This window comes from Lissotriton vulgaris, chromosome 1_1, assembly GCF_964263255.1.
Source record: "Lissotriton vulgaris chromosome 1_1, aLisVul1.2, whole genome shotgun sequence".
NCBI lineage: Eukaryota > Metazoa > Chordata > Amphibia > Caudata > Salamandridae > Lissotriton > Lissotriton vulgaris.
Window position 1 is genome coordinate 142,080,066 of NC_141685.1, and position 144,179 is coordinate 142,224,244.

Genomic DNA, 144,179 nt, shown 5'->3' on the forward strand with positions numbered 1-144,179 from the left:
TGTGACCTCTGGACAAGTCCCCGCTGCCCACGCTGCCTATGCATTTACACCCGTGACACCTGGACTCGCCCCCATGCTGCCTTTGCATTTACACCCATGACCAATGGACTCGCGCCCACTGCCCAAGCTGCCTGTGCATTTACAGCAGTGACCCCTGGACTCGCCCCCACTGCCCATGCTGACTGTGCATTTACACCTGTGACCCCTGGTCTCGGGCCCACTGCCCAGCCTGCCTGTGCATTTACTCCCCTGACCCCTTGACTCGCCCCCACTGCCCATGCTGCCTGTGCGTTTACATCCGTGACCCCTGGCCTCGCCCCCACTGCCCACGCTGCCAGTGCATTTACACCTGTGACCTTTGGACTCTCCCCCACGCTGCCTGTGCATTTACACCCTTGACCTCTGGACTCTCCGCCACGCTGCCTTTGCATTTAAACCCATGACCCATGGACTCGCCCCCACTGCCTACGCTGACTGTGCATTTACACCTGTGACCCCTGGTCTCGGACCCACTGCTCAAGATGCCTGTGCATTTACACCAGTGACCCCTGGACTCGTCCCCACTGCCCACGCTGCCTGTGCCATGCCCCCAGTGCGCACGCTGCCTGTGCATTTACAGCAGTGACCCCTGGACTCCCCCCCACTGCCCATGCTGCCTGTGCGTTTACATCCGTGACCCCTGGCCTCGCCCCCACTGCTCACGCTGCCTGTGCATTTACACCCGAGACCCCTGGACTCGCCCCCACTACAAACGCTGCCTGTGAATTTACACCCATGACCCCTGGACTCGCCACCACTGCAAACGCTGCCTGTGCATTTAGACCTGTGACCCCCGGACTCATCCCAATTGCGCACGCTGGACTCGCCCCTACCTGCCCACGCTGCCTGTACAGTTACACCCATGACCACTGGACTCGCCCACACGCTGCCTGCGCATTTACACCCATGACCCCTGGACTCACCGCCACTGCTTGTGCATTTACACCTGTGACCCCTGGACTCGCCCCCACTGCCTGTTCATTTACACCCGTGACCCCTGGACTCGCCGCCACTGCAAACGCTGCCTGTGCATTTAGACCTGTGACCCCTGGACTCATCCCCATTGCGCACGCTGGACTCGCCCCTACCTGCCCACGCTGCCTGTACAGTTACACCCATGACCCCTGGACTCGCCCCCATGCTGCCTGTGCATTTATACCCATGACCTCTGGACTCGCCCCCACTGCCTGTGCATTTACACCTGAGACCCCAGGACTCGCTCCCACTGCCCACGCTGCCCTTGCAATTACACCCGTGACCCCTGGACTCGCCCCCACTGCCCATGCTGCCTGTGCATTTATACTTGTGACCCCTGGACTCGCCCCCACTGCCCACACCGCCTGTGCATTTACACCCGGGACCCCTGGACTCTTCCCCACTGCCTGTGCATTTACACCCGTGACCCCTGGACTCGCACCCACTGCCCACGCTGCCTGTGCATTTACACCTGTGACCCCTGGACTCGCCCCACTGCCCACGCTGCCAGTGCATTTACACCAGTGACCCCTGGACTCGCCCCCACTGCCCACATTGCCTGTGCATTTACACCTGTGACCCCTGGACTCGACCCCACTGCCCAAGCTGCCTGTGCATTTACACCAGTGACCCCTGGACTCGCCCCCACTGCCTACGCTGACTGCGCATTTACACCTGTGACCCCTGTCTCGGGCCCACTGCCCACGCTGCCTGTGCATTTACTCCCCTGACCCCTGGACTCGCCCCCACTGACCATGTTGCCTGTGCGTTTACATCCGTGACCCCTGGCCTCGCCCGCACTGCCCACGCTGCCTGTGCATTTACACCGGTGACCCCTGGACTCGCCCCCACTGCCCACGCTGCCTGTGCATTTACACCGGTGACCCCGGAACTCGCCCCCACTGCCTGTGCATTTACACCTGTGACCCCTGGACTCGCCCCCACTGCTCAGGCTGCCTGTGCATTTACACCCATGACCCCTGGACTCGTCCCCACGCTGCCTGTGCATATACACCCGTGACCCCTGGACTCGCCACCACTGCCCATGCTGCCTGTGCATTTACCCATCTGACCCCTGGACTCGCCCCCACTGCCCACGCTGCCTGTGCATTTACACCTGCGACCCCTGGACTTGGCCCCACTGCCCACGCTGACTGTGCATTTACACCCGTGACCCCTGGACTCGCCCCCACGCTGTCTGTGCATTTACACCCATGACCTCTGGACTCGCACCCACTGCCCACGCTGACTGCATTTACCCCCGTGACCCCTGGACTTTACCCCACTGCCAACACTGCCTGTGCATTTACACCCATGATCCCTGGACTCGCCCCACCTGCCCACCCTGCCAGTACATTTACACCCATGACCCCTGGACAAGTCCCCGCTGCCCACGCTGCCTGTGCATTTACACCCGTGACACCTGGACTTGCCCCCTCTGCCCATGCTGCCTGTGCATTTACACCTGTGACCTCTGGACTCGCCCCCACTGCCCATGCTGCCTGTGCATTTACACCCGTGACCCCTGGACGCGCCCCCACTGCCCACGCTGCCTGTGCATTTACACCCGTGACCCAAGGACGCGCCCCCACGATGCCTGGGAATTTACACCCGTGACATCTTGACTCGCCCTCACTGCCCACGCTGCTTGTGCATTTACACTTGTGACCCCTGGACTCGCCCCCACGCGGTTTGCGCATTTACACCCATGACCTCTTGACTCGCCCCCACTGCCCACGCTGCCTGTGCATTTACACCCGTGACCCCTGGACTCGCCCACGCTGCCCACGCTGCCTTTGCATTTACACCCATCACCCATGGACTCGCCCTCACTGCTCAAGCTGCCTGTGCATTTACACCAGTGACCCCTGGACTCGCCCCCACTGCCTACGCTGACTGTGCATTTAATCCCCTGACCTTCTGGACTCGCCCCCTCTGCCCATGCTGCCTGTGTGTTTACATTCGTGACCCCTGGCCTCGCCCCCACTGCCCACGCTGCCTGTGCATTTACAACTGTGACCCCTGGATTCGCCCCCACTTCCCACGCTGCCTGTGCCATGCCCCCACTGCCCACGTTGCCTGTGCATTTACACCTGTGACCCCTGAACTCGCCCCCACTGCCCACGTTGCCTGTGCATTTACACCGGTGACCCCTGGACTCGCCCCCACTGCCTGTGCATTTACACCTGTGACCCGTGGACTCGCCCCCACTGCTCAGGCTGCCTGTGCATTTACACCCGTGACCCCTGGACTCGCCCCCTTGCTGCCTGTGCATATACACCCGTGACCCCTGGACTCGCCACCACTGCCCAGGCTGCCCGTGTATTTACACAGGTGACCCCTGGACTCGCCCCCACTGCCCACGCTGCCTGTGCATTTACACCCGTGACCCCTGGACTTGCCCCCACTGTCCACGCTGCCTGTGCATTTACACCGGTGACCCCTGGACTCGCCCCCACTGCCCCCGCTGCCTGTGCATTTACACCTGTGACCCCTGGACTCGCCCCCACTGCCTGTGCATTTACACCTGTGACCCGTGGACTCGCCCCCACTGCTCAGGCTGCCTGTGCATTTACACCCGTGACCCCTGGACTCGCCCCCTTGCTGCCTGTGCATATACACCCGTGACCCCTGGACTCGCCACCACTGCCCACGCTGCCCGTGTATTTACACAGGTGACCCCTGGACTCACCCCCACTGCCCACGCTGCCTGTGCATTTACACCGGTGACCCATGGACTTGCCCACGCTGCCTGTGCATTTACACCGGTGACCCCTGGACTCGCCCCCACTGCCCACGCTGCCTGGGCATTTACACCTGTGACCCCTGGACTCGCCCCCACGCTGCCTGTGCATTTACACCCATGACCCCTGGACAAGTCCCCGCTGCCCACGCTGCCTGTGCATTTACACCCGTGGCACCTGGACTCACCCCCATTGCCCATGCTGCCTGTGCATTTACACCCTTGACCCCTGGACTTGCCCCCACTGCCCACGCTGCCTTTGCCATGCCCCCACTGCCCACGTTGCCTGTGCATTTACACCGGTGACCCCTGGACTCACCCCCACTGCTCACGCTGCCTGTGTATTTACAACGGTGACCCCTGGACTCGCCCCCACTGCCCACGCTACCTGTGCATTTACACCCGTGACCCCTGGACTTGCCCCCACTGCCCACGCTGCCTGTGCATTTACACCAGTGACCCCTGGACTCGCCCCACTGCCCACACTGCCTGTGCATTTACACCTGTAACCCCTGGACTCGCCCACACTGCCCCCGCTGCCTGTGCATTTACACCTGTGACCCCTGGACTCACCCCCACAGCCCACGCTGCCTGTACATTTACACCCGTGACCCGTGGACTCGCCCCCACGGCCCATGCTGCCTGTGCATTTACACCTGTGACCCCTGGACTTGCCCCCACTGCCCACGCTGCCTGTGCATTTACACCCATGACACCTGGACTCAACCCCACTGCCCACGCTGCCTGTACATTTACACCCGTGACCCGTGGACTCGCCCCCACTGCTCAGGCTGCCTGTGCATTTACACCGTGACCCCTGGACTCACCCTCACGCTGCCAGTGCATATACACCCGTGACCCGTGGACTCGCCCCCACTGCCCACGCTGCCTGTGCATTTACACCCGTGACCCCTGGACTAACCCCCACGCTGTCTGTGCATTTACACCCATGACCTCTGGACTCGCCCCCACTGCCCATGCTGACTGTGCATTTACCCTTGTGACCCCTGGACTTGCCCCCACTGCCCACGCTGCCTGTGCATTTACACCCATGATCCCTGGTCTCGCCCCACCTGCCCACCCTGCCAGTGCATTTACACCCGTGACCTCTGGACTCTACCCCATGTTGCCTGTGCATTTACACCAATGACCCCTGGACAAGTCCCCGCTTCCCATGCTGCCTGTGCATTTACACCCGTGACACCTAGACTCGCCCCCACTGCCCATGCTGACTGTGCATTAACACCCGTGCCCCCTGGACTTTCCCCCACTGCTCAAGCTGCCTGTGCATTTACACCAATGACCACTGGACTTGCCCCCACTGCCCACGCTGCCTGTGCCTTTACACCTGTGACCCCTGGACTCGCCCCCACTGCCCACGCTGCCTGTGCATTTACACCGGTGACCCCTGGACTCGCCCCCACTGCCCACACTGCCTGTGCATTTACACCTGTAACCCCTGGACTCGCCCACACTGCCCCCGCTGCCTGTGCATTTACACCTGTGACCCCTGGACTCGCCCCCACTGCCCACTCTGTCTGTGCATTTACACCCGTGACCCCTGGACTCGCCCCCACGGTGCCTGTGCATTAATATCCGTGACCTCTGGATCCACCCCCACTGCCCACGCTGCCATTGCATTTACACTCGTGACCCCTGGACGCGCCCCCACAATGCCTGTGAATTTACACCTGTGACATCTTGCCTCGCCCTCACTGCCCATGCTGCTTGTGCATTTACACCTGTGACCCCTGGACTCGCCCCCACGCTGTCTGTGCATTTACACCCATGACCTCTTGACTCGCCCCCACTGCCCATGCTGCCTGTGCGTTTACATCCGTGACCCCTGGCCTCGCCCCCACTGCCCACACTGCCTGTGCATTTACACCTGTGACCCCTGGACTCGCCCCCACTGCCCACGCTGCCTGTGCCATGCCCCCACTGCCCACGTTGCCTGTGCATTTACACCTGTGACCCCTGGACTCGCCCCCACTGTCCACGTTGCTTGTACAGTTACACCCGTGACCCCTGGACTTGTGCCCACTGCCCACGCCTCATGTGCATTTACACCAGTGACCCCTGGACTCACCCCCACTGCACACGCTGCCTGTGTATTTACAACGGTGACCCCTGGACTCGCCCCCACTGCCCACGCTGCCTGTGCATTTACACCGTGACCCCTGGACTCACCCTCACGCTGCCTGTGCATATACACCCGTGACCCGTGGACTCGCCCCCACTGCTCAGGCTGCCTGTGCATTTACACCTGTGACCCCTGGACTCGCCACCACTGCCCACGCCTCATGTGCATTTACACCGGTGACCCCTGGACTCACCCCCACTGCACACGCTGCCTGTGTATTTACAACGGTGACTCCTGGACTCGCCCCCACTGCCCACGCTGCCTGTGCATTTACACCCGTGACCCCTGGACTTGCCCCCACTGCCCACGCTGCCTGTGCATTTACACCGGTGACCCCTGGACTCGCCCCCACTGCCCACACTACCTGTGCATTTACACCTGTAACCCCTGGACTCGCCCACACTGCCCCCGCTGCCTGTGCATTTACACCTGTGACCCCTGGACTCGCCCCCACTGCCCACGCTGCCTGTACATTTACACCCGTGACCCGTGGACTCGCCCCCACTGCTCAGGCTGCCTGTGCATTTACACCGTGACCCCTGGACTCACCCTCACGCTGCCAGTGCATATACACCCGTGACCCGTGGACTCGCCCCCACTGCCCACGCTGCCTGTGCATTTACACCCGTGACCCCTGGACTTGCCCCCACTGCCCACGCTGCCTGTGCATTTACACCGGTGACCCCTGGACTCGCCCCCACTGCCCACACTACCTGTGCATTTACACCTGTAACCCCTGGACTCGCCCACACTGCCCCCGCTGCCTGTGCATTTACACCTGTTACCCTTGGACTCGCCCCCACTGCCCACGCTGCCTGTATATTTACACCCGTGACCCGTGGACTCGCCCCCACTGCTCAGGCTGCCTGTGCATTTACACCATGACCCCTGGGCTCACCCTCACGCTGCCTGTGCATATACACCCGTGACCCGTGGACTCGCCCCCACTGCTCAGGCTGCCTGTGCATTTACACCTGTGACCCCTGGACTCGCCACCACTGCCCACGCCTCATGTGCATTTACACCGGTGACCCCTGGACTCACCCCCACTGCACACGCTGCCTGTGTATTTACAACGGTGACCCCTGGACTCGCCCCCACTGCCCACGCTGCCTGTGCATTTACACCCGTGACCCCTGGACTTGCCCCCACTGCCCACGCTGCCTGTGCATTTACACCGGTGACCCCTGGACTCGCCCCCACTGCCCACACTACCTGTGCATTTACACCTGTAACCCCTGGACTCGCCCACACTGCCCCCGCTGCCTGTGCATTTACACCTGTGACCCCTGGACTCGCCCCCACTGCCCACGCTGCCTGTACATTTACACCCGTGACCCGTGGACTCGCCCCCACTGCTCAGGCTGCCTGTGCATTTACACCGTGACCCCTGGACTCACCCTCACGCTGCCTGTGCATATACACCCGTGACCCGTGGACTCGCCCCCACTGCTCAGGCTGCCTGTGCATTTACACCTGTGACCCCTGGACTCGCCACCACTGCCCACGCTGCCTGTGCATTTACACCTGTGACCCCTGGACTCGCCCCCACTGCCCACGCTGCCTGTGCATTTACACCTGTGATCCTTGGACTCGCCCCCACTGCCTGTACATTTACACCCGTGACCCGTGGACTCGCCCCCACTGCTCAGGCTGCCTGTGCATTTACACCGTGACCCCTGGACTCACCCTCACGCTGCCTGTGCATATACACCCGTGACCCGTGGACTCGCCCCCACTGCCCACGCTGCCTGTGCATTTACACCCGTGACCCCTGGACTTGCCCCCACTGCCCACGCTGCCTGTGCATTTACACCGGTGACCCCTGGACTCGCCCCCACTGCCCACACTACCTGTGCATTTACACCTGTAACCCCTGGACTCGCCCACACTGCCCCCGCTGCCTGTGCATTTACACCTGTTACCCCTGGACTCGCCCCCACTGCCCACGCTGCCTGTATATTTACACCCGTGACCTGTGGACTCGCCCCCACTGCTCAGGCTGCCTGTGCATTTACACCGTGACCCCTGGACTCACCCTCACGCTGCCTGTGCATATACACCCGTGACCCGTGGACTCGCCCCCACTGCTCAGGCTGCCTGTGCATTTACACCTGTGACCCCTGGACTCGCCACCACTGCCCACGCCTCATGTGCATTTACACCGGTGACCCCTGGACTCGCCCACACTGCCCCCGCTGCCTGTGCATTTACACCTGTGTCCCCTGGACTCGCCCCCACTGCCCACGCTGCCTGTACATTTACACCCGTGACCCGTGGACTCGCCCCCACTGCTCAGGCTGCCTGTGCATTTACACCGTGACCCCTGGACTCACCCTCACGCTGCCTGTGCATATACACCCGTGACCCGTGGACTCGCCCCCACTGCTCAGGCTGCCTGTGCATTTACACCTGTGACCCCTGGACTCGCCACCACTGCCCACGCTGCCTGTACAGTTACACCCGTGACCCGTGGACTCGCCCCCACTGCTCAGGCTGCCTGTGCATTTACACCGTGACCCCTGGACTCACCCTCACGCTGCCTGTGCATATACACCCGTGACCCGTGGACTCGCCCCCACTGCTCAGGCTGCCTGTGTATTTACACCTGTGACCCCTGGACTCGCCACCACTGCCCACGCTGCCTGTGCATTTACACCTGTGACCCCTGGACTCGCCCCCACTGCCCACGCTGCCTGTGCATTTACACCTGTGATCCTTGGACTCGCCCCCACTGCTCAGGCTGCCTGTGCATTTACACCCGGGACCCCTGAACTCTCCCCCACGCTGCCTGTGCATTTACACCTGTGCACCCTGGACTCGCCCCCACTGCCCACGCTGCCTGTGCATTTACACCCGTGACCCCTGGACTCGCCCCCACTTTCCCCGCTGCCTGTGCATTTACACCCGTGACCCCTGGACTCTCCCCCACGCTGCCTGTGCATTTACACCCATGACCCCTGGACAAGTCCCCGCTGCCCACGCTGCCTGTGCATTTACACCCTTGACCCCTGGACTCGCACCCACTGCCTGTGCATTTACACCTGTGACCCCTGGACTCGCCCCCCTGCTGTCTGTGCATTTACAATCATGACCTCTGGACTCGACACCACTGCCCACGCTGACTGTGCATTTACACCCATGATCCCTGGACTCGCCCCACCTGCCACCTGCCCACCCCGCCAGTGCATTTACACCTGTGACCTCTGGACTCTCCCCCACGCTGCCTGTGCATTTACACCTTTGTCCTCTGGACTCTCCCCTACGCTGCCTTTGTATTTACACCCATGACCCCTGGACTCACCCCCACTGCCTACGCTGCCTGTGCATTTACACCGGTGACCCCTGGACTCGCCCCCATGCTGTCTGTGCATTTACACCCATGACCTCTGGACTCGCCCTCACTGCCCACGCTGCCTGTGCATTTACACCCGTGACCCCTGGACTGGCCCCCACTGCCCACGCTGCCCTTGCATTTACACCTGTGACCCCTGTACTCGCCCCCACGCTGCCTGTGCATTTACACCTGTGACCCCTGGACTGGCCCCCACTGCCCACGCTGCCCTTGCATTTACACCTGTGACCCCTGTACTCGCCCCCACGCTGCCTGTGCATTTACACCTGTGACCCCTGGACTCGGCCCCATGCTGTCTGTGCATTTACACCCATGACCTCTGGACTCGCCCCCACTGCCCACGCTGCCTGTGCATTTACACCAGTGACCCCTGGACTCGCCCCCACTGCCCACACTGCCTGTGCATTTACACCAGTGACCCCAGGACTCACCTACACTGCCTACGCTACCTGTGCATTTACACCCATGACCTCTGGACTCGCCCCCACTGCCCACGCTGCCTGTGCATTTACACCAGTGACCCCAGGACTCACCTACACTGCCTACGCTGCCTGTGCATTTACACCTGTGACCCCTGGACTCGCCCACACTGCCCCCGCTGCCTGTGCATTTACACCTGTTACCCTTGGACTCGCCCCCACTGCCCACGCTGCCTGTATATTTACACCCGTGACCCGTGGACTCGCCCCCACTGCTCAGGCTGCCTGTGCATTTACACCATGACCCCTGGGCTCACCCTCACGCTGCCTGTGCATATACACCCGTGACCCGTGGACTCGCCCCCACTGCTCAGGCTGCCTGTGCATTTACACCTGTGACCCCTGGACTCGCCACCACTGCCCACGCCTCATGTGCATTTACACCGGTGACCCCTGGACTCACCCCCACTGCACACGCTGCCTGTGTATTTACAACGGTGACCCCTGGACTCGCCCCCACTGCCCACGCTGCCTGTGCATTTACACCCGTGACCCCTGGACTTGCCCCCACTGCCCACGCTGCCTGTGCATTTACACCGGTGACCCCTGGACTCGCCCCCACTGCCCACACTACCTGTGCATTTACACCTGTAACCCCTGGACTCGCCCACACTGCCCCCGCTGCCTGTGCATTTACACCTGTGACCCCTGGACTCGCCCCCACTGCCCACGCTGCCTGTACATTTACACCCGTGACCCGTGGACTCGCCCCCACTGCTCAGGCTGCCTGTGCATTTACACCGTGACCCCTGGACTCACCCTCACGCTGCCTGTGCATATACACCCGTGACCCGTGGACTCGCCCCCACTGCTCAGGCTGCCTGTGCATTTACACCTGTGACCCCTGGACTCGCCACCACTGCCCACGCTGCCTGTGCATTTACACCTGTGACCCCTGGACTCGCCCCCACTGCCCACGCTGCCTGTGCATTTACACCTGTGATCCTTGGACTCGCCCCCACTGCCTGTACATTTACACCCGTGACCCGTGGACTCGCCCCCACTGCTCAGGCTGCCTGTGCATTTACACCGTGACCCCTGGACTCACCCTCACGCTGCCTGTGCATATACACCCGTGACCCGTGGACTCGCCCCCACTGCCCACGCTGCCTGTGCATTTACACCCGTGACCCCTGGACTTGCCCCCACTGCCCACGCTGCCTGTGCATTTACACCGGTGACCCCTGGACTCGCCCCCACTGCCCACACTACCTGTGCATTTACACCTGTAACCCCTGGACTCGCCCACACTGCCCCCGCTGCCTGTGCATTTACACCTGTTACCCCTGGACTCGCCCCCACTGCCCACGCTGCCTGTATATTTACACCCGTGACCTGTGGACTCGACCCCACTGCTCAGGCTGCCTGTGCATTTACACCGTGACCCCTGGACTCACCCTCACGCTGCCTGTGCATATACACCCGTGACCCGTGGACTCGCCCCCACTGCTCAGGCTGCCTGTGCATTTACACCTGTGACCCCTGGACTCGCCACCACTGCCCACGCCTCATGTGCATTTACACCGGTGACCCCTGGACTCGCCCACACTGCCCCCGCTGCCTGTGCATTTACACCTGTGTCCCCTGGACTCGCCCCCACTGCCCACGCTGCCTGTACATTTACACCCGTGACCCGTGGACTCGCCCCCACTGCTCAGGCTGCCTGTGCATTTACACCGTGACCCCTGGACTCACCCTCACGCTGCCTGTGCATATACACCCGTGACCCGTGGACTCGCCCCCACTGCTCAGGCTGCCTGTGCATTTACACCTGTGACCCCTGGACTCGCCACCACTGCCCACGCTGCCTGTACATTTACACCCGTGGACTCGCCCCCACTGCTCAGGCTGCCTGTGCATTTACACCGTGACCCCTGGACTCACCCTCACGCTGCCTGTGCATATACACCCGTGACCCGTGGACTCGCCCCCACTGCTCAGGCTGCCTGTGCATTTACACCTGTGACCCCTGGACTCGCCACCACTGCCCACGCTGCCTGTGCATTTACACCTGTGACCCCTGGACTCGCCCCCACTGCCCACGCTGCCTGTGCATTTACACCTGTGATCCTTGGACTCGCCCCCACTGCTCAGGCTGCCTGTGCATTTACACCCGGGACCCCTGAACTCTCCCCCACGCTGCCTGTGCATTTACACCTGTGCACCCTGGACTCGCCCCCACTGCCCACGCTGCCTGTGCATTTACACCCGTGACCCCTGGACTCGCCCCCACTTTCCCCGCTGCCTGTGCATTTACACCCGTGACCCCTGGACTCTCCCCCACGCTGCCTGTGCATTTACACCCATGACCCCTGGACAAGTCCCCGCTGCCCACGCTGCCTGTGCATTTACACCCGTGACACCTGGACTCGCCCCCATTGCCCATGCAGCCTGTGCATTTACACCCTTGACCCCTGGACTTGCCCCCATTGCCCACGCTGCCTGTGCATTTACACCCTTGACCCCTGGACTCGCACCCACTGCCTGTGCATTTACACCTGTGACCCCTGGACTCGCCCCCCTGCTGTCTGTGCATTTACAATCATGACCTCTGGACTCGACCCCACTGCCCACGCTGACTGTGCATTTACACCCATGATCCCTGGACTCGCCCCACCTGCCCACCCCGCCAGTGCATTTACACCTGTGACCTCTGGACTCTCCCCCACGCTGCCTGTGCATTTACACCTTTGTCCTCTGGACTCTCCCCTACGCTGCCTTTGTATTTACACCCATGACCCCTGGACTCACCCCCACTGCCTACGCTGCCTGTGCATTTACACCGGTGACCCCTGGACTCGCCCCCATGCTGTCTGTGCATTTACACCCATGACCTCTGGACTCGCCCTCACTGCCCACGCTGCCTGTGCATTTACACCCGTGACCCCTGGACTCGCCCCCACTGCCCACGCTGCCCTTGCATTTACACCTGTGACCCCTGTACTCGCCCCCACGCTGCCTGTGCATTTACACCTGTGACCCCTGGACTCGGCCCCATGCTGTCTGTGCATTTACACCCATGACCTCTGGACTCGCCCCCACTGCCCACGCTGCCTGTGCATTTACACCAGTGACCCCTGGACTCGCCCCCACTGCCCACACTGCCTGTGCATTTACACCAGTGACCCCAGGACTCACCTACACTGCCTACGCTGCCTGTGCATTTACACCCATGACCTCTGGACTCGCCCCCACTGCCCACGCTGCCTGTGCATTTACACCAGTGACCCCAGGACTCACCTACACTGCCTACGCTGCCTGTGCATTTACACCTGTGACCCCTGGACTCGGCCCCACTGTCCACGCTGCCTGTGCATTTAATCCCCTGACCCCTTGATTCGCCCTCCACTGCCCACGCTCTCTGTGCGTTTACATCCGTGACCCCTGGCCTCGCCCCCACGCTGCCTGTGCATTTACACCTGTGACCCCTGGACTCGCCCCCACGCTGCCTGTGCATTTACACCTGTGACCCCTGGACTCGGCCCCACTGTCCACGCTGCCTGTGCATTTAATCCCCTGACCCCTGGATTCGCCCCCACTGCCCACGCTCTCTGTGCATTTAATCCCCTGACCCCTTGATTCGCCCCCCACTGCCCACGCTCTCTGTGCGTTTACATCCGTGACCCCTGGCCTCGCCCCCACGCCAGCTCACAGTAGTGTTAGTCCAGGGAAGTTATTATCCTAAAGTTTCCCGTTCAACTGATGAGCTACCTCTGGGTCAATAGTCCCTATGAACCTAATGGAGGCCCTCCTTTTTTCCTGGATATACGATACATGACACTATCATTTCTATTTTTTCTAATGATTGGATGCCCTACATCAGATGGTAGTAACTTTAGCTACAAGACGCTTTTTTTATTCTTTAATTTGTTGTTATTTTTTCACACTTTAGGTAGATTGGATCAACGCCACTTCCTGTGAGGCTGGCGGCATTTTCACAAAACCCAAAGTGTATATTAAACGCAGTAAGTACTCACACGCCAGCCTCACTATGTATATACACTTCCACTGCACCACTGTTTAACTTCCCCTTCACTTCACTTCACTTCCCTTCCCACGTGTGGGTTGGCAGGCCCCTCACTTTTTGCTTGTTTACGCGAGTTCTGTGCAACTACACTTTAATATGCATCACATTTTTAGGACCTGTACATATGTAGACATTTATCCATATATTTTTGAGCTGTCGAGGGACTTCCAGCACTATTTTTACACAGCACTATGCTGCAATATTGCGGTAACAATCTCATGTTACACATAAGATTCAGTTCTTCTGTTTCGGAGGGTGGGAACTGCTTCTGCCGCACGTGTCCATAGACTCAACCATTCTACACAGATTGACCTACAAACAAGCACTATGCTGTCATATCGGTCACCACGCGCTCGCCAAACCTACATAGCAATGTTTGGGCCCCCGCATTACACATGTAACTGGCTGCTCACTATGTGTATGGTTGTACACGTTTGTTTAAACACCCGAGCACCATCCCACTCACCTGTGAAACAGAGCCATCCTGTCCATGGCAATCCCCAGTCTCATTCGACATGCTCATGATTTATAGTCCTTTCGCTATCTCTATTTTGCTTTACAACATGCTTGATGAAGTAAAATCGTGATGTCACATATGCTGCCTTACAACACGTAGTAAACTTGCTTGATCATTACTATGAACATAGTAAAAATACTGCCTCTCCATCACAATGTATATAAATTCACCTTCTCACCATTGCAAGCGCTATGTGATCAAGGCTGTATGTCTGGCGGCCGAAACGCATCATTTGTACATTTAATGCTGTGAATAAACATCTCTGAGCACTAAGTCTTGCCTGTGGAGTCTGTTTCCTGGTCCTGCGCCGCTGTTTATATATATATATATATATATGTATATATATATATATATATATATATATATACATACATACACACAGGAACCTCCTGCGAAGCAGAAGGAAGGGGCCACACAGGGTTTTCACAAGAGAAGGCCTTTAATTCTTTAATTGGAAAAGCGGATTTGGGCAAAATGCATTTCAACAGTCACGTCTTCCTCAGATGCCGCCGCCACACTGAAAACAGCCCCACGCCTCCGTTTTAAAATCAGTCTGCAGTTCTCCCTTGTTAAGAAGGACACACCTCCCCTATCATGTGCTCATTCACCTGCTGCATTCCGGTAAGTCCTACAGCTCCCAGAATGCATCTTTTCTGGGCTGATGGTACGAGGGGATACTTGAAAAAAATGAAATCCTTGTGGAAATGGTGTGTTGCAGAACAGGGCACGCTGTCTCCTGTGTAAATTATTTCCTCCGGCCTCCTAGAGTCCCCGCATACATTCCAACCTCCGTGGCACAGCTCGGCAGGGTCATGGGCTGACTACAATGAACCCAGCCACCTCGTGAAGTCACGAGCTGCCTACTGGCAGTGTCCCTTGCTTGGCCAGTGCTTGAAGAGGTGGGCTGGAGCAATCCGATACCTCGGGAGAAGAAACAAAAACCTGCTTGCGCAGACACCAGTGAAATCTCCAGCCAGCTTTGTATATATACATATATTGGAGAATCCAGATACAATCCGGTTGAGTTCATGAATGGACACTGCGCCAAGGAACATGAACTAATACTCGCCACAAGGCAGAAAACCAGTGGCAGTTGGACAGGACTTTCCTGCAGTAACAACTGGGACATTGATATAATATAATATAAAATAAAATATAAAAAAAATATATGGAGAAATGATATGGAAAATGATGATTACACATGTATATACAGGCAAGCCTCCAAGAGAACATCATGCAATGTATTTATGTACCTTTAATACAGTTATAAGAAGAGAATACCATGTAAATGGAATGTCCTGAACTACCAGACCCATAATGCATCATAAAATGCTAACAGGTATAAAATGAAGAAATTAATGTAGGACAAATGTTTTACACTGTGACCAAGACCTGCCGGTTGAAACGCGTAGGTGTGGAGAGAGCTGTCGATGGCAGAAGCCTTGAAAACAAACCTTTAATGAAATAACCTATCTGGGAGAGTGTGAGAGTATTCTGTTTGGTGGATAATTGAATTCGGGGAAGGTCCGTCCCCACCGCTTGCACCAGCTGTGAGAAGCGCGCCCTCCGTGTCTGGCTGAAATTGGTGATTAAATATATATAGATATATATAGATAGCGCAATACAAAAGATGTTTACTTATCCTCAATGAGCTTTCATTCTCCTTCTTGAGCGGGTACAGTATTAGTTGTACGTAGGGTGGGAAAACCCTCGCCTCCGTGACATTAATAGAGTTTAATTTTCTTTCATGATAGCTCGGACATATTAGATTCCTTGTTAGTACCGTAGACTCTGATTATGCAAGTTTAACGCTTATTTACCACCAATGATGCCACCCCCATCACTGGTTTGAAGCAGAATTTCTTAAAAGGTGGAGTCCAAGGACCAGGCTGCCGCCCTAAAACTATACTCAAGACGGCTACCCAAGGTATAGGCCTTTGATGCCATTGAACCCCTCCCCGAGTGCAACCAAAAGATGGAGACACGGATTCCATCCTTGGTCATAATCCACCAAAACCATTGTGCACTGGTTGCTGGGGGAACCGGCTTGAATGGTTTCTTGATTGCAGTGAGCAGCTGTTTTGTCTCAGGGAGTCTCACCTCCACTGCTATGGTTTCATAACCACGTAAACAACTTACTACGCACAATTTAGGATTGTCTGGCAATGCCAGATATTCAAATATCCTAGTGTGAGATTTGGAATTTCTGGACACTGTGAAAGTAACTCCTTCCAGTGTGTACACTCTGAAAGAAATGTTCATGGCTCTGACATCAGAGACCTGTTTACCTAATAAAAGACAGGACAAACTAGTTATTTTACTCAACAATTCCTTTCTGGAAAGAAATTGGATTGTCCTGCCAAGATTCCAAGAAGTGCAGAACCACATTCATGTCCTACAATTGTGAATATTGAGGTTTGGGAGGAATTAAAAGTCTGATTTCTCTGAGAAGTCTACATACCAGAGGATGCATCCCACGTAACCTTCCTTCCCATGAAGTGGAGATTGACCTTCTCTATCAAGAGGTGGCAGTTTCCATGGACATCCCTGTGAATGTTTTGAGTCTGGGGAACACGTCTTGGAGAATCCAAAGAAAGTTCAAGAAGAACTGGAAACCAAGCTTGCAATATCCGAACCAGTGTCCATAACAACAGGTTCACCTTCTGTCTCCTTACCTGTGCCATAAGCTTCACGATCATGGACAACAGGGGACATGCATAATTGAGTGCCTGCCTCTAGTCCTGAAAGAACACATCAATCGCCACTACTAAAGGGTCTGGTCAGCAGCTTAAAATCGAGGAACAGGTGATCCAGTCTTGATGATAATAGGCCTATGCGGCATGGTCTAGACCTGGTCATTATCAAGTGATCAAAATACAGAGGGCTGAGTTACCAGGAACTGAATTTTTTTACGTTTCAGTCTGTGATTACATGGAGTCTCAATGGGAGAGGCTCCAATGTCACCGAGGCTTTCCTCTCCAAGCAGAATTAGCAGCATTGTCTGGCCAAGTCTGCTAGGACCTTCGACCTGGTCCCGCTAGACGATTTATGTATTGGACCACTGATACGTTGTCCATCCGCCGAACACCTCCACTTCCAGATCCACACCGACCCCAAGACCACACTCAGAGGCACCCTCCTCTACCGGCCTCCAGGACCCCGGGCACATTTCAGTGACGACATCGCTGACTTTATCACCCCACACGCCCTCCCCTCCGAGGACTACATTCTATTGGGAGACCTCAATTTTCACCTGGAAAAGAGCAATGACAGCAGCACCACCACCCTTCTGGACAATCTCGCCAACCTCGGACTCAAACAACTTGTCACTACCCCCACCCACATTGCAGGTCACACACTCGACCCTATCTTCACCTCCAGCAAACATGTCTCATTCAGTCACACCACAGCTCTTCATTGGACGGACCACAGCTGCGTTCACTTTATCTACAATAAGACCACAATCCACAACCATCCTCAACCCACCCTGCGAAGAAACTGGAACAAAATGACCATCGACCAGATCTCCTCATCGCTTCTTCTAAACCCCCCCCGCCCACTCCTCAAACCCCGACCAAGCAGCCATTAACCTCACCCAATGGCTATCCAACAGCGCCGACATCCTAGCACCGTTGAAAAAACGTCAAATCAAACTAGGCAACAAAAACGCCTCCTGGTTCAACGATGATCTTAAGAAATCGAAGAAACTCTGCCGCTCCCTCGAGAAGGCTTGGAAAAAAGACCCAAACAACAGCACCAGGGATGCCTTCAAAAACGCCACCCGCATACACCACCAACTAATCCGGTCTGCCAAGAAAGCCGCATTCAAAGACCGACTAGATAACAACGCCCACAACAGCAAGGAATTATTCAATATCGTCAAAGAATTTACCAACCCATCAGCCAACTCCAACGACATCACCCCCTCCCAAGCCCTCTGCGACTCCCTAGCTTCCTTCTTCCACAACAAAATCGCAGACATCCACAACAGCTTCAACAACCGACCCGGAGACCAACCAACCCAACCTTCTGCAGGACCTTCACCCCCCTTGAACATCCTTAACGACTGGAACCCAATCTCCACTGAGGACACTATCCGCCTGATGAACTCCATCCACTCAGGATCCCCAACTGACCCATGCCCTCACCACATCTTCAACAAAGCAGACTCCATCATAGCACCACACCTCCGAGATGTCATCAACTGCTCCCTCAACTCCGCCACCTTCCCGGAAAGCTGGAAACACGCAGAACTCAGCGCCCTTCTGAAAAAACCCACAGCGGACCCCACCGAACTCAAAAACTACCGCCCCATCTCGCTCCTTCCCTTCCCGGCCAAAGTTATCGAGAAAGCTGTCAACAACCAGCTCGCCGCCTTCCTCGAAACCAACAAATCCCTCGACTCCTCACAGTCCGGCTTCCGAGCCAAACACAGCACTGAGACCGCACTCATCGCAGCAACAGACGACATTAGATCTCTACTGGACAGTGGAGACACAGTCGCCCTCATCCTCCTCGACCTCTCCGCTGCCTTCGACACAGTCTGTCATAGCACCCTTCTACAGCGCCTCAGAAACGTCGGAATCCAAGGAAAAGCACTGGAATGGATCACCTCGTTCCTCACCGGAAGAACCCAGAGAGTCCGCCTCCCACCATTCAAGTCAGAGGCCTCTGACGTCATCTGCGGCGTACCCCAAGGGTCCTCACTCAGTCCCACCCTCTTCAACGTATACATGAGCCCCCTCGCGGCCATCGCACGCCAACACAACCTCAACATCATCTCCTACGCTGACGACACTCAACTGATCCTCTCACTCACCAAAGACCCTAACACCGCCAAAACCAACTTACATGAAGGAATGAAAGAAGTAGCCGAGTGGATGAAGCACAGCCGTCTGAAACTGAACTCAGACAAAAGAGAAGTCCTCATCCTAGGCACCTCCGCCTCCGCCTAGGATGACTCTTGGTGGCCGGAGGCCCTTGGAAAAGCACCCATCCCGACAGACCACGCACGGAACCTGGGCGTCATCCTGGACTCCTCACTCTCGATGACCAGACAAGTCAATGCCGTTTCATCATCTTGCTTCAACATTCTTCGCATGCTCAAAAAAACATTTCGCTGGATCCCCACCGAAACTAGAAAAACGGTCACCCACGCACTGGTCACGAGCCGCCTGGACTACGGAAACACCCTATACGCCGGTACCACTACAAAACTCCAGAAAAAGCTCCAACGCATCCAGAACGCCTCAGCCAGGCTCATACTAGACATCCCGCGTAAAGAACACATCTCTGGTCACCTGAAAAACCTCCACTGGCTCCCCGTAAATAAGAGGATTACTTTCCGCCTCCTAACCCACGCACACAAAGCACTTTACGAACTTGGACCCGAATGCCTCAACACACGACTATCCTTCTACACCCCATCCCGTCAGCTACGATCCTCCAACCAAGCCCTTGCCACTGTACCTCGCATCAACAAAACAACCATGGGAGGTAGATCCTTCTACTACCTGGCAGCTAAAACTTGGAACTCACTTCCCACTCACCTTCGCCTTACTCAGAACCACCTAGCATTCAGAAAGCAACTTAAAACTTGGATATTCGACATGTAATTCCCCACCCTTCCTCAAGCGCCTTGAGACCCTATGGGTATGTAGCGCGCTATATAAATCTTTTTGACTTGACTTGACTTGAGTACAAGGTTTCCAAAGAGACCTTCTCAGGACTCCAGTAGAGTGCAGGTCCCTGATGGTGATTTCACAGATGAAACAAGCCCCGAAAACTAAGAGGTTAAGGCTGTCCTGGACAAATGGGCTGTTTGAACAACAAGACTACATCTGCCAGGTTTCCGAAGCAAGTTCTTTCTGATACAGAAAGTAGACACGGGTGACTGACTGGGCATCAACCTGAGAGAAGACAGCGTGTGGGTTGCATACCATCATCTCAAGAGATTAGCATATCTATACCCTCATAATTTTCTCCAAGCTAGAGCCTAATAAAAATGTTTTGGGCAGCACTGAGCCCCTGACTGAGTGTGCCCAAATGTACTCACGTCTCCCCCGTCTTCTGCCATGAAATGCCCAACCCATCCGACCAGATCAGCTGATCTGACAGGACAAAACGGCTTTTGGCAATCAACAAATGGCCTTCAGCATCTGGCTTGAGTCCCACTGAGCAAAGCTCATCCGCTTTGCAACATTGTACAACATTGTACAACATTTAGAGTCATTAGGAAAACCTAAATATGAATCATTGAGAAGAGGTGATATTCTGTCCAGAAATGTGGACAGACCTCCCTTCAGGCGAACAAACCTCTGAGATCTAAAGCTCTTATCACCAAAGATCTGCTGCATGACACCCAGCATAGAAGCACCGCCAGTCTGAACAACAATCAAGAGCCCCTCTGCCTCTGAGTGCATGGAGGCAAGAATAATGACCCCTGGACTCACCTTGAAGCCCCCACTGCCCTCTGGTGTCCCCTCCCCTCCCCCGTGGACTCACCTCGAAGCCCCCACTGCCCTCTGGTGTCCCCTCCCCCTCCCTCCTGGATTCACCTCGAAGCCCCCCTGTCCTCTGGTGTCCCCTCCCCTCCCCCCTGGACTCACCTCGAAGCCCCCACTGCCCTCTGGTGTCCCCTCCTCCTGGACTCACCTCGAAGCCCCCACAGCCCTCTGGTGTCCCCTCCCCCCTGGACTCACCTCGAAGCCCCCAGGGCCCTCTGGTGTCCCCTCCCCCCTGGACTCACCTCGAAGCCCCCACTGCCCTCTGGTGTCCCCTCCCCCTCCCCCCTGGACTCACCTCGAAGCTCCCACTGCCCTCTGGTGTCCCCTCCCCCAGGACTCACCTCGAAGCCCCCACTGCCCTCTGGTGTCCCCTCCCCCCTGGACTCATCTCGAAGCCCCAACTGCCCTCTGGTTTCCCCTCCCCCCTGAACTCACCTCGAAGCCCCCACTGCCCTCTGGTGTCCCCTCCCCTCACCCCTGGACTCACCTCGAAGCCCCCACTGCCCTCTGGTGTCCCCTCCCCCTCCCTCCTGGATTCACCTCGAAGCCCCCCTGTCCTCTGGTGTCCCCTCCCCTCCCCCCTGGACTCACCTCGAAGCCCCCACTGCCCTCTGGTGTCCCCTCCTCCTGGACTCACCTCGAAGCCCCCACTGCCCTTTGGTGCCTCCTCCCCCCTTTACTCACCTCGAAGCCCCCACTGCCCTTTGGTGCCTCCTCCCCCCTTTACTCACCTCGAAGCCCCCACTGCCCTCTGGTGTCCCCTCCCCCCTGGACTCACCTCGAAGCCCCCACTGCCCTCTAGTGTACCCTCCCCTCCCCCTGGACTCACCTCGAAGCCCCCACTGCCCTCAGGTGTCCCCTCCCCCCTGGACTCACCTCAAAGCCCCCATTGCCCTCTGGTGTCCCCTCTCCCCTGGACTCACCTCGAAGCCCCCACTGTCCTCTGGTGTCCCCTCCCCTCACCCCTGGACTCACCTCGAAGCCCCCACTGCCCTCTGGTGTCCCCTCCCCCCTGGACTCACCTCGAAGCCTCCACTGCCCTCTGGTGTCCCCTCCCCCTCCCTCCTAGACTCACCTCGAAGCCCCCCTGTCCTCTGGTGTCCCCTCCCCCCTGGACTCACCTCGAAGCCCTCTCTGCCCTCTGGTGTCTCCTCCCCTGGACTCACCTCGAAGCCCCCACTGCCCTCTGGTGTCCCCTCCCCCTGGACTCACCTCGAGGCCCCCACTGCCCTCTGGTGTCCCTCCCCCCTGGACTCACCTCGAAGCCCCCACTGCCCTCTGGTGTCCCTCCCCCCTGGACTCACCTCGAAGCCCCCACTGCCCTCTGGTGTCCCCTCCCCCCTTTACTCACCTCGAAGCCCCCAATGCCCTTTGGTGTCCCCTCCCCCCTTTACTCACCTCGAAGCCCCCACTGCCCTCTGGTGCCTCCTCCCCCCTTTACTCACCTCGAAGCCCCCACTGCCCTCTGGTGTCCCTCCCCCCTGGACTCACCTCGAAGCCCCCACTGCCCTCTGGTGTCCCCTCCCCCCGGGACTCACCTCGAAGCCCCCACTGCCCTCTGGTGTCCCCTCCCCCCTGGACTCATCTCGAAGCCCCCACTGCCCTCTGGTGTCCCCTCCCCTCCCCCCTGGACTCATCTCGAAGCCCCCACTGCCCTCTGGTGTCCCCTCCCCCTCCCCCCTGGACTCACCTCGAAACTCCCACTGCCCTCTGGTGTCCCCTCCCCCAGGACTCACCTCGAAGCCCCCACTGCCCTCTGGTGTCCCCTCCCCCCTGGACTCATCTCGAAGCCCCAACTGCCCTCTGGTTTCCCCTCCCCCCTGAACTCACCTCGAAGCCCCCACTGCCCTCTGGTGTCCCCTCCCCTCACCCCTGGACTCACCTCGAAGCCCCCACTGCCCTCTGGTGTCCCCTCCCCCTCCCTCCTGGATTCACCTCGAAGCCCCCCTGTCCTCTGGTGTCCCCTCCTCCTGGACTCACCTCGAAGCCCCCACTGCCCTCTGGTGTCCCCTCCCCCCTGGACTCACCTCGAAGCCCCCACTGCCCTCTAGTGTACCCTCCCCTCCCCCTGGACTCACCTCGAAGCCCCCACTGCCCTCAGGTGTCCCCTCCCCCCTGGACTCACCTCAAAGCCCCCATTGCCCTCTGGTGTCCCCTCTCCCCTGGACTCACCTCGAAGCCCCCACTGTCCTCTGGTGTCCCCTCCCCTCACCCCTGGACTCACCTCGAAGCCCCCACTGCCCTCTGGTGTCCCCTCCCCCCTAAACTCACCTCGAAGCCCCCACTGCCCTCTGGTGTCCCCTCCCCCTCCCTCCTAGACTCACCTCGAAGCCCCCCTGTCCTCTGGTGTCCCCTCCCCCCTGGACTCACCTCGAAGCCCTCTCTGCCCTCTGGTGTCTCCTCCCCTGGACTCACCTCGAAGCCCCCACTGCCCTCTGGTGTCCCCTCCCCCTGGACTCACCTCGAGGCCCCCACTGCCCTCTGGTGTCCCTCCCCCCTGGACTCACCTCGAAGCCCCCACTGCCCTCTGGTGTCCCTCCCCCCTGGACTCACCTCGAAGCCCCCACTGCCCTCTGGTGTCCCCTCCCCCCTTTACTCACCTCGAAGCCCCCAATGCCCTCTGGTGTCCCCTCCCCCCTTTACTCACCTCGAAGCCCCCACTGCCCTTTGGTGCCTCCTCCCCCCTTTACTCACCTCGAAGCCCCCACTGCCCTCTGGTGTCCCTCCCCCCTGGACTCACCTCGAAGCCCCCACTGCCCTCTGGTGTCCCCTCCCCCCGGGACTCACCTCGAAGCCCCCACTGCCCTCTGGTGTCCCCTCCCCCCTCGACTCATCTCGAAGCCCCCACTGCCCTCTGGTGTCCCCTCCCCTCCCCCCTGGACTCATCTCGAAGCCCCCACTGCCCTCTGGTGTCCCCTCCCCCTGGACTCACCTCGAAGCCCCCACTGCCCTCTGGTGTCCCCTCCCCTCCCCTCTGGACTCACCTCGAAGCCCCCACTGCCCTCTGGTGTCCCCTCCCCTCCCCCCTGGACTCACCTCGAAGCCCCCACTGCCCTCTAGTGTCCTCTCCCCTCCCCCCTGGACTCACCTCGAAGCCCCCACAGCCCTCCGGTGTCCCCTCCCCTCCCCCCTGGACTCACCTCGAAGCCCCCACTGCCCTCTGGTGTCCACTCCCCTCCCCTCCCCTCCTCCCTGGACTCACCTCGAAGCCCCCACTGCCCTCTGGTGTCCCCTTCCCCTGGACTCACCTCGAAGCCCCCACTGCCCTCTGGTGTCCCCTCCCCCCTGGACTCACCTCGAAGCCCCCACTGCCCTCTGGTGTCCCCTCCCTTCTGGACTCACCTCGAAGCCTCACTGTCCTCTGGTGTCCCCTCCCCCCTGGACTCACCTCGAAGCCCCACTGCCCTCTGGTGTCCCCTCCCCTCCCCCCTGGACTCACCTCGAAGCCCCCACTGCCCTCTGGTGTCCCCTCCCCCCTGGACTCATCTCGAAGCCCCCACTGCCCTCTGGTGTCCCCTCCCCCCTGGACTCACCTCGAAGCCCCACTGCCCTCTGGTGTCACCTCCCCCTGGACTCACCTCGAAGCCCCCACTGCCCTCTGGTGTCCCCTCCCCTGGACTCACCTCGAAGCCCTCACTGCCCCCTGGTGTCCCCTCCCCCCTGGACTCACCTCGAGGTCCCCACTGCCCTCTGGTGTCCCCTCCCCCTGGACTCACCTTGAAGCCCCACTGCCCTCTGGTGTCCCCTCCCCCCGGGACTCACCTCGAAGCCCCCACTGCCCTCTGGTGTTCCCTCCCCCCTGGACTCACCTCGAGGTCCCCACTGCCCTCTGGTGTCCCCTCCCCCTCCCCCCTGTACTCACCTCGAAGCCCTCACTGCCCCCTGGTGTCCCCTCCCCACTGGACTCACCTCGAGGTCCCCACTGCCCTCTGGTGTCCCCTCCCCCCTGGACTCACCTCGAAGCCCCCACTGCCCTCTGGTGTCTCCTCCCCCTGGACTCACCTCGAAGCCCCCACTGCCCTCTGGTGTTCCCTCCCCCCTGGACTCACCTCGAGGTCCCCACTGCCCTCTGGTGTCCCCTCCCCCTGGACTCACCTTGAAGCCCCACTGCCCTCTGGTGTCCCCTCCCCCCGGGACTCACCTCGAAGCCCCCACTGCCCTCTGGTGTTCCCTCCCCCCTGGACTCACCTCGAGGTCCCCACTGCCCTCTGGTGTCCCCTCCCCCTCCCCCCTGGACTCACCTCGAAGCCCCCACTGCCCTCTGGTGTCTCATCCCCCCTGGACTCACCTCGAAGCCCCCACTGCCCTCTGGTGTCTCCTCCCCCTGGACTCACCTCGAAGCCCCCACTGCCCTCTGGTGTTCCCTCCCCCCTGGACTCACCTCGAAGCCCCCACTGCCCTCTGGTGTCCCCTTCCCCTGGACTCCCCTCGAAGCCCCCACTGCCCTCTGGTGTCCCCTCCCCTCTCCTCCCCCCTGGACTCACCTCGAAGCCCCCACTGCCCTCTGGTGTCCCCTCCCCCCTGGACTCACCTGGAAGCCCCCACTGCCCTCTGGTGTCCCCTCCCCTCCCCCTGGACTCACCTCGAAGCCCCCACTGCCCTCTGGTTTCCCCTCATCCTCCCCCTGGACTCACCTCGAAGCCCCCACTGCCCCCTGGACTCACCTCCCCTCTACTCTTCCTCTGCTCTCCTCTGTAACGCCGTAACAGATCCACTTCCGGGTGACCGGAGGCAGCGGCAGCTCCGAGCGGAGGTTGTTTAAAGCATCTCTGTTTTCTGAGACAAATGGCTGCTTCCGGGTCAGCACCAGCAGAGTCTCCCCTTTACTGGACGCTAATTCTATGTCAGTCCACGGAGGCTCAGATTATGCTTCTCTTCACTTTACTGACATAAAACAGCAGCCAATAAAAACTTTAAACTGGCATGACCCCGGAAGGACAACCCCCTCCAACAGTATGCACCAATCACTATCAAGTCCCATGTATAACAGTCCATGTTTATCCATACGACCTCCTCTTTCTTTGCTGCTGCAGCAGCGAGTTAAGTGCCCTTCTATTTTTACTTCTTTCATGGGGGTAAGGTGTGTAAGGGCGGTGGTTATAGACGGCGCGCGCGCGCGTCAGTGATGATATGTGCTGAGCGGACCTCCGCTCGTGGTTGAGGTGTTTTGTGACGTTGTGCTTATTGCCTTTTTTTCCGGTTTTATTGTTTGTTGGCCCGCGCGGGCGTTTTCGGTTGTCGGCGCGTAACGCGACCGGCGGTGTACCGGTAGGGGGCGGTGGAGCAGGAGGAGGCAGACGCGAGACACTCGCGCGCAGGAGGCAGTCGAGCCCGGCCCCCACACGCACTGCGCATGCGCGAGGAGCCGACTTTCGTTTCTCACTTTACCGGCTCCTCACGCATCGCGCTTTCGGACTGCATCAATCCTGGCCTCATTAGAACGCTAACGGAGCGCATCCGCATTAGAGCTCTGCTCTAGGGGAGTTTACAGTGTGCAAAATAGGGGTCTCCTTCCACCTAGTATTCAGCCTCATTGCCTGTAGTGATTTTGGTTTAAGTTTGTGTGTGTGTTGGAGGCTCCCCTGGGCTACTCCCCCCCTTGAAGCTCCTCCACACCTCCCTGCTTCAGAGCTATGGCGTACTACGCCGAGGAGGATAACCAGTGGGCAGATTACGATGAATATGTAGACTATGAGCCTCAGGAAGAGCTTTTGGAGGAGAATTTGGTAGAGGCCCTGGATTCCCACGTCCAGGGGTCAGTGAAGACTGCACTAGTCCAGGCTCTTAAGCCTTTTGCTAAGCCCCTTAAAAATTATGGGAAGAGAAAGTTCAAATCTGCCGCGATGGGCGGTACCTCTTCTCAGTCCTCGGCCCAGGTGCTGGCCCGAATGGCCAGGAATGTCTTGAAGGACCATGGGTCAATGGCGAATGACACGTCTGGGGATTCTTCCCCGACCCCGCCGGATTCTTCTGATTCGGAGGTGGGATCAGTGGCCCCCAGAAAGAGATCTAGGAAGGTGAAGCACACCCAAAAGGCGGACGAGGGTCAGGTACCCAGGAATCTTCTTTTTAACCCAAACAATATTGTGCACCCTCGGTCCACTGAGTGGATGCCGTGCCCTGAGGTGGCACAATATGTGAGCAACAACCTGCGTCAGGGTTTCGATAATGGAGTGAGGGCCACGTTGCGCTCCGAATGCCCCAGGCCATCCTTGACAGGGAAGGTGGCTGACACACCGGATTTAGATCCCACAATGGCGGCGTTTATGCGCAAGTTTGCGAAAGATCCAAAGAAGGGGCTGGATAGAGCATGGAGAGGTGTCCAGGACAAAATGTTGGATATCACCGGTCCCCTAACGAAGATTCTGGACGCGGCGGTGATAGCCAAGGATAGAAATGTGCCGCTGAACGTGTCGGAGGTTCTGGAATGGGCACAGCGGGCCATGTGCTTTTTAGGTAATGCCAATGTGGCTGTGTCTACAGAGCGGAGGCGCTCTTTTCTTATGAGACTTGACTCCCAGCTGGCGGAGATGGCCCCTTCCGAGCCTGGTGTCCAAGCTAATGGTATGCTATTCGGCGACAAATTTGTCAGGGAGATGGGCAAATATGTTGCCACCTTCTCCGCATTGGACAGGGCCCAGTCCAACATCAAGAGGGTTCTCCATGGTGGTGTTTTTGATAGGGCCGGACGCCCAAGAGGTCGAGGGTCCGGCCGAGGTTATGCACAGACCTCACGTGGAGCAGAGCAGAGGGGCAGAGGTAATCGACGCCCCAACTTCTACCCCTCCCGTGATAGAGGAGGTCGTGGCAAGGGTCAAAGAGGAGACTATCGTGGACAACAGGCGAACTCAGGAGACTACTCCTATTCAGGTACGAATTCTATGCCCATCGGAGCATATGGTGGGGGGCAGACTGTCTCTTTTTCTCCACAGGTGGCGCCAACTTACGAACGACCCTTGGGTGTTACAAACGATACAGGGTTTCCACATAGAATTTTATGCCTCCCCGATGCAGCGGCGGAGACCAGGTCCACTGTGTTTTTCCCAAGCAGAGCAGAGTTTCATCGATACGGAGATATGCTCCTTGATCCAGAAGGGGGCGATTGTGGAATCCTCCCCGCACGAGCTAGGCTTCGTCAGCACCGTCTTTGTGGTCCCGAAGAAGGACCAAGGGTACCGACTGGTGTTGAATCTCAAGGAGTTCAATGGCTGGGTCGTTTATCGACACTTCAAAATGGAGGGGATACACCTCCTGAGAGATATACTATTGGAACAGGATTGGATGGTGCGTCTGGATTTAAAAGACGCCTATTTGGCAGTGGCCATCTATCCCCCACACAGGCGGTTCCTGCAGTTTCAATGGCGCGATCGGTGGTTCGAATTTTCCGCCATGCCCTTTGGACTGTCGTCCGCCCCATGGTGTTTCACCAAGCTGATGAAACCCATCGTGCAGACGTTGAGGGAACGGGGTGTTCGCCTCATTATTTACCTCGACGACATCTTGATTTTAGGTCAGTCACCGGAAGTGGTGTCGCTCCATCTGTCGTGGACGATCCACCTCCTTCAGGACTTGGGCTTTCTCCTGAACATACAGAAGTCGATCTTGCAGCCTTCTCAGGTGATGGAGTTCCTGGGTTTCCAGGTGGACTCGGTGAAAGCTCAATTACTCTTGCCCCTCAAGAAGAGGGTGGCGGTGAGGAAGGAGTTGAGGAGAGCGCTTGTCTCTCCGACAATCTCCTTGAGGACGTTGGCACGCCTGGTGGGGCTTCTGGCTTCTTCGATCCAGGCGATCTTTCCGGGTCCTTTGCATTACAGGGCCCTGCAGCGTTTGAAGGCCTTGCATTTGCGCAAGGGACTGACCTATGCCCAACAGATTTCTCTTTCTGCGGAGGCACGTACGGAGATAAACTGGTGGTTAGAGCATATGGATGCGTGGAACGGCAGAGCCATTTTCGCGGCCACCCCGGAAGTGGTGATAGAGTCGGATGCCAGCCGGTGGGGCTGGGGAGCCCGTTGCGGCTCGGTGGAGACCGGGGGCCGGTGGTCCCGCGAGGAGCTGAGTCTCCACATCAACTGTCTGGAACTCCTGGCGGGTTCTTTTGCGATCCGCACTCTGTCCCCTCAGGGAGTTTCGTGCTGTATTCTCCTCCGCATGGACAATGTGTCCGCGGTACGCTACATAAATCGCCTGGGAGGCACCAGGTCGCGTCTCCTAGCGGAGATAGCCAAGGACTTCTGGCATTATTGCCTGGCCCATCAAATTTCGGTGACGGCGGAATATATTCCGGGGTCTGCCAACGTGACGGCGGATTGGAACTCTCGATACTTGAGAGATGCGAGCGATTGGAGGCTGCACCCTCGGATCTTCGGGGCATTGAACCACAAATGGGGTCCGTGTGTGATAGACCTTTTTGCCTCTCGGCTCAACAGGCAACTTCCCCAGTTTTTCAGCTGGCGCCCGGATCCCTTGGCGATCAGCTCGGACGCCTTCCTTCAATCGTGGACGACGGGCATTCTGTATGCGTTTCCTCCTTTTATCATGATCCCGAGAGTTCTGGCTCAGGTTCGGAGGCAGAAGGCGGAATTGGTCTTGGTCTCACCGTGCTGGAAAGCACAAGCGTGGTTCCCGGTGGCAATGAGTCTCACCTGTGCAGCGCCAGTGCAAATTTCGACGTTCCCGGATCTTCTCACGGACCCGGTGGGTCTTCCCCACCCGCTGGTCCTTCAGAATCAGTTGTCCCTCATGGCGTGGAGACTTTCCGGCGACGTTGGCAAATGCCGGGAGTTTCAGAGGACACTCTCTTTTTCCTATCTCAGGCATGGGCGCCTTCCACCCACAAGCGATATGAGTCAGCTTGGAGATGATGGGTTGGTTGGTGTAACGAACGGCAGGGGGATCCGATGGGATCCGATATTACTGTCATAGCGAATTTCTTGTCGGAACTGGCGCGGTCTGGTCTGGCTTATCGAACGGTGAATAACTTCCGATCGGCGATCTCCGCGGGGCACCCGCATGTTGACGGTAAGCCCGTTGGGGAACACCCTTTGGTGTGCAGAGTAGTCAGGGGGGTCCGCTTAGTGAAGCCCCCTCTACCCAGGTATACTGAACTCTGGGACGTATCAGTGGTCCTACGTTTTTTGGCGGCCTGGCCGGCTAATGAGGGTCTGTCTCGCAAGCAGCTCTCAGCTAAACTTACACTTCTCCTCTGCTTGGTCTCATGCAGGCGAGTGTCGGATATTCGTGCCTTGGATTTATCAGGTAGAGTATTCACTCCCACGGGAGTTTCTTTTACGATCTCAAGACGTACGAAGACTCATACAAAATGTATTGCTTATCCTGCATTTCCTCACCACAGTAAACTATGTGTAGTCAAATGTTTGAAGGTATATGAGGATTGTACTAGAGAATTCAGAACTGGTTTTGGTCAACTGTTGATTTCATTACAGAAACCTTTCCGCCCAGTCACCAGTGCGACTCTGGCCAGGTGGGTTACCTGGTTGTTGGACCTGGCGGGTATTGATACCTCTAAATTTGGGGCTCACTCTGTGAGGGGGGCTATGGCCTCAAAATCTTTTGGGGCCGGCTCTCGGCTTCAAGATATCATGACTGCGGCAGATTGGTCTTCTGATTCCACATTTAAAGTGTTTTATCATAAGCCTATTGTGGATGTGGCCTCGGTGGTGGTGGATAAACTTTAAACTAGCATAATCTGAGCCTCCGTGGACTGACATAGAATGAAAAATTGTCTAGCAGACGCGACAAAGAATTTTCAATTCTATTAAGGACACGGAGGCGAGGATTATCCCACCCGGGCTTGCAGGATGGTATTTCATGCAATATTGTATGGTTGATGAATTTTGTACCCACCCGAATGATTGTTATTGGCTTGTTGTATTTCCAAGTTCGGGAATAGCCATTACGACTTATGTTCTTGTTTCAGGTGATCAGCACAAGCAGACGTGAGCTGAACACTCTATGATCTGGATATCTGTGACGAGGTGCAGGGGATGCCTTCCTCGACGTTGGATGCGATGGTTGCCACGTTGGCCTCCGGTCTTGTTGGACTGATGATGTGTCGCAAAGAAAGAGGAGGTCGTATGGATAAACATGGACTGTTATACATGGGACTTGATAGTGATTGGTGCATACTGTTGGAGGGGGTTGTCCTTCCGGGGTCATGCCAGTTTAAAGTTTTTATTGGCTGCTGTTTTATGTCAGTAAAGTGAAGAGAAGCATAATCCTCGCCTCCGTGTCCTTAATAGAATTGAAAATTCTTTGTCGCGTCTGCTAGACAATTTTTCATTGTTTCTTAGGCCGGAGAGTTGAACAGTGTCCGGGTCACCGGGGGCAGAGACAGCACCAGCAGTGGAGGCGTAATGAAGCCTCTTGTCAGGATAACATAAGTCCCGCCCCCGCACTCTCACCGGTGTCTGCTTCCGGGTCAGCGGGGGCAGAGTCAGCAGCAGCAGCCCCCTCTCTTCCAGTGAGCCCTGGCTGCAGGCACCTTCACTTACAGCTGACAGCCGAGGTAAGTGAGCCTCTCACAACCATCTGCAACCTAAGGAGTGTGAATGACCTCACACCCAGTATCACGCATCAGACGTGACACTAACGCATTTCAGTGTGGTACTCCGCATTACCGCACTGAAATGCATTGACACGCATACCCATGTGGCTCAGCTGAGCTGTAACTGTCACTGAAAGTGCTCCCTAAAACTATGAAATGCTGCAGAGCGGCGCCGCCTGTGGTGTGCGCGCTGCTCCTGCAGCCAGCTCGGGGCTCCCAGCAGCTGGCAATCAACAAATGGCCTTCAGCATCTGGCTTGAGTCCCACTGAGCAAAGCTCATCCGCTTTGCAACATTGTACAACATTGTACAACATTTAGAGTCATTAGGAAAACCTAAATATGAATCATTGAGAAGAGGTGATATTCTGTCCAGAAATGTGGACAGACCTCCCTTCAGGCGAACAAACATCTGAGATCTAAAGCTCTTATCACCAAAGATCTGCTGCATGACACCCAGCATAGAAGCACCGCCAGTCTGAACCACAATCAAGAGCCCCTCTGCCTCTGAGTGCATGGAGGCAAGAATAATGACCCCTGGACTCACCTCGAAGCCCCCCCTGCCCTCTGGTGTCCCCTCCCCTCCCCCCTGGACTCACCTCAAAGCCCCCACTCGCCTCTGGTGTCTCCTCCCCTTCCCCCCTGGACTCACCTCGAAGCCCCCACTGCCCTCTGGTGTCCCCTCCCCCTCCCTCCTGGATTCACCTCGAAGCCCCCCTGTCCTCTGGTGTCCCCTCCCCTCCCCCCTGGACTCACCTCGAAGCCCCCACTGCCCTCTGGTGTCCCCTCCTCCTGGACTCACCTCGAAGCCCCCACTGCCCTCTGGTGTCCCCTCCACTCACCCCTGGACTCACCTCGAAGCCCCCACTGCCCTCTGGTGTCCCCTCCCCCCTGGACTCACCTCGAAGCCCCCACTGCCCTCTGGTGTCCCCTCCCTCCTGGACTCACCTCGAAGCCCCCCTGTCCTCTGGTGTCCCCTCCCCTCCCACCTGGACTCACCTCGAAGCCCTCTCTGCCCTCTGGTGTCTCCTCCCCCTGGACTCACCTCGAAGCACCCACTGCCCTCTGGTGTCCCCTCCCCCTGGACTCACCTCGAAGCCCTCTCTGCCCTCTGGTGTCTCCTCCCCCTGGACTCACCTCGAGGCCCCCACTGCCCTCGGGTGTCCCTCCACCCTGGACTCACCTCGAAGCCCCCACTGCCCTCTGATGTCCCTCCCCCCTGGACTCACCTCGAAGCCCCCACTGCCCTCTGGTGCCTCCTCCCCCCTTTACTCACCTCGAAGCCCCCACTGCCCTCTGGTGTCCCCTCCCCCCTTTACTCACCTCGAAGGCCCCACTACCCTCTGGTGTCCCCTCCCTCCTGGACTCACCTCGAAGCCCCCACTGCCCTCTGGTGCCCCCTCCCCCCTGGACTCACCTCGAAGCCCCCACTGCCCTCTGGTGTCCCCTCCCCCCTGGACTCACCTCGAAGCCCCCACTGCCCTCTGGTGTCCCCTCCCACTGGACTCATCTCGAAGCCCCCACTGCCCTCTGGTGTCCCCTCCCCCCTGGACTCACCTCGAAGCCCCCACTGCCCTCTGGTGTCCCCTCCCCTCCCCTCTGGACTCACCTCGAAGCCCCCACTGCCATCTGGTGTCCTCTCCCCCCTCCCTCCTCCCTCCCCGCTGGACTCACCTCGAAGTCCCCACTGCCCTCTAGTGTCCTCTCCCCTGCCCCCTGGATTCACCTCGAGTCGCCCACTGCCCTCTGGTGTCCCCTCCCCTCCCCTCCCCTCCTCCCTGGACTCACCTCGAAGCCCCCACTGCCCTCTGGTGTCCCCTCCCCTCCCCTCCCCCCTGGACTCACCTCGAAGCCCCCACTGCCCTCTGGTGTCCCCTCCCCCCTGGACTCACCTCGAAGCCCCCACTGCCCGCTGGTGTCCCCTCCCCCCTGGACTCACCTCGAAGCCCCCACTGCCCTCTGGTGTCCCCTCCCCTCCCCTCCCCCCTGGACTCACCTCGAAGCCCCCACTGCCCTCTGGTGTCCCCTCCTCCTGGACTCACCTCGAAGCCCCCACAGCCCTCTGGTGTCCCCTCCCCCTGGACTCACTTCGAAGCCCCCAGGGCCCTCTGGTGTCCCCTCCCCTCCCCCCTGGACTCACCTCGAAGCCCCCACTGCCCTCTGGTGTCCCCTCCCCCTCCCCCCTGGACTCACCTCGAAGCTCCCACTGCCATCTGGTGTCCCCTCCCCCAGGACTCACCTCGAAGCCCCCACTGCCCTCAGGTGTCCCCTCCCCCCTGGACTCATCTCGAAGCCCCAACTGCCCTCTGGTTTCCCCTCCCCCCTGAACTCACCTCGAAGCCCCCACTGCCCTCTGGTGTCCCCTCCCCTCACCCCTGGACTCACCTCGAAGCCCCCACTGCCCTCTGGTGTCCCCTCCCCCTCCCTCCTGGATTTACCTCGAAGCCCCCCTGTCCTCTGGTGTCCCCTCCCCTCCCCCCTGGACTCACCTCGAAGCCCCCACTGCCCTCTGGTGTCCCCTCCTCCTGGACTCACCTCGAAGGCCCCACTGCCCTCTGGTGTCCCCTCCCCCCTGGATTCACCTCGAAGCCCCCACTGCCCTCTAGTGTACCCTCCCCTCCCCCTGGACTCACCTCGAAGCCCCCACTGCCCTCGGGTGTCCCCTCCCCCCTGGACTCACCTCAAAGCCCCCATTGCCCTCTGGTGTCCCCTCTCCCCTGGACTCACCTCGAAGCCCCCACTGCCCTCTGGTGTCCCCTCCCCTCACCCCTGGACTCACCTCGAAGCCCCCACTGCCCTCTGGTGTCCCCTCCCCCCTGGACTCACCTCGAAGCCCCCACTGCCCTCTGGTGTCCCCTCCCCCTCCCTCCTAGACTCACCTCGAAGCCCCCCTGTCCTCTGGTGTCCCCTCCCCCTGGACTCACCTCGAAGCCCTCTCTGCCCTCTGGTGTCTCCTCCCCCTGGACTCACCTCGAAGCACCCACTGCCCTCTGGTGTCCCCTCCCCCTGGACTCACCTCGAAGCCCTCTCTGCCCTCTGGTGTCTCCTCCCCCTGGACTCACCTCGAGGCCCCCACTGCCCTCGGGTGTCCCTCCACCCTGGACTCACCTCGAAGCCCCCACTGCCCTCTGATGTCCCTCCCCCCTGGACTCACCTCGAAGCCCCCACTGCCCTCTGGTGCCTCCTCCCCCCTTTACTCACCTCGAAGCCCCCACTGCCCTCTGGTGTCCCCTCCCCCCTTTACTCACCTCGAAGCCCCCACTACCCTCTGGTGTCCCCTCCCTCCTGGACTCACCTCGAAGCCCCCACTGCCCTCTGGTGCCCCCTCCCCCCTGGACTCACCTCGAAGCCCCCACTGCCCTCTGGTGTCCCCTCCCCCCTGGACTCACCTCGAAGCCCCCACTGCCCTCTGGTGTCCCCTCCCCCCTGGACTCACCTCGAAGCCCCCACTGCCCTCTGGTGTCCCCTCCCACTGGACTCATCTCGAAGCCCCCACTGCCCTCTGGTGTTCCCTCCCCCCTGGACTCACCTCGAAGCCCCCACTGCCCTCTGGTGTCCCCTCCCCTCCCCTCTGGACTCACCTCGAAGCCCCCACTGCCCTCTGGTGTCCTCTCCCCCCTCCCTCCTCCCTCCCCGCTGGACTCACCTCGAAGCCCCCACTGCCCTCTAGTGTCCTCTCCCCTGCCCCCGGGATTCACCTCGAGTCGCCCACTGCCCTCTGGTGTCCCCTCCCCTCCCCTCCCCTCCTCCCTGGACTCACCTCGAAGCCCCCACTGCCCTCTGGTGTCCCCTCCCCTCCCCTCCCCCCTGGACTCACCTCGAAGCCCCCACTGCCCTCTGGTGTCCCCTCCCCCCTGGACTCACCTCGAAGCCCCCACTGCCCGCTGGTGTCCCCTCCCCCCTGGACTCACCTCGAAGCCCCCACTGCCCTCTGGTGTCCCCTCCCCTCCCCTCCCCCCTGGACTCACCTCGAAGCCCCCACTGCCCTCTGGTGTCCCCTCCTCCTGGACTCACCTCGAAGCCCCCACAGCCCTCTGGTGTCCCCTCCCCCCTGGACTCACCTCGAAGCCCCCAGGGCCCTCTGGTGTCCCCTCCCCTCCCCCCTGGACTCACCTCGAAGCCCCCACTGCCCTCTGGTGTCCCCTCCCCCTCCCCCCTGGACTCACCTCGAAGCTCCCACTGCCCTCTGGTGTCCCCTCCCCCAGGACTCACCTCGAAGCCCCCACTGCCCTCAGGTGTCCCCTCCCCCCTGGACTCATCTCGAAGCCCCAACTGCCCTCTGGTTTCCCCTCCCCCCTGAACTCACCTCGAAGCCCCCACTGCCCTCTGGTGTCCCCTCCCCTCACCCCTGGACTCACCTCGAAGCCCCCACTGCCCTATGGTGTCCCCTCCCCCTCCCTCCTGGATTCACCTCGAAGCCCCCCTGTCCTCTGGTGTCCCCTCCCCTCCCCCCTGGACTCACCTCGAAGCCCCCACTGCCCTCTGGTGTCCCCTCCTCCTGGACTCACCTCGAAGGCCCCACTGCCCTCTGGTGTCCCCTCCCCCCTGGATTCACCTCGAAGCCCCCACTGCCCTCTAGTGTACCCTCCCCTCCCCCTGGACTCACCTCGAAGCCCCCACTGCCCTCGGGTGTCCCCTCCCCCCTGGACTCACCTCAAAGCCCCCATTGCCCTCTGGTGTCCCCTCTCCCCTGGACTCACCTCGAAGCCCCCACTGCCCTCTGGTGTCCCCTCCCCTCACCCCTGGACTCACCTCGAAGCCCCCACTGCCCTCTGGTGTCCCCTCCCCCCTGGACTCACCTCGAAGCCCCCACTGCCCTCTGGTGTCCCCTCCCCCTCCCTCCTAGACTCACCTCGAAGCCCCCCTGTCCTCTGGTGTCCCCTCCCCCTGGACTCGCCTCGAAGCCCTCTCTGCCCTCTGGTGTCTCCTCCCCTGGACTCACCTCGAAGCCCCCACTGCCCTCTGGTGTCCCCTCCCCCTGGACTCACCTCGAGGCCCCCACTGCCCTCTGGTGTCCCTCCCCCCTGGACTCACCTCGAAGCCCCCACTGCCCTCTGGTGTCCCTCCCCCCTGGACTCACCTCGAAGCCCCCACTGCCCTCTGGTGCCTCCTCCCCCCTTTACTCACCTCGAAGCCCCCACTGCCCTCTGGTGTCCCCTCCCCCTGGACTCACCTCGAAGCCCCCACTGCCCTCTGGTGTCCCCTCCCCCCTGGACTCACCTCAAAGCCCCACTGCCCTCTGGTGTCCCCTCCCCCCTGGACTCATCTCGAAGCCCCCACTGCCCTCTGGTGTCCCCTCCCCTCCCCCCTGGACTCACCTCGAAGCCCCCACTGCCCTCTGGTGTCCCCTCCCCCCTGGACTCATCTCGAAGCCCCCACTGCCCTCTGGTGTCCCCTCCCCCTGGACTCACCTCGAAGCCCACACTGCCCTCTGGTGTCCCCTCCCCTCCCCTCTGGACTCACCTCGAAGCCCCCACTGCCCTCTGGTGTCCCCTCCCCTCCCCCCTGGACTCACCTCGAAGCCCCCACTGCCCTCTAGTGTCCTCTCCCCTCCCCCCTGGACTCACCTCGAAGCCCCCACTGCCCTCCAGTGTCCCCTCCCCTCCCCCCTGGACTCACCTCGAAGCCCCCACTGCCCTCTGGTGTCCCCTCCCCTCCCCTCCCCTCACTCCTCCCTGGACTCACCTCGAAGCCCCCACTGCCCTCTGGTGTCCCCTTCCCCTGGACTCACCTCGAAGCCCCCACTGCCCTCTGGTGTCCCCTCCCCTCTCCTCCCCCCTGGACTCACCTCGAAGCCCCCACTGCCCTCTGGTGTCCCCTCCCCCCTGGACTCACCTCGAAGCCCCCACTGCCCTCTGGTGTCCCCTCCCCCTGGACTCACCTCGAAGCCCCCACTGCCCTCTGGTGTCCCCTCCCCCCTGGACTCACCTCGAAGCCCCCACTGCCCTCTGGTGTCCCCTCCCCTCCCCCTGGACTCACCTCGAAGCCCCCACTGCCCTCTGGTTTCCCCTCATCCTCCCCCCTGGACTCACCTCGAAGCCCCCACTGCCCTCTAGTGTCCTCTCCCCTCCCCCCTGGACTCACCTCGAAGCCCCCACTGCCCTCTAGTGTCCTCTCCCCTCCCCCCTGGACTCACCTCGAAGCCCCCACTGCCCTCCGGTGTCCCCTCCCCTCCCCCCTGGACTCACCTCGAAGCCCCCACTGCCCTCTGGTGTCCCCTCCCCCCTGGACTCATCTCGAAGCCCCCACTGCCCTCTGGTGTCCCCTCCCCTCTGGACTCATCTCGAAGCCCCCACTGCCCTCTGGTGTCCCCTTCCCCTGGACTCACCTCGAAGCCCCCACTGCCCTCTGGTGTCCCCTCCCCTCTCCTCCCCCCTGGACTCACCTCGAAGCCCCCACTGCCCTCTGGTGTCCCCTCCCCTCCCCCTGGACTCACCTCGAAGCCCCCACTGCCCTCTGGTGTCCCCTCCCCCCTGGACTCACCTCGAAGCCCCCACTTTATTTATTTATTTATTTTATTTATGCAATTTTATATAGCGCGGACTTTACCCGAAGGTGTCAGAGCGCTTCACAATAGGAACAGAAAAATACAAACTGAGAACATTACACGAGCAACAGATTGCAGAGGCATACATTACGTTACATACGGTAAAGTGATAATTGTGAGCAACCAAGAATACATGAGGTAGTAAAAATTGTGAGAAACCAAAAATACATGAGGTAGACAAGGTAATTGTGACACTTGTGAGCAAACAAAATACATGAGGTAGTAAAAATGTGGGCTACCAGAAATACATGAGGTAGTAAAAAGTGCACAGGAGGAAAAAGTGACAAGTGTGCAGGCTACAAGAGAAAATAGAGTATAATTTGTGGTATAATACTGCAATATATGTTACACACTCAGGCACAAGAACAAACGATTACGTAGGCAAAAGTGGCACTTGTGCAAGTATCAAAGGTAAAAAACCTGTGAGAGGAAGCAAACCGTGTGTTACAGGGGCAAAGTGGTGAGTGCAAGTTGCAAGAGGGTACCAAACACAAGTACATGGATAATACTGCAATAAAAGGCAAACACTCTAACCGCAAGAACACACTGGGAAGGCATATCCATGGACATGAGAAGTAGAAATTATCAGTAGTGGGAGATCTTCCTACAGACAGAAGAGAGTTACTTTTGGAGGTGTCTCTGGAGGAGGAGAGCTTTGAGGTCCCTTTTAAAGGCCTGGGAGGAGGCGGTGGTCCGGAGCTGAGGCGGGAATGAGTTCCAGATTCTCACTGCGTTGCCTGAAAAGGATTGGGCCATCGTTCTTTCCTTCTTGAAAGTGGGAGGTTCAAGCAGTAGATTCTCCGCATTGCGTGAAGGTCTAGAACCTCCAGAGAGTTTCAGTTTATTCGCCAGGTAGAGAGGAGAAGAGGAGTGCAGGGCTTTGTGGGTGATACAAGCGGTCTTGTAGATAGCTCTAGCCTCAAAGGGAAGTCAGCGGAGGGTAGATAACATCGGTGTGATGTGATCACTTCTTTTGGCCCCATAAATGAAACGAGTTGCTGAGTGGAAAACAGACTTAAGTGGGGACAAGTGGGATTTGGGGAGGCCAGTAAGAAGAGAATTGCAGTAGTCGAGTCTGGAGAGGACCAGTGCTTGCACCAGGGTTATAAGGTCCCGCTCCGCGAAGAAGCGACGGATTCCCCAAAGAAGGCGCAGTTGATATCGAGCTGATTTCGCAATGGAATTGATGTGGGGAATTAGATTAAGTTTTTTGTATAGTATGACACCAAGGGATTTGGCGCTGTCGACAATGATGGGTTTATTGTTTAGTAGATTCATCTGATCCATCCATGATTGAACCGGGGGAGGAGAGAGTGAGGAGGAGAAGAGGAGGAATTCAGTTTTGGAGGGATTCAGAATCAGTTGATGAGTTGACATCCAGTTTTGAATGGAGTCGAGAGTGGAGCTTAGGATGGAAAGATCGTGAGTAGAGGCAATCTTGAGGTAGAGTTGAGTGTCGTCAGCATAAAGATGATAGTGAATCCCGGATTTACTTAGGAGATTTCCCAGTGGTTCTAAATAGAGATTGAACAGTGTGGGAGCAAGTATCGAGCCTTGGGGAACACCTTGACCTACCGCCACAGGAGGTGAAAGACTGTTCGCTATTTTGATCATTTGGGATCTGCCAGAAAGGAAGGGTGCAAACCATTTAAGCACAGTGCCCTCCATGCCCATTCTCTGTTGAAGAATATTGAGGAGGGTATTGTGATTGACAGTGTCAAAGGCTGCGGAAAGGTCAAGGAGAATTAGCAGACAGTACCCCCCTGAATCGAGTATCCTCAACGCGTCATCAACCACTTGCAGTAGGGCTGTTTCAGTGCTGCAGTTTTGGATGAAGCCGGACTGACAGTGGTCTAGAAGGTCATTGCCCTCTGGTGTCCCCTCCCCTCCCCCTGGACTCACCTCGAAGCCCCCACTGCCCTCTGGTTTCCCCTCATCCTCCCCCTGGACTCACCTCGAAGCCCCCACTGCCCCCTGGACTCACCTCCCCTCTACTCTTCCTCTGCTCTCCTCTGTAACGCTGTAACAGATCCACTTCCGGGTGACCGGCGGCAGCGGCAGCTCCGAGCGGAGGTTGTTTAAAGCATCTATGTTTTCTGAGACAAATGGCTGCTTCCGGGTCAGCACCGGCAGAGTCTCCCCTTTACTGGACGCTAATTGCTCCTTAGGCCGGAGAGTTGAACAGTGTCCGGGTCACCGGGGGCAGAGACAGCACCAGCAGTGGAGGCGGAATGAAGCCTCTTGTCAGGATAACATAAGCCCCGCCCCCGCACTCTCACCGGTGTCTGCTTCCGGGTCAGCGGGGGCAGAGTCAGCAGCAGCAGCCCCCTCTCTTCCAGTGAGCCCTGGCTGCAGGCACCTTCACTTACAGCTGACAGCCGAGGTAAGTGAGCCTCTCACAACCATCTGCAACCTAAGGAGTGTGAATGACCTCACACCCAGTATCACGCATCAGACGTGACACTAACGCATTTCAGTGTGGTACTCCGCATTACCGCACTGAAATGCATTGACACGCATACCCATGTGGCTCAGCTGAGCTGTAACTGTCACTGAAAGTGCTCCCTAAAACTATGAAATGCTGCAGAGCGGCGCCGCCTGTGGTGTGCGCGCTGCTCCTGCAGCCAGCTCGGGGCTCCCAGCAGCTGGCAATCAACAAATGGCCTTCAGCATCTGGCTTGAGTCCCACTGAGCAAAGCTCATCCGCTTTGCAACATTGTACAACATTTAGAGTCATTAGGAAAACCTAAATATGAATCATTGAGAAGAGGTGATATTCTGTCCAGAAATGTGGACAGACCTCCCTTCAGGCGAACAAACCTCTGAGATCTAAAGCTCTTATCACCAAAGATCTGCTGCATGACACCCAGCATAGAAGCACCGCCAGTCTGAACCACAATCAAGAGCCCCTCTGCCTCTCAGTGCATGGAGGCAAGAATAATGACCCCTGGATTCACCTCGAAGCCCCCCCTGCCCTCTGGTGTCCCCTCCCCTCCCCCCTGGACTCACCTCAAAGCCCCCACTCGCCTCTGGTGTCTCCCCCCCTTCCCCCCTGGACTCACCTCGAAGCCCCCACTGCCCTCTGGTGTCCCCTCCCCCTCCCTCCTGGATTCACCTCGAAGCCCCCCTGTCCTCTGGTGTCCCCTCCCCTCCCCCCTGGATTCACCTCGAAGCCCCCACTGCCCTCTGGTGTCCCCTCCTCCTGGACTCACCTCGAAGCCCCCACTGCCCTCTGGTGTCCCCTCCACTCACCCCTGGACTCACCTCGAAGCCCCCACTGCCCTCTGGTGTCCCCTCCCCCCTGGACTCACCTCGAAGCCCCCACTGCCCTCTGGTGTCCCCTCCCCCTCCCTCCTGGACTCACCTCGAAGCCCCCCTGTTCTCTGGTGTCCCCTCCCCTCCCCCTGGACTCACCTCGAAGCCCTCTCTGCCCTCTGGTGTCTCCTCCCCCTGGACTCACCTCGAAGCACCCACTGCCCTCTGGTGTCCCCTCCCCCTGGACTCACCTCGAGGCCCCCACTGCCCTCTGGTGTCCCCTCCCCCTGGACTCACCTCAAAGCCCCCACTGCCCTCGGGTGTCCCTCCACCCTGGACTCACCTCGAAGCCCCCACTGCCCTCTGATGTCCCTCCCCCCTGGACTCACCTCGAAGCCCCCACTGCCCTCTGATGTCCCTCCCCCCTGGACTCACCTCGAAGCCCCCACTGCCCTCTGGTGTCCCCTCCCCCTGGACTCACCTCGAAGCCCCCACTGCCCTCTTGTGCCTCCTCCCCCCTTTACTCACCTCGAAGCCCCCACTGCCCTCTGGTGTCCCCTCCCCCCTTTACTCACCTCGAAGCCCCCACTGCCCTCTGGTGTCCCCTCCCTCCTGGACTCACCTCGAAGCCCCCCTGTCCTCTGGTGTCCCCTCCCCTCCCCCCTGGATTCACCTCGAAGCCCCCACTGCCCTCTGGTGTCCCCTCCTCCTGGACTCACCTCGAAGCCCCCACTGCCCTCTGGTGTCCCCTCCACTCACCCCTGGACTCACCTCGAAGCCCCCACTGCCCTCTGGTGTCCCCTCCCCCCTGGACTCACCTCGAAGCCCCCACTGCCCTCTGGTGTCCCCTCCCCCTCCCTCCTGGACTCACCTCGAAGCCCCCCTGTCCTCTGGTGTCCCCTCCCCTCCCCCCTGGACTCACCTCGAAGCCCTCTCTGCCCTCTGGTGTCTCCTCCCCCTGGACTCACCTCGAAGCACCCACTGCCCTCTGGTGTCCCCTCCCCCTGGACTCACCTCGAGGCCCCCACTGCCCTCTGGTGTCCCCTCCCCCTGGACTCACCTCAAAGCCCCCACTGCCCTCGGGTGTCCCTCCACCCTGGACTCACCTCGAAGCCCCCACTACCCTCTGATGTCCCTCCCCCCTGGACTCACCTCGAAGCCCCCACTGCCCTCTTGTGCCTCCTCCCCCCTTTACTCACCTCGAAGCCCCCACTGCCCTCTGGTGTCCCCTCCCCCCTTTACTCACCTCGAAGCCCCCACTGCCCTCTGGTGTCCCCTCCCTCCTGGACTCACCTCGAAGCCCCCACTGCCCTCTGGTGCCCCCTTCCCCCTGGACTCACCTCGAAGCCCCCACTGCCCTCTGGTGTCCCCTCCCCCCTGGACTCACCTCGAAGCCCCCACTGCCCTCTGGTGTCCCCTCCCACTGGACTCATCTCGAAGCCCCCACTGCCCTCTGGTGTCCCCTCCCCCCTGGACTCACCTTGAAGCCCCCACTGCCCTCTGGTGTCCCCTCCCCTCCCCTCACCTCGAAGCCCCCACTGCCCTCTGGTGTCCCCTCCCCTCCCCTCTGGACTCACCTCGAAGCCCCCACTGCCCTCTGGTGTCCTCTCCCCCCTCCCTCCTCCCTCCCCGCTGGACTCACCTCGAAGCCCCCACTGCCCTCTAGTGTCCCCTCCCCCCTGGACTCACCTCGAGTCGCCCACTGCCCTCTGGTGTCCCCTCCCCTCCCCTCCTCCCTGGACTCACCTCGAAGCCCCCACTGCCCTTTGGTGTCCCCTCCCCTCCCCTCCCCTCCCCTCCCGCACCTCGAAGCCCCCACTGCCCTCTGGTGTCCACTCCCCCCTGGACTCACCTCGAAGCCCCCACTGCCCTTTGGTGTCCCCTCCCCTCCCCTCCCCTCCCCTCCCGCACCTCGAAGCCCCCACTGCCCTCTGGTGTCCACTCCCCCCTGGACTCACCTCGAAGCCCCCACTGCCCTCTGGTGTCCCTCCCCCCTGGGCTCACCTCGAAGCCCCCACTGCCCTCTGGTGTCCCTCCCCCCTGGACTCACCTCGAAGCCCCCACTGCCCGCTGGTGTCCCCTCCCCCCTGGACTCACCTCGAAGCCCCCACTGCCCTCTGGTGTCCCCTCCCCTCCCCTCCCCCCTGGACTCACCTTGAAGCCCCCACTGCCCTCTGGTGTCCCCTCCCCCCTGGACTCACCTCCCCTCTAAACTGCCTCTGCTCTCTTCTGTAACTCCCGAACAGATCCACTTCCGGGTGACAGGAGGCAGCGGCAGCTCCGAGCGGAGGTTGTTTAAAGCATCTCTGTTTTCTGAGACAAATGGCTGCTTCCGGGTCAGCACCGGCAGAGTCTCCCCTTTACTGGACGCTAATTGCTCCTTAGGCCGGAGAGTTGAATAGTGTCCGGGTCACCGGGGGCAGAGACAGCACCAGCAGTGGAGGCGGAATGAAGCCTCCTGTCAGGATAACATAAGCCCCGCTCCGCACTCTCACCAGTGTCTGCTTCCGGGTCAGCGGGGGCAGAGTCAGCAGCAGCAGCCCCCTCTCTTCCAGTGAGCCCTGGCTGCAGGCACCTTATTAAAATGATGAGTGATCAGGATCTTATATAAAAGATAAATATTTAATGAATAGCTTAAGAAAGGCACAGCACGACTGAAGCATAGAAAATCTAGAGGCAAACAGTCAAACATAGAATCTGGAACACCAGATGTAAGATGCTGGCACGCATCACAGAATCCAGAGCACAGTATAATAGAAACAAAAGAAAGAAAAGCATATACAGAATATAACACATTTCACCCCTTAACAGAAGAAGCTTAATCCAAAAATCTACTAGGTACATTCCTAGGTCTAACACTAGCCTTAACTCTAGAGGCAACAGAAAGATGTTCAGATTGAGTCTGATGCAGAGGACGCCCAGCAAAACCCATAACGGAACTCTCCTGGTCACAAACAGAATCAGAAAAACAAGAATCAGAACCAGTCACACTCCTGCAATCATTGCCACACCTAGCCACTCTGCAAACATTCCATACTCTACCATCCTGAGTAGCTACACTGTTTTTAAAAACTCTAACCACCTTGACAGGAGGAAAGAATTTTGAAAAACCCTTGACTAAAAACCCAGGCTTCTTGATACGCACCCGCTCTCCTACCACAAAATTAGGAATTTTAGCTTTCATATTGGAGTCAAAAGATGTCTTCATTTTTTCCTGACTAATCTCAACACGTTTTGCAACAGACTGAAGATCAACCCTAGAGTCATTCCCGTTAATTTTCTTGATCCACCAGGGACAAATATGGGAAGAAGGGTCCCTACCTTTAAGGAGCTTAAAGGACTCACACCAGTAACGGAATGAGGCGTAATACGGTAAGTCCACAGTCTCTTTCTCACTACATCCAACCAATCATCACCAGAAGTATGTACACCAGCAATACAATCTTTAAGAACACAATTAAATCGCTCAACTTGACCATTTTCTCTAGGCTCATACAAAGAAGTAGTGTAATGCTTAATGTTGCAACCCTTGAGAAAGTCTTCCACTTCAACAGAAACCAGTTGTGTGCCATTGTCAGACACAAAAGTCTCCGGGAAACCCTCTCTAGCAAAAACCTCTTTTAAGAAACCAATAACAACCAAAGAGGAGACACCACTCACAAACTTCACTTCAGGCCACTTTGAGTGATAATCTACTAGAACAAGAGCATAGTGAGCACAAAAAGGAAGATGTTTGAAAGGCCCAGAAATATCAAAAGCAACCTTTTGCCAAGCAAAGTCAGGCCAACTAACTGGCTTCAAAGGAGCAGAAGACAAATGTAGCATCTTGTCACTGCTAATACATTCAGGGCAGTCCCTAACCAACCTGTCCACCATTTTATCCACCCCAGGCCACCAAAAAATTTCCCTGACAAGACGTTTCATAGTGGACATACCAATGTGTCCCTGATGTGAAAGAGACAAAATCTTTTTTTGCAAAACATAAGGAGGAATCAGTTTGCCCGCTTTAAATAACAGACCAGAAAAAGCTTCAATTTCAGAGGAAACTTGAGAATATGGAGCCAAATCTGCAGAAACAGACCTACTACCTGGCCAACCATTACTAACAAAATTCAAAATTTGCTGACAAATAACATCCTTGCTCAACTCATCTAACCACTGCTCTTCACTTAAACCTAAAAATTCCTGAGAAAGACAATCACTAACCGAGGCAATGACATCTACATCCTCTTCAACACAAGCCACATTCTCATCATTACAAGGCAGTCTAGACAAAAAATCAGCCGTAACATTGCTTTTACCAGGCACATAAATAATTTCAAAATCATACTCCTGTAGACGTGAAGTCAAACGTGCAATTCTGGCAGTCGAGTTCCACCCACCACCAGGAGACAAGATTCCAACCAAAGGTTTATGATCTGTACGTAAAGTGAAGCGGCTACCCCACACAAAGTTCCTAAAAAACGTGCAATTCTGGCAGTCGAGTTCCACCCACCACCAGGAGACAAGATTCCAACCAAAGGTTTATGATCTGTACGTAAAGTGAAGCGGCTACCCCACACAAAGTTCCTAAAATGTTCCACTGCCCAAATGCAAGCAAGCAGCTCTTTCTCAATGACAGAGTATCTTCTCTCTGTAGAAGATAGAGTCCTAGAGGCAAACGCCACACACCATTCCTCTTTTCCTGCACTCTGGCTCAAAACAGCTCCAATACCATACAAGCTGGCATCCACCGTAATAATGCATTTTTTATTTATACAAAAGGACTTCAACGTGGGAGCACTAACAATGTCACTCTTAATCTGTTTAAAAGCTAACTCCTGTCTCTCAGTCCAAGCAAATTTCACTGAGCTTCTAGTAAGCTCCCTAAGAGGCTCCATCTCGTTTGCAAAATTATAGATGAACTTACTATAATATTCGCAAAGGCCCGCAAAAGAAAGAAGCTTCTCTTTACTGCCAGGAGCAGGAGCTTTCATGATAGCATCAACAAGATTCTTTTTCGGAACCACCCCATCACCAGAAAGCGAATGACCAAGATAATCCACACTCTTGCAGAAAACTTGCATTTGCTAGCTTTAATGGTCAACCCAAACTTTTCTAATTTACCACACACCTCCTTGAGATGGTTATGATGATCTGAAACATTCTTCGAAAACACTAAGATATCGTCCTGAAAGCATTTGACAAAAACAGCAAGATCCTTAAAGATGTGGTACATGGCTCTTTGGAATACGGACGCTGCCGAAGCCAAACCAAATGGCATCCTTTTGAACTGAAAAAGACCATGAGGTGTAATAAAAGCTGTAAATTGTCTAGAATCCTCAGTGAGCTGTATCTGGTGATATGCAGACCTAAGATCCAGGGTGGAAAAAACACAGGCCCCATCCAACATGCACAACATTTCATTTATATTAGGAAGTGGGTGACAATCCGTAACCAAACACTTATTGAGAGCTCTCAAATCCACACATAGCCTAATAGATTTATCAGGTTTAATTGCTAAAACTATGGGGGAAACCCACTCAGATGACTCAACCTCCTCAATTATATTCTCCTTTACCATTGAATCTAATAAAATCCTCAGCTCATCTCTAATACTGATTGGAACACCTCTGAGTTTTTGCTTTACAGGTACAGTGTTAGGCTTGACCTTAATCTTGTGTTTAAAATCATTCAATTTACCTATTTCATCAGAAAAAACTTTAGGAAAATCCATAGCAATTTGAGCAGACATAACAGATGTATCAGCCTCCCCATCAGTTAGTGCAAGAACAGAAACAGGATCCTTCAACCTTGGATTCAAGGTTACACCTAACTTTGCCTGTTCTCGCCAGCCCAAGACATTCACACCCTTACAAGCAATGTACATCTTGATCAAAGCAGAATTATTCTTAATAGAGATGAGGACTTCCTTAAACCCAATGAAATTAATGGGAGATTCAAAAAAGGCACAGCACGACTGAAGCATAGAAAATCTAGAGGCAAACAGTCATACATAGAATCTGGAACACCAGATGTAAGATGCTGGCACGCATCACAGAATCCAGAGCGCAGTATAATAGAAACAAAAGAAAGAAAAGCATATACAGAATATAACACACCTTCACTTACAGCCGACAACCTAAGGAGTGTGAATGACCTCACACCCAGTCCTGCCAAGTATCACGCATCAGACGTGACACTAACGCATTTCAGTGTGGTACTCCGCATTACCGCACTGAAATGCATTGACAAGCATACCCATGTGGCTCAGCTGAGCTGTAACTGTCACTGAAAGTGCTCCCTAAAACTATGAAATGCTGCAGAGCGGCGCCGCCTGTGGTGTGCGTGCTGCTCCTGCAGCCAGCTCGGGGCTCCCAGCAGTGTTAAGACTGCTGCCAGGGTCACTCTCATACTCTCATTCAACTGTAAAAAAAAAATGTAAATTACGTGCTTATATAGCGCACGACTACCCGGAGGCATCTCGGCGCTTGCTTAGGGAACCCGTCCTGGTATTCCCCTGCGAGATAACCCAACAGGGCATCCGCAGGGTGAAAGCCAGGCATCCTGCCGCGAGGGGCCGTCGTGGAGATTAAGCAAGCTATTGCCCAGAGCTGCAGAGTGTGAACTCATGAAGTAGTGTGGCTCACTGGTTAGAGGCGGCAGACCCGAGAGCAGAGGACGGCCCGGGACCAGGGTTCGAATCCCGGCGCGGCAGGTTTCTGGACCAGGGTCAGCGGACTCGATAATTCTCTCGCCTCGGTGCCCACTCTGATCAGCGATCACACTCGGCAACTCTGGGCATTAGCTTGCCTCATCTTCACTAACGGCCCTACCAGACCGCCGGGGATGCCTGGTCTCACCCTGGAGATACCCATTAAGGGACCATCTCTCAGGGAAGCCAGGAAGGGTTTCGCAGCGGTCGAAGCGCCTTGGGACCCTCCGGGTAAGTAGTGCGCTATATAAATGCCTATACATTTACATTACATACATACATACAAGTAGGCACCAAAGCGAGAATTATCAAGTCCATGGACATATTGACTCAAGACCCTGCCGAGTCGGGAATTGAAGCCTGGTCCCAGGCTGACCCTCTGCTTCAGGGTATGCCTCCTCTAACCAGTGAGCCACACTTCTCCATTGTGCTACAATGTAGCACAATGTATTGCGATTCCCGGCGGGGCACGGCTTCCATTGCCTGTCAAACTGACGTCATCGAGGTAGTGTGTCCAATGACTGGCTGTCATTGGACGGCTCCTCCGCTCGGGACTCACAGGAGTCCGGACCGTCTGGATTATTTATCACCGGAGGCAGGGCTGGGCGGCAAAACCGAATTGCCATGGCTCTAGGTGTTTTACGGCCTGAGCCTGCTGCAACCAGCCTCGCAGAGTAGAGTCGCTGCCTGCAAGTATGGAGTTCCACCCACCACAGCTTCGAGGCCGGACTGAATTTCATCTGCGGCCCAAGTAGGTACTATGTCTGTGTGTGGTAATTGCAAATACCGACACCGGTTGACTCTAGGCTCTGTGGTCACCACTTTAATTCCCAAAGCAGATTTTATTTCTGCGCCAGCCCTCATATTAGACGAAGGTAAATTAACTCACCCGACCCCCACAGGTACCCAGCAGAACGGAAGCCTCTCCGAGATGCAAACGGCCATTGCAGCCCCTGCCTCGTGACCAGGGCCCAGCCTCTAGTGCTTCCCTCGTAAGTCACTGCCTGTCTGTTTATGTAAAGGCCGAAGTCGGCCTCAGGGAAGTCCGAGGCCTGTTGGCCCTGAGAGCCCATTGATGCCTGTACATTTTTACGGTTTAGTCCTTTCGAGCAGATAATTGGGGTTTAAATTGAGCACAAAAGTAGTGACATATTTGGTCTCAATATGATTTGTGGGTGATGTTGACACATTCACATGATATACTATACGCTGCACATGGTTTTATTTTTATCACTGAACATGTTTAAGAATCATTTATGGTTGCTGATGGGTTGTTTTTAATTTAAAGTTACCACTGACGAAGGGCTTGTTGCCCGAAATGCTTTGGGAGAATATTTGTATTGCTAACCGAGATGAAATGTGATCTACCCTGCTGCTGTAAAAAGCCTGGATGGGCAATCCTTAAGCATTAAAAGTTTGGAATCATTTTGCCTCTGTGTGAACTTTGTATCATGGAAAACTACTGGAATTAAAATGGATAGTAAAAAGGATTACAGGAATAAATATTGGACTGTTTTTTGCAACTGTTGCCTACATGGCTGTATGGCTTGAAACTGGAGCAACGAGGCACCAGGCACTTTTTGAATTTCATATTTGTGCTAGTGGGACAGAGCATGCGTCAAGCCTGCATGCAAAAAATGACAAAAATCTCATCATCACACAGAAAAGAGTTGAACATATGGAAGGGAAGGTGTGCAGTCTACCTCTCGTTCTGATATTTTCCTACTTTAGCCATTTGGTGCCTGCTGCCTGTCTCTTTTCACGTATCTGGGGTGGGTGACAAATGGGGTTTGTGTATTCCCCTTAGACAGCCACACACAATGGGAGCTTAGGTGTGACTTGATGGCCATCCTGGGAGATGGGAGGGTGGAGCTGCACAAAGCCTCACTTAAACCTGATTAGGCTGGGTTCTGACACCATACAAAGGGCTGCATAATCCTCTGTAGTGAGTCTGGAGCTAGGGAAGGAATGGCAGGACCTCTGTGCGCTCAAAAGGCTTGCTCGGAAGTCCCTCCCACTGCAAAGGCCCAACTGGGTATAAGTACTAGACCTCTGACACCACCTACTCAGTAAGAAGAAACCCTGCCGTGCAGCTGAAGGGCTGCCACACTGCTGGACTGATACTTTGATGGATTCCTTTCTCGCTGTGCTGTCCTGCTGCCTATTATTTACCTGCCTGGGTGAGAAGGACTAAGCCTGCATCACTTGAACTCAGAGTGACTCCAAGGTCTAGCTGGGTGGCCTGCTGAAATGAAGTTTCTTGGACAAAAAAGACTTCCAGCCACCGTGCTCCTGCACCTGGCATCTGCCATCTCAGAGCCTACCCAGCCAAGTGCTGCCACCCCAGTCGAGGACCCTTAGGAAGTGGGCATAAGGTGTTTGTTCCAGCGGCCAAACGCATCCTCTATGCGGGAGCAGAACCAACGCATTGTCGCTGTTGCATGGAAGAGAACCGGCGCATGACCACTACTGCGTGAGTTAGAACCAATGCAGCAGACTGGCGGTGTTGCATCTTGGGACTAGTGAGTCATCGCTTTCGAAACCGCCACTGTGCACCGCTTTTCCTGATGCCAGATCCTTGCATCCCTCGTTGACCGCAGCCTCGACGAGGCTACAGGACCGCATCACAGCTTCATCCCTCATCGGAACAAACGCATCCTGACACTGCCCTTCTTATTGTAAGCCCTCTTCTCATCAGCACCACAACAGGACCTAGCACCGCAACATCAATGCAACACGTAACTTACACATCGCTTCAACTGCAAAACGTATCTGTCTTTCAGATGCAATGCTCCGCAACCAGGATTTAAAGGTACTTTGGTTCACAGGCCTAACTAGGTCCTTGTAGCTGGCCTGCGCACAATCGTGGTCGGCCTGAACTTTTGAGTTTGTTCCAGTCCGGCACAACCAGATATTCTAGGTTGGCATTTCTTACTTTTCAGCACTATTTTAAAGTTTATTCTTTACAAATAAATAACTACATTTCTACTTATTGGATCTTTGTCGAATTGGTCTTGTTTTATTTATTAAATTCAGTTTGATCTTTATTAACTGATGTGGCATCTTTTTGTGTGGTGTTTCAAGTGGTTTACTGTATGAATTGTTGCACAAATACTTAACACATTGCCTTTAACTTAAGACTGACTGCTCTATGGCAAGCTAACAGAGGGTGGGCAAAGGTTAATTTAGTGTTTGCCTGACATTTACCCTGACCAGGATTGTGGATGCTGTTTGACTAAGGTTTACACCCAGTCAACCAAGAACCCCATTTCTAACAGGATGGCAACAAGTTTATTTAGACAGTCAGAGGGGAAGAGAATGTACTGGTCACTTACATTGAAGCTGACATCTTTCACCTATGTGAGGAGCTTGGACTAGAGAGGGTGACTCCTTAGATTCCAGGCAACAAACCTGCAGCGAGCAGCCGAATGCCAAACATTCAAACCGGGAATGCCTTTTCAGAACACTATTGTAGGAACTGGGGTCACCAGTTCCACGGGGGGTAGCTTGGCGCGAGCAGGCAGGCACCTGAAAGCTTAGGTGTAAAGTGACCATACAGCACACACATCCACTGAGGGCGGAAACGCATGCAATGACTGACACCACACCAGTAAGTTTGAGTAAAAATCATGTAGCTTTTATCTAGATCAAGGTTCAGGGTGATCAATAATCAAGGCATCAATATCTCATCAAGTATTTCATCAAGGGAGTGAAGGGAGCAGTTCAATTATCAATGTAGCATATCACAATAACCATTTCATTAAAGGAATAGCATTTCATCACTTAGCAATACACATTTCATCGAGTCAGGAATCAGCATGTCATTAAACAAGAGCAAAACATTTCATGAGGCTGGAGTAAAACAACTCAGTAATCTGAAGTAAACCCTTCAGTAATCACTTTGCACAGAAATAAACACTTCCTCATGCCAGGGTAAACATCTCCTTAATCAAGAAGAAACATTTCATTGTGAATAACCATTTTAGCAGGAAATCATAACCATTTCATTACTCCGCACTAAATATTTAATTAGGCACTAATACGCAAGGCATTAGGCCAGGGTGGTGATTTCAGTAGGCAAGGATAAACCATACATCCAGCTAAAATGAGCATTTCAGGGATCCATGGTACCCCATGCATAAAGCAACAGTGTTGGGCATTCAGCTTTACCCCAGGCAGGGGTTAACTCAACTAATAGGGCAGTCCCTGAATCCTCTTCGAGGGTTCCTCAGTCAACACAGGGCTCCTGCTCAGTTCCAGAAACCTTGCAGGCACCACAGGGGCCAACAGGGCCCAACAATAGTCTCCAGCGGGGAGGAGCGATCTTGGGGCCTCCCCGGGGGTTTACCTTTCTTCTTCGGCCCCCTCAGGGCCCTTGCGGAGGTTTCAGCATGCCGGCAGAGGGAGGGGGGCTCACACTGACTCTGGAGCCCCCGCGCCGGTATTTCCAGCCGGGGCGGTGTGCAGGCCGCTCAGGGGAGGCCCGCACACTCTAGCTCTCTTCTCGTGGGTCTTGCCGGCTGGGAGGAGGGCCCGGCTTCTCTCAGGGCCCTCCCGTGAGTGGTGAGCTGGTCGGGGGTAGGCCCTCGCTGAGGCGCTCCCGCAGGCGCCATAGGCAGGGCGGCCTGCGGGGGCGCGGCAGCAGTGCCCAATCACAGTGCGACGGGGGCGGAGTCTCTTCCGACGCCCCCGTCACGTGAGTCGGGCAGGGGCTTCAAGCTTCGTCGGGCCTAGTGCAGCCCAGTGTCAAGAGTCTGCGGCCCTCTCCTGGCTCCCGGGGGCCGCCGAGCGGGTGATGAGGTCGGCGCTTCAGGGCCGGCTGTGGCTGTGTCCGGCATCTGCTGCCCTGGTGAGGCGGCAAGGGCCGTAACGGTGAGTGGGGCCGCTAGCGCTTCTCAGGCATAGCGCGGGGAGTTGCAGGGCTCCGAGGCCCACCACAGCGCGGTGCAGGCAGCTGGCTGGTGATCATACCGCCACAAGAGGCACAGTGCTCGCGCTTCAGTGGCAACGGGATGCAGGGAGCCAGCGCTTCCCCAGGGCACAGAGGGGAGTGCTGGGGGGGTGCACCATTCGGTTGAGCAGGACAATCAGTCCAGATGGCCAGGCAGTTCAGGAGGCTAGCGCTAGGAAGGATGAGCGCTTAGCAGTACAGGCCGTGGCTGTGTCCGGCATCTGCTGCCCTGGTGAGGCGGCAAGGGCCGTAACGGTGAGTGGGGCCGCTAGCGCTTCTCAGGCATAGCGCGGGGAGTTGCAGGGCTCCGAGGCCCACCACAGCGCGGTGCAGGCAGCTGGCTGGTGATCATACCGCCACAAGAGGCACAGTGCTCGCGCTTCAGTGGCAACGGGATGCAGGGAGCCAGCGCTTCCCCAGGGCACAGAGGGGAGTGCTGGGGGGGTGCACCATTCGGTTGAGCAGGACAATCAGTCCAGATGGCCAGGCAGTTCAGGAGGCTAGCGCTAGGAAGGATGAGCGCTTAGCAGTACAGGCCGTTTAGCCAGGGGGAGTTAGGCACGACAGCGCAGGGGTCCAGGTGAAGTCAGAGGGGTATAGGAGTAGCACAGCCCGGTACCTGGTTGATCCCCAGTAGTCCTGGGCCAGGCCGTAGTCCTTCTTGGCGCTTGTTGGTTCCTGCGCCCTTAGGAGACAGTTTCTTGAGGGGGGGTTGAGTTGAAGGCTGATGACAGGATACTCTCAGCAGGTCACTGCAGGTGGTCCCTGGGTTCACCTCCCGCCGGGCCCGATCAGTGGGCTAATTCAGTGTTCCTCACACAGCTTGGAAGGCAGCACCTCAGCCCTGTCACTCCCAGTGGTATAGGTTCTTGACTAGGCCCTACCGCCTAAGTCTCCTGCGTAGGTTCCCCCAGGTCAGTGGTGCCCCAACTGACTAAAAAGTTTCCCTCCTTCCTTTATATATCAATCAACAATGCTTTATTTTGATATAAAATATCATAGAAGCATTTTTACAATTTAAACCACATTTCATAATAAATACCTTAAACGAAAAAATTTCATCTAAAAATCATTTTTACAATGATGTGTTAAAAAATGTATTAAACTATAACATCTTTGATGAGGTTTAGAATAGTTCATTATACAAATTCATCATTTAGCCTTCAGTCTTATCAACCAAGCCCAGCTTAAAAATGTTGCCACCCCGCAGGCCAAGGTTGTACTGGCATCAGCATGGAGTATTCTAAGAGCAACAGAATGGTTCCTAGTCTCAAGCTGTAGGCATACAGGTTTAAAGCCACTACAGTCTATGTTTGGTGTAAGCTGGGCATACAAAAAAAAGGTGAGGAATATTTTCAGTAACACCTACACAATTTGGGCACTCCGAGGGCGTTTGGTGCGGGCTTCCATTTACTTGTACGATCACGAAGAGGAAGGGTACCCATTCTAAACTGGATAAAGAGAGCCCTGTCTCTCGGCTTCTGGATGAAATCTAGATAAGGCTCTAGACGAGGCACTTGCTTGTGCTGATGAAATGCGTCAGTCAGCCTGCCCAGATTAGGGTCCCTATGTTCCTGTTTATCAACCCATGCCCAAAAGGCTCTCTTGGTTTCTGCCTTGGTCATCGCAACCCCAGACTCCCATGTAGTTTTGAGGCCAGAATCCAGAAGGAGCTTTTTTACATTTACTAGCCAGCCAATCTTGTGGGATCCTTGAAGGTTCATTGCCTCTCTTAGGCCGTCGGTATATCTGGCTAGCTCTGGGGTGCGCCATAGCCGAGCCCAGTATAAAAGAGGTCACAACATAATTAGGTCCTTGATTGAACGATGCCCCAAATCACTCAGAAGTGGCTTAGTTGGAGTGCCCCTAGGGAGCGAAACAAGCTCCCTAAAAAACTTGTTTTCTGTAGTGACTAGCACGTCTACACAACCAAAACCCCAGAGTTTGGCTCCATATAAGGCACAGCATACAGCCTTTGCAGCATAGATTTCCAAGACAGGGGCAATGGGCCTAGTGTTTGAGGCACGATGTTCCCACCCTAACACCCCCACTACCCGCTTATGATTTAAACCCATTTTATCAATCTGTGGCTGCCATTTGAACTTGTCGGAGATTCTAATTCCCAAGTAGTCAAACTCTTTGACACGTTCTAGAGGCACCCCATCAAGAACCAGCATGGATTTAGTCGATCTGCTAGGATTAAAATAAAGAAGCTTCGTTTTGGAAGTGTTAACGACTAAGCCCCTCGTTTTACAAAACAGGCAGAAACGATCCAGCAGCTTCTGTAATCCTGCAGGAGTTTGTGATACTAGCAATGTATCGTCCGCAAAGAGTAAGGCGGGGACTTTGTCACCCGCCAAAACTGGAGCGTCAGCGTTAATTTCAAGCAAAAAGGAAACTACCCCATTCACGAAAAGCGTGAATAGGGTAGGCGCCAATACGCATCCCTGACGGACACCTCTATTTACAGGGATTTTATCTGTTTTTTGTTCCTGCGTACCCCATCTAATGCGGGCATAATTTCCATCATGCAAGCGTGCCAGGAGGTTCAAGATAGGTAGGGGAAACCCCATCTCCTGCAAGACCAGCCATGGCCGGTCTCGGTGGACCAAGTCAAAGGCGGTCTTTAGATCGATAAATGCTAAATAAAGACCGCCCTTGGCTATGGTAACCACCTTCCAGTGTAAAAGTGCCATCCTAAATACCTGGTCTATAGTGCTTGTACAAGCCCTGAAGCCTGACTAGCAGACATATAAGACTTATTGGCCGATAGTTGGCCGGGTCCCCCCTGGACCCTTTCTTGTAAATAGGAATTACTTCGGCCCCTTTCCAGGAGTTTGGAACCGGGGATCCTTCCAGCAGAGCATTAATAAGGAATACAAAATAAGTGGCCCATTCCTCAGCATTAGCCCGGAATAAGTCACCCGGTATACCATCTTGTCCCAGGGCTTTAGCAGGTACAATCTTATTTATAGCAGCCTAGAGGGCCCTGATCTACCGCTAGCCTCATCTCCTACATATAGTTTCCTAAAGTGTTCAAACCACTCCCAATCAGTTATATGGTTAGGAATTTGGTCTGAGTCACGACCATTGGATCTTCTCACCAAAGCCCAAAAAAGCTTGCCGTTCTTGGACTGGCTCGCTTCCTTTAGGCTGTCCCAATGTGATTCTTCCCATATCCTCTTCGCCTCTATGATAGCTCGCCTATACTGTAATCTCGCCAACAGAACCTCAACAGAATTATTGGATTTGATGGCAAGTATCAAACCGTTTTTTTTTCATTCTACGGTCTTTGTCAAACCACTTCTCAACTGGCTTGCCGCTCGTAGGGCACTTTTTCATGGATGAAGGCTCTACAAATAGAGAGCCAATCATGTCTATTGTATCAACATGAATTGATTCCACAGCTGGGGGCCCAACCTCATTCTTACAGGCTGCAGAAAGCCTAAGAGTCTGATCTCTTATGATTTCCGCTAAGGTTCTTAATCTTTGAACATTCAAAACGAATTTTGGCCATTTAAGGAACCTGTTGCAATTAGATGGTATGATTGCCTTTGTTAACATCCTAGGTCTAGTAATGGGAGTGGGATCCTTCTTTTCCCACATTTCCGTCATTGTAAGGGATAAGGGGTTATGATCACTGTCCATAGATGGTATAATGATCATGTCATTCACGAACTTCCAGGACCTCTTGTCCACCAATATGTAATCAATTCTACTCTGACAAGAAACCCCGTTATATGTGGAGAAGTGAGGCTCACTGGTTAGAGGAGGCAGACCCGGACGCTGAGATCAGACCCGGGACCAGGGTTCAATTCCCGATGCGGCATGGTCTTGAGCCCAAAATGTCCACGGACTCGGTAATTCTCGCTTCGGTGCCTACTCGAATCACAGGTTCACACTCTGCAACTCTGGGCAATAGCTTGCTTAATCTCCACTACGGCCCCCTGCAGCGGGATGCCTGGCTTTCACCTTGGGGATACCCAGTAGGGGCTATCTCACAGGGAAAAACCAGGACGGGTTCCCAATGCAAAGCGCTTTGAGACCTGGCGGTGATATTGCGCTATATAAAAACCTGTCCATCCATCCATGTATTTTCTCCCATTACATCAGAGGACGTACGTCCATTAACCACTCTTAGCCCAAATCCCAACATTAGGGCATTCAATTGAATGACCACCGGCGACCATTTCTTCACTGGCATAAATTCCCAAAATATCATCTGCTGCCAAAGGTTCAAATGAACAATTTAGGTCGCCGCCGACCAGAACAAAGGAATCTGATGGAAAAGAGAGAAGCACTTCAGAGAGAATGGAAATAGTTGAAGATTTAGCCCCCCCCTCCCTTGGGTGCCTCTAGCATAGATATTAAAGAGTTCCCAGGTGTTATTGCCCTTCAAGCCCTTAATGGAGAGTCTCGTTAGATCTGGTGTTGGACAGAGATGGTGGGTAATCTTACAATTAACAGCTGCCTTGACCCAAACCATGAGCCTCCAGATGGGCGTCCTCGACCAGAGGAAGTAGCTGGTAAATGGAAGCAAGAGTAACCAGGCTTATACAAAGGTTCCGGGCTCCATGTTTCCTGGAATAAACACAAATCATAACCATCAATAAAAGTATTCCAGTCCGGTAATGAGAGCTTATTACATAAACCCGCTACATTCCATGAAACAAGTTTAAAATTACCAGTTGAACCATCACAGGGGGTTAGGGTGCCTTGAAATAAATCAGGACCCCAGCCAATCGAATTATTGTCCCTCAAGGATACAGGAACAGAAATTGATAATTCTGGACCAGGAGACTGGAGCGGTCCAGGAGGACTAGCAATACAGCTACCAGGGGGAGAAATAAAGCTAGTTAGTGCCTCTTCATGAGCCTGAAGTCAGTCAACGGCCTTCAGACTACTGAACCAGTTTTGAATAGGAGTTTGGCTCGAAACTGGCAAAGACTCGGGCCAGCCCCCATGGATCAGCCCCCTCCCATTCCGCTGTACAAGTGTCCACCCATCCGATACTGATGCAAAGTGACCAGGGGGGTAAAAATAGAACAGAGGGAGAGAACGAATAGAAATTCCTGGGCTAGAGTGTCTCCAGTTACAAATATACTCAACTGTCCTTGGGTCTTTAAAGTTAACTAGCACACAATCCCCCCTTATATCCTTGGCCAGATGTCCCACCCAGGACACCCCCGCATCATAAGTATTTTGCTCACTATATGTATTGGCAGCGGTCTATTTTTATTTAGCCAATAGGCAACCTTATTCCTCAGGGCCGTGGGAGATTCATCTTTATGCTTACTCAGTTCGGGAACCCCGCTAAAACTACCAGGTAAGGGCTTACTTCCGGGGGCAGGTTAATGTTAATTTCCCCCCTGGAAGCCTGGGCTTTAGGAACCCCGCCACCCTCATTCGGTTGAATGGGATTATATTGGCATGATTTATTAACAGCAGGCGTGGCTGGAACCTTACAAGGAGGTCAGCTGTGGGCTGTGGAGCTGCAATCGTGGCTGGCGAGACCCTCAAATCTATAGGGGCATTTTCCCCTCTGGTTTTAATTAGCGGTAGAGCAACCCTAGGTGTGTTTCCCTTTTTTAAGATATCAACACTTCCCTTAGAGTCAAGCTCGATCTTGTTTAGATGCTTTTCAATCTTGGTTAGTCTATCCTCTACTGGACGGAGAAGGAGTCTAATTACGTCATCCGGGGATCCTCCACCTCCACCCTTTCACCTTGAGTTTTCCCCCTGCTTTCAGCCTGGGGTACCGTTCTAATGGGTATTGGGTCGTCTATAGGTGAGGCTATAATTTCTGGGGCATCCACAACTGCCTGCTCCCTTGTGGTAGTGGTTGCTCTAGTGTTTTTTGGCACCTTCCCTTTCTTCCCTCCTTTGTCACTGGCCAGCCCTTGCTTATACTTAGGAATAGCCCCTTGGCGTCTCTCATGTAGTTGCCTGATATTATGCTCCTTCACTGGGCTAGCCATAGAGGGAAGCTTGTGGGGAGATAATAGTAGCGATTCCGAGACCGTAGACTGATCCCCAAAGGAGACATGGTCTACATCATGAGATGCTAGAGGTGTATTTGGGGATTCTATGATCGCTAGTGCACCTATACCACTACTTTGTCCTTTTGTTCAGGGGTCCGTGCGTTGGCAATATGCCCCATGGATGATCTTCTAGCGATAGCTAAATCCTGTAAGACTTGTCGTTCCATCAACGTGATCCCCTTGTCTATTACAGAATTGACCCTGGTAATGAACTTGTCCATTGTTCCTGTGAGGTTTACATTGTCCGCCCTACTTCTAGCCTCCTTCGAAGCCATGGTAAAACAGGTATGTCAATAAGGCAAAATGAGTACTTACAAATCAAAGGTCCCGCAACAAGATTGAAAGAGGGGTGGCCCGTCCCGTCCTTGATCGGGATGAAACGGGCCCGCCCTTGGCGCGACCCGCGCGCGATCCCGCGACGCGGGGGCTCTCCTCTCTTATGTAGCGCCTCCGGGCGCAGTGTAGGCGGTGGCGGCTTCCGCCGCTGAGGCTCCTGGTCGTTGTGGTCCCCTCACTCCTCGCTGAGCTGATGAGGAAAGTGCAGCAGCGGAAGGGAGACCGGCAGCGGCACAGCGGGACACCAACAAAGGACTCCGCAATCAGTATTGCCCCCGAAATGCAATTAACAGAGGCCAGGTCAGGTGACCACACTCTAAGGCGGCAAAAGCAGATCCCGCCCCTATTCTAGAAGGTTCCAGGAGCTTCCCCACTCTAGCTATGGGAGAAAAAGGCGGGCTGGTGTTGCAACAATGTTTGGGGTCCCAGCCAGATCCTGGCAACTAGGGTGCTACTGAAAAGACCACTCCGCAGTAGCAGGGGCCTGTGGCAGCCATATTGGGAGAAGAGAGCACCTGCACCTTAGCATTGATTAGCAATGGGAAGGCGCCCGGAGACTTAAGGCCAACAAAAAAAAGAGGTGGGAAAAATGAGGCAAGGGCAAAACAAACAGGGAAAGACCATCCTAGGGCTGACAGGTCTAACAACTATCATATGCTTTGCAGTTTTCCCATTTCTGTGCTCCACATTTTATTCAAGCATGCATTCATTCATAGATTATTTCACTACAAATACAGGTTTTTGTGCAACTGAATTCATATGCCAATTTGTGCATTTGACATCCTAAAACATGAGTTTAGACTCTAAGATAATGTTTGAAGTGTATTTAACCTCAATGCACAGGCATTCATTAAAGAGGACATCTTCAGATTTCAAGGGAGAATAAGGCGTGTGATGCAAACATCTCAGTCCTGAGGGCCACGGACGTCTAGCTCAGTAACACTCCATCTATCCACTCTTGGAGTATGGAATCCCAAAGAAAGCATTTCTATCATTCACAGGGCACAGCAACTGCAGTTCTTTGTGACAGCACCTGCACTTCTGTCATTCACAGGGGACGACACCTGCACTTCTTTCATCCACAAGGGACAGCACCTGCACTTCTATCATTCACAAGTGACAGCACCTGCACTTCTTTGTGACAGCAACTGCACTTCTGTCATTCACAGGGGACGACACCTGCTCTTCTATCATTCACAATGGACAGCACCTGCTCTTCTTTGTGACAGCACCTGCACTTCTGTCATTCACAGGGGACGACACCTGCACTTCTTTCATTCACAGGAGACAGCACCTGCTCTTCCATCTCTCAAAAAGGACAGCACCTGCACTTCTATCATTCACAAGGGACAGCACCTGCACGTCTTTCATTCACAAGGGACAGCACCTGCACTTCATTCATTCACAAGGGACGGCACATGCACTTCTTTCCTTCACAGGGGACAGCACCTGCACTTCTTTCATTCACAAGGGAGACACCTGCACTTCTTTCATTCACAAGGGGCAGCACCTGCACTTTCTAAATTCACAAGGGACAGCACCTGCACTTCTTTCATTCACAAGTTACAGCACCTGCACTTCTTTCATTTACAAGGGAGACACCTGCCCTTCTTTCATTCACAAGGGACAGCACCTGCACTTCTTTCATTCACAAGGGACAGCACCTGCACTTCTATCATTCACAAGGGACAGCACCTGCACTTCTTTCATTCACAAGGGACAGCACCTGCACTTCTTTGTGACAGCACCTGCACTTCTGTCATTCAGAGGGGACAACACCTGCACTTCTTTCATTTACAGGGGACAGCACCTGCACTTCTTTCATTCACAAGGGACAGCACTTGCACTTCTTTGTGACAGCACCTGCACTTCTTTCATTCACAAGGGACAGCACCTGCACTTCTTTCATTCACAAGGGACAGCACCTGCACTTTTCTGTGACAGCACCTTCACTTCTTTCATTCACAAAGGACAGCACCTGTACTTCTTTCTTTCACAGGGAACAGCACCTGCACTTCTTTCATTCACAAGGGAGACACCTGCACTCCTTTCATTCACAGGGGACAGCACCTGTACTTTTTTGTGACAGCACCTGCACTTCTTTCATTCACAAGGGATAGCACCTGCACTTCTTTGTGACAGCACCGGCACTTCTGTCATTCACAGGGGACGACACCTGCACTTCTTTCATTCACAGGGGACAGCACCTGCACTTCTTTCATTCACAAGGGACAGCACCAGCACTTCTTTAATTCACAAGGGACGGCACCTGCACTTCTTTCATTCACAAGGGACAGCACCTGCACTTCTTTCATTCACAAGGGACAGCACCTGCACTTCTTTCATTCACAGGGGACAGCACCTGCATTCTTTCATTCACAGGGGACAGCACCTGCATTCTTTCATTCACAGGGGACAGCACCTGCATTCTTTCATTCACAAGGGACAGCACCTGCGCTTCTTTCATTCACAAGGGACAGCACCTACACTTCTGTCATTCACAAGGGACAGTACCTGCGCTTCTTTCATTCACAAGGGGCAGCACCTGCACTTCTGTCATTCACGCGGACAACACCTGCACTTCTTTCATTCACAGGGGACAGCAACTACACTTTTTTGTAACAGCACCTGCACTTCTGGCATTCACAGGGGACGACACCTGCACTTCTGGCATTCACAGGGGACAGCACCCGTCACTTTTTTGTAACACCACCTGCACTTCTGGCATTCACAGGGGACGGCACCTGCTCTTCTATCTCTCACAAGGGACAACTCCTGCACTTCTTTCATTTACAGGGGACAGCACCTGCATTTCTGTCATTCACAGGGGACAGCACCTGCAATTCTTTGTGACAGCACCTCCACTTCTTTCATAGCACCTGCACTTCTTTCATTCACAAGGACCAACGCCTGCACTTCTTTCATTCACAAGAGACAGCACCTGCACTTTTTTCATTCACAGGGGACAGCACCAGCACTTCTTACATTCACAAGGGAAAGCACCTGCACTTCTTACATTCACAAGGGAAAGCACCTGCACTTCTTTCATTCACAACGGACAGCACCTGCACTTCTTTCATTCACAACGAACAGCACCTGCACTTCTTTCATTCACAACGGACAGCACCTGCACTTCTTCCATTCACAAGGGACAGTAACTGCACTTCTTTCATTCACAAGGGACAGCACCTGCACTTCTCACATTCACAAGGGAACGCACCTGCACTTCTTTCATTCACAGGGGACAGCACCTGCACTTCTTTCATTCACAAGGGACACACCTGCACTTCTTACATTCACAAAGGAACGCACCTGCACTTCTTTCATTCACAACGGACAGCACCTGCACTTCTTTCATTCACAGGGGACAGCACCTGCACTTCTTTCATTCACAAGGGAGACACCTGCACTTCTTTCATTCACAAGGGGCAGCACCTGCACTTTCTAAATTCACAAGGGACAGCACCTGCACTTCTTTCATTCACAAGTTACAGCACCTGCACTTCTTTCATTTACAAGGGAGACACCTGCCCTTCTTTCATTCACAAGGGACAGCACCTGCACTTCTTTCATTCACAAGGGACAGCACCTGCACTTCTATCATTCACAAGGGACAGCACCTGCACTTCTTTCATTCACAAGGGACAGCACCTGCACTTCTTTGTGACAGCACCTGCACTTCTGTCATTCAGAGGGGACAACACCTGCACTTCTTTCATTTACAGGGGACAGCACCTGCACTTCTTTCATTCACAAGGGACAGCACTTGCACTTCTTTGTGACAGCACCTGCACTTCTTTCATTCACAAGGGACAGCACCTGCACTTCTTTCATTCACAAGGGACAGCACCTGCACTTTTCTGTGACAGCACCTTCACTTCTTTCATTCACAAAGGACAGCACCTGTACTTCTTTCTTTCACAGGGAACAGCACCTGCACTTCTTTCATTCACAAGGGAGACACCTGCACTCCTTTCATTCACAGGGGACAGCACCTGTACTTTTTTGTGACAGCACCTGCACTTCTTTCATTCACAAGGGATAGCACCTGCACTTCTTTGTGACAGCACCGGCACTTCTGTCATTCACAGGGGACGACACCTGCACTTCTTTCATTCACAGGGGACAGCACCTGCACTTCTTTCATTCACAAGGGACAGCACCAGCACTTCTTTAATTCACAAGGGACGGCACCTGCACTTCTTTCATTCACAAGGGACAGCACCTGCACTTCTTTCATTCACAAGGGACAGCACCTGCACTTCTTTCATTCACAGGGGACAGCACCTGCATTCTTTCATTCACAGGGGACAGCACCTGCATTCTTTCATTCACAGGGGACAGCACCTGCATTCTTTCATTCACAAGGGACAGCACCTGCGCTTCTTTCATTCACAAGGGACAGCACCTACACTTCTGTCATTCACAAGGGACAGTACCTGCGCTTCTTTCATTCACAAGGGGCAGCACCTGCACTTCTGTCATTCACGCGGACAACACCTGCACTTCTTTCATTCACAGGGGACAGCAACTACACTTTTTTGTAACAGCACCTGCACTTCTGGCATTCACAGGGGACGACACCTGCACTTCTGGCATTCACAGGGGACAGCACCCGTCACTTTTTTGTAACACCACCTGCACTTCTGGCATTCACAGGGGACGGCACCTGCTCTTCTATCTCTCACAAGGGACAACTCCTGCACTTCTTTCATTTACAGGGGACAGCACCTGCATTTCTGTCATTCACAGGGGACAGCACCTGCAATTCTTTGTGACAGCACCTCCACTTCTTTCATAGCACCTGCACTTCTTTCATTCACAAGGACCAACGCCTGCACTTCTTTCATTCACAAGAGACAGCACCTGCACTTTTTTCATTCACAGGGGACAGCACCAGCACTTCTTACATTCACAAGGGAAAGCACCTGCACTTCTTACATTCACAAGGGAAAGCACCTGCACTTCTTTCATTCACAACGGACAGCACCTGCACTTCTTTCATTCACAACGAACAGCACCTGCACTTCTTTCATTCACAACGGACAGCACCTGCACTTCTTCCATTCACAAGGGACAGTAACTGCACTTCTTTTATTCACAAGGGACAGCACCTGCACTTCTCACATTCACAAGGGAACGCACCTGCACTTCTTTCATTCACAGGGGACAGCACCTGCACTTCTTTCATTCACAAGGGACACACCTGCACTTCTTACATTCACAAAGGAACGCACCTGCACTTCTTTCATTCACAACGGACAGCACCTGCACTTCTTTCATTCACAGGGGACAGCACCTGCACTTCTTTCATTCACAAGGGAGACACCGGCACTTCTTTTATTCACAACTCTGGCCGAACTGGTGAAGAAGCAGAAGACATCAAATTGCTCTCTGGAGAGCTTCAAGTTGGTCACCATTGAGGAGGTCCTGAAAAGGCTTAGCCTTGAGAAAATCAGGGTCTCCAAATGATTCATGCCCCCCAAAAATCATGGCTCTCCTAGCCAAGAGCTGTGCCCCAGCAATTTGTGACATCTTCAATTGCTCTACATCTACAGGTATAATTCCACCCCCCTGGAAAGAAGCAGTGGTCCGCCCTATTCTTACGAAACCTACAGCGGACCCCGCAACCCTTAGCAATTTTCGGCCTATTTCCCTTTTATCTCTCTTGGGGAAACTCCTGGAAAATATCATAAACCATCAACTTAGTTCCTATTTGGAACAGAATGAAATCCTGGATCCTTCACAGTCGGGCTTTCGCCCAGGCTTTAGCACAGAAACCGCCGTTCTGGAGGTTACCGACTCATTAAGACAGACTATAGACTCAGGCGGTTCCGCGATACTGATACTTTTAGATCTCTCCCCAGCTTTTGACACTATCTTTCATACTAAGCTAGCGGAGAGACTATCTGATTGCAGTAACAAAGGAACACCCTTAAAATGGCTACAACACTTTTTGTCGGAGAGAACACAAATGGTTACCTTAGGTCCCGATTCCTCGGCCAAAATGCCCTTAGAGAAGGGGGTACCACAGGGTTCCTGTCTGAGTCCTACCCTCATTATTATATACATTGCCCCTCTGGCTCATATTGTGGAACAGCTGGGCGTTGAAATCATCTCATATGCATATGATACTCAGCTTATGTTCACTATCGGGAAATGTCCAGAGTTAGAAAAAACACGCTTCGCCAATGAAGCTGATCTCAGAATGGATGACTGGGAATTACCTGCAATTGAATCCAGGGAAGACGGAGATCATGTTAATGGGAAAAGCTCCGGACATCTGGTCAGACGACTGGTGGCCAGACCAATTGGGCTCTGCTCCCTCCCCCAAACTTTCCGTAAGGAACTTAGGAATAAAAATTGAACGCCCCCTATCCATGAAAGACCATATTGCGACCATGACCAGCACATGCTATTACGGTCTCTGACTCCTTTGGAAAATATTTCTGTTTATACCTACCTCATAATCGTAGGACTTTAGTTCACACAATGGTAACTAGTCGTTTAGACTATGGCAATGCCCTGCTGGCAGAAGTGGGTGAGACTATCCTGGCCAAATTACAGATTGCTCAGAACACAGCCGCAAGGATGATCTTAAATCACCCGGCAGGCTCTTCGTCAACCCTGTTGCTTAGAGAACTGCACTGGCTCAATGTGAAAAAAAGATCTTTTTTCAAAATCTGCTGCCTAACCCACAACGCTCTTAACGATAAAGGCCCCCGCTACTTGCAACTTAAACTGATTAAATACTGCCCCTGTAGGTGGCTTAGATCCAGTACACAGGGACTGTTACAAGTTCCTCGAATCTGTCTCACCCGGACAGGAGGGAGAGCCTTTTCCTATCTGGCCCCCAGATATTGGAACCAGCTCCCACAGGCTCTACGAGCCATCTCGAGTTATGGCACTTTTAGGAAACATCTGAAAGCTTTCCTATTCTAAGTAATGCCCTGGTCTGGCTCCACTCTAGCAGAAGTCCAGTCTTTAGTCAGCGCCGAGATGGACCAGGGTGATTTGAGCGCTTAATACTTAACCTAACCGTAACCTAACAAAGGACAGCACCTGCACTTCTTTCATTCACAAGGGAGAGCACCTGCACTTCTTTGTGACAGCACCTTCACTTCTTTCATTCACAAGGGACAGCACCTGTACTTCTTTCATTCACAGGGGACTGCACCTGCACTTCTTCCATTCACAAGGGACAACACTTACACTTCTTTCATTCACAGGGGACAGCACCTGCACTTCTTTCATTCACAAGGTATGGCACCTGCACTTCTTTCATTCACAGGGGACGGCATCTGGACTTCTTTCATTCACAAGGGATAGCACCTGCACACTTCTTTCATTCACTAGGGACAGCACCTGCACTTCTTCCATTCACAAGGGACAGCACCTGCACTTCTTTCATTCACAAGAGACATCACCTGCACTTTTTTCATTCACAGGGGACAGCACCAGCAGTTCTTACATTCACAAGGGACACACCTGCACTTCTTACATTCACAAGGGAAAGCACCTGCACTTCTTTCATTCACAAGGGACAGCACCTGCACTTCTCTCATTCACAATAGACAGCACCTGCACTTCTTTCATTTACAAGGGACAGCACCTGCACTTCTTTGTGACAGCACCTGCACTTCTGTCATTCACAGGGGACAACACCTGCACTTCTTTCATTTACAGGGGACAGCACCTGCACTTCTTTCATTCACAAGGGACAGCACTTGCACTTCTTTGTGACAGCACCTGCACTTCTTTCATTCACAAGGGACAGCACCTGCGCATCTTTCATTGACAGGGGACAGCACCTGCACTTCTTTCATTCACAGGGGACATCACCTGCACTTCTTTCATTCACAAGGGATGGCACCTGCACTTCTTTCATTCACAGGGGACGGCATCTGGACTTCTTTCACTCACAAGGGACCACACCTGCACTTCTTCCATTCACAAGGGACCACATCTGCACTACTTTCATTCACAAGGTACAGCAACTGCACTTCTTTTATTCCTAAGGTACAACACCTTTACTTCTTTCATTCACAAGGGACAGCACCTGTACTTCTTTCATTCACAGGGGACTGCACCTGCACTTCTTCCATTCACAAGGGACAGCACCTACACTTCTTTCATTCACAGGGGACAGCACCTGCACTTCTTTCATTCACAAGGTATGGCACCTGCACTTCTTTCATTCACAGGGGACGGCATCTGGACTTCTTTCATTCACAAGGAATAGCACCTGCACACTTCTTTCATTCAATAGGGACAGCACCTGCACTTCTTCCATTCCCAAGGGACAGCACCTGCACTTCTTTCATTCACAAGAGACATCACCTGCACTTTTTTCATTCACAGGGGACAGCACCAGCAGTTCTTACATTCACAAGGGACACACCTGCACTTCTTACATTCACAAGGGAAAGCACCTGCACTTCTTTCATTCACAAGGGACAGCACCTGCACTTCTTTCATTCACAATAGACAGCACCTGCACTTCTTTCATTCACAAGGGACAGCACCTGCACTTCTTTGTGACAGCACCTGCACTTCTGTCATTCACAGGGGACAACACCTGCACTTCTTTCATTTACAGGGGACAGCACCTGCACTACTTTCATTCACAAGGGACAGCGCTTGCACTTCTTTGTGACAGCACCTGCACTTCTTTCATTCACAAGGGACAGCACCTGCGCATCTTTAATTGACAGGGGACAGCACCTGCACTTCTTTCATTCACAGGGGACATCACCTGCACTTCTTTCATTCACAAGGGATGGCACCCGCACTTCTTTCATTCACAAGGGACAGCACTTGCACTTCTTTGTGACAGCACCTGCACTTCTTTCATTCACAAGGGACAGCACCTGCACTTCTTTCATTCACAAGGGACAGCACCTGCACTTTTCTGTGACAGCACCTTCACTTCTTTCATTCACAAAGGACAGCACCTGTACTTCTTTCTTTCACAGGGAACAGCACCTGCACTGCTTTCATTCACAAGGGAGACACCTGCACTCCTTTCATTCATAGGGGACAGCGCCTGTTCTTTTTTGTGACAACACCTGCACTTCTTTCATTCACAAGGGACAGCACCTGCACTTCTTTGTGACAGCACCTGCACTTCTGTCATTCACAGGGGATGACACCTGCACTTCTTTCATTCACAGGGGACAGCACCTGCACTTCTTTCATTCACAAGGGACAGCACCTGCAGTTCTTTCATTCACAAGGGACGGCACCTGCACTTCTTTCATTCACTGAGGACAGCAACTGCACTTTTTTGTAACAGCACCTGCACTTCTGGCATTCACAGGGGATGACACCTGCACTTCTTTCATTCACAGGGGACATCACCTGCACTTCTTTCATTCACAAGGGATGGCACCTGCACTTCTTTCATTCACAAGGGACGGCATCTGGACTTCTTTCATTCACATGGGATAGCACCTGCACTTCTTTCATTCACAAGGGACCACACGTGCACTTCTTCCATTCACAAGGGACCACACCTGCACTACTTTCATTCACAAGGTACAGCAACTGCACTTCTTTTATTCCTAAGGTACAGCACCTGTACTTCTTTCATTCACAGGGGACTGCACCTGCACTTCTTCCGTTCACAAGGGACAGCACCTACACTTCTTTCATTCACAGGGGACAGCACCTGCACTTCTTTCATTCACAAGGTATGGCACCTGCACTTCGTTCATTCACAGGGGACGGCATCTGGACTTCTTTCATTCACAAGGGATAGCACCTGCACTTCTTTCATTCACAAGGTATGGCACCTGCACTTCGTTCATTCACTAGGGACAGCACCTGCACTTCTTCCATTCACAAGGGACAGTACCTGCACTTCTTTCATTCACAAGAGACATCACCGGCACTTTTTTCATTCACAGGGGACAGCACCAGCAGTTCTTACATTCACAAGGGACACACCTGCACTTCTTACATTCACAAGGGAAAGCACCTGCACTTCTTTCATTCACAAGGGACAGCACCTGCACTTCTTTCATTCACAATAGACAGCACCTGCACTTCTTTCATTCACAAGGGACAGCACCTGCACTTCTTTGTGACAGCACCTGCACTTCTGTCATTCACAGGGGACAACACCTGCACTTCTTTCATTTACAGGGGACAGCACCTGCACTTCTTTCATTCACAAGGGACAGCACTTGCACTTCTTTGTGACAGCACCTGCACTTCTTTCATTCACAAGGGACAGCACCTGCACTTCTTTCATTCACAAGGGACAGCGCCTTCACTTCTTTCATTCACAAAGGACAGCACCTGTACTTCTTTCTTTCACAGGGATCTTTCACAGGGAACAGCACCTGCACTGCTTTCATTCACAAGGGAGACACCTGCACTCCTTTCATTCATAGGGGACAGCACCTGTTCTTTTTTGTGACAACACCTGCACTTCTTTCATTCACAAGGGACAGCACCTGCATTTCTTTGTGACAGCACCTGCACTTCTGTCATTCACAGGGGATGACACCTGCACTTCTTTCATTCACAGGGGACAGCACCTGCACTTCTTTCATTCACAAGGGACAGCACCCGCACTTCTTTCATTCACAGAGGACAGCAACTGCACTTTTTTGTAACAGCACCTGCACTTCTGGCATTCACAGGGGATGACACCTGCACTTCTTTCATTCACAGGGGACAGCACCCGTCACTTTTTTGTAACAGCACCTGCACTTCTGGCATTCACTGGGGACGGCACCTGCTCTTCTATCTCTCACAAGGGACAACTCCTGCACTTCTTTCATTTACTTTACAGGGGACAGCACCTGCATTTCTGTCATTCACAGGGGACAGCACCTGCAATTCTTTGTGACAGCACCTCCACTTCTTTCATAGCACCTGCACTTCTTTCATTCACAAGGACCAGCGCCTGCACTTCTTTCATTCACAAGAGACAGCACCTGCACTTTTTTCATTCACTGGGGACAGCACCAGCACTTCTTAGATTCACAAGGGAAAGCACCTGCACGTCTTACATTCACAAGGGAAAGCACCTGCACTTCTTTCATTCACAATGGACAGCACCTGCACTTCTTTCATTCACAACGAACAGCACCTGCACTTCTTTCATTCACAACGGACAGCACCTGCACTTCGTCCATTCACAGGGGACAGTAACTGCACTTCTTTCATTCACAGGGGACAGCACCTGCACTTCTTTCATTCACAAGGGACAGCACCTGCAGTTCTTTCATTCACAAGGGACGGCACCTGCACTTCTTTCATTCACAGAGGACAGCAACTGCACTTTTTTGTAACAGCACCTGCACTTCTGGCATTCACAGGGGATGACACCTGCACTTCTTTCATTCACAGGGGACAGCACCCGTCACTTTTTTGTAACAGCACCTGCACTTCTGGCATTCACAGGGGACGGCACCTGCTCTTCTATCTCTCACAAGGGACAACTCCTGCACTTCTTTCATTTACAGGGGACAGCACCTGCATTTCTGTCATTCACAGGGGACAGCACCTGCAATTCTTTGTGACAGCACCTCCACTTGTTTCATAGCACCTGCACTTCTTTCATTCACAAGGACCAGCGCCTGCACTTCTTTCATTCACAAGAGACAGCACCTGCACTTTTTTCATTCACAGGGGACAGCACCAGCACTTCTTACATTCACAGGGAAAGCACCTGCACTTCTTACATTCACAAGGGAAAGCACCTGCACTTCTTTCATTCACAACGGACTACACCTGCACTTCTTTCATTCACAACGAACAGCACCTGCACTTCTTTCATTCACAACGGACAGCACTTGCACTTCTTCCATTCACAGGGGACAGTAACTGCACTTCTTTCATTCACAAGGGACAGCACCTGCACTTCTCACATTCACAAGGGAACGCACCTGCACTTCTTTCATTCACAGGGGACAGCACCTGCACTTCTTACATTCACAAGGGAACGCACCTGTACTTCTTTCATTCACAATGGACAGCACCTGCACTTCTTTCATTCACAGGGGACAGCACCTGCACTTCTTTCATTCACAAGGGAGACACCGGCACTTCTTTAATTCACAACTCTGGCCAAACTGGAGAAGCAGAAGACACCAAATTGCTCTCTGGAGAGCTTTAAGTTGGTCACCATTGAGAAGGTCCTAAAAGGCCTAGCCTTGAGAAAATTGGTCACCATTGAGGAGGTCCTAAAAGGCTTAGCCTTGAGAAAATCAGGGTCTCCAAATGATTCATGCCCCCCAAAAATCATGGCTCTCCTAGCCAAGAGCAGTGCCCCAGCAATTTGTGACATCTTCAATTGCTCTATATCTACAGGTATAATTCCACCCCCCTGGAAAGAAGCAGTGGTCCGCCCTATTCTTATGAAACCTGTAGTGGACCCCGCAACCCTTAGCAATTATCGGCCTATTTCCCTTTTATCTCTCTTGGGTAAACTCCTGGAAAATATCATAAACAATCAACTTAGTTCCTATTTGGAACAGAATGAAATCCTGGATCCTTCACAGTCGGGCTTTCGCCCAGGCTTTAGTACAGAAACCGCCATTCTGGAGGTTACCGACTCATTAAGACAGACTATAGACTCAGGCGGTTCCGCAATACTGATGCTTTTAGATCTCTCCCCAGCTTTTGACACTATCTCTCATACTAAGCTAGCAGAGAGACTATCTGATTGCAGTAACAAAGGCACAGCCTTAAAATGGCTACAACACTTTTTGTCGGAGAGAACACAAATGGTTACCTTAGGTCCCTATTCCTCAGCCAAAATGCCCTTAGAGAAGGGAGTACCACAGGGTTCCTGTCTGAGTCCTACCCTCATTAATATATACATGGCCCCTCTGGCTCATATTGTGGAACAGCTGGGCTTTGAAATCATCTCATGTGCATATGATACTCAGCTTATGTTCACTATCGGGTAATGTCCAGAGTTAGAAAAAACACGATTCGCCAATGAAGCTGATCTCAGAATGGATGACTGGGAATTACCGTCAATACAATCCAGGGAAGACGGAGATCATGTTAATGGGAAAAGCTCCGGACATCTGGTCAGATGACTGGTGGCCAGACCAATTGGGCTCTGCTCCCTCCCCCAAACCTTCTGTAAGGAACTTAGGAATAAAAATTGACCGCTCCCTGTCCATGAAAGACCATATTGCGACCACGACCAGCACATGCTATTACGGTCTCTGACTCCTTTGGAAAATATTTCTGTTTATACCTACCTCATAATCGTAGGACTTTAGTTCACACAATGGTAACTAGTCGTTTAGACTATGGCAATGCCCTGCTGGCTGAAGTGGGTGAGACTATCCTGGCCAAATTACAGATTGCTCAGAACACAGCCGCAAGGATGATCTTAAATCGCCCGGCAGGCTCTTCATCAACTCTGTTGCTTAGAGAACTGCACTGGCTCAATGTGAAAAAAATATCTTTTTTAAAAATCTGCTGCCTAACCCACAACGCTCTTAACGATAAAGGCCCCCGCTACTTGCAACGTAAACTGATTAAATATTGCCCCTGTAGGTGGCTTAGATCCAGTACACAGGGACTGTTACAAGTTCCTCGAATCTGTCTCACCCGGACAGGAGGGAGAGCCTTTTCCTATCTGGCCCTCAGATATTGGAACCAGCTCCCACAGGCTCTACGAGCCACCTCGAGTTATGGCACTTTTAGGAAACATCTGAAAGCTTTCCTATTCTAAGTAATGCCCTGGTCTGGCTCCACTCTAGCAGGAGTCCAGTCTCTAGTCAGCGCCGAGATGGCCCAGGGTAATTTGAGCGCTTAATACTTAACCTAACCTGAACCGAACAAGGGACAGCACCTGCACTTCTTTCATTCACAAGGGAGAGCACCTGCACTTCTTTGTGACAGCACCTTCACTTCTTTCATTCACAAGGGACAGCACCTGTACTTCTTTTATTCACAGGGGACTGCACCTGCACTTCTTCCATTCACAAGGGACAGCACCTACACTTCTTTGTGACAACACCTGCACTTCTGTCATTCACAGGGGCCGACACCTGCAAATCTTTCATTCACAAGAGACAGCACCTGCACTTTTTCATTCACAGGGGACAGCACCAGCAGTTCTTACATTCACAAGGGACACACCTGCACTTCTTTCATTCACAAGGGACAGCACCTGCGCATCTTTCATTGACAGGGGACAGCACCTGCACTTCTTTCATTCACAGGGGACATCACCTGCACTTCTTTCATTCACAAGGGATGGCACCCGCACTTCTTTCATTCACAAGGGACAGCACTTGCACTTCTTTGTGACAGCACCTGCACTTCTTTCATTCACAAGGGACAGCACCTGCACTTCTCTCATTCACAAGGGACAGCACCTGCACTTTTCTGTGACAGCACCTTCACTTCTTTCATTCACAAAGGACAGCACCTGTACTTCTTTCTTTCACAGGGAACAGCACCTGCACTGCTTTCATTCACAAGGGAGACACCTGCACTCCTTTCATTCATAGGGGACAGCGCCTGTTCTTTTTTGTGACAACACCTGCACTTCTTTCATTCACAAGGGACAGCACCTGCACTTCTTTGTGACAGCACCTGCACTTCTGTCATTCACAGGGGATGACACCTGCACTTCTTTCATTCACAGGGGACAGCATCTGCACTTCTTTCATTCACAAGGGACAGCACCTGCAGTTCTTTCATTCACAAGGGACGGCACCTGCACTTCTTTCATTCACTGAGGACAGCAACTGCACTTTTTTGTAACAGCACCTGCACTTCTGGCATTCACAGGGGATGACACCTGCACTTCTTTCATTCACAGGGGACATCACCTGCACTTCTTTCATTCACAAGGGATGGCACCTGCACTTCTTTCATTCACAAGGGACGGCATCTGGACTTCTTTCATTCACATGGGATAGCACCTGCACTTCTTTCATTCACAAGGGACCACACGTGCACTTCTTCCATTCACAAGGGACCACACCTGCACTACTTTCATTCACAAGGTACAGCAACTGCACTTCTTTTATTCCTAAGGTACAGCACCTGTACTTCTTTCATTCACAGGGGACTGCACCTGCACTTCTTCCGTTCACAAGGGACAGCACCTACACTTCTTTCATTCACAGGGGACAGCACCTGCACTTCTTTCATTCACAAGGTATGGCACCTGCACTTCGTTCATTCACAGGGGACGGCATCTGGACTTCTTTCATTCACAAGGGATAGCACCTGCACTTCTTTCATTCACAAGGTATGGCACCTGCACTTCGTTCATTCACTAGGGACAGCACCTGCACTTCTTCCATTCACAAGGGACAGTACCTGCACTTCTTTCATTCACAAGAGACATCACCGGCACTTTTTTCATTCACAGGGGACAGCACCAGCAGTTCTTACATTCACAAGGGACACACCTGCACTTCTTACATTCACAAGGGAAAGCACCTGCACTTCTTTCATTCACAATAGACAGCACCTGCACTTCTTTCATTCACAAGGGACAGCACCTGCACTTCTTTGTGACAGCACTTGCACTTCTGTCATTCACAGGGGACAACACCTGCACTTCTTTCATTTACAGGGGACAGCACCTGCACTTCTTTCATTCACAAGGGACAGCACTTGCACTTCTTTGTGACAGCACCTGCACTTCTTTCATTCACAAGGGACAGCACCTGCACTTCTTTCATTCACAAGGGACAGCGCCTTCACTTCTTTCATTCACAAAGGACAGCACCTGTACTTCTTTCTTTCACAGGGATCTTTCACAGGGAACAGCACCTGCACTGCTTTCATTCACAAGGGAGACACCTGCACTCCTTTCATTCATAGGGGACAGCACCTGTTCTTTTTTGTGACAACACCTGCACTTCTTTCATTCACAAGGGACAGCACCTGCACTTCTTTGGGACAGCACCTGCACTTCTGTCATTCACAGGGGATGACACCTGCACTTCTTTCATTCACAGGGGACAGCACCTGCACTTCTTTCATTCACAAGGGACAGCACCCGCACTTCTTTCATTCACAGAGGACAGCAACTGCACTTTTTTGTAACAGCACCTGCACTTCTGGCATTCACAGGGAATGACACCTGCACTTCTTTCATTCACAGGGGACAGCACCCGTCACTTTTTTGTAACAGCACCTGCACTTCTGGCATTCACTGGGGACGGCACCTGCTCTTCTATCTCTCACAAGGGACAACTCCTGCACTTCTTTCATTTACTTTACAGGGGACAGCACCTGCATTTCTGTCATTCACAGGGGACAGCACCTGCAATTCTTTGTGACAGCACCTCCACTTCTTTCATAGCACCTGCACTTCTTTCATTCACAAGGACCAGCGCCTGCACTTCTTTCATTCACAAGAGACAGCACCTGCACTTTTTTCATTCACTGGGGACAGCACCAGCACTTCTTAGATTCACAAGGGAAAGCACCTGCACGTCTTACATTCACAAGGGAAAGCACCTGCACTTCTTTCATTCACAATGGACAGCACCTGCACTTCTTTCATTCACAACGAACAGCACCTGCACTTCTTTCATTCACAACGGACAGCACCTGCACTTCGTCCATTCACAGGGGACAGTAACTGCACTTCTTTCATTCACAGGGGACAGCACCTGCACTTCTTTCATTCACAAGGGACAGCACCTGCAGTTCTTTCATTCACAAGGGACGGCACCTGCACTTCTTTCATTCACAGAGGACAGCAACTGCACTTTTTTGTAACAGCACCTGCACTTCTGGCATTCACAATTCACAGGGGACAGCACCCGTCACTTTTTTGTAACAGCACCTGCACTTCTGGCATTCACAGGGGACGGCACCTGCTCTTCTATCTCTCACAAGGGACAACTCCTGCACTTCTTTCATTTACAGGGGACAGCACCTGCATTTCTGTCATTCACAGGGGACAGCACCTGCAATTCTTTGTGACAGCACCTCCACTTGTTTCATAGCACCTGCACTTCTTTCATTCACAAGGACCAGCGCCTGCACTTCTTTCATTCACAAGAGACAGCACCTGCACTTTTTTCATTCACAGGGGACAGCACCAGCACTTCTTACATTCACAGGGAAAGCACCTGCACTTCTTACATTCACAAGGGAAAGCACCTGCACTTCTTTCATTCACAACGGACTACACCTGCACTTCTTTCATTCACAACGAACAGCACCTGCACTTCTTTCATTCACAACGGACAGCACTTGCACTTCTTCCATTCACAGGGGACAGTAACTGCACTTCTTTCATTCACAAGGGACAGCACCTGCACTTCTCACATTCACAAGGGAACGCACCTGCACTTCTTTCATTCACAGGGGACAGCACCTGCACTTCTTACATTCACAAGGGAACGCACCTGTACTTCTTTCATTCACAACGGACAGCACCTGCACTTCTTTCATTCACAGGGGACAGCACCTGCACTTCTTTCATTCACAAGGGAGACACCGGCACTTCTTTAATTCACAACTCTGGCCAAACTGGAGAAGCAGAAGACACCAAATTGCTCTCTGGAGAGCTTTAAGTTGGTCACCATTGAGAAGGTCCTAAAAGGCCTAGCCTTGAGAAAATTGGTCACCATTGAGGAGGTCCTAAAAGGCTTAGCCTTGAGAAAATCAGGGTCTCCAAATGATTCATGCCCCCCAAAAATCATGGCTCTCCTAGCCAAGAGCTGTGCCCCAGCAATTTGTGACATCTTCAATTGCTCTATATCTACAGGTATAATTCCACCCCCCTGGAAAGAAGCAGTGGTCCGCCCTATTCTTATGAAACCTGTAGTGGACCCTGCAACCCTTAGCAATTATCGGCCTATTTCCCTTTTATCTCTCTTGGGTAAACTCCTGGAAAACATCATAAACAATCAACTTAGTTCCTATTTGGAACAGAATGAAATCCTGGATCCTTCACAGTCGGGCTTTCGCCCAGGCTTTAGTACAGAAACCGCCATTCTGGAGGTTACCGACTCATTAAGACAGACTATAGACTCAGGCGGTTCCGCAATACTGATGCTTTTAGATCTCTCCCCAGCTTTTGACACTATCTCTCATACTAAGCTAGCAGAGAGACTATCTGATTGCAGTAACAAAGGCACAGCCTTAAAATGGCTACAACACTTTTTGTCGGAGAGAACACAAATGGTTACCTTAGGTCCCTATTCCTCAGCCAAAATGCCCTTAGAGAAGGGAGTACCACAGGGTTCCTGTCTGAGTCCTACCCTCATTAATATATACATGGCCCCTCTGGCTCATATTGTGGAACAGCTGGGCTTTGAAATCATCTCATGTGCATATGATACTCAGCTTATGTTCACTATCGGGTAATGTCCAGAGTTAGAAAAAACACGATTCGCCAATGAAGCTGATCTCAGAATGGATGACTGGGAATTACCGTCAATACAATCCAGGGAAGACGGAGATCATGTTAATGGGAAAAGCTCCGGACATCTGGTCAGATGACTGGTGGCCAGACCAATTGGGCTCTGCTCCCTCCCCCAAACCTTCTGTAAGGAACTTAGGAATAAAAATTGACCGCTCTCTGTCCATGAAAGACCATATTGCGACCACGACCAGCACATGCTATTACGGTCTCTGACTCCTTTGGAAAATATTTCTGTTTATACCTACCTCATAATCGTAGGACTTTAGTTCACACAATGGTAACTAGTCGTTTAGACTATGGCAATGCCCTGCTGGCTGAAGTGGGTGAGACTATCCTGGCCAAATTACAGATTGCTCAGAACACAGCCGCAAGGATGATCTTAAATCGCCCGGCAGGCTCTTCATCAACTCTGTTGCTTAGAGAACTGCACTGGCTCAATGTGAAAAAAATATCTTTTTTCAAAATCTGCTGCCTAACCCACAACGCTCTTAACGATAAAGGCCCCCGCTACTTGCAACGTAAACTGATTAAATAGTGCCCCTGTAGGTGGCTTAGATCCAGTACACAGGGACTGTTACAAGTTCCTCGAATCTGTCTCACCCGGACAGGAGGGAGAGCCTTTTCCTATCTGGCCCTCAGATATTGGAACCAGCTCCCACAGGCTCTACGAGCCACCTCGAGTTATGGCACTTTTAGGAAACATCTGAAAGCTTTCCTATTCTAAGTAATGCCCTGGTCTGGCTCCACTCTAGCAGGAGTCCAGTCTCTAGTCAGCGCCGAGATGGCCCAGGGTAATTTGAGCGCTTAATACTTAACCTAACCTGAACCGAACAAGGGACAGCACCTGCACTTCTTTCATTCACAAGGGAGAGCACCTGCACTTCTTTGTGACAGCACCTTCACTTCTTTCATTCACAAGGGACAGCACCTGTACTTCTTTTATTCACAGGGGACTGCACCTGCACTTCTTCCATTCACAAGGGACAGCACCTACACTTCTTTGTGACAACACCTGCACTTCTGTCATTCACAGGGGCCGACACCTGCAAATCTTTCATTCACAAGAGACAGCACCTGCACTTTTTCATTCACAGGGGACAGCACCAGCAGTTCTTACATTCACAAGGGACACACCTGCACTTCTTTCATTCACAAGGGAAAGCACCTGCACTTCTTTTATTCACAAGGTACAGCACCTGCACTTCTTTCATTCACAAGGGACCACACCTGCACTTCTTCCATTCACAAGGGAACGCACCTGCACTACTTTCATTCCTAAGGTACAGCAACTGCACTTCTTTCATTCACAGGGGACAGCACCTGCACTTCTTTAATTCACAGGGGACAGCACCTGCACTTCTTTCATTCACAAGGGACTGCACCTGCACTTCTTTCATTCACAAGGGACAGCAACTGCACTTCTTTAATTCCTAAGGTACAGCACCTGCACTTCTCTCATTCACAAGGGACAGCACCTGCACTTCTTTCATTCACAGGGGACAGCACCTGCACTTCTTTCATTCACAGGGACAGCACCTGCACTTCTTTAATTCACAGGGGACAGCACCTGCACTTCTTTCATTCACAAGGGACAGCACCTGCACTTCTTTCATTCACGGGGGACAGCACCTGCACTTCTTTCATTCACAAGGGACAGCACCTGCACTTCTTTCATTCACGGGGGACAGCACCTGCAATTCTTTCATTCACAGGGGACAGCACCTGCGCATCTTTCATTGACAGGGGACAGCACCTGCACTTCTTTCATTCACAGGGGACAGCACCTGCACTTCTTTCATTCACAGGGGACGGCATCTGCACTTCTTTCATTCACAAGGGATAGCACCTGCACACTTCTTTCATTCACAAGGGACAGCACCTGCACTTCATTCATTCACAAGGGACAGCACCAGCACTACATTCATTCACAAGGGACAGCACCTGTACTTCTTTCATTCACAAGGGACAGAACCTGCACTTCCTTCATTCACATGGGAGACACCTGCACTTCTTTCATTCACAAGGGACAAAACCTGCACTTCTTTCATTCACAAGGGACAGCACCTGCACCTCTTCCTTTCACAAGGGAGAGCACCTGCACTTCTCAGTATTGGTAGGATACCTGTAATGGGAGAGTATGGCACTTCTGAGCCACAAGCAGGTACGCTGGAGAGTGAGTACCTGCAGTTCTGTAGTTCCCTTTAAAGCACTGCCAATAGAGGCAGGTACCTGATAGCATCAGAAACCTGGCTCTGCACTTTGAAGAATAAATGCCATGGACAGAGGTGGAGACCAGTAAAAAGAAAAGACTAAATGTTGTGGAGGAAGTGACCCAACTAGGGCCACCCGGGTCACTCTCGACCTCCTCTAAACTTCAAAGAATGAAGAGTTAATGACACAGTAGAGAATAGAAGCAAACTAGTTTATTCACAAAGTACCCTGCACTGGAAATCAATCTGACCATCCTCCTATGATGGCTGACGCGGGACTGACTCTTACAGTCATAAAGTTACATTATGTATGTTTCAGAGCCCACAAAGACCTGCCTATTATGGAAAAACACTGGTAGCCGTCATAATACAATGGGGGTACAGAACATACGTTTCGATTCCACAGCCTGGCACAAGTTACCTACTGCCCAAGGTCGTCTATCTTATCCTCCCCACTAGACAGGTGGGAGAAGGCCTCTATGTAACAGAAAAGGCATGCATTAACAAGCAAAATTCAACCTTTGAGAAACAAAACTTACCAAGGACCAGTTCTGGTAAAGGTTTCAAGTAAAAGTTTGGATTATAATACAAAATGGCGTCTTCGAAAGCTAAAATGGTGGAACAGTTGTCAACCTACCCAACGTAACATCTGTACTTATTAATTGCATATGCATACAGCAAGAATATATTACGAAATAGCTACTTAAATGCTAACATAATATCAGGTAAAATAGGAGTAATATGGGAGTAATACATTTCAACTCTAACAGACCCTCCTTTTAGCATTTATTAGCTAACACGGACATCTTTATTCTTGCTATCAGGTAAAGGTCGTTACAAATATAAAAGTAGAGACAATAGATGAATACAGGCGATAACATGTCAAGTACGAATATATGTATATATGCATAGCAAACGAGTGGAAGAAAATGACACTAAACATCAGTAGTGCGAGTAACATCAGGAACAGAACCTGCAAGAGAAGTAGTTGAACCAAAAACACTCATCTATTTGCATAATAGTATCCAGCTCCTTTTGAATCATTATAGTTGAATTAATATCATGAACTGAAATCCTTTTGGGAGAGAAATATGTAGCACAGTATGAACAGCATAAGGGAAGACAGTGAATCAAGACACAGCAACAAATTAAAAGAACAATTAAATATATCACCTTTTCTAGAATCCAACCCCAACCACCAAATAAAGACCAACTCAAATAACCGCTCTCCATTCCTCGAACATTTTACAAAATGTCTAAAATATGCTGAGTGATGGTTGAAATGTCTCGTATTGTACGAATATCTGTGGTCGACACCAGTATAATATGCAAATGTATTTAATAATACAACAAAGAAAAACAACCAGTCAACAGGTGTTTTGTCACATAAGGGAAGTAACCCGTGACTTCTTCAGGGCTGGGGAAGATACCAAACATATAGTAAAATAATAGAAAATCATAGAATTAGTTGTTGCAAAAACCAAGATAAACACAACAATGGGGAAATGTATATCGAGACCACCAATAGCACGTGGAAACCCTAGGAAGAAAAGTGGACAGACAAATGTAAATGCGACTTAGTATGGAGACAGGCCCCGTGGCGTAAAAATTGTGACTGCACAAGGGAGAGAGCAAAACAACCATTGTGGAATGATAATGAGAAACAATACTAACAAGTGGTGAATATTGGTGTTGGGGTGACATCAAAAGGTGGGAACATGAAATGCAATGTAAATAAATATACTTGAGCAAAATTACATGTTAATTCTTAACACAAACACACTAATTGCAAAATTCTATATGTAGTACAATGGAGAAAATGAGAGGAGAGACTCTTGAACATTACACATAATCAATGGCAAGCTGAGTAGGGGAAGAGATGTAATGGGAACCACAATTTATAGGGAAGAGACAAGTCATGCACAATAGCTCTAAAAGGGAATTGAAGCAAATGAGCCCAGAAGGGGAAGACTGACATAGATGCAACTGACAGAAGTCCAGCCTTGTAAAATGATAGTCGCGAACATATGTGTCCCTACACCATACGTGTGAGAGTACTAACGATGAAGGGAGGAGTTAGTCAATACCTGTGTGGCAGTGCAGACACTCATACACTCTCATTCATAGTTACAAGAAGAAGAGTTTCAACCCTATGATGGGTCCCACAAATGCCTAAAGAGCAAACAGTTCACTACTGGAAGGTCTTAAACATCAGATGTTTGTGATGTCACTGCCTCTCAGGGGCCGTTCCTCATGGGTGATGTGTTGGTCTACGCACGATTCAGTGGCAACACCACCATTTCAGGACCAATACTTGTTATAAAATGAATCTCAAACAACAAACCAAAATGGGTTAATCTGTAGCTACCAAGCCAGTGGAGAAATAATTTCAAGTACGACAATTTGAACAGCCTTCGTGCAGCCTTTAGCAATGCCTCCAAATATTGGAACAGTGTACTGTCTGTGCAGGGAAGCAAATTATTATCCTATGACAGGCCTTTTTGTGTCATTTCTTTTGCACAAATAGGAGTAGACTCAGATGGCTGTATATGTTGCGCATCCTCTCGCCAAGGTTCTATCCGTGAAAAACTTTACCAGCTCCACTGTGTTTATTACCACGGGCAGACGTCGGCAAAACTCCCACTAATGGGCTCTGTTCTGGTCCTGCATGCCGGTTTAAGCATGCCAGACCGGAACAGAGCCCATTAGTCCCTTCTATTTTTTGTGTGAGTGATGCAAGAGAGGAATAGAGATCTAGACAAAATTAGCCTTTCTATTGCTTAATACACCGCAAATGTGAAATACTTTGGGGCTTAGGGGCTGGATAAAGAACGTCAGGAAACAAACACAAATTTAAAGCACATTTTATTTATTCACTAAATACTGTTTAAAAATGTAATTTCCAAGTTCCATATATCGGTTTAAAAATATTTACACTTTCAGTCATTTCCGAGTTTAGTTACAAACTGATGGTGGGAAAAACACATGATGTATAAAAACTGATACCAAAATCTTTTTACATTATTGTATGTTTCTTGTTTTTAAATCAGGCCGTCGACTTTTCATGTGAAAATTACTATAAGGGCCTGACATCACTTCTTGTGACGCACTACATGTGACGTTATTGTGATTTGCATATGATAATGGGCTCCTTCACTATTTTCCTTCCTTGTGCCCTGTTTATTGGCATGACATGGGTCTATAGCTATTAAAAATAAATATACAAATTCACAGGTATTCTTCCCGTTTTTTCTGGTGATGTCACACATTGGCATGTATTCGGCTGCTTCTTCTATTTTTAGGTGAATAAAGATCACTTGCTGTTCCCCCCCTTCCCTTTCTCTCTTTTTCTCACCCTTTCTTTGTTTCTCTCGCTCTCTTTATCTCTCCCCCTCTCTATCTCCCACACACTCCTGTTAGCATTAGCTTCATGTATCTCACTGCCACTTCTGGCATTCATACAACAAATCCTTCAGAACATTTGAGACCAAGGGACAATCAGTGTGGAAGACGAGTTGCTGGGAGTGCAACGGATTGTCCTGGCACATATATGCTTTTGATGTGAGATTTCACTATTTCACCAAATTATTCAGAGTCTGCTGCTTACAGTGGCTCAATTCTGGTAAAAAGTAGAGTTTGGCAAGTGAATAGAGAGAGCCAAGCTTGAGAGGAGCCACGCGTCACACTGTGTTATAAGGCTTGAGGCACAAGCTGATCCATCAATCGATAACAGTGTGTAAAAGGTGCAGCAAACATTACTTAAAAACAAGGTATATGCTCTTTTATATCTAAAAATAGGTTATTTCTTGAACACCGTTGCTTCGTTTTAGTTCATTATATATACTGCAGTGGCATTTGTTAATAGTAACACATACATTTAACCAATGAAGCTTCCATCTCCAGAGCCCTGACAACATGTCCACTCTGGGTGTGTTGGATTTACAGGTTTTAATCCGACAAGTTAGCTGAAAGTACCGCTGTTAGTCCCAGTATTGTTCAGTGTTGCTTTTACAGGTAGTGTGGTCAGGTGCAATTGAATGTTTTTCTTTGTATCTCTTCTTCACCAAATAAAAATCAAGAATGTTTCTTTTCTTTTAGTCCACAATGTGCTCGTCTCCCATTGTGTATCCTGATACATCATGTTGCTTTGCTATGTGTACAGTAGTGAACAATCACTGAACACAAACACTTTTATAATTCTGCAAATACGGTTATCTGCTTTTCTTCTTTACTGCTAGTCCATTCTTCTATAATCTGATATTTCAATGTCCCACATAATTTGAATTTAATCTTTTTCCGTAATTCATTCCTCTCATAATAACTGCACTGTTCAGCTCTTGTCTATGTCCTCCGATGGGTCAATATTACTTTTGATGTTCTTAAAATCTTTTGGAGTCTCTGCATCTCTAGGATTATTTCCATTGAGTTAAATGAAGCAGTGTATTCACAGAGGGTTGTGTGGGATCGAACATTGATAAAAGCCCTTCTCACTTTCAGTGCCCTTCTATATTTTCCCCCGTGTGTGTTCGCTGATGGCTTTGTAGCTCTGATAATCGACTAAAACTCTTCCCACATTCATAGAACTTGAATTATTTTCCCCTGTGTGAGTTTGTTGATGATACCTTAATGCTGACGAGAAGTGAAAATTACTGTCACATTCACTACAATTATAGGGTTTTTTCCCAGTGTGCATTCGCTGATGTGTTTGGAGGTTTCATAAGTGACTAAAACACTTTGCACATTCACTGCACTTGAATGGCTATTCCCCTGTGTGTGTTCTCTGATGATTCCTTAATGCTGAAGAGAAGCAATAACTCCTGTCACATTCATTACAATGATAGGGTTTTTCACCCGTGTGTGTTCGCTGATGACTTTTTAGGTCTGATAACTGACCACAGCTCTTCCCACATTCATTGCACTTGAATGGTTTTTCTCCTGTGTGAGTTCGCTGATGATACCTTAATGCTGAAGAGCTGCAAAAACTACTGTCACATTCACTACAATGATAGGGTTTTTCCCCAGTGTGTGTTCGCTGATGACTGTTTAGGTCTGATAACCGGCTAAAGCACTTTGCACATTCACTGCACTTGAATGGTTTTTCTCCTGTGTGAGTTCGCTGATGATACCTTAATGCTGAAGAGCTGCAAAAACTACTGTCACATTCACTACAATGATAGGGTTTTTCCCCAGTGTGTGTTCGCTGATGACTGTTTAGGTCTGATAACCGGCTAAAGCACTTTGCACATTCACTGCACTTGAATGGTTTTTCCCCTGTGTGTGTTCGTTGATGACTTTGAAGGTGTGATAATCGACTAAAGCTCTTCACACATTCACTGCACTTGAATGGTTTTTCCCCTGTGTGTGTTCGCTGATGACTTTGAAGGTGTGATAACTGACTAAAGCTCTTTGCACATTCACTGCACTTGAATGGTTTTTCCCCCGTGTGTGTTCTCTGATGACTTTGAAGGCTTGATAACTCACTAAAGCACTTTGCACATTCACTGCACTTGAATGATTTTGCCCCTGTTTGTGTTCGCTGATGTCTTTGAAGGCTTGATAACTCACTAAAGCACTTTGCACATTCACTGCACTTGAATGGTTTTTCCCCTGTGTGTGTTCGCTGATGTCTTTGAAGGCTTGATAACTGACTAAAGCTCTTTGCACATTCACTGCACTTGAATGGTTTTTCCCCCGTGTGTGTTCTCTGATGACTTTGGAGGTTTGATAAGCGACTAAAGCTCTTGACACATTCACTGCACTTGAATGGCTTTTCTCCTGTGTGTGTTCGCTGATGTCTTTGAAGGTGTGATAACCGACTAAAGCACTTTGCACATTCACTGCACTTGAATGGGTTTTCCCCTGTGTGTGTTCGCTGATGTCTTTGAAGGTGTGATAACCGACTAAAGCACTTTGCACATTCACTGCACTTGAATGGTTTTTCCCCTGTCTTTGTTCTCTGATGTCTTTGAAGGCTTGATAACTCACTAAAGCACTTTGCACATTCACTGCACTTGAATGGTTTTTCCCCTGTGTGTGTTCGCTGATGTGTTTGGAGGTTTGATAACTGACTAAAGCTCTTGACACATTCACTGCACTTGAATGGTTTTTGTCCTGTGTATGTTTGCTGATGAAGCTTGAGTGGTGATGACAAACTAAAGCTCTCGCTGCATGTATATGATTCTTCTTTCTTGGTTAGTGTCTGGGGGTCGGGTATATATTTGTCTACATCCCATGATTGTATGTCCTGATGGGCCGACATGACTGATAAAGCACTTGTGTTTTTCTCACACACTTTATATGTGTGCGGTATTTTACACGTTTGATTTCTGTTTTAACAATAAATGCAATAGCCACCAAACATTTGCCACACTCCTAATACGTAGAAGGTGTCTTTGTAGGTGATTATGCCTTTAGATTGGATTATGGCTATGCACGCTTGAGGGTAAAGATGTATCTTCCTTCTGAACGGTGCAAATAGGGACAGTCTGCTGTATTTTAGATAGAAGAACTCCTCTTTCCTTTACCAGTCAGTTGTCTGGCTCCGCTCTGTTGTGCTCTTCTCTGGTTACTGTGGTTTGTCCAGAAAGAGTTTACAATTCACCTAGAGCACGGAATGATGGCTTGTCATCATATTAGAAAACAGAGCACTGCGGTAATCTCACCATACAGATCCCATGATCAAAGTTGGTACTGGACACTTGTTTATATAGGAGTTGGTTTGTTATTGTTGTTGCCTTAGTTTTCCTAAGGTCATTTCTTCATCTTGCGGCGTGGAGGTGTACAGCTCAGCCTCTTGCAATCACTGAACTGCCCTTGATGCTTCATCCAGGATCTGTCAGTTTGTGTGCAGGTTCCTCTGTCACCGACTGTGCTGAATACTGTAGCTCATTATTTCTGCTATTATTGAAGATTTACAGCATTCGCTTCATTATTGATGGTCATTTCATACAAGGCTTTCAAGGCTTGTTTTCTGTTGGATGTAAAGATATTGAAAATTACTAAATTGAAACATATTGGAATTATAATTCACAATGTTAACTGTTTGTAAAAGACATTTCGGGGGAGATTTACCAAATATCCACGCAATGCAGCGCAGCCCTCCCCCTCCCCCCAAGAGGCTGCGATGCTCGACAGGGAGGGAGCAGGAAAGCACCATATTTTCAAAGATATGGCTCTCTCCTTCCCTCTCCCTTGCGCCAGCACTGATTACAGCGGCCCTGTGCCATGCACACACCTTAGCACAAGAGCGCTAGGGTGCGTGTGTGTGAGCCCAGCATAGGTTTTTGTACAGGACGGATACCCTTCCTGTACAAAATAGTAGACACGAGGGAATGCTTTTCCCACTTTGTATGCGTGTTGCACAGTGCAGCGCGCATGCAAAGTCAGAAAAGGAAGGATAAATCAAAGCATTTCTCCTTCCTTTGCGCCTAGTTTAAAAGGGTGCAGTTTTTTCACGCTAAACCCAATCTACTGTATTTGGTAAATTGGTTTTAGTGTGAGAATCCTTGGGTGGTTGCACGGGAACGCCCAAGCACCCCCCTTGACAGGGCTGGAAAGTAAATTAGGAAAAAAAGATTTAGCGCTGTTTTATGCCACTTTTGTGACGAAAATACGGCGCAAAATATTAGTAAATCTCCGCCTTCTTCTTTACCGCCTTAAAAACTTAGCAAGGAATTGTTCATCATACACAGATATTTAACTAAAAGTTCTGTTGATCAGGTGACATCTTATTAATGTCTGAAAAGGAGGAGATTTACCAGCGTTTACAGCGCTTAGCAAAGTAAGGGCGCCCCCGGAGCACCCAAGTGCTCGAGGTATAGCTTAAGATAGACGCATATGGTCAGGATTTCATTTAAACAACAATAGAGTTTAGAAAATGAGATGGATCAGCCTGGGCTGCAAAATTTCCAGTAACTTTTTCACGAGGTATACAACAAAAGTAACTCCAGTCACACACTTCTTCTCATTCTTTTCCTATTCACTTAAGATCATCTCAAATACCAACTCCTGTCTTTACCTCGCTGTTCATAAGTCACCTTTGACACTTTCAACAGCTCCCTTGGTTCAAGCATTTCTGGTTTCTCCTAACCTGGAAGATTGGAACATTATTATCAGTTGAGGGGGGTTTCCTATTGCCATAACATCTGTCCATCTCCCTGAAACTAGTGCAACTTACAGCGCTCGGTTCTGGCCCTGAAAGACAACTTTAAAAAGCAAGTCTTTAGTTCTTCTGAAAGTAGATAAAGTTGTGTAACTTGCAGGTCCTTCCGGGGCTTTTGTGTCAAACAGAACAAGAGTTTCACTGCAAGGCCCATCCTTTACATTATAAGCGTAGATAAGGCAAACAAACGTTGATTCATATAATTTAATATTCAACGATAGGTCACACCTAAAACTAGGTGTGACCTAGTTTTAGGACACCCCCGCGCCGCACGGCCACCAGCTGCTGCGTGTGCCCCCCCTTCCTTTGTGCCTCGCTGCCCGACTGCCGGCTCGTGACCACGCCCCCTCCTACGAGCGGCGTGGTCCGTGATCAGCGCTCCTCTCCCTGTGCCCCTGGTTCACTGTGCAGACTCGTATTAGTGCTTATTTGTGCTTATTGTTGTTTTTCCGCCGTATTGCCTGTTGAACTGTATTTGTGTTCATTGTTGTTTCTTCCGCCGTATTGACTGTCTTTTTCCCGCCTGTTGCCGCCCTCCCCGCTCCCCGCTTCCCGCCACCACCGTTGACCCCGCCCCTTTTTTTCCTTCTGTTCCCTCCCCGCTCCCGCCTCCCAGCTGCTCCGCCCACCCGCGCACTTCGCCTTATATGGCGACCGTGCGAACGCGCAGCGGTCACGCGCAGCGGGCGCGCCGATTGTGCGCCGAAGGCGTGCCAAAGGTAAGCCCGTCTACGCCCGTCCGTGCCTGGACCGCGCCCAGTGCCAGGACCCCTGGCCCACGAAGACCCCGACCGACCCGCCTGACGTACACCGCCGCCACCCTCATCGCACTCAACACCGGCCGATTCCCAGGATGCCACCAAGCCACACCACGACGCACCCACGGACCCTTCAGCTGCCACGCCTGCAAGTTCACCTGCATCCGGACCTGCCTCGCACCAGCACCCACCAAGTCGAACACCAGCAGCACCCACCTCAAGTGCATCCTGCTCAACACCCGCTCCGTCCACAGACACGCCATTGAACTCTGGAACCTCCTAGACGCCACAGCCCCTGACGTTGCCTTCCTCACGGAGACCTGGATGAACACCTCTTCAGCTCCCGACATCGCCATCGCCATCCCAGAGGGCTACAAGATCACCCGGAGGGATCGCACCGCCAACCAGATGGGAGGAGGCATCGCCATCATCCACAGGAACACCATCCGTCTCACGACCAGCACCGACAACACCCTGACCACCGCCGAACACCTGCATTTCCAGATCCACACCGACCCGAACACCACCCTCAGAGGCACCCTGATCTACCGACCTCCGGGACCTCGCACCCAATTCAGCGAGGACATCGCCGACTTCGTCAGCCCGCATGCCCTCCCCTCCGCTGACTACATCCTCCTGGGGGACCTCAACTTCCACCTGGAGAACAACAACGACCGCAACACCAGCACCCTGCTCGACAACCTCGCCAATCTTGGACTCAAGCAGCTGGTGTCCACCCCCACCCACCTCGCCGGACACACACTCAACGCAGTCTTCTCATCCAGCACAGACATCGACTTCAGCCACGCCACAGAGCTTCAATGGACGGACCACAGCTGCGTCCACTTCACCTTCAAAAGAACGACGACCCACCACCACCAGCAACAGGCTGCCCGCAGAAGCTGGAACAAGATCACAGCAGAACAGCTCGCCACCTCCCTGAGCCAGCACCCTCCTGCCAGCTCAGCGAACTCCAGCCAGGCCGCCGACAACCTCACGAAGTGGATCAGCAACTGCGCGGACGAGCTCGCCCCGCTGAGGACCCCGCCCAGCAGACCCGGCAGCAAGAAAGCCCCATGGTTCACCGACGAACTCAAGAGCTCCAAGAAGAACTGCCGAGCCCTCGAGAGAGTCTGGAGAAGGGAACCTACACCAGACAACAGGACCACCTTCAAGCTGGCCACCCGGAAGCACCACCAGCTGATCCGCGCCGCCAAGAAAACTGCATTCAAGGACCGGCTGGACAACAACGCACACAACTGCAAGGAACTCTTCAACATCGTGAAAGAGCTATCCAACCCCAGCGCAGGAAACAACAACATCACCCCATCGCAAGACCTCTGCAACTCCCTCGCCTCATACTTCCACAACAAGATCGCGGACATACACAACAGCTTCAACAACCAACCAACGCACACCACGACCGAACAACCACCCCCCACCACCACCCTCCACGCCTGGACCTCGATCAGCACCGAAGACACCATCCGCACGATGAACTCCATCCACTCCGGATCACCGACCGACCCCTGCCCTCACCACGTCTTCAACAAGGCCGACGCTGTCATCGCACCCCACCTGCGAGACATCATCAACACATCCTTCGACACCGCCACCTTCCCTGAGAGCTGGAAGCACGCCGAACTCAGCGCTCTACTCAAGAAACCCACAGCGGACCCCACCGAACTCAAGAATTACCGCCCCATCTCGCTCCTCCCGTTTCCAGCCAAAGTCATCGAGAAGACCGTCAACAAGCAGATGGCCGCCTTCCTCGAGACGAATGGATCCCTCGACCCCTCACAGTCTGGCTTCCGTGCCAACCACAGCACCGAGACCGCCCTCATCGCCGCCACCGATGACATCCGAGCCCTGATGGACAACGGAGAAACAGCGGCCCTCATCCTCCTAGACCTCTCCGCGGCATTCGACACTGTCTGCCACCGTACCCTAGTACAGCGCCTCAGCAACGTCGGAATCCAGGACAAGGCGCTGGAATGGATCATCTCCTTCCTCGACAGAAGAACACAGAGAGTCCGCCTACCACCGTACAAGTCAGAGGCCACCGAAGTCATCTGCGGCGTCCCTCAAGGATCCTCACTGAGCCCCACCCTCTTCAACGTCTACATGAGCCCCCTCGCGGCCATCGCACGCCAACACAACCTCAGCATAATCTCCTACGCCGACGACACCCAGCTGATCCTCTCCCTGACCAACGACCCCGCCGCCGCCAGAGCCAACCTGCACGAAGGGATGAAAGAGGTAGCCGAGTGGATGACGACCAGCCGCCTGAAACTGAACTCAGACAAGACGGAGGTCCTCATCCTGGGCTCTTCACCCTCCGCCTGGGACGACTCCTGGTGGCCTCCCGCCCTGGGCACCGCACCCAAACCGACAGACCATGCACGCAACCTGGGCTTCATCCTGGACTCCTCCCTCTCCATGACCAGGCAAGTCAACAACGTCTCCTCGGCGTGCTTCAACATCCTACGCATGCTACGGAAGATCTTCTGGTGGATCCCCACCGAGACCAGGAAGACCGTCACCCAGGCCCTCGTCACTAGCCGACTGGACTACGGCAACGCCCTCTACGCCGGTACCACCGCCAAGCTCCAGAAGAGACTCCAGCGGATCCAGAACGCCTCAGCCAGACTCATCCTCGACATCCCACGAACCAGCCACATCTCCGGACATCTGAGAGACCTACACTGGCTCCCCGTCAACAAAAGAATCACCTTCCACCTCCTCACCCACGCACACAAAGCCCTACACGACCAAGGCCCGAGCTACCTCAACAGCCGAATCAACTTCTACGCTCCCAAACGCCACCTCCGATCAGCCAACCACGCCCTCGCCGCCGTCCCCCGCATCCGAAGAGCGACTACAGGAGGAAGGTCCTTCTCCTACCTGGCCGCCAAGACCTGGAACTCCCTCCCGACCGACCTGCGCCTGACCCAAGACCACCTCTCCTTCAGGAAGAAGCTGAAGACCTGGCTGTTTGAGCAGTAGCGGCACCCCCCCCACCCCCAGCGCCTTGAGACCCTACGGGTATGTAGTGCGCTCTATAAATGTCTTTGATTGATTGATAGAGAACCCATCACAACCAATAATTTACCAGACATATCCCGCAGCAGATGTGTGCATATTACTCTTTTTTCCACCTTTTCCACCATTACATGGCATTTGGCATGATGTTGTCCGTTTGGGGCCCAGAATGCCACTTTGTGACCGGATGGGCATTTGGTAGAGCGGGAGGAGGTGTAAATTATCCACAGGTGATGCGACATTTCTACCTTTCCATATTTCTCATCTTCAAGTTTCTCTAATTTCCTGTCCTTCGGTCCCCCTTCTGCCCTCTGGCTGCGCACACACTCTGTGGGGTTCATCAGAAGTCAGATAACGGCCTGATAGTCACAAGGCCATGGATATCACTTCTTCTACAACACTTATTGCAGACATATGGCCTAGTTTAAGAGTTTGTTCAACAGATTATTGCCACAAAACTAGGGGTGGGTGAAGAATTCATCTCTGTCGGGGTAGCTCGCAAATTTCTGCCCAGTGTGCGGAGTTCCAAAGAACTCCACAAAGTAATGCAGACGGAGGTTTTTTTTCTCAAGCGGTTCGCCAACGGTAAGGTGGTGAGTACTTGTGAGAAAATATAACACGCTAGACCTCCTCCTGGAGGGATGTCTCATTGCAGGAGGTCACGGCAGGTCGCGACCACTCATGTGTAGAAATCTGCCATTCTCGTTGAAGAAGCTGCCACTCGATTAGAATGTCAATTCGAGCGGCAGAAAGCAGCAGCGCCTTCTGGCGCAACGCGTAGTGCGGTTCGTGCTGATTTTACAGTGCAGGACAAACTCCTGGCATTAAAGATCAGTGAGAGCAGCGCAACGTAAAAAACTCTGCCACTAGCGGAAGTCCGTGGAGTACGGCAGAGTTTTCCTGGCACTTTGTGGAGTTCCGCGGAGTAAAACTCTACGAACTACACCAAGGCATAATCAAAACGTGATAGATATCCTGTCTGTCTTATTATAATTGCCACAGGATGTAATGCATTTTTAATGGGGTGGGCAGGATACCTTTCACATTTGGGATGGAATAAACCATTTGCTGAAATCTAAATCAGGCCTTTGGTGTACACTGTGTCCAGTGTGGCTACCTGGGCTTGAAGGATCTTGTGGTTTGTGGGTCTCTCACTGCTTTGAGGTCACCGCCAGGCAGGACTTCTGTCAGATGTGCCTTGTGCAGATCTTCCTTCCAGGCAGGAATTCTGTCAGCTGCGCCTTGTGCAGATCGTCCTTCCAGGCAGGATTTCTGTCAGCTGTGCCTTGTGCAGATCTTCCTTCCAGGCAGGACTTCTGTCAGCTGTGCCGTGTGCAGATCTTTCTTTGATATAGTTGCTTCTGTCAGCTGCGCCCTGTGCGGATCTTCCTTTCAGGCTGGACTTCTGTTAGTTGTGCCTTGTGCAGATCTTCCTTCCAGAAAAAACTTCTGTCAGCTGCGCCTTGTGCAGATCTTCCTTTCTAGGCTGGACTTCTGTCAGCTGTACCTTGTGCAGATTGTCCTTCCAGGCAGGAATTCCGTCAGCTGCGCCTTCTGCAGATCGTCCTTCCAGGCAGGACATCTGTCAGCTGCGCCCTGTGCAGATCTTCCTTTCAGAGAGGGCTTCAGTCAGCTGCGCCTTGTGCAGATCTTCTTTTCTAGCCTGGACTTCTGTCAGCTGTACCTTGTGCAGATCATCCTTTCTATGCTGGACTTCTGTAAGCCGCGCCTTGTACAGATCTTCCTTCCAGAGAGGGCTTCTGTCAGCTGCGCCTTGTGCAGATCTTCTTTTCTAGCCTGGACTTCTGTCAGCTGTACCTTGTGCAGATCATCCTTTCTAGGCTGGACTTCTGTAAGCCGCGCCTTGTACAGATCTTCCTTCCAGAGAGTGCTTCTGTCAGCTGCGCCTTGTGCAGATCTTCTTTTCTAGCCTGGACTTCTGTCAGCTGTACCTTGTGCAGATCATCCTTTCTAGGCTGGACTTCTGTCAGCTGTGCCTTATGCAGATTTTCCTTCCAGTCAGGACCTCTGTCAGCTGCGCCTTGTGCAGATTTTCCTTCCAGGCAGGAACTCTGTCAGATGCGCCTTGTGCAGATCTTCCTTTCAGGCTGCAGCTTCTGTCAGATGCGCCTTGTGCATACCTTCCTTTCAGGGTGCGGCTTCTGTACGCTGTGCCTTGTGCAGATTTTCCTTCCAGACAAGGGCTTCTTTCCTCAATGATCTGTTCAAAGGTCGAGAGAGGTAGAACTGGTCTAAGTTATCTTCTTTATTGCAGTTCCACTGGTCAAGTCACAGACCTCGTGCTCTGAGAGTCTGGATTTTCTTCGACACAGTCTGCCATCGCACACTAAAAGCGCGCCTCCACGACACCGGAATCCAAGAGAAGGCCCTGGACTGGACCACCTCCTTCCTCTGCGGGAGAACCCAGAGAGTCCGCCTCCCTCCCTTCTGCTCCAAAGCCACCAAGATCATCTGCGGCGTACCCCAAGAGTCATCCCTCAGCCCAACGTTGTTAAACGTATACATGGCACGACTCGCCCATGTCGCCCGAAGGGACGACCTAAACATCATCTCCTACGCTGACGACACCCAGCTGATCCTCTCACTCACCAAGGACCTCCGCACTGCCAAAACCAACTTCCACGAAGGAATAAAGGCCGTAGCCGACAGGATGAGGAACAGCGGTCTGAAACTGAACTCGGACAAGACGGAGGTCCTCATCCTCGGTTCCACCCCCTCAGCCTTGGACGACTCCTGGTGGCCGATGGCATTAGGAGCACCTCCTACACCCACCGACTACGCACGTAACCTGGGGGTCATCCTCGACTCCACACTCTCCATGACGAAACAGGTCAATGCCGTCTCCTCCTCCGGCTTCAACACCCTCCGCATGCTTCGCAGGATCTTCAAGTGGATCCCCACCACAACCAGAAGGACGGTCACCCAGGCCCTCGTTAGCAGTAGACTGGACGACGGTAACGCACTCTACGCAGGAGCCACGTCCAAACTCCAGAAACGGCTCCAACGCATCCAGAATGCCTCTGCACGTCTGATCCTCGACATACTGCGCCGCAGCCACATCAAACCACACCTGAGAGACATGCACTGGCTCCCCATCAACAAGAGCATAACCTTCAAGCTCCTCACCCACGCACACAAGGCACTCCACGACACCGGACCAGCGTACCTCAACAGCTGATTCAGCCTCTACACCCAGTCTCGCCAGCTCCGCTCTGCAGACCGCGCCCTCGCCACTGTCCCCCGCATCAGTAGAGTGACCGCTGGTGGCAGATCATCCTCCCACCTCACTGCCAAGACGTGGAACACCCTCCCCATCCACCTACGGCAGACCGAAGACCTCCTACCCTTCAGGAGACTCCTCAAGACCAGGCTCTTTTAACAGTAGCAGCGTTCCCCCCCTAGCGCCTTGAGACCCTCACGGGTATGTAGTGCGCTTTACAAATGCTGTGATTGATTGATTGATTGATTGATTGATTGATTGATTTTCTGAGCTCCTCAGAACATTAAGATAATGCTACCGCATCAAGCACAAACTACGAGACTCCAAAAGTCAACGCTACAAGTGCTGCTCCATGGTTTAATTCAACCACTGTATCTGAACATCCCCTCGCAAATGCCAACTAGAGAATAGACATCCTGCCTGCACCAGCAGTGTGCAGACAGCTTTTCAAGCACCTCGAGGTACATGGACTTTGTCTGTCGTAACTGAAGATGTTAAACCTTGTTAACATCTATCCGCTTTGGACAAGGTCCTCCATTTTGCTATCAAAATGTAACTCATCCTGCGCAGACACCAACCCTCAACTCCGTATTGCATGAAGCTAGGTGGTTCTCACCCAAAAGAGGGCCCTCCACAAATTGCTGACATTTTCTTACACCCACTGGACAGCTGTGGCAACACCACACCAACTACACCCCCTCAGGGATCACCCGTCCATCTGCCAGCATCAAGACTCAGATCTTTCACCCTTCTCTGTTACCGTCTTTGGAACGGCCTGTCTCTGGGATTCGTGGAAGCTCCACACTCAGTGAGCTCAGAGTTGCCTTGTAAAACCATCTCATGAGAGTGGAAGAAAAGAACTATAAGTGACACGCACCGCACAGAAGTGTAAATAAATCTACTATTATTTAATATTTACAACCCAGGATCTATAAACGGGAAAAATGCCGCCCTGTGTGAGATCGATGAAAGACTCACGCAAGAGGCGGAACAGAGGAAAGGGGGGGGGGGTACCAATGACAATATTAATGGGCGACTTTAATTGCCACCTCTGCCTTAATTTGCCGCCCGATTTATTAGACTGGGATACCTGCCCTCTTAAAGATGGGCCACATTTTGAACATAACCATGAGGGCATAAAATTAAATAAAATAATAGAAACCCACTCACTAGCACATACTATTGACTTAACAGGCCCAGAGGTAGAGGGCACATATGTTCCAACGTTTAAAGGAAGAGGGTGCTCCACTATTATAGACTACATACTGATATCCTCCTTTGCCAAAAATAGAATCACTAAGGTCAGAACTAAATGGAGCACCTTTAGTGATCATAACCCCCTTGTTATGGAAATTATACACACTAGCGGGGGAGGGGGTAAGTTTAAACGCGGGGACACTAGCCTTCAGCCAACAGACCAGGGTAGACGACTAAAATGGGCAAGGATAAATCCCCATGAGTTCTACAAAACATTAGTTCAAAAAGGAGGCAAACAGGTGGAAGACTGTCTGGACCCCCTAATAGAAGGACCAGAATTAGTTGCATCTTTTGCATCCTTGACAAACCTAGTGGATAAATTGTTGGAAGCAAAAGGTCCGAGAAAGGATTCGAAGCAACCAAGGTGGTTCGACAAGAGCTGTTCTAAAGCTTTAAGGAACCTAAAAGCCTGCCTCAAAGCTAAGCCAAGGGATAAGACAGAAGTGGCTAATTGTAGATTAGTTTATAGAACTAAAGTAAAGGAGAGGAAGAACGGCCTACAAGCAGAAGTATGGGCAGATTTGAGAGAGGCGGGAGAAAACAGGGACTTAGCAGAATTTTGGAGAATTGTAAATAGGCCCTGTTTCAAAGATAACTCCGCCCCGGTGATTAGCACCAACATCCTGCCAGACCAATGGGTCACTCACTTCCAAGGTCTATACAATAAGTCTAAATTAGCAATTCAGGAAGGGGAATGGGAGGGTACCCGGAGTGGTGAAATAATCCTTTCACTAGAGGAGATAACAAATGCGATCCGAGGGCTGACCCCGAATAAAGCCCCTGGCCCAGATGGTACCCCACCGGACCTATATAGAGGCAATATAGACCTATGGGCCCCAATCCTAACCAGGGTTTTAAATGCGGCCATCAAATCAGGGCTACCACGCTCCTGGTCCACTGCATTGATCCTACCCATTTTTAAGAAAGGGACCAGGGACGATCCAAAATGCTACAGGTCGATTTCGCTCATTGATGTCTCGGCCAAAATTTTAGGTCGAGTGATCCTAAATCGGCTCATGGAGTGGACAGAAGAGCATCAAACAATAGTTGATATACAGTACGGGTTCAGAGCCGGTAAATCAACTAGTGACCAGTGCCTGAATTTGTACCTCCTAACGGCCAAATATACAAAAGCCAGCAAGGGATTTATGGACCTGGCTGCGGCCTTTGACAATGTCAATAGGACTAAGTTGTGGGCCACGATGCACAAGTTAGGCATTGATGTGGGGTTGATAAATGTCTTGAAAGAGTTGCACTGGAACACTACCGCCAGGGTCTGTTTTAGCCCAGAGGGGGGGCGTACTGACCAATTTTTATGCTCAGGAGTAGTAAGGCAAGGGTGCATGCTTGCCCCTTTTCTCTTTTCACTCTACATCAATGCTTTAGAGAGTGCCCTCATCGCCCTAGATGTGGATTGCCCCAAAGTAGGACCGCATCAAATCTCAGTACTATTGTACGCGGATGACGTGGTCTTGCTTGCCCGAACCCCGAGGGCCCTACATCTCCTGGTGGATGGATTTGTCAAGTTTATGGCCGACCTAGACCTATCTGTCAATCTAAACAAATCCTTTGTTATGGTGGCTGGCAAAAAACTTGCAAATAAGTGTGTGTTCAAGATAGGGTCACATACCTTGGATAAAGTAAAGACTTTTCCCTATCTGGGTCTCCTATTTGATGGTGACATTCAATTTAGCCAACTCCTCGAGGAACATTGTACCAAATTAGTCTCCTCGAATGGCGCCATATTAGGCTTTGCTCGTAGGCTGGGGCGCTGGTGTTCAGAACAAATAATGGCGTTATATGGCTCAATTAGCACAGCAAAGGCCTTGTATGGTGCAGAGTTGTGGGGTTTCAGGGACTGCAAACAACTACAATTAGAGGAAGACAAATTTCTCAGCAGAATCCTGAAAATCCCACATTCTACCTCTGCCGAAATTGCTCATGCTGAACTGGGGATGCCATACGTCTCAGACTACTTTAAAATGAGGCCAATTATAGCATGGATTAGAATTTGGACCAACCCGGAGGCATCTTTGAGCAGGGAAATTGCCTTGGACTGCTTGCAAAGGGACAAGGGGCTACAAATTCCTTGGCTAAAATATGTTAAAGATTCTTCAGTGAATATAGACCAGGGCCATCTTTTTAGCGACCCGTCTTTGATCTCGAGCAGTTGCAAATTAAGGGTGAAAAAATTGCTCCTAGAAAAATTTGAATCTGTCAGAAGTGGTCTTGGCCTTCTAAAGAAATCCATAGCAGCTCATGGCCTTGTAAGAAATGGGGCGGGAATGGAACCATATCTGTTTCTGATGTAAGCCAGAATGACCGATTTTTAATGTGCCGTTTTAGGCTCAATTTGTTACCTAACATCTTAGCTTACCCCGCTGGTTTTACTGTAACAATTGAGCAGAAGGGTGCCTGCGGCTGCGACAACAGGTCTCCGCAGGACACCCTTCATTTTGTACTTTTATGTTCATTTTTAAAAATCCTAGGCGTTTATTTTTGGTTGACATTCTTAGGAAACAGAAATTTCGCCACGCAAGAGCTGCACTGTTTTTCCTTCAGAAAGCTAGTGATACCCATACTTTATGTGCCATTTTAAGCTTTTTAAAAGTAGCCGTAAGATTGAGAAATACAAGAAATTAATTTATCTTTGTAAATAATTAGATTCTCCTTATGAATTGTACCCTCTCCTCCCTACAGTTTTAACTCACTAAAAGTTCAGAAATGTTATATAGTGAAATTTTATTATGTAATGTATTTTTATGGGGATTTTTTATTCTTCGAAATAAAGATTACTGAACTGAACTGAATCTACTATTATCGTTCCATGTACCATTGTCCTATTGCTGATGTTTTGACATGGATGTTTTGCCGCCTATCACAGCAGCGTCTGTCGCTAAAATCTTACTCAACAGTTTGTTTTGCATCATACCTACTTACCGATGTACTGTTTCTGACCTTACAACATCTCTGGCAGACATTTTGCGCTGTCTGTTGCTAGGAAGTCGATTGCTACTGCAGGAAGAGCGCAGTGTCCTTGCAGTCAGATGCACTTGATTGGAATAAAAGGTGCCATGTTTTTTAGAAAAGCTTCAACTATTAGAATAATAACATACTAAAAGCAGCACATACAATGCGATAACACATGAAGCAAACAATGCAATAACACAGGCCAGGCGTTGGGACAATCTGACGCAAACAATGTGTAGGAAGGGGGAGGCTCTAGTTGGCGCAGTGTAGCACTAGCGACAAGCAGGGACTCTCTCTTCCTCGTCAGGGCTGAGGGTTACCTTCCAGACAACCTCTGCTTACCCTCTAGGTAGTGTGGCTTAAGCAGTCGCAGGCTAATCTTTGGGGCACATAGGGTTAAACACTTGCAATATTACACCGTCACAACCAACCCACCACACAATGAGACCAAACTGTATTCTGTAAAAATATATATCTTTATATAGATTTTAAGCAGGCTTGTGAATACAGTTATCAGACTTTCAAATAGCGGTTTCAAGTTACTTAGTTCAAGTTGCCACAGTTCTTTCTAGCAATAAGTGTTCTTTAGGGCCTTCTGCCCAGTTCAACAAAGTTCTTGTGGAGCCGGCGGCTTTCAGGGGAGCTGTCCCACGTCGCGTTGCCTTCCCGGGGTCGCTGTTCGTTGCGGCTCTCAGCCGAGCAGTTCACGGGTCATCCGGGGCAGCGGTGTTCTGTGGCGGCAGGGTCCTTTCCTCGTCGTCCGCTCCGACCCTGGAGGCGGTGGCTGTGTGGTGGCGGCAAGTGGCAGTACGGTCCCCAAGTGCAGGACGTACCCAGCCAAGTGCCGGTGCAGCTGTGCGCTCACAGCTGAGCTGTCGGGCAAGATACCGACCCAGTGGACTCTCTCAGGGCAACTGTCCGTCCTTGCAAGTGGATTGGCTGCTCGTGGCGCAGTCAACTCGAGAGCTCGGACCGGACGGGTCCTCCTTCGCTTTGCTCTCGGGCTCCCGATGCAGTTGCGGTCACGGTGTTCGGGCCAGCGGCGGCTGGACCTCACTTTGCTTTCGCTGTTGCTTTGGGCCCCGGTCACGGTGGTCAGGTGGATGTTGTTGCCTTGGAGGAGATTCCTCCGTCGGTACTGCAGCGATAAGCAGCACACACAGTCGCTTTCTTCAGGGTGTAGCGCCCACTGGTCCTGGGGCGCTGGTCAGGGGGCAAGTTCACAGCAAGCCCTTGGAGATCGTTTCAGCAGAGTTTGGCACAAAGTCTTGTAAAGCAAAAGTCTTCTCGTAGGCTTTCCTTTTTCCTCTCCTTCGGCAGCAAGGCACCAGGCACAGGCAAGAGACAGCACTCTTCCTTGTCCTTCACGGTCCTTCTCGTCGGGCAGAGTTCCTTCTGTAGCCCAAACAGGATCTAATTTTCAAGGAGCAAGGCTCCTTCTTTTATATGCCATTTCTTTTGTTCTCGCAGGCCAGGGGGGCCTTTGCATAGCCACTTTCAGTCCTTGAGTACTCCGGAGGGCGTACCCCGGCTTCTGCTTTCAGCGTGAGGGGCAGGCGCATCAGACGCCCCACAGGAGGTGGAGCCAGCATTGTGCGGACAGGGGCAGCCAGAGTACCTTGTTGATGGGGCTTCGCCCTTCCTGGGCCAGGTGTCGGTTGAGCCATCAGTCGCTCCCCAGGAGGGTGGAGCCAGCATTGTGGTGGCAGAGCACAGCTAGAGTTCGAGTCAAGAGGCACTCCTACCTCCTACTAAGGTGTAATCTGCGCATTCACCACCTGTCATCCCCCCAGCCCTGTCACTCACACATCCCAGACAGTCGGATACACATACCAGCAGAGGCGGGCTGAAATGGTTAGGCAAGCAAATACTAACTTTCTAAAAGTAGCATTTGCAAACCCAGGATACTAAAATAACCTTTACTAAAAGAAATATTTTATCATCCTGAGTTCAGGCATACTAAACATGACTCTCTACCATGCTCCCTGAGCCTGCTGGGATTTATAGGATGTAACAATTCCAGCAGCTCAGTCTGGCCTAACGGGAGCAGGTAGCCTTCAATAGTGAAATACGAATTTAGGTGTAATTCACTACTAGGACATGCCACACACATCAGGGCTTGTCCTGCCTTACACCTACAATGCACCCTGCCCGCAGGCCTACCATAGGGGTGACTAACATGCAGTCAAGGGAAGGTTCAGGGGCTGGCAAGTGGGTGCACTTGCCCAGCTAGCATGACAGTACGAGACCGCACGCGGGTTCTGCGGTCGCAGTCCCCAGACACATCTTTACGGCTGCTTCTGTGGGTGGCGCAACCAGCGCTGCAAGCCCACTAGCAGTATCGGCATTCACAAGCCCTGGCACTCCTTGTGCACTTTACTAGGGACTAACAGTAAATCCAATGAACCAATCATGGACATCAATCGCATGTACAATTTACAGTAGGGAGCACTTGCACTGCGGCGCGGGTCGGCCGTGGCGCAGTGCCCTGAGTATCGGAAAACCAGCAAAACATCGGAGGCACATCAGCAAAAAAGTGGAAGGGAGACTCACGCCAAGGTGCCAGGTCTAACACGTGTCCCCTCCAGCTGAAATGTGGGGGGAACTACCCTTCCCCAGGGAGTTCCACATCACTAAGGCGGAAAAATCTGGACAGACCATCAGCGTTGGCGTGATCGGTACCAGGGCGGTGTTCCACCGTAAAGTCCATACTCTGTAGAGAAATGGACCACCTCAACAGTTTCGGGTTCTCACCCCTCATTTGCATCAACCATCTGAGGGGCCTGTGGTCCGTCTGAACTCGGAAGTGAGACCCAAACAAGTAGGGTCTTAGCTTCTTCAGCGCCCAGACCACAGCAAATGCTTCTCGCTCTATTGCACTCCACCTACTTCCCCGTGGAAGTAACCTCCTACTTATGAAGGCTACGGGTTGGTCAAAGCCCTCCTCAGTCATCTGTGAAAGAACAGCCCCTACACCATGCTCTGAAGCGTCTGTTTGCACTATGAATTCCTTGGAGAAATCAGGAGCCAGGAGCACGGGCGCCGTGCACATGGCAGTCTTCAGGGTGTCAAAGGCCTTCTGACAGGTGTCAGTCCAAATCACATTCCTGGGCTGCTTCTTCGAAGTCAGCTCTGTCAAGGAGGTCACGATCGTGCCATAGCCCTTGACAAACCTCCTGTAATACCCAGTGAGCCCCAGGAAGGCTCTCACTGCAGTCTGGGTCTTGGGGGGTTCCCAAGCCAGGATGGCCTCAATTTTGGGTTGCAAGGGTGCTACCTTGCCACTCCCCACTTGGTGTCCTAAGTACACCACTGAACCCTGCCCAATCTGGCACTTGCTTGCCTTGATTGTGAGGCCTGCTCTGCGCAGGGCAATCAACACTTCCCAGAGGTGTCGCAGGTGTTCTGGCCAGGTGCCACTGAACACCGCGATGTCATCCAGGTAGGCGGCACTGAATTCGTCCAGCCCAGCCAACACCTGGTTGACCAATCTCTGAAAGGTGGCAGGGGCATTCTTCATTCCAAATGGCATAACCCGGAACTGGAAATGCCCATCTGGTGTAGAGAATGCGGACCTCTCCTTTGCCCCATCGGTCAAGGCGATCTGCCAGTACCCAGACGTTAAATCAAACGTACTGAGGAACCGGGCAGCCCCCAGCCGATCAATGAGCTCATCAGCTCTGGGGATGGGGTGCGTGTCAGTCTTCGTGACTGAATTGAGTCCTCTGTAGTCCACACAGAACCGGAGTTCGGGTGTGGCTCCCGGCGCAGCAGCCTTCGGAACCAAGACCACGGGGCTGGACCAAGGTCTGCTGGAAGACTCAACCACCCCAAGGGCAAGCATCTTGGAGACCTCCTCCTTGATGCAGGCCCGGACCCTGTCAGTTACTCTGTAAGCCTTATGCTTCACAGGTAAGCTGTCTCCAGTGTCCACATCATGGACGCACCAATCTGTGACACTCGGAACCAGGGAGAACAGATCTGGAAACTGCCCCAGCAACTGGCGGCAGTCTTCCTGTTGTTCGGCGGTCAGGGTGGGTGAGAGGTTAACTCCATCCACTGACCCATCTTTTTCACAGGCCACCAAGAGGTCAGGAAGAGGTTCCGACTCCTCCTCCATTCCGTCATCGGTTGCCAACAACATGCCCACTTCGGACCTTCGTAAGTGGGGCTTGAGGCGGTTGACATGTAGGACCCGCAAAGGGTTCCTGGGCGTCTTCATGTCCACCAAGTATGTCACTGGGCTCTTGCGCTCCACAACCTCGAATGGGCCTGTCCACTTATCCTGAAGGGCACAGGGCTCCACTGGGGCCAGGACATACACCTCCTGTCCAGGTTGAAGCTCGACCAGAGTGGCATTCTGGTCGTACCACCGCTTCATCTCCTCCTGGCTTGCTTCCAGATTTGCCTCGGCAAGTTGTCTGAAGCGCCTGGTTTGGTTTCTGAAGGCCAGCATGTAGCTATATACATTCTGGGGAGGTTTCCTGGGAGATTGCTCCTAGCCTTCCTTTACCAAACTCAGTGGTCCTCTCACGGGGTGACCGTACAGTAGCTCAAAGGGGCTGAACCCTAGGGACTTCTGTGGTACCTCGCGATATGCAAAGAGCAGGCATGGTAAGAGGACGTCCCACTTACGCCTCATCGGACCTTCTAGGCCCATGATCATGCCTTTCAGGGTTCGGTTGAATCTCTCAACCAACCTGTTACCTTGGGGATGGTAAGGCGTGGTGAACTTATACGTTACGCCACACTCTTGCCAAAGGGACTTCATATACTTGGATATGAAGTTGGTCCCCCTGTCGCTCACCACCTCTAGAGGGAATCCTACTCGTGAGAAAATTTCCATCAGTGCACGTCCCACCACGGGGGCCATCACTGTCCTCAGAGGGATGGCTTCGGGGTACCGGGTGGCATGGTCCACCAAGACCAGGATGAACCTGTTGCCCATGGCTGTCTTGGGGTCCAGAGGCCCAACAATGTCAATACCCACTCGCTGGAATGGCGTACCGACCACAGGGAAGGGCTGGAGGGGAGCCTTGTTCTTCCCTCCGGTCTTCCCACTTGCTTGGCAAGTCGGACAGGTTCTACAATGAGCGTCTGAGCTCTTGTGCATTTGGGGCCAGTAAAAGTGGGTGACAAGCCTGTCATAGGTCTTGTCCATCCCCAAATGTCCTGCTAAAGGCACATCGTGAGCCAGACCCAGTAGGAAGGCTCTGAACTTCTGGGGTACCACCAGCACACGGGCTGACCCAGGTTCAGCAGCCTTAGGCTCTGAATACAGGAGGTCGTTCTCCCAGTACACGTAATGTGTTTTGGCCTGAACACCATTGGCCTGGTCTGCAGCCTGCTGCCGCATACCCACGAGAGAAGGGCATTCTTTCTGCTCCTTGCAGAATTCCTCCCTGGAGGGTCCTCCTTCTTGCTGCCAATGGGTCAGCTCAGGCAGGTCCCCCAGTTCGGCAATCTGTTCCCCTGTAGGCTCCAGGGCATCCCTCTCAAGGTCTGCTTCCTCCTGGACCGTGGGAACTTCAGGGGGCGGTTTCCCGCGCCCCCTGCGCCTTCTCCCTAAGGCCGGTTCCTGGGCCTCTCCTTCAGGCCCCAGGACCTCTTGATCACCCCTACTGGCTGCCATTGACCGGGTGGTCACGCACGCCCAGTCAGGCAGACCCACCATCCTCAGGTGAGTCGTCTTCTCCACCTTTTCCCAAGGGGAGTGCTCCAAGTCATTCCCTAGCAAACAGTCAACAGGCATGGTTTTCCTTACGCAGACCTGCAGAGTACCAGAGACCCCCCCCTACTCGAAGGGAACTTGAGCCATCGGACACTGACTCTCTGAATTATCAGCGTTGATAACCCTACAGTAGGCATGGGGTACAACCTGCTCTTGAGACACCAGGTGCTGCCTCACTGCAGTCACACTGGCTCCTGTGTCTCTAAGAGCCTCAGCTTCCTTGCCATTGATGATCACCACCTGCCCATATTTCTTAGTGTTAGAGGGCAGGTAGTTCGTAGGGATCATCTCACTGTCTCCTAGCGAGACTAGGGTCATGTGAACGGGATCTCCACCCCCCGGGACCATCACTTCTTCTCCTAAGTGAACACTAGTCACTTGACGGGTCGGAGCACCAGTGGGTGCGGGTTTTCCAAACAGGCGACACTTGGGGTCACTGGATATGTGCCCAGGCTCGCCACATTTGTAACAATTGAAGGGCCCCTTTGGAACAGGCTTACCTGTCGGGCCCCATTCTGCTTTGGGGGTGGGGGAGGCTGAGAACCTTGCTGCTGGTTCCCCTGGGAACTACTTTGGGGGCCTTTTTGGAACCCTTTCTGTTTTCCCCCCTTGTCCCCCCCACTCTTCTGCTGGGGACCCTGCCCACTCTTGGCGGAGTCTCCCACGGGACCCTTGTGGACCCTGGTGCTGAGCCAGCGGTCCGCCTCCTCAGCAAGCTTCCTCGGGTTGGACAGCTTGCTATCGATCAGGTGTTGGCGTAACTCAGGAAAACAGTGATCAGACAAGTGCTCCCATGCAATTAAATCAAAGAGACCTTGAAAATCATTCACTTTGCTACCCTTCACCCAACCATCCAGTGCTCTGCAAAAATAAGTCACATACTCCACATACGTATTCCCAGGCCGCTTAGTACATCCCCTAAACTTCTGTCTATACATTTCAGGGGTAAGCCCGTACCTGTTCATTAAAGCTTCTTTCATGTGGGAATAGGATCTCTGATTTTCAACGGGCAAATCTAGCAAAGTATCTCGCCCTTCGCTAAGGAACCTTCCCCACAACCCCGCTCCCCAATCCTTGTCAGGGACCCGGTGGGAGGACATGGCTACCTCGTATGCCCTAAACCACTGTCCTATGTCATCCCCCTTAAAGAACTCTTTAACTACGTCTTTAGGAATGTGCACTCTTGCCTCTACCTGCACCGGCGTTGTGCTGCCACCAGAGGGAGGATGATCCAAGTTTCTCTCCTTCAGACTGATCTCCCTCATTTTCACTTCGTAATCCATTTGGTGCTTTCGCTCTTCCAGCGCCATGCTTTTGGTTTCAAGCTCCAGTTGGATTTTCAATTCTGCCAGCTTTCTTTCGTGATTCCTTGTTTCTTTCCTGTCTGCCAGCTCCTCTGGCGACAGGCCTTTACCAAAGCTGTGCACGCTGTCTTGCCTTTCGAGATCCACCAGATCCCCAAGTGCATTCTGCTCCTCAGTTGCGTCTTGCTCCGCGAGGGCATCTTGATCCTCCGGGGCCTTTCTGGACTCTATCCAGGCTTTCAGGGCCTTGTAGAGCTCTGGCTTGTTCTTGCAACCAGCGTGCGGAACCTTGAGTTTCTTGCAAAAAAACTTCAATTCATTCTTTGAGTATTTGTCCAGCTTTGCGGCGTCCCACTCCACCTCCAACATCTCAGAGGTCGTGGACTCCGCTCCATCCAGGCTCTTCGTGCCCGGCATGGTTTCCACACTCGGAATCTTCTTTCGGCAAAATTCAAAAGCAAAGTCTGTGGCTAAGTAACTGGACTGTAATCACTGTGCAATGGTCAGAAGCTAAGGTATAGATATTGCAAATGTAAATTCGAAAATCCTCACCGCTGCGTCCAATGTAGGAAGGGGGAGGCTCTAGTTGGCGCAGTGTAGCACTAGCGACAAGCAGGGACTCTCTCTTCCTCGTCAGGGCTGAGGGTTACCTTCCAGACAACCTCTGCTTACCCTCTAGGTAGTGTGGCTTAAGCAGTCGCAGGCTAATCTTTGGGGCACATAGGGTTAAACACTTGCAATATTACACCGTCACAACCAACCCACCACACAATGAGACCAAACTGTATTCTGTAAAAATATATATCTTTATATAGATTTTAAGCAGGCTTGTGAATACAGTTATCAGACTTTCAAATAGCGGTTTCAAGTTACTTAGTTCAAGTTGCCACAGTTCTTTCTAGCAATAAGTGTTCTTTAGGGCCTTCTGCCCAGTTCAACAAAGTTCTTGTGGAGCCGGCGGCTTCCAGGGGAGCTGTCCCACGTCGCGTTGCCTTCCCGGGGTCGCTGTTCGTTGCGGCTCTCAGCCGAGCAGTTCACGGGTCATCCGGGGCAGCGGTGTTCTGTGGCGGCAGGGTCCTTTCCTCGTCATCCGCTCCGACCCTGGAGGCGGTGGCTGTGTGGTGGCGGCAAGTGGCAGTACGGTCCCCAAGTGCAGGACGTACCCAGCCAAGTGCCGGTGCAGCTGTGCGCTCACAGCTGAGCTGTCGGGCAAGATACCGACCCAGTGGACTCTCTCAGGGCAACTGTCCGTCCTTGCAAGTGGATTGGCTGCTCGTGGCGCAGTCAACTCGAGAGCTCGGACCGGACGGGTCCTCCTTCGCTTTGCTCTCGGGCTCCCGATGCAGTTGCGGTCACGGTGTTCGGGCCAGCGGCGGCTGGACCTCACTTTGCTTTCGCTGTTGCTTTGGGCCCCGGTCACGGTGGTCAGGTGGATATCGTTGCCTTGGAGGAGATTCCTCCGTCGGTACTGCAGCGATAAGCAGCACACACAGTCGCTTTCTTCAGGGTGTAGCGCCCACTGGTCCTGGGGCGCTGGTCAGGGGGCAAGTTCACAGCAAGCCCTTGGAGATCGTTTCAGCAGAGTTTGGCACAAAGTCTTGTAAAGCAAAAGTCTTCTCGTAGGCTTTCTTTTTTCCTCTCCTTCGGCAGCAAGGCACCAGGCACAGGCAAGAGACAGCACTCTTCCTTGTCCTTCACGGTCCTTCTCGTCGGGCAGAGTTCCTTCTGTAGCCCAAACAGGATCTAATTTTCAAGGAGCAAGGCTCCTTCTTTTATACGCCATTTCTTTTGTTCTCGCAGGCCAGGGGGGCCTTTGCATAGCCACTTTCAGTCCTTGAGTACTCCGGAGGGCGTACCCCGGCTTCTGCTTTCAGCGTGAGGGGCAGGCGCACCAGACGCCCCACAGGAGGTGGAGCCAGCATTGTGCGGACAGGGGCAGCCAGAGTACCTTGTTGATGGGGCTTCGCCCTTCCTGGGCCAGGTGTCGGCTGAGCCATCAGTCGCTCCCCAGGAGGGTGGAACCAGCATTGTGGTGGCAGAGCACAGCTAGAGTTCGAGTCAAGAGGCACTCCTACCTCCCACTAAGGTGTAATCTGCGCATTCACCACCTGTCATCCCCCCAGCCCTGTCACTCACACATCCCAGACAGTCGGATACACATACCAGCAGAGGCGGGCTGAAATGGTTAGGCAAGCAAATGCTAACTTTCTAAAAGTAGCATTTGCAAACCCAGGATACTAAAATAACCTTTACTAAAAGAAATATTTTATCATCCTGAGTTCAGGCATACTAAACATGACTCTCTACCATGCTCCCTGAGCCTGCTGGGATTTATAGGATGTAACAATTCCAGCAGCTCAGTCTGGCCTAACGGGAGCAGGTAGCCTTCAATAGTGAAATACGAATTTAGTTGTAATTCACTACTAGGACATGCCACACACATCAGGGCTTGTCCTGCCTTACACCTACAATGCACCCTGCCCGTAGGCCTACCATAGGGGCGACTAATATGTAGTCAAGGGAAGGTTCAGGGGCTGGCAAGTGGTTGCACTTGCCCAGCCGGCATGACAGTACGAGACTGCACGCGGGTTCTGCGGTGGCAGACCCCAGACACATCTTAAGGCTGCTTCTGTGGGTGGCGCAACCAGCGCTGCAAGCCCACTAGCAGTATCGGCATTCACAAGCCCTGGCACTCCTAGTGCACTTTACTAGGGACTAACAGTAAATCCAATGAACCAATCATGGACATCAATCGCATGTACAATTTACAGTAGGGAGCACTTGCACTGCGGCACGGGTTAGCCGTGGCGCAGTGCCCTGAGTATCGGAAAACCAGCAAAACATCGGAGGCACATCAGCAAAAAAGTGGAAGGGAGACTCACGCCCAGGTGCCAGGTCTAACACAATGCAATAACCCAGACCAGGCACTTGGATTGAAGCAAACAATGCAATAACACAGGCCAGGCGTTGGGACAATCTGACGTAAACAATGCAATAACCCAGACCAGGCACTTGGATTGAAGCAAACAATGCAATAACATAGGCCAGGCACCGTAAGAATCTGACGCAAACATTGCAATAACACAGGCCAGGCACTAGAAGAATCTAATGCAAACAATGCAGTAACACAGGCCGGGCACTAGACGCTAACAATGCAATAACACGGGCCAGGCACCAAGAGAATCTGATGCAAACAATGCAATAACAGCAGGGGGATGGCGACATATTTTTTCTCCTGCCCTAAGTTTGAATTTTTTTGGGAACAGATATTTGCATATTTTAGTGACGCGATTAGGAAAATGTATAAACCTTCAGCAGAAGCTGCTATATTTGGTATAGGTATTAAGGAGGTGATACTTTCTGCATTTCAGGGACGCTTTCTTGCTATCGCTATGTTAGTTGCCCGCACATTGCTCTTACACAACTGGAGATCAATGACAATACCTTTGTTTGAGATATGGTTGAGTAAAATGAAATGTACAAAATGTTTTGAAGAAGCTTATACCAAGCGGGTGGGGGCAATTAAGACATTTTCGAGGGTCTGGGATCATTTTGCTGAGTGTTAATTTATGTCTATTAAGTATGTGCTTAATCAGGATGGGAGTTGCCTACAGTCCAAATTTTTTTTTTCTCTTATGATGTGTAAATAATGGATGTTTCCTTCTGGCGCTGCCTAATAAAAAAAAAAAAAAAACACAGGCCAGGCACTAGGAGAATCTGATGCAAACAATGCAATAACACGGGCCCGGCACTAGAAGAATCTGATGCAAACAATGTAATATCACAGGCCAGGTACTAGGATTGATGCAAACAAGTCAACAACACAAGCCAGGCACTAGGAGTATCTGACGTAAACGATGCAATAACACAGGCGAGGCACTAGGAGAATCTGCTGCAAATAATGCAATAATACAGGCCAGGCACTAGGAGAATCTGATGCAAATAATGCAATAACACAGTCCAAGCATTATGAGACTCTGATGCAAACAGTGCAATTACACCGGCCGGGAATTAGGAGAGTCCGATATAAACAATGCAATAACACGGGCCAAACACTAAGAGAATCTGATATAAACAATGCAATAACACGGACCAGGCACTTGGATTGAAGCAAATAATGCAATACCAGAGGCCAGGCACTAGGAGAATCTGATGTACACAATGCAATAACAGAGGCAAGGACCCCTGGACTCGCCCGCACTGCCCACACTGCCTGTCCATTTATACCCGGGACTCGCCCGCACTGCCCACGCTTCTGGTGCATTTACACCCGTGACCCCTGGACTCGCCCCCACGCTGCCTGTGCATTTATACCCATGACCTCTGGACTCGCCCCCACTGCCCACGCTGCCTGTGCATTTATACCCATGACCTCTGGACTCGCCCCCACTGCCCACGCTGCCTGTGCATTTACACCTGTGACCCCTGGACTCGCCCCCACTGCCCACGCTGCCTGTGCATTTACACCTGTGACCCCTGGACTCGCCCACGCTGCCCATACTGCCTGTGCATTTACACCCGTGACCCCTGGACTCGCCCCCACTGCCCAGGCTGCCTGTGCATTTACACCTGTGACCCCTGGACTCGCCCCCACTGCCCATGCTGCCTGTGCATTTACACCCATGACCCCTGGACTCGCCCCCACTGCCCAAGCTGCCCTTGCATTTACACCCGTGACCCCTGGACTCGCCCCCACGCTGCCTGTGCATTTACACCCGTGACCCCTGGACTCGCCCCCACTGCCCATGCTGCCTGTGCATTTACACCCGTGACCCCTGGACTCGCCCCCACGCTGCCGGTGCATTTACACCCGTGACCCCTGGACTGCCCCCCACTGCCCATGCTGCCTGTGCATTTATACCTGTGACCCCTGGACTCGCCCCCACTGCGCACGCCGCCTGTGCATTTACACCCATGACCCCTGGACTCGCCCCCACGCTACCTGTGCATGTACACCCGGGACCCCTGGACTCGCCCCCATTGCCTGTGCATTTACACCCGTGACCCCTGGACTCTCCCCCACTGCCCACGCTGCCTGTGCATTTACACCCGGGAGCTCTAAACTCTCACCCATTGCTGCCTGTGCATTTACACCTGTGACCTCTGGACTCACCCTCACGCTGCCTGTGCATTTACACCCGTGACCCCTGGACTCGCCCCCACTGCCCACGCTGCCTGTGCATTTACACCTGTGACCCCTGGACTCGCCCCCACTGCCCACGCTGCCAGTGCATTTAAACCTGTAACCCCTGGACTCGCCCACGCTGCCTGTGGATTTACACCCATGACCCCTGGACTCGCCCTACCTGCCCACGCTGCCTGTGGATTTACACCTGTTACCCCTGGACTCGCGCCCACGCTGCCCACGCTGCCTGTGCATTTACACCTGTGACCCCTGGACTCGCCCCCACTGCCCACGCTGCCAGTGCATTTACATCTGTGACCCCTGGACTTGCCCCCACTGCCCACGCTGCCTGTGGATTTACACCCATGACCCCTGGACTCACCCACACTGCCTACGCTGCCTGTGCATTTACACTAGTGACCCCTGGACTCGCCCCCACTGCCCATGCTGCCTGTGCGTTTACACCCGTGACCCCTGGACTCGCCCCCACTGCCCATGCTGCCTGTGGATTTACACCTGTGACCCCTGGGCTCGCCCCCACTGCCCACGCTGCCTGTGCATTTACACCTGTGACCTCAGGACTCACCCCCACTGCCCACCTTGCCTGTGCATTTACACCTGTGACACCTGGACTCGCCCCCACTGCCCACGCTGCCTGTGCATTTACACCTGTGACCCCTGGATTCGCCCCCACTGACCACGCTGCCTGTGCATTTACACCTGTGACCCCTGGACTCGCCCCCACTGCCCACGCTGCCTGTGTATTTACACCTGTGACCCCTGGGCTCGCCCCCACGCTGCCCACGCTGCCCACGCTGCCTGTGGATTTACACCTGTGACCCCTGGACTTGCCCCAACTGCCCACGCTGCCTGTGCATTTACACCTGTGACCCCTGGGCTCGCCCCCACTGCCCACGCTGCCTGTGCATTTACACCTGTGACCTCAGTACTCACCCCCACTGCCCACCTTGCCTGTGCATTTACACCTGTGACCCCTGGACTCGCCCCCACTGACCACGCTGCCTGTGCATTTACACCTGTGACCCCTGGACTCGCCTCCACTGCCCACGCTGCCTGTGTATTTACACCTGTGACCCCTGGACTCGCCCACGCTGCCAGTGCATTTACACCTGTGACCCCTGGACTCGCCCCCACGGCCCACGCTGCCTGTGCATTTACACCTGTGACCCCTGGACTCGCCCCCACGCTGCCTGTGCATTTACACCCATGACCTCTAGACTCGCCCCAACTGCCCATGCATTTACATCCATGACCCCTGGACTCGCCCCATCTGCCCACGCTGCCTGTGCATTTACACCCGTGACCCCTAGACTCGCCCCCACTGCCCACGCTGCCTGTGCATTTACACCTGTGACCCCTGTACTCGCCCCCACTGCTCACGCTGCCTGTGCATTTACACCAATGACCACTGGACTCGCCCCCACTGCCCACGCTGCCTGTGCATTTACACCTGTGACCCCTGGACTTGCCCCCACTGCCTGTGCATTTACACCTGTGACCGCTGGACTAGCCCCCACGCTGCCTGTGCATTTACACCAATGACCACTGGACTCGCCCCCACTGCCCACTCTGCCTGTGTATTTACACCCATGACCCCTGGACTCGCCCCCACGATGCCTGTGAATTTACACCTGTGACCTCTTGACTCACCCCCACTGCCTGTGCATTTACATCTGTGACCCCTGGACTCGCCCCACCTGCCCACGCTGCCTGTGCATTTACACCCATGATCCCTGGACTCGCCCCACCTGCCCACGCTGCCTGTGCATTTACACCCATGACCCCTGGACTCGCCCCCACGGTGCTTGTGAATTTACACCTGTGACATCTTGACTCGCCCCCACTGCCCATGCTGCCTGTGCCATGCCCCCACTGCCCATGCTCCTGTGCATTTACACCCGTGACCACTGGACTCGCCCCCACTGCCCACGCTGCCTGTGCATTTACACCCGTGACCACTGGACTTGCCCCCACTGCCCACGATGCCTGCGCATTTACACCGGTGACCCCCTGGACTCGCCCCCACTGCCCACGCTGCCTGTGCATTTACACCGGTGGCCCCTGGGCTCACCCCCACTGCCTGTGCCTTTACACCCGTGACCCCTGGACTCGCCCCCACTGCCTGTGCATTTACACCCGTGACCCCTGGACTCGCCCCCACTGCCCCCGCTGCCTGTGCATTTACACCTGTGATCCCTGGACTCGCCCCCACTGCCCTCGCCGCCTGTGCATTTACACCCGTGACCCCTGGACTCGCCCCCACTGCTCAGGCTGCCTGTGCATTTACACCTGTGACCCCTGGACTCGCCCCCATGCTGCCCACGCTGCCTGTGCATTTACACCCGTGACCCCTGGACTCGCCCCCACTGCCCACGCTGCCTGTGCATTTACACCCATGACCCCTGGACTCGCCCCCACGATGCCTGTGAATTTACACCGTGACATCTTGACTCGCCCCCACTGCCCGCGCTGCCTGTGCATTGACACCCATGACCTCTTGACTCGCCCCCACTGCCTGTGCATTTACACCCGTGACCCCTGGACTCGCCCCACCTGCACACGCTGCCAGTGTATTTACACCCATGACCTCTGGACTCTCTCCCACGCTGCCTGTGCATTTACACCCTTGACCTCTGGACTCTCTCCCACGCTGCCTTTGCATTTACATCCATGACCTCTTGACTCGCCCCCACTGCCTGTGCATTTACACCCGTGACCCCTGGACTCGCCCACACTGCCTACGCTGCCTGTTCATTTACACCTGTGACCCCTGGTCTCGGCCCCACTGCCCACGCTGCCTGAGCATTTACTCCCCTGACCCCTGGACTCGCCCCCACTGCCCATGCTGCCTGCGCGTTTACATCCGTGACCCCTGGCCTCGCCCCCACTGCCTATGCATTTACACCTGTGACCACTGGACTCGCCCCCACTGCCCATGCTGCCTGTGCCATGCCCCCACTGCCCACGCTCCTGTGCATTTACACCCGTGACCCCTAGACTCACCCCCACTGCCCACGCTGCCTGTGCATTTACACCCGTGACCACTGGACTTGCCCCCACTGCCCACGATGCCTGTGCAGTTACACCAGTGACCCCCTGGACTCGCCCCCACTGCCCACGCTGCCTGTGCATTTACACCGGTGACCCCTGGACTCACCCCCACTGCCTGTGCATTTACACCCGTGACCCCTGGACTCGCCCCCACTGCCCCCGCTGCCTGTGCATTTACACCTGTGACCCCTGGACTCGCCCCCACTGCCCCCGCTGCCTGTGCATATACACCCATGACCCCTGGACTCGCCACCACTGCCGACGCTGCCTGTGTATTTACACCTGTGACCCCTGGACTCGCCCCCACTGCCTGTGCATTTACACCTGTGCACCCTGGACTCGCCCCCACTTACCCCGCTGCCTGTGCATTTACACCCGTGACCCCTGGACTTGCCCCAACTGCCGACGCTGCCTGTGCATTTACACCCCTGACCCCTGGACTCGCCCCCACTGCCCACCCTGCCTGTGCATTTACACCCTTGACCCCTGTACTCGCCCCCACTGCCCACTCTGCCTGTGCATTTACACCCCTGACCTCTGGACTCGCCCCCACTGCCCACTCTGCCTGTGCATTTACACCTGTGACCCCTGGACTCGCCCCCACTGCCCTCGCCGCCTGTGCATTTACACCCATGACCCCTGGACTCGCCCCACCTGCCCACGCTGCGGAATTTTCACAAAACTCAAAGTGGGAAAGTGTGGCTCACTGGTTAGAAGCGACAGACCCTGAAGCATAGATCGGCCCGGGACCAGGGTTCAATTCCCGACGCGGCAGTGTCTTGGGTCAATGTCCGCGGACTCGATAATTCTCGCCGAGGTGCCTACGCTAACCATGGGTCCCACTCTGCAACTCTGGGCAATAGCTTGCTTAATCTCCACAACGGCCCCATCAGCGCCGGGGATGCCTGGCTTCACCTTGGAGGTGCCCAGGAGGGACCATCTCACAGGGAAAGCCAGGACGGGTTCCACAGCAGTATACAGCGCCAGGACACTGAGATGGAGTAACAGTGCGCTTTACAAGTATACTTACTTTACTTTATTTTAAACGCATTAAGTACTCACACGCGTGCCTCACTATGTATATACACTTCCCCTGTACCACTGTTTAACTTCATCTTAACTTCACTTCCCACGTGTGGGTTGGCAGGCACCTCACTTTTTGCTTGTTTACGCGAGTTCTGTGCAACTACACTTTAATATGCATCCCATTTTTAGGACCTGTACATATGTAGACATTTATCCATGTATTTTCGAGCTGTCGAGGGACTTCCAGCACTATTTTTACACAGCACTATGCTGCAATATTGCGGTAACAATCTCATGTTACACATAAGATTCAGTTTTTCTGTTTCGGAGGGTGGGAACTGCTTCTGCCGCACGTTTCCATAGACTCAACCATTCTACACAGATTTACCTACAAACAAGCACTATGCTGTCATATCGGTCACCACGCGCACGCCAAACCTACGCAGCAATGTTTGGGCCCCCGCATTACACATGTAACTGGCTGCTCACTACGTTTATGATTGTACACGTTTTTTTTAAACACACGAGCGCCATCCCACTCACCTGTGAAACAGAGCCATCCTGTCCATGGCAATCACCAGTCTCATTCGACATGCTCATGATTTATAGTCCTTTCGCTATGTCTATTTTGCTTTACAACATGCTTGATGAAGTAAAATCGTGATGCACATATGTTGCCTTACAACACGTAGTAAACTTGCTTGATCATTACTATGTATGGAGGTGAGGGTAATGCACTCAGTTTTTGCAAGTCTCTTTTACATTTATTCGGTATGTGTGCAGCACCAGATTAGTGTCTGCTGAACTCTTAATGAACTGTGAATACGGCCTGGGATCGCTAGATCTCCAGGACTCCGGTGCGCACTACTATTATTAGTTATAACAAATGAAACCAATAGTCCATGTTAATCTTTGTTTTTACATCAAACAAGCTTAGTCAATGAGAATCCATTCATATCATTTTTTAACATTGCATCAAAAAAATTGCATCAAAAAAATCCAAGATTCATATACAATTATAAAACACAAATCAATACAACACAATTACACTTGTAACCCAATGCATTTCGGGGTCTACACCCCTTCGTCAGGGGTCTAAAGAAAAAAGAAGAAAAAAGAAGAAATAGGAAGCTCAATTAGTATTGATGTTTTTACAAAAAGGAATCTGCTAATTACGTTTAGAGTGATGTATTGATCACCTTACCCTGGTAACTGGTTGTCTTTGGTATATAAGTGTTGTGGATTGAAAAATATAAAATCTGGAAGATCAGAGAAACGAAAAGAAAGAGTAAGAGTGTATTTTAAAACAAAATATACCAGCATGTTATGCTGAGATATAGTTCGCAATAAATACCTGTATTTCCGGATAGAACCAGATTATCTGTAAATGAGTCGAAGGCATATATGTAAGAGAACATTCCTCTTTATGCTTATTTTTTGCGTTTTTGCGTAAAGACACATGGCTCACCTGTTCGGTTTAAGTCACGTAGCCAAAATGATGGATTCTATTGGGATTAAGCGGATGAACATAGTAAAAATACTGCCTCTCCATCACAATGTATATAAATTCACCTTCTCACCATTGCAAGCGCTATGTGATCAAGGCCGCATGTCTGGCGGCCGAAACGCGTCATTTGGACATTTGATGCTGTGACTAAACATCTCTGAGCACTAAGTCTTGCCTGTGGAGTCTGTTTCCTGGTCCTGCGCCGCTGTTCTAGATGGTCGCACTGCTGGGATTTTGGTTTTATTGATAGGAGATATATATATATATATATATATATATATATATATATATATATATATATTACCTACTGGCGGTCGCCAGTAGGTATATATAGTTAGGATTTTTTCCCTATGGGATTTCTGAAAATTCTATGCCTAATAACTTTTGCGTTCGTGGACGGAATTGGCTGAAATTTTCAGGAAAATGGCACATTTTGTTTCTGAGCAGACCTTGAAAATTTGGGGGGGTTTTGTGGAGGGGGGGCCGAGAAAAAAGGGGGGTCCCAAAACGCCTTTTTCCCATGTTAATTTCCATAGGGCGGTTGGACTCACTTTTAGCCCGAACGGCTGAATGGATTTTCACGAAACTTGGCAAAATTGTAGGGACTGTTAGCCTGATGTGCCTTTGCTAGGTCTCAATATATGTGCTTCAGTGGATTTTGAGAAATTAACGTTTAAATCAAGATATATATCTGTAACAGCGCTCCGGGCAGCTATCCGGTTAGCGAACCTTTCGCGTAACGGAACTTTGCGATGAGAAGCTGATTGGCCCTCCGGTGTCTGTCAACATTCTAAACAGTCCGGAGCGGCCGCCATCTTGTCTCTCGGTAGGATCGAGAGACAAGAGGAGGCCAAAACAAAGGGGGAAATTACCATAAGGGGGCATAGTAGATCCTCGTTGACCCCCTAGGTTTTATGTGGAGGTTTTAAAAGGGCCTAGGAGGGTCCAAAAAAAAAATTTTTTTTTGCGTGGTAAGCGCCAAGTTCGCGAACCGGATAGCTTTCTGGGCAGCGAACTTTATGGATAAAAGAATGAAAGACTTTTCTAATACTGTATGTTAATTGTTTGTTGTTTTTCTTGTTTTTTTTTGTTTTCTTTATTTATTTATTTTTTTTATTATGATTGTGTTTCATACTTTATTAAATTTTCTAACATTTCATTGTCAGAAATGTCATAATTTATTATAGGGTGTAATTGTTTTTCATTTTGAAGCAAGTTGTCTACTGCTTCAACACATTGTAGAAGTTCGTGGTCTCTACTGTCATCCATAAAGTCATCAAGTTTGTCTTGGCTGCTCTCCTTCAGTTCAATCGAAAATGAAACTTGCTGCTCGCCTTCCATTTTGCCTGAAATTTGGATTAAAAAAATATATATTAGTAGAGATAGGGCACTGTTGGGATTAATTTTAGATAGGCAGTTTTTATCAGTGAATTTATCTTTTGGCAGTGTATAGTATGAGAGTGGAAATAGGACTAAAAAAAAGTGTATGTGATTTAACCAAGACAAGCCTTACTCCATTGATAACTATAACAGAGAAGTCTATCTAAATACATTACTACTACAGAGGGATAGTGTATATGTAGCAGAAAAAGTCTACTATATTAAGTCATAGTGCACAATATATTAAATTATAACTTACCTTCACAAAGAAGTTGAAGTTTTTTGAAGCTTTTGAAATAGGAGGTACAACAAGAAGTAGTAGTCAAAATGGCTGTGTTTCCTTCTCTCCCTTTATATATATACAGGTATATAACCAATTAAATGTCAGGTAATAAAAGTAGAAAATGAAAGTAACATTTTCATTGGTTGTCAATTCCAACAATTCAGATGTGTTTTGTGAAGTAATTTACCTCACGGTACTTGGAGAGGTCTACAGGCTAAATGGCTAAATGGAATTTCAATGAAATTTGTGAGAATGGAAGGGATTGTTATGTAGTATGAGCTAATCTATATTTGGTGAGAGTGTCTCTAGTCGTTATTCTGTAAATTACTTTCCCGCCTTTTTTTAGGACCGCTTTCCGGGAAGCTGCCCGGTTAGCGAACCTTAAGCGTCACGGGAGTCCACCATTTTGTGTTTCGTTCGCATTAAGATACAAGATGGAGGGCAAATAATGTTTAGAATGGGTAGAAGGGGTTATGGTAGACTTATCTTGACCCCCTAGGTTTTGTGAGCGTGGCTGAGGAGGCTTATATGTGCGGAAAAAAATTTTTTTTTTTAAAAATTCCGCGAGGTTAGCTTTCGGTTAGCGAACCGGGTAGCGCTCCGGGGAGCGAAATTTGTGGAAAATTAGTGAAAAAAGTTAGAGAAAAATAATAATTGTGAGTGATCAGATGTAGGGTAGCTCTGAGAAGAGCTTTTGGGTTTATGGTACATTTAGGTACTTATAAGTAGGTACCAATGCACAGTCTTAAATTCAGAATGAAAATTCTGTTGCCCTCATCTGAGAAGTGAACTCCATCTCCTCTGTAGATATCTTGCATGTAGTAACGCAAGTTATTGTTGTACAGAGAGCCCATTCCATGGTCTCTCATGTAAGCTGAAACAGATTTGTTTACATGCTTCCTCGCTTTCTCAATTTGTGGACAAAATTGGTTGGACCACCTCCATTTCTGTCTTTGGCATATATTGGAATATACCAAGGCAGTTTGAGGAAAAAGTGCCATTAATTGCTCCAAGGTGTCCTTTAAAAGCATTTCCAGACCTACCCCTGTCAAAGTGCCCAAATCATTACCTCCACAGTGCACTATTAACAGGTCAGGTTTTGGCAAATGCATAAAGGTTTTCACCAATGGTATCAATTGGTGACATTTTAATCCTCTTTGGCCCAACCACTTAATTTCCACATCTTGTAAATTGAGGTTGTGTAAATTTCTGCTCTCAGCATACCTTTGAGCCCAGTGGATGTAACTATGTCCAACAATCCAGACGTTAAACATGGTGGAAGAAGGTTGTTCTGCAGTCAGATGAAGTGTGGTAATGAAAGGGCAGTTGAAACAGTAGGAGTTTCTAAAGAAAAAAAACTGTGGATTTACAATGCTAATGATTCATTAGCAGTGATTGGTGCATTTCCATTTCTGAAAACAGAAAGTTAGGGTGCATGGATGTGTTCTTTGAAAGATGTAATTTGAATGGTCAAGGAAGAAACATTTAATGAAAGATTGCACTGGATACGCAGGTGCACTGAGAGTTCAGAGTTCAATTGAAACATTGTTGTGTGAATTTGCAAACATGAGAGGTCTTCCAGGAGGTGGTTGCTATGGAAACAAGGCAGACAGGGCAGAGGGGGGAAGGGTTTTGATTTGAAAAAAGTGAGGGAAGAGGTATGATTGGCTAATATGAGAGATATGTGAAAAGAATATCTGTATTTCTGTGCTTTCAATAGCTGCAGCCTTTGGAGTGCATCCTTTTTCTTCTGCTGAAGACAATTTGGTGTATTTCTGAGACTGTTTTCAAAACTCAAAAAATATTTGCTAAGGTGAGAAAAGATTTATTTAATTTAGATAGAGAATAGTATGATTTAAGGAGAAAATGATGAAGAAAGCTGTGTTTTTAAAATGTGGTTTTGTCTCTAGTGATATACTAATAGAATTAGTTTCAAAGAGAAATTATAATTGCATATTTGGTGTAACATTCTGGCATGCAGTTACACAAGATATTGTAATACATGGAGGCCATTTCATGGTCTATTATGTAAGCTGAAACAGATATGTTGCTTTTAAAAACGATTTAAGAAATCAATTACATTTCTAGATATGTACTGCTAGAGCTTCATAGGTTGTTTTGGGCCATATTTATAAAGTATTTGAGTGTCTAAGATGTTGTGTTCGCCTTTTAAAATGTAAAGTGTTCCTCATGGGACAAGTGTCTTGTAAATACGCTCCCACTTGTGCTTGGCAAATTTAGATTTTGATTATGGGAGTTACCTAGCCATGTTAATAGTGTCCCAAAAATGGTGCTAGGGCATTCCAGAAAACACTTTCATGTGTCTCAAGGACATTTTTAGTCATTTCTTCATGAATGCAGGTATACAATTGATTTATATGCTGTGTTTAAAAACGAATTTTGAAATGAATTAAATTTCAGGATATGTACTGTTAGAGCTTCATAGGTTGTTTGGGGTCATATTTAGAAGGCATTTTAGTGTCTTTGAAGTTATTTTTCCCTTTTTAATTGGAAAGCGTTCCTCATGGTGCCCTGAGCAGTTCTTAGCCATGTTATTTAATAGGAAGTGGATAACATGGCTAAGAGCATTTGCTGGGAAATGCATGAATATCGCTGATTTTTCTGCTATATTCATGCATTGTGGCCGTTTTTTTTCACATTGCTTCATAGGTTGTTTGGGTTCATATTTAGAAGGCATTTTAGTGTCTTTGATGTTATTTTTCCCTTTTTAAATGGAAAGCGTTCATCATGGGGCCCTGAGCAGTTCTTAGCCATGTTATTTAATAGGAAGTGGATAACATGGCTAAGAGCATTTGCTGGGAAATGCATGAATATCGCTGATTTTTTTGCTATATTCATGCATTGTGGCCGTTTTTTTTCACATTGCTTCATAGGTTGTTTGGGTTCATATTTAGAAGGCATTTTAGTGTCTTTGATGTTATTTTTCCCTTTTTAAATGGAAAGCGTTCCTCATGGGGCCCTGAGCAGTTCTTAGCCATGTTATTTAATAGGAAGTGGATCACATGGCTAAGAGCATTTGCTGGAAAATGCATGAATATCGCTGATTTTTCTGCTATATTCATGCATTGTGGCCGTTTTTTTCACATTGCTTCATAGGTTGTTTGGGTTCATATTTAGAAGGCATTTTAGTGTCTTTGATGTTATTTTTCCCTTTTTAAATGGAAAGCGTTCCTCATGGGGCCCTGAGCAGTTCTTAGCCATGTTATTTAATTGGAAGTGGATAACATGGCTAAGAGCATTTGCTGGAAAATGCATGAATATCGCTGATTTTTCTGCTATATTCATGCATTGCGGCAGTTTTTTTTCACATTGCTTCATAGGTTGTTTGGGTTCATATTTAGAAGGCATTTTAGTGTCTTTGATGTTATTTTTCCCTTTTTAAATGGAAAGCGTTCCTCATGGTGCCCTGAGCAGTTCTTAGCCATGTTATTTAATAGGAAGTGGATAACATGGCTAAGAGCATTTGTTGGAAAATGCATGAATATCGCTGATTTTTCTGCGTTATTCATGCATTGCAGGCCTTTTTTTATCACATTTGCAAGCACTTCTTAGCCATGTTATCCAATGGGAGGTGGATAACATGGCTAAGAGCATTTGCTTCAAAGGTTGTTTGGGGTTATATACCATTTTTGGGAAATTATTAACATGCCTATCTAACTCCCATAATCAAAATCTAAATTTGCCAACCGCAGGTGGGAGCGTATTTACAATAAATTTGCACCATGAAGAATGTAAAATAGCATACTAGATACTCAAATAACTTATAAATATGATCCAAAACATCTTATGAAGCACTAGTAGTGCATATTTCCAGAAATGTATTGGTTTTCATTTAATGATTTACTTCATTGGTAGGCCTTCACATGTTTTTTTACCTTGGTTTTTTTTCAGTGAAAATCTTATCTGCAACCATGTGTTGGCCTCACCTCAAATAAACAAAACAGGTGATGGACTGAATGTGGATCAATGACACACATTCACCCCAGTCCAAAGATCTGGGCCTAAACAAACCTTTAGATAGGCTACATCTTATCGTCATCCTGAATTAATGATTTAAAATATTAGGGAGTGATTTATGAGTGTTGTATGCCTGTTTTGTACCATTGAGTGTCATTTTTGTGATGCAGTGCTGGTGGAAAATATTTGCTATGTTAAATAATTAGTACGGCATTAAGTTTTAGATGACTGTTATTTATTTACTGTTTGGTAATAGTGGTTAATAACATTTTATATTATATTTTTTCACAGATTCAACTGCAGATTCTTTCATAGTTTGGAAAATGCCTTCCAGAAGTCGAATACGAAAGGCTAGAAAACGTCAAAGACAGCAGGATGATGTTTTATTGCAGCAGTCCTCTTCCCCAAATACTTGTCAAAACACCAAGAAAGGTCCGGGTAAGAGCACGAAATCATTCTTAAGAAATATTTGTAGTAAAAAAAATTTTGCTCAAAAAAATGTGTCTCTTAACAAAAAGAGAAGTAATTTAAATGGAAAGGAGAGACCCATCACAAATGTTACTGGTAGAGGAAGAGATAACTCTGTGCATGATAGTAGAAGGAAACAACAGTTTAGGGACATTCGACAACGAATGTTCCGTAATAGGATATTAGTTAATTTATTGAAAAATATTAAAAAGAAAGGCCAACAGAAAGCGGCATTTTATAGGAAGAAGAAAAATGTAGAGAAAATTATTGATCATGCTTTTGAAATCAAGCGAAAGTTGTTTATTTTGGTAATCAATAGAATTAGGAAACTAAGCAAGGTAATTTCTGATTTCAAAACAAAAAGTAGATGGAAGAGAGTAGTAAATCGTACTAACTTTTGTGAAGTTTTTTCTGGAGAATGGATGCATAGTTCAAGTTCTGAGGCATTTTTTAATGAGGAGACTTATTTTCAGGATAATGATTTGGTGCATGCAGTTGACATCAGTGGTCGAGCTTATGAAGTGAAGGATGGTTGTCCAGTTGAAAAAGAACAACTTGTGACAACAGAGACAGAAGAGGCGCTAAGTGATGAGGTTTTAGGAAGACGTCCTAAGGGTCCTGTGTACATTTGGAAGTGTAGTTCTATTTGCAGTGTGCGACAGGTTTCCATCAATTTGCTATGTGATTTTATACGGACATTTAATAAGAAAAGTTTGAAGCAGAAAATGAAGTTGTTGCAAGATTTAGATCCTTGCAGAGTGAGACAAATGACAGGTTTGCGTGGTCATTCACTGGCTTGTCTTTCCAGGAGAGTATGCCAGAGTGTTTTTCATCATTTCAGGATGCTAGCAGTGCATCATAATAAAGTGAGAAAATTAGTGAGAATGTTGTATTATGCTAAGAGTCCAGCAATTATGCTTAAACAGTTATGTGCTGCTCTTTTGCATGGTTCTGAAATAGATGTGAAGAATCTTTGTGAAGAAATTGAGTTTTGTTACTTTGGTAGTAAAGATGAGAATGTTCAAATTGACCCTGAAGTAGAGGGTAATGTGGAAGATAATGTACAGGTTTCCAGTACAGATAATTTTCAGAAGGAAATTGCCACGTTTCAGATGAAATCAAGTGAGAGGCCTAATTTCACTTGTGTATGTTGTCGACGCACTTATTATAAGAATCAGACTAAGGTAGTGGATTTATATGCAAAAAGTGAAAGGGAAAATAATAGTGAATGGAAGGATTTAGCCACATACTTGATGGTAGAAAATTATTTTGATTTGGGATCGGATCAACGTGTGTGTACTTATTGTTGTAATAAATTAAACCAAAACCAGATGCCTGCTAGGGCAGTTCATAATAATCTGGAATTGGTTGAGATTCCTTCTGAATTGAAGGATTTAAATACTTATGAATCTATTTTGATTCAAAGTATCCATCCCTTTCAGGCTATTGTAAGAATGGAGCCAAAGACAGGGAAATTGCCTCCAGCAGATTTACAGAGAGGATTAAAGGGAAGAGTTGTTTATTTGCCTCTAGATTTGAACAAAAACATTAACACAATTGGAATAGAAAAAGTGGAAGAGGAACCTCTGGTTATCTTGGTTAATGGGGTTCCGACAAAGAATAAGAAAATATGGCAAGATTTAGTGGATGTTAGGAAAGTCAAAAAGGCAACAGTGTATTTGAAGAAAAATAATAAGTACTATAAGAATGTATATGTTGCAGAAGAGGAAGTAAGTGATGAAGAGGATAGCGATTTGTGTGCTGGCCAAATTGAGAAAGTAGAGGCCTCTAAAAGTGAAGAAATATATGAACATTATAGTGTTCATCCTTTGCATTCCAAGGAAGTGATGGGGAATGCTATTGAGTTGTTTCAAATGAAACAAGCCAAAGGGAGTCCCATTAGTGTTTGGGAGGAAAGTTTGGAAGCTCGGTGTTTCCCACAGCTATTTCCCACAGGTCAAGGAGGAAGATATGATGAGCGACCTCGTGAAATTCCTGCGTCTGAATACCGGACTTTACGATTGTATGCAGAAGATCCTAGGTTTCGGCAATGCATTCCCTATTTGTTTCATCTCCTGTTTGAAAGCGATCTGTCTGGACTGTCATATGCAGTGAACCACATCTTAAAAAGTGGTATACAGATGCGAAACATCTCGGCAAGTGACTTTATGCATAAAGTCAATGTCCAAGACAGTATTTTGGATTCTCACTTAATTAATCTCATGGCGTGTCAGCGTGGTACTAATGAGTACTGGTACCGTCGTCATGGTGACTTAAAATGTATGCTGAGGAACTTAGGAACTCCGACATGGTTCCTCACTCTGAGCTGTGCCGAGTATGGCTGGGATGACTTACTTGAATTTCTACGAGAGGCAAATGGAAATATTGAAAACATTGAATTCAAGACACCTGGAGAACTGTGTTCTTTGGATCCTGTGAATGTATGCAGGTACTTCAATCATAGATTTGAAGCTATGATGTCTTTCATCACAAATAAAAAGAATCCACCTCTTGGAGAGGTGTTGGATTTCTTCTGGAGAAAGGAGTACCAAGCAAGAGGTGCCCCTCATATACATATGTTGCTGTGGATCAAGGATGCACCTAAATTTGGAACAGATCCGGATGACTTAGTGATGAATTTCATCGAACAGTATTCTACGTGTGCTGTTCCAAACGCAACGGAGAAGAAAAGTCTAAGAGAACAAGTTCTACGTTTCCAAAGCCATCGTTGTGGAAAGTACTGTCGTCGTAAATTCAGAAACAAGGACAAGTTCTACACCAAATGTCGTTTCAACTTTCCACGACCGGTGATTTCTAAAGGAAGAGTGAACAGTTTGATGTCTTCGCTGCGACATAATGTGACGAGGAAATCACCCAAGAATACATACAATTTGAAAAGGAACGAAGAGTCCAAGTACATCAATGACTACAACCCAGTGATTTTGTCCATGTGGAATGCCAACATGGATATACAGTTTGTGGCTGACAACTGTATGGCTGTGGCTCGGTATGTGACATCTTACATCACCAAAAAAGAAAAGACCGAACTGAAGGATATGTGGGAGGACATTTCCCATGAAAAGAGCCTCAGCAAGAAGTTGTACAGTTTCAGTCTGAAGATGTTGTCGCATCGAGAAATCGGAGCTTACGAATGTTCTGATCGATTGTCTTCAGCAAGTCTCTATGCCAAATCCAGGAGTCTCGTTTGGGCGAGTCTTGGTCTTGCTGCAACGCGAAATCGAGTTCTAAAACCTGTTCGGGAAATTGAGTATTTGGCAGAAAAGGAACCAAACAGTACCGACATTTTGAAGACCAACATGTTGGATACATATTATCCAAATCGAAGCAGTCACCTTGAGAATGTTTGTCTATATGAGGTTCTCCAAAATTATATATTCAAGAGGAACATCAAAGAAGATATTGAGAAAGGAGTGTATGCTGTAATTGGAAGTGAGGGATGCCTGGTCAAGCAAAGAAAATGCCAATTAGTAAACCATCGAAAATTAAGTGGCGAATCTCCAGAAAAAAAGGAGTTTTTCTATTTAGCACTTTTGCAACTTTTCAAGCCTTGGCGTGCAGAAGAGGAACTGCTTGGAGATTTCCTCTGTTACGAAGACTCTTTCAATGCAGCCAAGGAGTCCATAGAATGTCCTGCTTTTTCTAAATATCAAGAAATGCTAACTTTGGAAATTGAGCAGGAAGCAACGATTGCAGCCGAGATTGCCAGAGACAGTTCTCAGGACAGTCAGAGTTCTGTTTCATTGAGTCAAGATCCACTTGGAGGACCTATTATCGAAAATGAAGCTGCCACTGCTATGAATGAAGTAGAAAGAGCCATGGCACATGCTCAGGAGGATTCAGTTAACTTACAAGACTTGGAAAAACAACTCAACGTTGAGCAGAGGAAAATATATGATGAAGTTACCAAGGAAATTGAGCACGGATTAAGTCATGAGAAGAAAGAGTGCTCGTGTACGTCGTTGAAGCCTGTCCGACTGTACGTGAGTGGAGAAGCGGGAACTGGAAAAAGTTTCCTCATTAAAGCAATCTCTTGTTATTTGCAGGAAAGGACTGAGTCATCGCTGTCTTGTGTTGTCACCGCTCCTACTGGACTGGCAGCACATAATATTAAAGGTATTACTTTGCATCGTCTATTGATGCTGCCGGTGGAGCATGACAACAAATTACAATACAACAAGTTATCTGGAGATGCTTGCTGTGAAGTTTCAAGAGTTTTGAGGAAAATGAAACTACTTATCATTGACGAAGTAAGCATGGTTTCCAATGTCATGCTTGCCTTTGTGCATTTGAGAATGCAAGAAGTACTTAAAACTGAATATGATGTCTTATTTGGTGGGAAACACATTATTGTTTTCGGAGATCTTCTACAGCTGACACCAGTAAAAGGTCAACCTGTGTTCAAAATACTCACGCATGAAGATACCAGGAAGTGCCTAGGGAGCATTGGCAACGTCAATATATGGTTAAACTTCAATTATGCAGAACTGCATCAAAATATGCGTCAGGCAAAGGATGAAGATTACAAGAATATTCTACAAGATATTAGAATTGGAAAAGTGACCGAGCATGGGAAAGAAGCTTTAAATGCACGGTTACTGTCAAATTTGTATCCCAAACAAGATATTGTGCCTGAGAATATTTTTCAGAAAATTACTGAGAAGAAATCCGGGATATGTCTCATGCCAACTCTTGCAGAATGTGCCATCTTCAACAACAAAATGTTGAATTTAGAAAAGCAAGAGATTGTGAAACTTGAAGCTATCGACAAATTAGAGCATATGGGATCAACAATTATTTTGTCAGACAATTTGAAATCAAAATTGGATTCATTAGAGAAGACTATATCTAAAACAGCGGGTTTTGAAAAGACTTTGAATGTGTGTTTAAATTGCCGAATCATTTTGAGAAGGAATTTACATGTAGAAAGAGGTCTGGTAAATGGATCAATGGGTAATGTTGTTGATTTTGAGAAATACAGAAATAGAGATGGAATAGAATTTTTAAAAATTAAATTTGATGGCATTGAGGAAGTACAGCAAATTGGTCGTTGTTCTGCTAGGTTTTTGCTTGTTAAAGATTTATATGTTCGCCGTAAACAGTTTCCTGTTTGCTTGGCATATGCGGTGACAATCCATAAATCGCAAGGTTTAAGTGTAGACTGTGCATTGGTGAATATTGGCAGTTCTGTGTTCAAGGAGGGTATGGCATATGTGGCATTGTCACGAGTTAGAACTTTATCGGGATTGTACTTGATTGACTGTGATGTCACAAACATTTGTGCGGATCTAGATTGTGTTAAGGAATACAATAGGTTAAGAAGAGAGTATGCGCCACATTTGCCTCAATATCCTTTGTTTGAGAAACGTGTGGTAGGCCGCAAACGTAGAAATAGCAGTAATAGTAGGGAGGTTGTTGCAAAAAGACTAAAAGTCAATGAACCGAAAATTGTTAGCAGAAAGAAAGTGGATTCTGTTGAAGATGTTGTCGGTTTTCAATTTGAAAACAGTTCTGGTGTCAACTGCTATGCAAATGTAGTGGTTAATGTTCTCTTTTCACTAGAGAGTTTAAAAGAACAGATTCTGTTGAATTCTGAACAAATTTTATGCTGTTTGTTGAATTCTGTTTTCGAGAAATGTAGCACTGATCGAACAAAAGTAGAAAGTGTGTCTGAAGTTCGTTATCTGTTAGATGAATGTTCAGGTCAAACAGACTTCTCTGAAAATAATCAGCAAGATTGTCAGGAGTTTTTAATGTATATGCTTGATATATTGCAAGTTGAGGGTGTAGATGTAGATCACCTGTTTGGGCTTTCTTATCAATGGCAGCATGACTGCGAGAACTGTATGGTATCAAGTACTACTAGTGTAGACTCAGAAAGATTTATATATTTAACTTTGCCAGACAGTAAATCAGTCTCCTTTAATAAGCTAGTAAATGCAGCGGATCACAACATGGAGTGTAGCCAATGTAAATGTGATATGATGTCAACATTATTTATACGTAGATATGGCCAGTATGTCATTTTAATGATGCAACGATGTAGGCCTGATGGAACAAAATTGTCAACTTTAATAAAAAATTTTGTGGCTTCTCAGCTGTCAATATCAGGGAGGACTTTTGTTACTGTAGCAATTATCTATCACGATGGTCCATCAACAACATCAGGACATTATACAGCTTACTTAAAGTCTGGAAACGGCTGGTCATTCTGTAATGATTCTGTTGTAACGTTCAAAAAAAAATTGCCGTTTGACCTTAAAAATTCTTACCTGGTGTTTTTAAAACCAAAATTTTAAGTAGAGGGAATGTAAGTCTGCAATGCTGTCTCGATTAAAAATTCAACTATATAAACCTAATGCAAGTAAGTCTGCTTCATAGTAAGCAGTATCAGTGTCATAGGAAAAGGAGAACATGACTGACAAAGAAGAGTAAGATATTAGTAGTCCAGGATTGTGAAAATAATCTCAAATATTTTATTTTTGAAAGTTGCGAAAATAGAAAATGTCGGGATTTGATTGGAAGAATTACAAGATTTGCGAATCGCGGCAACATGATTTGGCCTAGTGGAAACATGTGATATAATGAGAGAAGTTTTTTTTCTATGTAACATATTTCACGTATCGATGGAGGTTTTCTTTCAGAAAGTGGCGGGCTGAAAATATTTAAAGCACAACAGAGTGGATGCTGTTTATAGGAGATCCTTCGACGTCATTGAAAGTAAGTTAATTTTAAGAAGTTTTGAAATCAGATTTCTTAGGTTGTATGGGTTTTTTAAACACAGTCATTTTGATTGTGTTTTTTTTTCCCCGCTGTTACATGATGAATACCTTCAAGTCACTGATTTAAGTGAAATTTGATACATTCTGAGAACAGCAAAAATAAACCATTTAACATGTATAATTAATGTTATGCTTTTTGTCCTTATGATATACATTTAGAAATGTGTGGTACATATGGGTAAGGTGAGTTCTGTAAATATCAATTTTAATGCTTAGAGTGCTGTACTTCTGGGTAGTGTTTTTTTTTTTATAAAAAAAAGAGGCCTCACCTCAAAGAAAGCTCTTGAAAGCACACATCTTATTTGCATCCTAAAACAATCATTTACAATGTTAGACACAATTTTATTATGACTTTACATCTTTTTTGCGCTGCTATTGCATCACTATTGTGAGACATTAGCAGTGCAAGAAAAACATCATGTTCCAAAATAGGCCTCAGTTCAGCAATATCAAGATACAGTTTCTTTCGAATATATATCTTTAGGATTGTGTAGGGGACGTAGAGAAGCAGAGACTTCTGTAAATGTCAAAGTTGTTGAAAAACTGTTTGTTTTTGAACCTTTTCCCTTGTCTTTTCTAATTTTTAAATACATGTTTTAATATTTTTTGAAATGTTTGTTCTTTGTTTTACAGATTGAAAGTATGAAAAAATATTTAAAAAAGGTAACAAGAATTATAAGGTAAATGTTTTCCACTCTTTTTACCCGCAATGCACTGCTGATGATGTCATTGACAGTATCTCTCATTTACTCTCTCTAGCTGTCTTTCTTTTTACATTATTCTCTGTTTACTTCCCTTATACTAACTCTTCTTTTTTTTAAAAAAATATTTTTTTAGTTCGCTTAAAGTTCGCGAACCGGTCAGCGAACTTGAAGCGAACCAAAAGAAATAGAGCTTGCCAGAGTGATAAACATTCTAGCAATTTTGTTTGAAAGGGGAGGTAGTTCTGAAAAGAACTGTTTTTTTTTGTTTTTGTTGTTTTATATTTTTTTTTTATTTTTTGAACATTTTTTGATTTTTTTGTATTTTTAGAACTGTTTTATGTTTTTTTTGTGTTTTTTATGGAGGGGAGACAACAAAAAACAGGCTTTCAAAACGGCTCAACTGGAGCAAAAAAAAAGAAAATTACTTTTTGGGTGCATTAGGGCACTTATGATTTTCATATGCAATGTTCATGAGGTTGACACTCATGTTGCCATATGACAGCATAGCACCACAGTAAATACAAGACAACTTTATGTGCTGGAAGTTAGGTTGGATGTTTGGCACAGTCTCTTGTGCCTCTCTTCCCGTCAAAGACAATGTGGATGTAGATCTTGCCACAGGAGTTGCCGTCGGATTGTCTTCAAGATCCCTCAACTCAGCCCGGCTGTAGTTCAAGGGATGCCACCTGCTCATGTGACGATGCATTGTATAGTTCCCCATACTGTACTTCTTTTCTGTGCCTCTCGATAATCTGTAGTCACAGATGAGGCAGGTGGCATATTTTGCATTCACTTTCTTGGTTCCAGGAGGGATGGTGAAAAACCTGCCAGATGAAACTGGTTTTTCGTTTAGAAACTCGGGGCAACTCATCAACAAATTGTTGTCCCTCTCTCTCCTCTTCTTCTTCTTCCTCATCTTCCTCCTCTCTGTTAGTCATAATTTGACTGGGTGGTCCTCTCTTCTTATGGGGAGGTGGAGGTGGTGGTGGGGGTGCACCAGCTGCAGCAAGAATGGAAGCCATTGTGGAACTTCTGAATAATGGTCTTTCTCTCACCAAGATGAAAGTCAGAGTGAGGAAATAAGGAGGAGTTTACTTGATTTGGGGAAAACAAAAGTTCTGAGCCAATGAAAAGTGTTATTTTTAGGTCACATGACCTAGTCATACATCATTTGGAAACCAAAAGTGAAATGAACCAATGAGAAGTTTGATAAACAAGTCACATGACCTGTTCCGCTTACGTTACGCGGCGCGCGCCGCGTCCCAGATCGCTTCCGGTTCGCTGTCCGGAGCACTTCCGGGAGCGCTAACGCGACGCGTCATCAGACGCATTACGCGATAACGTGATACATCGCGCTTCCGCGGCGCGTCACTGTTCCGCTAACGTAACGTTGACCGGTTCGCGTACTAGATCGCGGCATCAAGATGAGCTAACGGAAAGCTTCCCGGTTCGCGAACTAGAAGCGAAGAAAAAAATATTTTAAAAAAATTATCAATAAATATCTATATATATTTTGGGATTTAAAGAATAATACATTTTACAGCTACAGATGTTAGCTTTTAAAAAACCAATGAAATTCACTGAAAAAACCATAGGTTATAGACCATATATAGTTAGAAATTTGCATTTAAAAAACCATTGATATTCAATGAAAAAACCATAGGTTATAGACCATATATAGTTAGGAATTTGCATTTACAAAACCTTATTTTACTCGCATAAAACCATTGAAATTCCATATATAGTTAGTTGCGCTAACTATATATCGCGCACCCGCAATCCACTGCTGATGATGTCACATATTACATCATTCATGACATGGTCAGTGACATCACTGATGACATCACTGATGACATCTCAAATGACATCACTGATGACAACATCCAGTGACTGTATGTTTCTGTGAAGTTAAAATATGTCTTACATATTGAAGAATGAGTGGATGTATAAGTGTCTGGATGAAGGATTTAGTAGGTGCATGACTGACTGTATGAGTGAGTGATTAAATGTGTCTCACTGAGTGCATGGGTTAGTGACTAAACTGTCTTAATTTGTGCATCATTATGTCTGTTGTTCTGTAAACTGCTGCATGTGTTGATCAGTAGCTATATGAGTAACTATATGGATTATTGATTGGTTGCCCAAGTATTTGTATGGGAGACTGAGTGTGTGTGTGGGTGGCTGGGAGGTGTATGACTCTGTGCATAGATGTGTGAGCAGTTGATACACTAGATGTATGGGTTCAAAAGTGCATGTGGAAACAGCTGTATGGGCGGTTGACTGTGTGCATGAGTGTATTGGTGAGTGAATGGATATCTCAGTGCTACATGTCAAAGTAAGTACATATTTAAAACACAGTACATGTGAGAGTTGACATATATAAATAACTGTGCATAAGAGCCAGTGAATGTGTGAGTGGCTGTATGGATCATTGTGAACTTGTATCAGGGATTGTATAAGAGAGTAAATATGTGTTAGTATATGTTTGAATAAGTAAGGTGTGTATAACTGTATAGTTGAGGAATTGGAGGTGTGATTGATTCTTTGCATGACTGTCTAGGTGTATGAGTAACTCCATGGATGAGTGACAATCTGTGAGTGTCTGTTTTCACTGAGTGTATCTAAGGTTATATCAGAGTCTGTAGAGGTTCATCGTATTAACACATGAATGATGTCATCTGTGATGTTGTCAGGGATGTCATTTGAGTTCTCATCAGTGATGTCATCAGTGATGTCATTTGAGATGTCATCAGTGATGTCATTTGAGATGTCATCAGTGATGTCATCAGTGATGTCACTGACCATGTCATGAATGATGTAATATGTGACATCATCAGCAGTGGATTGCGGGTGCGCGATATATAGTTAGCGCAACTAACTATATATGGAATTTCAATGGTTTTATGCGAGTAAAATAAGGTTTTGTAAATGCAAATTCCTAACTATATATGGTCTATAACCTATGGTTTTTTCATTGAATATCAATGGTTTTTTAAATGCAAATTTCTAACTATATATGGTCTATAACCTATGGTTTTTTCAGTGAATATATATATATATATACACAGGAACCTCCAGCGAAGCAGAATGAAGGGGCCACACGGGGTTTTCACAAGAGAAGGCCTTTAATTGGAAAAGCGGATTTGGGCATAATGCATTTCAACAGTCACGTCTTCCTCAGATGCCGCCGCCACACTGAAAACAGCCCCACGCCTCCGTTTTGAAATCAGTCTGCAGTTCTCCCTTGTTAAGAAGGACACACCTCCCCTATCATGTGCTCATTCACCTGCTGCATTCCGGTAAGTACTACAGCTCCCAGAATGCATCTTTTCTGGGCTGATGGTACGAGGGGATACTTGAAAAAATGAAATCCTTGTGGAAATGGTGTGTTGCAGAACAGGGCACGCTGTCTCCTGTGTAAATTATTTCCTCCGGCCTCCTCGAGTCCCCGCATACATTCCAACCTCCGTGGCACAGCTCGGCAGGGTCATGGGCTGACTACAATGAACCCAGCCACCTCGTGAAGTCACGAGCTGCCTACTGGCAGTGTCCCTTGCTTGGCCAGTGCTTGAAGAGGTGGGCTGGAGCAATCCGATACCTCGGGAGAAGAAACAAAAACCTGCTTGCGCAGACACCAGTGAAATCTCCAGCCAGCTTTGTATATATACATATATTGGAGAATCCAGATACAATCCGGTTGAGTTCATGAATGGACACTGCGCCAAGGAACATGAACTAATACTCGCCACAAGGCAGAACACCAGTGGCAGTTGGACAGGACTTTCCTGCAGTAACAACTGGGACATTGATATAATATAATATAAAATAAAATATAAAAAAATATATGGAGAAATGATATGGAAAATGATGATTACACATGTATATATAGGCAAGCCTCCAAGATAACATCATACAATGTATTTATGTACCTTTAATACAGTTATAAGAAGAGAATACCATGTAAATGGAATGTTCTAAACTACCAGACCCATAATGCATCATAAAATGCTAACAGGTATTTCTGGTATAAAATGAAGAAATGAAGGTAGGACAAATGTTTTACACTGTGACCAAGACCTGTCGGTCGAAACGCGTAGGTGTGGAGAGAGCTGTCGATGGCAGAAGCCTTGAAAATAAACCTTTAATGAAATAACCTATCTGGGAGAGTGCGAGCGTATTCTGTTTGGTGGCTAATTGAATTCGGGGAAGGTCCGTCCCACCGCTTGCACCAGCTGTGAGGAGCGCGCCCTCCGTGTCTGGACGAAATTGGTGATTAATTATATATAGATATATATATAGATAGCTCAATACAAAAGATGTTTACCTATCCTCAATGAGCTTTCATTCTCCTTCTTGAGTGGGTTCAGTATTAGTTGTACGTAGGGTGGGAAAACCCTCGCCTCCGTGACATTAATAGAGTTTAATTTTATTTCATGATAGCTCGGACATATTACATTCCTTGTTAGTTCCGTAGACTCTGATTATGCAAGTTTAACGCTTATTTACCACCAGTGATGCCACCTCCATCACTGGTTTGAAGCAGAATTTCTTAAAAGGTGGAGTCCAAGGACCAGGCTGCCGCCCTAAAACTATACTCAAGACGGCTACCCAAGGTATAGGCCTTTGATGCCATCGAACCCCTCACCGAGTGCAACCAAAAGATGGAGACACGGATTCCATCCTTGGTCATAATCCACCAAAACCATTGTGCACTGGTTGCTGGGGGAACCGGCTTGAATGGTTTCTTGATTGCAGTGAGCAGCTGTTTTGTCTCAGGGAGTCTCATCTCCACTGTTATGGTTTCATAACCACATAAACAACTTACTACGCACAATTTAGGATTGTCTGGCAATGCCAGATATTCAACTATCCTAGTGTGAGATTTGGAATTTCTGGACACTGTGAAAGTAACTCCTTCCAGTGTGTACACTCTGAAAGAAATGTTCATGGCTCTGACATCAGAGACCTGTTTACCTAATATAAGACATGACAAACTAGCGTTTTTACTCAACAATTCCTTTCTGGAAAGAAATTGGTTGTCTTGCCAAGATTCCAAGAAGTGCAGAACCACATTCATGTCCTACAATTGTGAATATCGAGGTTTGGGAGGAATTAAAAGTCTGAAGTCTGCATACCAGAGGATGCATCCCACGTAACCTTCCTTCCCATGAAGTGGAGATTGACCTTCTCTATCAAGAGGTGGCAGTTTCCATGGACATCCCTAAGAATGTTTTGAGTCTGGGGAACACGGATTGGAGAACCCAAAGAAAGTTCAAGAAGAACTGGAAACCAAGCTTGCAATATCTGAACCAGTGTCCATAACAACAGGTTCACCTTCTGTCTCCTTACCTGTGCCATAAGCTTCACGATCATGTACAACAGGGAACATGCATAATTGAGTGCCTGCCTCTAGTCCTGAAAGAACACATCAGTCGCCTCTGCTAAAGGGTCTGGTCAGCAGCTTAAAAACTGAGGAACAGGTGATCCAGTCTTGATGATAATAGGCCTATGCGGCATGGTCTCCACCTGGTCATTATCAAGTGATCAAAATACAGAGGGGCTGAGTTACCAGGAACTGAATTTTTGTACGTTTCAGTCTGTGATTACATGGAGTCTCAATGGGAGAGGCTCCAATGTCACCGAGGCTTTCCTCTCCAAGCAGAATTAGCAGCATTGTCTGGCCAAGTCTGCTAGGACCTTCGACCTGGGCCCGCTAGACGATTTATGTATCGGACCACTGATACGTTGTCCATCTTTAGAAGAATCGAGCATGAGTCTCCGTCCCTCAACATGCTGAAGACAGTACAAGGTTTCCAAAAAGACCTTCTCAGGACTCCAGTACAGTGCAGGTCCCTGATGGTGATTTCACAGATGAAACAAGCCCCGAAAACCAAGAGGTTAAGGCTGTCCTGGACAAATGGGCTGTTTGGACAACAAGACTACATCTGCCAGGTTTCAGAAGCAAGTTCTTTCTGATACAGAAAGTAGACAAGGGTGACTGACTGGGCATCAACCTGAGAGAAGACAGCTTGTGGGTCGCATACCATCATCTCAAGATGGAGGGTTTTCACAACCTCAAGAACATTTGATTCCAAATGACCGAATAGTGAGAGTGGACCTGAAAGAGGAGTACCTTATGGTCCCTGTCTTTGGCCGACATAGCATATTTCTTCAGTTTGTGTAGACAGGTAGACAGCGAACCGCCAGATCACCGCCGTCGCCCTAGGGGAAGATCAGGGCGACGAAGAACAAGAGGAGTGCGAACAATACCAGCACGAGTGGGAGCCTGCTGCCATGTCCCTGGTATGTCTAGGGGAAAGGGACATGGTCCCGCGGGCCCCCATCCCCGCCAACACACAGAAATACAGCCAGTGGGTCACCATAAATGGACGCCGGGCGGAAGCCCTCCGTGACACCGGGGCCAGTGTGACCGCCGTCCGCTGCCATCTGGTGACCCCCGAGCAAATACTACAGAATGTACTTTGTCCCGTGCGGTCTGCGGACAATTCCGAAAGCCTGTGCCAGATGGCCCGCATCTCCTTCGAGTGGCATGCTGAAGGTGACCGTCCGAGATGATGCCCCCGTGGACTGCCTCCTGGGGAACGATCTCGAGAGCTCCGCCTGGGCAGCAGTTGAGCGAAGAGAGCACCTGGGGATGCTTGGCCTCCCTGAATGGGTCTGTGCAACGACCCGATCCATGGCTGCCCGCGCCATCCCCCTCGCGGAGGAACCCGAGTGGCCCGAATCTCCTCCGCCGATCGTCACAGAAGAAACCACCCCTGAGCCTGATCCTCCGGGGCTCGACACAGAAGAACCTGACCAGCTCCAGAACCTCCCGGAGCTGGCCCAGTGGTGCCAAGAAGGTGGCCCCACTCAAGAACAGTTCCGCCAAGAGCAAAGGGCATGTCCCTCCCTCGAGGGGCTCCGACAGCAAGCCATAGCCCAAAGCGCAGGGGACACCTCGGGAGCCCACTGGATCTACTGGGACAACGGGCTGCTCTACAGCGAGCAAAAGATTGCTGAACTGGGAGCCAGGCGAGTGCTGGTGGTCCCCCTCCGATTCAGAGACTTCCTCTTGAAACTGGCACACGATGTACCACTTGCCGGGCACCTGGGACAGGACAAGACATACAGCCGCCTGGTGACCCATTTCTACTGGCTGAAAATGCGGAACGATGTGATGAACCACTGCCGGGCCTTCGCCACCTGCCAGGCCAGCGGGAAGAGCGGCCGGAAACTGAAGGCCCCCCTACAACCCTTTCCCATCGTCACCACCCCCTTTGAGCGGGTGGGAATTGACATTGTGGGGCCCCTGGAGCCCCGAACAGCACAGGGTCACCGGTTCATACTCGTCCTGGTGGACCATGCCACCCGCTATCCCGAAGCTATTCCTCTCCGGACCCTGACAGCACCCGTGGTGGGCCGAGTCTTGATGGGGATCTTCTCGCGGTGGGCTTCCCCCGGGAGGTCGTCAGTGATCGAGGCACGAACTTTATCTCCAGGTACATGAAGTCCCTATGGCAACAGTGCGGGGTCACCTACAAATTTACGACCCCCTATCACCCGCAAGGAAACGGACTAGTAGAACGATTCAATCGCACCCTCAAGGGTATGATCATGGGCCTCGAGGAGCCCCTACGCCGCCAATGGGACGTACTACTCCCCTGCCTCCTGTTTGCCTAAAGGGAGGTCCCCCAGAAATCCCTGGGCTTCAGCCCCTTCGAGCTCCTGTATGGGCACCCCGTCCGGGGCCCCCTCAGCCTGATCAAAGAGGAGTGGGAGGTGACCCCCCAGAAGACGCCCCCAGATGTGTACAAATACCTCTTGACCCTCCGGAACCAGACCCGGCGGTTCAGGGACCTCGCCAAAGCAAACCTCGAAGCCAGCCAAGAAGACATGAAGCGCTGGTATGACCAAAACGCCTCATCCATTGAGTTCGAGCCAGGACTACAGGTCTGGGTGATGTCCCCGGTCGAACCCTGCGCCCTCCAGGACAAATGGATGGGACCCTTCAAAGTGGTGGAGCGCAAGGGCCCCGTCACCTACCTAGTGGACCTGGAATCCCCCCGAAACCCTCTCTCCGGGTTCTCCATGCCAATAGACTTAAGCCCCACTTTGTACGTTCTGAACTTAGTCTCCTGATGGCTACCGATAGTGGGGCTGAGGAGGACTCCGAGCCCCTCCCCGATCTCCTGAGGAACCTCGAGACAGACGGCTCCATAGAGGGAGTCCACCTCTCTGCTGCCTTGTCCCCAGAGCAACGCCAAGACTGCCAAGACTTGCTTCAACAATTTGCCGACCTGTTCTCCCTCATCCCTGGGGTCACCCCCTGGTGCCTCCACGATGTCGACACCGGAGATAGCCCCCCTATCCGGCACAGGGCGTACAGGGTTCCCGATCGAGTACGCGCCTGCATCCAGTCGGAAGTCTCCAAGATGCTGGCTCTGGGAGTGATTGAACCCTCCGACAGCCCCTGGGCCAGCCCAGTCGTGCTGGTCCCCAAGGCCGCCGCCCCTGGCGTCGCCCCAGAGCTCCGGTTTTGTGTGGACTATCGGGGGCTGAACGCCGTCACTCGGACCGACGCTCACCCCATTCCCCAAGCAGATGAACTAATCGACCGCCTGGGGGCCGCCCGCTACCTGAGCACCTTTGATCTAACAGCGGGCTATTGGCAGATCGGCCTCACCCCCGGGGCCCAGGAGCGATCCGCCTTCTCCACCCCGGATGGCCACTACCACTTCAAGGTGATGCCCTTCGGAATGAAAAACGCACCAGCCACCTTCCAGAGGCTCGTAAACAAAGTCTTGGCAGGACTGGAGGAGTTCAGCGCCGCCTATCTGGACGATATCGCCGTGTACAGCCGCCAATGGGCAGACCACCTCCAACACCTCCGGGAGGTCCTGAACGCCCTCCGGCGGGCAGAGCTAACAATCAAGGCCAGCAAGTGCCAAAATGGGCAAGGGTCCGTGACCTACCTGGGGCACCAGGTGGGGAGTGGCCTGGTGGCCCCGCTCCAACTCAAGATCGCCGCCATTCAGGCCTGGGAGCCCCCGGTAACACAAACAGAGGTCCGAGCCTTCCTGGGTCTCACCGGATACTACTGACGCTTTGTAAAATACTATGGCAGTATTGTGGGGCCTCTCACAGAACTCACATCCAAGAAGAACCCCACGAAAGTACACTGGACTCCTGAGTGTCAGACTGCCTTTGAGAGACTCAAATCCGCCATGTGCTCTGCCCCCGTGCTCCAAGCCCCCGACTACAGCCGAGAGTTCGTAGTACAGACGGACGCTTCCGATCATGGCATAGGGGCCGTCCTCTCCCAACTCAACACCGAGGGAGTTGACCAGCCAGTGGCCTTCATCAGCCGCCGCCTGTTGGCCCGGGAACAGCGCTGGAGCACTATAGAGCGAGAGGCCTTCGCAGTGGTGTGGGCCCTCAAGAAGCTCCGGCCCTATCTCTTCGGTACCCTCTTCCGGGTGCAAACGGACCACTGACGCTGCAATGGCTGATGCAAATGCGAGGGGAGAATCCAAAACTGTTATGTTGGTCCATCTCCCTGCAAGGGATGGACTTCACTGCGGAGCATCGCCCAGGCCAAGATCACGCCAACGCATATGGCCTGTCCCGCTTCTTCCACCTCGGTGAGGAGATTACCCAAGAGGATGGGTGACTCTCCCTGCCTTCAGCTGGGGGGGGACGCATGTTGGACAGGCCTTGTGACATGCCCGACCCCTCCCCGCATGGCGGGTCACGGACCCCGGCTACCCCTGTCAGCCGGACGGGAGCGACCCCTACAGGCCGCCGGGCCAACACCCCGCTCTTACCTGACAGAACATTGGCTCCTGATTGCAACCTCCTCGGCTGGCCCGGGTTTCCTCCCGAACCTCCGGCCCCGGCCCAGCCGCCATCTTGGACCCTCCACGACCAGGCCTTGTGGCCTCGGGTCAACCTCAGCCTCTGGCCTGGCCCAGCCAGACATCGAGGCACCACCATCCACCCAGGGGGTAAAGAGACCACTTGGCAGGTCAATGGGAGAAGGAGTGTCGATGGCTCCCCTCTGCCAGGTTTCAATCGCCCCCAGCCTCCCTGGGCGCTGGCTCCACCCCCCTGCTGGGTGTCTGGACTCCCTCATCCCGGACCTCCCGACCTCCAAGTGCGAGGGTCCGGACATCAAAGGGGACCAGACCTATAACTGGGGCAGCTTCAGAGCAGGAAGGCAGTTGTATCCTGGAGTCGAGAGACACCGAGACAAACTCATCCTTGGAGGCCTGCTGGCGCTGCCGCAGCTCCTCTTCGTGAACTATCCTTGAAGGCCTGCTGGGGCTGCCACGACTCACCCTCTTCGTGAACCATCTTGAAGGCCTGCTGGCGCTGCCGCGGCTCATCCTCTTCGTGAACCATCTTGAAGGCCTGCTGGCGCTGCCGCGGCCCCTCCTTTCGTGAACCATCGTGAAGGCCTGCTGGCGCTGCCGCGGCCCCTCCTTTCGTGAACCATTGTGAAAGCCTGCTGGCGCTTCCACGGCTCATCCTTCCGTGAACCATCTTGAAGGCCTGCTGGCGCTGCCGCGGCTCATCCTTCCCTGAACCATCTTGAAGGCCTGCTGGCGTTGCCGCGGCTCATCCTTCCGTGAACCATTTATTAAATCCTTAAAAAAATTCTTCGATTTCCTCCCCATTGCAGCTAGAAAATCAGTCGTGGTAGCCCTAATACTCTCCCGACTTGATTACTGCAATGGCTTCATGGCTGGAGTGAAAAAGTCCACCCTTAGAAAGTTACAGAGTATACAATATGCAGCTGCTAGACTGGTCCTAAAACTCCCCAAAAGGTCATCAGCTTCAGCAGCACTAAATTCCCTTCACTGGTTGCCATTACATAAAAGAATTCTTTTTAAACTTCTACTCACTGTCTTCAAATCCCTGAAAAACACAGGGCCTCACTACCTTGCTAACCGCTTCACGCGTTATAACCCCCCGCGATGCCTGAGATCCTCTGGTACAAATCTCATCACGATTCCAAGATTCAAATATAAAACCAGGGGTGGGAAAACCTTTACCGCGTTGGCAGCAAGGGCATGGAACAATTTACCCGTCAACCTCAGACTAATTGAAAAGGAGAGTCTCTTCAGGAAACTCCTTAAGACATGGGTGTACCAACAACCAGACACCTCTGTACTGGCAGCCATCTAGACCTAGTTTTCACCATGTATCACCTTTCACCTTCCACTACTCGCATGCTCAGCGCCAAGATGCTCCTTCCGGAGTGAAAGTTTGCGCTTTATAAGTACCCATAAATATCAAAAATATCAAACCATCTCGAAGACCTGCTGGCGCTGCCGCGGCCCCTACTTGCAAACCCATCAGCTCGAGGAATGTGAGCTCCACACCCGCTACCCCCGTACCTGTCCGGTACCGAGACTGTCCCGCTACCCTTTCCCCCAAAGAGACTAGAATTGACGGGATCCTCGTATCCTACTCATACTGTATCATCAGCTACCTTACCGAAAGATATATAAAAGTGTGCAGAACTCATCTCTGTGTGGTGTCTATCTGTGGGGGGCGAAGTTGCTCGTCCGTACGATTGAAGGAGAGGGCCCTCGCCAGGAGGCCTCTCCCCCCTTGCTCGGCTGACCCTCCGGGTCCCCGTCTAACAAAAAAAATATATATATATATATATATATATATATATATATATATATATATATATATATATATATATATATATATATATATATATATATATATATATATATATATATATATATATATATATATATATATATATATATATTGAAGCTCCTGTGTTCACAAACACACCACACTCACGGGGGTTTATTTGAGACAGGCGTTTATTCTGCAGCAGCCTGCTAAATAGCTTCAAGGTCCATGAGAGAGCCTCCGAGAATTCATAGGCCGAGGGTTCTTCTTAAAAATGTTACGACGCGTTTCGAAGGTCTGTTCCTTCTTCCTCAGGGAAACGACGAACAACACATATTGTGTCAGGTACGAGTCCAGCTTTACATACATGACATGCCCTCAGCGGGCTGGGCTGATGCTGCGGTGTCTTCTGGAACTGGTATGCTGTCATTATTACTGCGCATATTGCAGTCCTCATCAGGGATCCTGTGCCGCTGCTGGCGAACACCCACTCAGCACCCCCTCGCCTGCCACTGGACCGTCTGAACGTGGAGAAGGAGTGATATATATCCGGTATCCTCAAAATCTGTATGAACCCCTGTCATGGCTCCATTTCAGGCAAGTACTGTGGCGGTGCTGGGCATGTGCAGTGTCACTGCTGGGCTCCTGTTTCCGCCATGATGCCCATGCACTCTTGATGGCGGGTGCGGTAAACGGTGGCGGGACCGTTTAAATTATTGAAGCTCCTGTGTTCACAAACACACCACACTCACGGGGTTTATTTGAGACAGGCGTTTATTCTGCAGCAGCCTGCTAAATAGCTTCAAGGTCCATGAGAGAGCCTCCGAGAATTCATAGGCCGAGGGTTCGTCTTAAAAATGTTCCGACGCGTTTCGAAGGTCTGTTCCTTCTTCCTCAGGGAAACGACGTATATATACACAGGAACCTCCTGCGAAGCAGAAGGAAGGGGCCACACAGGGTTTTCACAAGAGAAGGCTTTTAATTCTTTAATTGGAAAAGCGGATTTGGGCATAATGCATTTCAACAGTCACGTCTTCCTCAGATGCCGCCGCCACACTGAAAACAGCCCCACGCCTCAGTTTTAAAATCAGTCTGCAGTTCTCCCTTGTTAAGAAGGACACACCTCCCCTATCATGTGCTCATTCACCTGCTGCATTCCGGTAAGTCCTACAGCTCCCAGAATGCATCTTTTCTGGGCTGATGGTACGAGGGGATACTTGAAAAAATGAAATCCTTGTGGAAATGGTGTGTTGCAGAACAGGGCACGCTGTCTCCTGTGTAAATTATTTCCATCGGCCTCCTAGAGTCCCCGCATACATTCCAACCTCCGTGGCACAGCTCGGCAGGGTCATGGGCTGACTACAATGAACCCAGCCACCTCGTGAAGTCACGAGCTGCCTACTGGCAGTGTCCCTTGCTTGGCCAGTGCTTGAAGAGGTGGGCTGGAGCAATCCGATACCTCGGGAGAAGAAACAAAAACCTGCTTGCGCAGACACCAGTGAAATCTCCCGCCAGCTTTGTATATCTACATATATTGGAGAATCCAGATACAATCCGGTTCAGTTCATGAATGGACACTGCGCCAAGGAACATGAACTAATACTCGCCACAAGGCAGAAAACCAGTGGCAGTTGGACAGGACTTTCCTGCAGTAACAACTGGGACATTGATATAATATAATATAAAATAAAATATAAAAAAAATATATGGAGAAATGATATGGAAAATGATGATTACACATGTATATACAGGCAAGCCTCCAAGAGAACATCATGCAATGTATTTATGTACCTTTAATACAGTTATAAGAAGAGAATACCATGTAAATGGAATGTTCTGAACTACCAGACCCATAATGCATCATAAAATGCTAACAGGTATAAAATGAAGAAATGAATGTAGGACAAATGTTTTACACTGTGACCAAGACCTGTCGGTCGAAACAC

The 144,179-nt window shown here is 51.0% G+C and overlaps 1 protein-coding gene and 1 pseudogene across 1 annotated transcript; one reads left to right on the forward strand and one right to left on the reverse strand.

The window, feature by feature from the left end:
* Positions 1-26,705: 26,705 nt before the first annotated feature.
* On the forward strand, positions 26,706-82,887 carry LOC147737822 (uncharacterized). The gene is made up of 3 exons (XM_086924980.1): positions 26,706-28,953; positions 59,031-59,122; positions 82,819-82,887. The coding sequence occupies exons 1-3, from the start codon at positions 26,706-26,708 to the stop codon at positions 82,885-82,887; spliced, it is 2,409 nt and encodes an 802-aa protein (XP_086781106.1).
* A 1,374-nt stretch (positions 82,888-84,261) lies between these two features.
* Positions 84,262-86,710, reverse strand: LOC147737823 (uncharacterized; annotated as a pseudogene).
* Positions 86,711-144,179: the final 57,469 nt, after the last annotated feature.

Bases quoted from the DNA above. Each gene is read 5' to 3' on its own strand.
- LOC147737822 (XM_086924980.1), top strand. From the start codon at position 26,706: ATGGCGAATGACACGTCTGGGGATTCTTCCCCGACCCCGCCGGATTCT. The intron at 28,954-59,030 runs GTACGCTACATA...TGTCTATTACAG, and splicing joins GCATGGACAATGTGTCCGCG to AATTGACCCTGGTAATGAAC. The intron at 59,123-82,818 runs GTATGTCAATAA...TTTTTAAATCAG, and splicing joins TCGAAGCCATGGTAAAACAG to GCCGTCGACTTTTCATGTGA.